General features: G+C 41.9%; 6 protein-coding genes across 7 annotated transcripts; 3 read left to right on the forward strand and 3 right to left on the reverse strand.

Moving 5' to 3' along the window:
* Positions 1-26,516: 26,516 nt before the first annotated feature.
* On the reverse strand, positions 26,517-44,169 carry lonp1 (lon peptidase 1, mitochondrial). The gene is made up of 21 exons (XM_034235021.1): positions 43,545-44,169; positions 42,623-42,711; positions 40,242-40,361; positions 39,960-40,125; positions 36,525-36,638; positions 36,379-36,440; positions 35,489-35,618; positions 34,527-34,610; positions 34,368-34,436; positions 34,132-34,283; positions 33,121-33,259; positions 32,841-33,019; positions 30,734-30,821; positions 30,391-30,513; positions 30,138-30,254; positions 29,830-29,970; positions 28,837-29,002; positions 28,678-28,755; positions 28,458-28,585; positions 27,462-27,626; positions 26,517-27,244 (listed from the first exon to the last, which is right to left on the reverse strand). The coding sequence occupies exons 1-21, from the start codon at positions 44,064-44,066 to the stop codon at positions 27,089-27,091; spliced, it is 2,988 nt and encodes a 995-aa protein (XP_034090912.1). The 5' UTR covers positions 44,067-44,169; the 3' UTR covers positions 26,517-27,088.
* A 585-nt stretch (positions 44,170-44,754) lies between these two features.
* On the forward strand, positions 44,755-48,373 carry LOC117558686. Its single transcript, XM_034235034.1, has 8 exons — positions 44,755-44,763; positions 45,684-45,993; positions 46,499-46,724; positions 46,824-46,857; positions 46,988-47,052; positions 47,448-47,531; positions 47,636-47,946; positions 48,123-48,373. The coding sequence occupies exons 2-7, from the start codon at positions 45,699-45,701 to the stop codon at positions 47,733-47,735; spliced, it is 804 nt and encodes a 267-aa protein (XP_034090925.1). The 5' UTR covers positions 44,755-44,763; positions 45,684-45,698; the 3' UTR covers positions 47,736-47,946; positions 48,123-48,373.
* Positions 48,374-51,032: 2,659 nt separating this feature from the next.
* On the reverse strand, positions 51,033-56,503 carry rsph4a (radial spoke head component 4A). Its single transcript, XM_034235492.1, has 7 exons — positions 55,746-56,503; positions 54,653-54,875; positions 53,570-53,839; positions 52,936-53,385; positions 52,718-52,862; positions 51,442-51,559; positions 51,033-51,350 (listed from the first exon to the last, which is right to left on the reverse strand). The coding sequence occupies exons 1-7, from the start codon at positions 55,850-55,852 to the stop codon at positions 51,116-51,118; spliced, it is 1,548 nt and encodes a 515-aa protein (XP_034091383.1). The 5' UTR covers positions 55,853-56,503; the 3' UTR covers positions 51,033-51,115.
* A 552-nt stretch (positions 56,504-57,055) lies between these two features.
* dohh (deoxyhypusine hydroxylase/monooxygenase) lies at positions 57,056-66,491 on the reverse strand. Its single transcript, XM_034235503.1, has 6 exons — positions 66,367-66,491; positions 65,747-65,869; positions 64,919-65,086; positions 63,126-63,202; positions 60,589-60,844; positions 57,056-58,601 (listed from the first exon to the last, which is right to left on the reverse strand). Exons 2-6 carry the CDS (start codon positions 65,850-65,852, stop codon positions 58,291-58,293), a joined length of 918 nt encoding a protein of 305 aa, XP_034091394.1. The 5' UTR covers positions 65,853-65,869; positions 66,367-66,491; the 3' UTR covers positions 57,056-58,290.
* Positions 66,492-67,000: 509 nt separating this feature from the next.
* Positions 67,001-76,699, forward strand: LOC117558693 (leucine-rich repeat-containing protein 24-like). 2 transcript variants are annotated; one of them, XM_034235052.1, is made up of 9 exons: positions 67,001-67,411; positions 68,906-68,907; positions 70,627-70,817; positions 71,179-71,265; positions 71,702-71,893; positions 72,021-72,189; positions 72,972-73,234; positions 74,286-74,855; positions 75,226-76,699. In XM_034235052.1, exons 3-9 carry the CDS (start codon positions 70,650-70,652, stop codon positions 75,649-75,651), a joined length of 1,875 nt encoding a protein of 624 aa, XP_034090943.1. In that variant the 5' UTR covers positions 67,001-67,411; positions 68,906-68,907; positions 70,627-70,649; the 3' UTR covers positions 75,652-76,699. The 2 variants fall into 2 exon arrangements, with proteins under 2 accessions (XP_034090943.1, XP_034090935.1); XM_034235044.1 differs by lacking the exon at positions 68,906-68,907 and having other exon boundaries at positions 75,226-76,698.
* Positions 76,700-79,852: 3,153 nt separating this feature from the next.
* On the forward strand, positions 79,853-100,700 carry LOC117558738 (alpha-2-HS-glycoprotein-like). Its single transcript, XM_034235105.1, has 8 exons — positions 79,853-79,869; positions 94,045-94,282; positions 96,390-96,500; positions 96,620-96,704; positions 97,013-97,182; positions 97,699-97,815; positions 98,789-98,866; positions 99,809-100,700. Coding segments are annotated over exons 1-8 (1,002 nt in total). The 5' UTR covers positions 79,853-79,867; the 3' UTR covers positions 100,010-100,700.
* Positions 100,701-106,932: the final 6,232 nt, after the last annotated feature.

The raw sequence follows: 106,932 nt of genomic DNA on the forward strand, positions 1-106,932 counted from the left end.
TGGAATTATGGATTATAAATTAAATCATTTTTTTATACAGAGACGTTAAAAACCTATGGATTAACCGATTCAGCCGCGTTTTTTCTTTCTCGTTTAATGCCATTGAACACGTATTTTGATCAGATTGACAGCTACGGTGAGACATCTCCCCTCGAAGCTACGTAAAGGTACGTGTTGTGATGTCTGTGTTTGCTTCCCCTGTCCGAGTTCAGATCACTCAGTGATGATACTATATAGCCTACCTAAATAATCTGTGGAACCTCAGCTTTAATCGGATATCTTGTATGTGCAGCTACGATAAGTAATAATAAGGGTACTTTTATCTTGAGTTCTGTGCCAAAGTGCGTTAGCATTTTTCGCTCAGGGTTCATTTAGATGCTTCTTATGAGACTTGTGTTTTGTTTTGGTATAAAATGGTTTGTATCGTCAGTTAGCTGAGATTATTTCCGTTAATCTGGTATAACACATTAATAGGTTCTTAAATATTACGATCCCCTGAGACACTGTCGTGAAAAAGTACCCGCCGGGACTTTGGGGTTTAACAGGTTAAAAAAACCGCAATATATACCGCAGGGGGGGGGGGAAACCGCGATGTCAGCTTTTTTCAATACCGTGCAGCCCTATAGGGCAGTCCTACTTATATTTCCAAGATAATACAACAGTACACAACAGTACACTAGCATCATGCTAAGTGCTAGTTAGCATCACAGCATATACGCTAACCTTAGGTCAATTAGATGATCAGCTTTCGTAACACAAATCAGTATTGTTACCGAGCCTGATAATCTAAATTTAACGTTATTACAACAGTAGAGTAGGCCTGGTTGCAAACGGGACTGTAGGCCAACATGTTTATAGCATCATGCTAAGTTAGCATTTAATACCACAAACATTTTTACCACATACAACTATTATTTACTTTATTAACGCTTGATTTCAGTCTAGCAAGGGTAACAACAGCAGAGGTACTCATTAAACTGAGCGCCCTCCAACCTAACAAGGCCACTGGCCACGACAATATCCCCTCCAAATTCCTCAGAGACACAGCAACCGCCATCTCACCAGTCATAGCTCACATAATTAACCTCTCCATAAAACAGGGAAAAGTACCCAAAGACTTCAAAATTGCAAGAGTAACCCCCCTGCACAAAAAGGGCAGCAAATTGGACCCAGGCAACTACCGCCCTGTTTCTATACTTACCTCCATCTCGAAAGTCATGGAAAAAATAGTATATGAACAGGTCGAAAAGTACCTCGCGGAAAATAAACTAATCTATGAATTTCAATCTGGCTTTAGAACATCCCACTCCACTGACACATGCCTTCTTTATTTGAGCGACCACATCAAACAAGAGGTGGACGAGGGCAAGTACTGCGGCATGGTGATGCTGGACCTACAAAAGGCTTTCGACACTGTCAATCACCCCATTCTGATTGACAAGCTAAAAGCAATTGGTTTTGATAAACTATCGGTGAGCTGGATGCAATCCTACCTGGAGGGGAGAGAACAGATGGTGGAGGTAAACGGTACTCTGTCCCCCCCCCTCCCAGTGAGCTGTGGTGTTCCACAAGGAAGCATATTATGTCCGTTACTGTTCCTAATTTATGTAAATGACATGTCATCAGCATGTGACTGCAACTTGTTCCTGTTCGCGGACGACTCAGCCCTGCTGGTCTCTGACAGGAACAGGTTGCAGGTTGAAAAAACCCTCAGCTCCGAGCTCGGCAGAATCTGCACCTGGCTCGCCGATAATAAATTATCATTACACCTGGGTAAAACAGAGTCCATTCTCTTCGGTTAGAAACATAATCTCAGCAAATCCGACGACTTCTCAGTTGCAGTGGGCGACATTATTGTCACAAGTAAGAAGGAAATTACATACCTAGGATCTATTCTTGAGGCAAACCTCTCCTGTGACAAAATGGCATCCAATGTAATAAAAAAAGTCAATCAAAGAACTAGATTCCTATACCGGATCTCCTCTCTGGTAAACAAAAACACCCTGAAAACTCTGGCAGGAGCACTCATTCAAGGGTACTATGACTATGCTTGCACGTCATAGTACCATAGCACCTCCAAGGCGCTAAAAATAAAACTTCAAACATCGCAAAATAAACTGGTCAGACTACTGCTTGACCTTTCATCTAGAACCCACCTCACCTCTGCCCACTTTGACAACCTAGGATGGCTTAGAGTAGACGACAGAGTACAGCTACTTGCAATGGGCCTGGTCTACAAGATCCACTACACCTCTATGGTACCCATGTACATGTCAAAATTCTTCCCAAAGGTCAAGGAATACCATGATCATAACACCAGAGGGAGCTCTACAAATCATGTGAAACCCAGATTTGGCACAAAAAAGGGGGAATACACGTTTCGCAATTATGCCACATCAAGGTGGAACGCTCTTCCCACAACTGTAAAGGAAAGTAAAACTATACTTACCTTCAAAACCTCTCTCAAAGAGCACCTTCGGGGGAGAGCATTGCAAAACTGGCCCCGGTAATGGTACAAATCTCAACCTGTCGTTCAATGGACAGCTTCCCCCCCCCCCATCTATGTATATACTCGCATTTTAGACTCTGTTACTAACTGTATATCTGTAGACTTGGTATGTCTTAAATGTCCGGTTAGGATGTATTAGAACGAAATCTAAAATGAAAATTGTAAATAAGCAATCTGTATGTAAAAAAACCACCTGTATGTAAATTGTAAATAAGCCATCTGTATGTCAAATATGTCTTATATGTCTTATATGTCTTAAATGACATGATGAATTGGAAATGGGGGACCCTGATGTAAACAAGACGAAAGTCTTTCTCTGGTCTGCATCCCCTTAACAATTGTATGTTTTGAGCTGTACTGTACTGTACCCAATATACAAGCTGTTAATAAACTTTTCAATCAATCAATCAATCAACGAGGTTGAACAGTCGATGTTGTACTTTGATAACGAGACAATTGTGTGTTAAGAAAAATGACATTACAATAAATATAAACATGCATCTCTGGAAAATACTATTACCGCTGTTTCAACTTGTTGTTCGGCCATCTTGAAAGAACTAATGACTTCTTCTGCGAGGATTTATAAAAGCAGCTGGAATCCCTTAAGTTGCATTACTGTCACCTACAGTATGTATTTCTGCTGAGTGTCATTATTCTATTGGATAATAAAAGTTAGGAAACGCCTCTATACGATCCGCCCCTATACGATCCGCCTCCTTGCTGCGGTCTGCAGCCAGACCCATCTCGCTGTTTGTGCCTCCTGGGATCCAAACGCAGGCTGGAGAACCACCTCTGCAGGCGGCACATATGCAGTAACCCCTGCGAGACCACAATGTGAGCAGCCGTCATGAGACTCAAAGTCTGCATGACAGTTAAAGCTGTCACTGTCGCCCCCTGTCGCAGCCTGTGAACCGCCCGGAGAAGGGACGCACTTCTGCTCCCTGACAGGGTGGCGCGTAGCACGCCTGCATCGAACACCACTCCCAACTACAACGCCTGTTGGTGAGGTATGGGGGTGCTCTTTTTTCAATTGATCGCAAAGCCTAATTTGGTTAGGTGTGTGATCAATTGTGCTGTGCAAAGCATTGCCTGTTCCCTGGACCCGGCCATGACTATGAGGTCGTCTGGGTAAAAGAAAAACTCTCATGCCGTGGGCGCGCAGCGGTTGAAGTGCAGTGGCCACACATTTACTGAACGTGCGTGGGGATTCTTTCACACACAGTGACGTCACGAGCTACCCACAATGCAACGCGCGCCATATATATATATAAATACGCCATTTTCCTGGAGGTGCTAATATCCTGGAGGTGCTAATATAAACAGCTAGGTAACGTTGCCAGGCAGAGCGCACTAGGTTTTTTTTCTGAATTAACGACCGAATAAATCGCTGCATGTCTTCGGATTACATCTCTGGACTTGAGGGGTGTGCTCTAGGTCGTTACCAGCGTAAACTAGAGCTGTGTGGGTTGTCGGATTGCCCTTACAGACTGCCTGCAGATGTATGGAAAAACGACTCTCGAAAGTGGCCTTCGGTCGATTTTGGCAGCATCTACGTCTATCTTCTGGAAACACCAGGTGAATACCCCACTTGTCACAATAATATTATCATGCCAATGCATATATGTGGTATTTTAGAGTTGACTAGATATTGATTAAGGCAATATGATATTCTGCTTGCACCTCGTGTGAAATGGCGGATACCGGAAGTACGGTGTCGCCCTCGGCCCAAAACCCGTATGTGTGTGTGAAAGAATAGGGAATAGCCGAACGGTACTCTGTTGTACTCGTAGGCTATCCCCTGGAAGGCAAAACGCAGACACTTTCTGTGCTCCGGAGCAATTTCCACATGAAAGTATGCGTCTTTCAGGTCGATGGTGGTCAACCAATCGCCCGGTTTGCACAAGCCCCATTAACTGTTTTTATAGTTAACATGCAGAATTTTCTGCAGGCGATGTAGCGATTAGGGCTGCTGAGATCTAGAATAGATCTGAATTCCCCTGTCTTCCTGAGAACCAGGAAGTACATGGAATAAAGACCATTTTCTCTGTGCTGAGGGTGCACAACAGACACAGCCTGTTTCTGCACCAGATCCTGAATCTCTGCTGAGAGGAAACCAATCTCCTCCTGGGAAGACAGATTTCCTCTCGCATGCCCATAAAAGTAGGTGGGACGCTGCAAAACTGGAGTGAATAGCCCCGTTTCAGCGTCCTGTCCATCCACTTTGTTAGTACACAGCTGAGTTTCAATTCCTCATAACATTGTGTTAATGGAAAGCCCTCAGCTGTGGGGCCGCAGCTACTGTGGTACTCTCTGGTGACCCGTTCCGCCGCAAAACTCCCCGTGAAGGGAAGATTTGCCCATGGAGGGTCGACACAGAAAGGGCTGATTATTTACTGAGGTCCCTGAACGCACCGCCGCGCGCTCCACCATGCTGTTTTTACCACTGCGGTAAACAGCATTTAATCGGAGTCTTTATAGGCGTAGTGTGTTCTACTGAGGTCCCTGAACGCACCGCCACGCGCTCTTGTGTGAGTGCGGGCTCCGCCATAATGCAGCCTTTACCACTATGGAAAAATGCATTAATTGGAGTCTTTGCTCTAGGCGTAGTGTGTTCTCTGACAGCAATACGCCGGCCATAATGTCCCTGCACCCGCATAGCGCTCTCCTTTAGATTCATCCCTCTCATCTGCGCATGCCCTTTACAGGAGCTACAGCTGGGGCAGCGAATGGGGAATTTGTACGGTTAACATTGTGTGTAACGGCCCGTCCACACAGCGGCGTGCCTTGAAGCTTCCAACGCTTCTGCCCATTCACTTTGAATGGGGTGACGTCACTTTTAGCCGAACTGCATTTTGGGAAGCGACGTGAAGCGTTGCTGGCGTAGCAGGCGTCAAAAGTTGAGCAATGTTCAACTTTTGACGCCTCGACGGAGGCGTCAGCCAATGAAATCCCGTTTATGCAAATCTGCCAGTACAAGCGCTAGCCAATCAAACCGCGTGTATGCTGGGAGAGACTACGCAGGTCATTTCCTCATATTAAAAAAAATGGAGGGAAAATTCATTATAGCGGTAGTGAATCACCCGGTGCTGTATGATCAGTCTCTGTTGATATACCGGGATACAAACCGGAGGAGCGAGGCATGGAGGGAGGTGGCAGAGACAGTGGATGAAACTGGTAGGTTTTCGTCTGTTTGGGGATTTTATATCCAGTTTACTTCGTTTTAACATTGCTATTGCTTTGTATGTCGGGGGCGGGAGATTCATGTGATTGGTTGTTGGTCGCGTTGCTCGCATAAAATCCCCAAGCTTCAGATACGCCCACCTCCAAGCGTCAACGCACGCTGCTGTGTGGACGCTCCTTACGTGTAGCATTTGTGGAAACAAAAGACATTTGGATACAGATCAACCTCATTCTTGTTAGAAAACGTAGTGATCTGTGCATTATACAGGGAGGAGGCGAGATTCGTCCTCTCGTCCCGGGCGGAGAGATTTTCTCCCCCCGCCAGGCCAGTCAGATCCGTGAAGACGGGCAGCCCGTCCCAGTGAGTGCCGACACGCCGGTTCCACGGGGTGGGCTGAAGAGGTGGAGGGCGCCGCGGGCACGAGATCTCTGTGCTGGTTCCTCTCCCTTCCGGAGCGTCCACACAGCAGCGTGCGTTGACACTTGGAGGTGGGCGTATCTGAAGCTTGGGGATTTTTTGCGAGCAACGCGACCAACAACCAATCACATGAATCTCCTGCCCCCGACATACAAAGCAATAGCAATGTTAAAACGAAGTAAACTGGATATAAAATCCCCAAACAGGCGAAAACCTACCAGTTTCACCCACTGTCTCTGCCTCCTCCCTCCATGCCTCGCTCCTCCGGTTTGTATCCCGGTAGATCAACAGAGAATCATACAGCACCGGGTGATTCACTACCGCTATAATGAATTTTCCCTCCATTTTTTTGAATATGAGGAAATGACCTGCGTAGTCTCTCCCAGCATACACGCGGTTTGATTGGCTAGCGCTTGTACTGGCAGATTTGCATAAACTGGATTTCATTGGCTGACGCCTCCGTCGAGGCGTCAAAAGTTGAACATTGCTCAACTTTTGACGCCAGCTACGCCAGCAACGCTCCACGTCGCTTCCCAAAATGCAGTTCGGCTAAAAGTGACGTCACCCCATTCAAAGTGAATGGGCAGAAGTGTTGGAAGCTTCAACGCACGCCGCTGTGTGGACGGGCCGTTCGTCTCACCGTCGCGCCGCGCTCCCTCGTCTGCAGAAAAGCCTGTGGAGGAGCGTGCGCTGCGGTGACTCTTCTCTCTACTGAGGTCTTTGAACGCACCGCGGCCCGCCCTCAGGGGAGGGGGGCCGCGTGCGCCGTCACAATGCCGTCTCTTCGAAACGGAATTTATGGGGAAAAGTGGAAGTGTGGAGAGAGATTACTCTTACTCTGGGATAAATGCACTCGTTCTCACTGAATGCATTTTTCCCACACACACACATCACTCTAGAACTAGAGTTTACAAACGTAAACCACCGTTCCCCTGCGGAGGTCCCCGAACGCACCGCGGCCACTCTCACGAGGGCCGCGCGCCCACGTATTAACGCTGTATTTCCCATTCAACGGTGAAATGCATTAATTGGAGCTATTATACCAGGCAAGGTGTGTTTTCTGACAACAGCACGCCGGCAATAGCGTCTCTTGAACCCGCACAGTGCTTTGACAGCACACGCTTTATTCCACCACTCACGTGCACACGCCCACCTGCTGGCTCCCTATTGGCTAGTTGCACACGATGTCTATCAACTTCCTGCGGCTGGGTGTGTAAACTTCCGGTCTACAGTAGAGCGGTAGAGGGAAGAGCGATAGATAGCGAGAGAGATAGCGTATAGATATTATATAGGCACTATTTTACACTCGATGTCTCCAAGACCTACTGAAGGTTAACATCAGTGATGTACATCGGCTGGTACAAGCGGCAGGCTCAGCCCGAGGAGCAAAAGAGAAAAGGGGTTCAAGATGTAGCTACATATCCAGCTACGTCGACAATTATGAAGGTAAGTGACAAACAAAGCTGTAGTTACTGGCTAACTTTGACAACTTGACAGTCTTGATACAGTGTAAAGCGTTTTAATGATGTACTATTACGTTTTTTTGGATAACATGAATGATATCCAATTCCCCACAGTTTCAAACAAAAAACTACCTTCAGGGAGAGTGAGCATCAGGGCTAGCTGTTACAGGTCCATAAGAAAGCATGAAAAGCCTCACGATCTCAGAGTAGGGAGGAAAATAAAAAGTGTTAATCGGTTCAAAGCCTCAATCAGGTTTATGTTTTGATGTAGCTAGAGTAGGTAACCTGAGATTTAGGATTCAAATAAGCCCAGCTAGCTGACGTGTTGCAACAGATTACATAGTGACAATACATTTGCTCACATCAACTGGTACTGTAGCTAGCTATGTGTGTGTAGCATGAAGGGGCTACAGATTTATTTTCGTTTTGTAACCCTCTCGTGTAAAATGATAAATACATTAGTTAAACCCAAACTTAGCTTTCATCAAAGATTCTTAATGAGAGGTTGAAAACAGTCTCTGCTTTCATGGAAGGCCGAGGCTATATACAGGACGGTCCTGTACACAACGCCAAATGGTTATATACAGGACCGTCCTGTACACAGCTCTCTGAAATGGCTATATACAGGACGGTCCTGCACAGAAGCCCTAAAATGGCTATATACAGGACGGTCCTGTATATAAGGTCTCTGAAATGGCTATATACAGGACGGTCCTGTATATAAGGTCTCTGAAATGGCTATATACAGGACCGTCCTGTATATAGCCATTTCAGAGAGCTGTTTACAGGACGGTCCTGTATATAGCCATTTGGCGTTGTGTACAGGACGGTCCTGTATATAGCCACTCCCTTCATGGCCACCCCAGAAACTGGTTGTGACGGCTGCTGTTCTTTACTGTATGGTTAGTATAATCCATGTAGGGTCCAATTATTTGTATTGGCCAGTGTTAGGTAAGTGCTGGTTTTGTACCCTACATCTATGTTAAGCTGTTCAACGTTCTACTAGCACTATTTTATGTAGTTATAATATAAGATAATTAGGGCTGTCAGTCGATTAAAATATGTAATCGCGATTAATCGCATGATTGTCCATAGTTAATCGCGATGAATCGCAAATTAATGGCAAATTTTTGATCTGTTCTAAATGTACCTTAGAGGAATATTTGTAATACTCTTATCAACATATGAGTGGACAAATATGCTTTATGCTAATGTTTATTATCATTTGAACAATGACAAATATTCTCATGAATATTAAACACAACAACCTCTGAACATTACAAATATTCGCCTCAATTCAACCTGGAACCTCTCTCATTCAATAATACAATACAACTGGTGTGTGTGTGTGTGTGTGTGTGTGTGTGTGTGTGTGTGTGTGTGTGTGTGTGTGTGTGTGTGTGTGTGTGTGTGTGTGTGTGTGTGTGTGTGTGTGGTGTGTGGTGTGTGGTGTGTGGGTGTGTGTGTGTGTGTGTGTGTGTGTGTGTGTGTGTGTGTGAGAGATGGATCGTTGGAGCTATGTGCAACTCAAGGCATATGCTCGAACGGGAGCTGCCTGGACGCTGCAATCATGTTGCGCACTATCCGTGCTGAGTGTGCTGACTTTTCGTACAATATCCCACTGTCTGGCTTCCTGCATAAAGTCAAGTGCTCGGCGCAGTTGTGGCGAAATGTCGCTCCTCTGTTTTCATTTAAACAGCTCCATATCCGTTAGCGCAGCTAGCTAGCACCAGATGCTAACAACAACAATGCACGTAAGGTCTCTCTCTCGCTCGCTCGGGCCACACACACACCCTCCCGGTCCTCCCAACAGCCAGTCGGTGCCTGCCGGTGAGCGTGGAAGTGTGGTCTGCCACAAGCGGGCGGCAGGAGCGGGGCTGTCAGCATCAGCTTGTAGATGGTATTTTAAACTCGATGCGCTCTGAAACTACGGGGCGGCCGAGGAAAAAAAATACACATGCGTTAATCGCGTTAAAATAATTAGTGGCGTTAATTTTTTTTTTGCGTTATTAACGCGTTAACTTGACAGCCTTAAAGATAATACATTGAGAGAGCTGAGACAGGCTATACAAGCGTATCTGTTTGAATGTCCTTAAATTACAGTATTCCAAACAGCAGAACTTCTGTGTATGTGATGTGACTGACAACCTGACATGGTTTAGCCTTTTCCCACACCTACTACTTGCCTGATCAGCCTGCTCTCAGCTTTCTCATTTGTCTGTGTTGTATTGAGGCAGTGTCCTAAATGTAAAATGACTGACATTTTGTTTTGAGAACTGTTCACCTGAGGAGATTGCAGTGGCAAAGTGTTCCTGTGTAGCTGGAACAGCACTCTGCAACCACAATGTTGCACTGCTGTTCCAGACCGCACACTACTCCACACTCAACCTGGCTGCTGTACCCCCTGTCCTCAGCTGCACTGAAACAGAGCAGCGATGGCACAAGCCAAGAACCATGGTAAGTACAGTATGTGTTCACAACCACGGTTTAATGAGTATTTCCTTTGTGCCAAGAGCTGATTTAGTATGTTGCATCAACGACCTTTTCAATTCATTTGACAATTCTTTTGTGTAATTAATAGGGTGTGAAACCAGGCAGAGTGAGTGACATGGTGTTCACTTCCACTAAGCCAAAGCAGTTTACAGTTGCTGACGGTGTAAGGTAATATCTATTGTCCTAAGTAATTGTATGTAGCCTACTACAACTTTGTGATTGTTGTCTGAGTGTAAAATTGTTCTTAAAGTCCTAATTATCATATAAACATGTTCAAAGGAGTACACGTTACAAGGCCGTGCGGGGGGAGCTGCCAGACCCAGATGTCCTCAAAGTCAGCGAGGCATACAAGGACTTCTCAGCAGACATCGCACCACGAAAAAGAACGAATGGCTCACTACTCAACTCAACGACTAACACTCTTTCAGAGGATATGTTGGAAATGCACACATTATATATATTTTTTGCATCTACTTTCTGGATATTGTACATCTGATCATCTGTTATATAAACTAGCATTACTTAAATATGCAGAGACTAATTGAAATGTTTAAATATGTATTTTTCCCCCCGATATAACATCAACCTATATTTTGTAAAAGTGTATTAAATTAATCTGTAAAATGTTATCATATTGTGGATTTATTAAATTATGTATTTTCCTTTGTTATTTATGTGTGCGTTTGTTTTGAGGATATAATTCATTAGTACCTAAACATAGTATGGTATAACTGCTTTTTGTAATGAAATACACAATTGGTTTGGGAGCAAGAAATATTTTAATCGTTGTTGCCCAGGTTTGCCGAAATGAATGGAAACGTATCTCCCGATTATAACATTGTGTAACTTGCTGCTGTTAAATACCATCAAACTATGTGCAATATGTGCTTTATGTGCAATATATAGGCTACTTTATATACATATGCCATCTTTAATAACTGTAATATATACCGGGCTGCTAAATCCTAAGAACTGCTACAGGATTTGATTTGTAGATTTGATTTGTTTTTGATCTATATTTTTGAAAATTATGTAACTTTTTATCTTTTTTTTAGCATATTGTTTATTATATTATAACTTAGTACTTTTTAACACATGTAATATATTCAACACTAAGCTGTCTGTGGCTCTTTCCTGCTGTAACGCTACAAATGTCCCCTCTGTGGGACTAATAAAGGTATTCTGATTCTGATAACGGAACAAATTTGTACAAAGGGGCACACAGCAATGTAGTGCCGACTTTCTTACACGCTGGAAGGCCAATCGCTTTTCTTTACCCCGAAATCCGCTCATTCTTGCTCTCGGGGTGACATAACAAACTGTCAAGCTGTCAAAACTCTGTACTCAAACCGGAAGTACTCAGCCGCCGGAAGTTGATAGACGCCATCTTGTGCACAGAGCCTATAGAGAACCGCAGTGACGCATCGTAAAACCCGGAAGTAAACTTCTTCCGGTTCCTTCGTGAAAAACCAATGCAAATTCTCCATAGGATTTTGGAAAATAGCTCGAAATAAGGTCTGTGGTTGACACACATTTAAGAGAGGGATCACGTTTTGTTCAGCCGGATAATCTCCACGTCTACCCTACTTTTATAATTTTTTAATCATAAATCTAGTCGCCAAAAGCGAAATGCTAATGTTATGTTATAAACGAACTATAAGCCAGTACAGCAGCAGGGTCGCACGACTTCAACGTCACGCCAATTTAAGATCGTTTCAACTGACTTGCACTGAAACTGCACTTTGAACACTTTAAATATATTAACATTTTAAACTGTATACCCCGGTTATCTAGGCCCTTTTTGTTTTGTTTAATGTATACCACGTTTATCTAGGCCCTTTTTGTTTTGTTTTATGTATATGTCACACTGTGGGAAACGATATTTCTGGATGTATAACACATGTAGAATTTTTGACAATAAAGCTGACTTTGACTTTCGCGTGCTTGCATATTTTAACAAAGCTTTTCATTTTAGCCACACTGAATTTAACTAGAAGTCATGGCTGTGTCAATTACCAGTCTGATATCGTTTTACAAAGATGACAAGAAGAGTGTAGATAGAAGAGAGAACCACTACAAGTCAGGACACGTACAACAGTGCAGCCTAGATGAAGGTGTGCTTACCGGTGTTGTCAGGGCTAGCATGAGGGACAAGGTTTATAGTGTCGGTGAGTAGTGATAGCAAGAGTACCGTTAACCTAGAGTTAATTTATTCACATTAGTTCCCATCAACAAATCCATTTTATGTGTCACATGAAATCTGTATTAGGCAAGGCAAGTTTATTTATATAGCACCTTTCAACACAAGGCAATTCAAAGTGCTTTACAAAAATGAAAGACATTAAGAAACTGGCATTTAAAATCAGTTATTAAAAAGAAAAGCTAATAAAATAAACATTAAAAGAAAAAATACATGGATAAAAGTTACAGTGCAGTTTAAGATGTGAATAGTTCAATTAAAAGCAGCGGCAAAAAGAAAAGTCTTTAGTCTGGATTTAAAAGTAGTCAGAGTTGCAGCGGACCTGCAGGTTTCTGGGAGTTTGTTCCAGATATTTGGAGCATAATAACTGAACGCTGCTTCTCCATGTTTAGTTCTGACTCTGGGGACAGAAAGCTGACCAGTCCCTGAAGACCTGAGAGATCTGGATGGTTACAAAAGTATGTAACAGACAAAACACCATCAAGGGCCTGCTGTTGCCCTAGCACCCTGGCAATAAGGGAAGCAGTCACACGCTTTGACCTCAGGACAGCTCCAAAGTTGCTGGCAGTCAACCTTCCTTTCCTGAACAAATGCCAGTTTGGGTTGGTTCGCTGACCAGTGGTAGCCACCTGAATTGCCCTCTGTTGCTCCTCAGACAATGCCATGCTTGCCACAATTGCCTCAGGTCCCTGATGCCCAACAGATTTGATAATTTCAGGAACAGTAAGTGTTTCCAAGCTGTAGTGTTCCTCTTCTGGCTCGGGGGAGAGAAGCCAAGAAATTCCTGAGAACCTGCCCCCGAGTCTGCCCCTCAGCCAGTCACGATCTTCGGAGGTGGGCTCTCTTGTCAGCGGGTTGAATTAGTTATTGGTTGGAGGAAATAGCTCCTCCACTGAATGCGTACACTGTAAAAAAAATCTGTAATCTAGGCAGTAAATTACTGTATTACCCACAGTAATTTACTTTGAATTTGTAATACAGTGTACATTATGCTGCATTGTGGGAATATTATCCTTAGGCGGGAAATGTATACAGCACTTTAAAACCATACTGTAATATTACTTATTACTGTACAATGTACAGTAACATTACAGTATTGCAGCACTATGTACATAGTGCTGCTGTATTGTGGGAATATGATCCTTAGGCGGGAAATGTAGCAAAACCATGTAATATTACTGCAATACTGTAATGTTACTGTAAAATGTACAACAACATTACAGCAATACTGTAAATTAGTGCTGTAATGTTACAGTAACTTTTGTTATTACTGTACAATACTTTGGGGTGTCATATCAGGAGCAAGAGGAGAGAACCACTGTGTCCTTTAACGGATTATTTAGATCTATTCACGTTATTATTGCCGTTTTTTTTCCTCAAAAGTCCGTATTATTATTTGGCCAAACAGCTGTTGAGGTAGGTCCCATTCATGAGTTAATTGTTTAGAGAGCAAGCCAACTGACTCCACAAAATGCACTGACTGTTTAGATTAGTAACGTAACGTTGGTTTCCGGTAGCCTATATTGTTAATTATTTTTGAAAACTGTCTGTTCAGCGGAGTATAATGTTACTGCACGCAGCGGGAGTGAATGATCGTTTAGCTGCAGATGAAGGCTCAGACCTCGGAATTGTTGTGATATTAGGGTAATGCAGAATCAGATCGCTATCCCTTTGAGAGAGAGAGAGAGAGGGGGGGGGGGGGGGGTGGCGCATGCATGGTAGTGCGAGTGAGAGTGAGCGAGCGCTTGTATGTGTTGTTTTGAAGTGAAACGAAGCAGCTGCAAAATAAGTCTGTGAAGTGTTTTCTGATTCGTTATTGCGTTATTTTACAAAAGTGGGTTAATGCAGCACTATGTACATAGTGCTGCTGCATTGTGTAGGCCTACTTACAGTTCGTACTTTTATATTGCCACTTTACTTTTGAGGTGTAAAGCTGAACATGTATTTTAATTCCACATTTTAAATTGTTCAGTTTTGAAGTAGCAAGCAGTTTTGCCTTTTCCATTTTGTCCACTTCTCTTGACCCCTTTTATTTTCAGGAGGGCTCAGCCTCTTTAATGTCCAGGAAATGTGACAACATATTCAATATATTTCAGGAAATTCCATTTTAGGAGCTTCGAAATGGATGGTGTCGCTTGAAGGTAGAGTCATCTGCACTCTGCCGAACGAGGCCAACTTTGTGGATGCATTCACGGTCTTCTTTGGGTTCTTCTTTGTACTCAATATCCAGGACCAAGAGGAGGCCTCAGCAATCCTGGAGTTCATTCATACCTCATTCACACCAACGCAACTCCGGTTCACGCTCCGTGCTAGAGCTTTTCAGGTACAGAACCAGTTCTTCGGTTTAGCTCTGGCTCTTTTCACACCGCCCAGAGTCCGACTGGTAATGCGTCGTTGCGTCATCGTTTGCGTCATGACGTACCGTTTGCGTGCCTGCTTCATAAAGCCAAACCGCGCGGATTAAATCAGTTGCATTTATTTCTTATGGCTCTATCTGCAGCTTTTTCGGAGTCATTTCTGTGGTTTAGTTATATTCTTATAAAAAAGTGTACTCGTGTCAATAAAGGTTTTTTTAAAACACAACTGCTTCCGAGGTCGGTCTTATTTCTTAAGGTGGACTGAACCATGAATGTGGAGTAACGTTGTATCTTTCATTTAAATGAACTGTAACCTTCACGCATGTATGTAACAGCTGTTCTCAAATGAACACGTGAAGTAAAGTTGAATATTTATAGTTTTATAGATTTATAATGAGAGGTGATCAACGTGAATGCTCAGGTTCCACCTTAACACGCAGACACGTAGCTTCACCATGAGCAGAAACCTATACAGTCTATGGCAGAAACTCTGAAACTCTTGTTAAGTTTCTCCATCGTTGTGTACAAACTGGATAAAACGCGGGCTTTTTGTTGTTGTTCAGGAGTTGATCTGTCTCTGCCCCCGCCTCGACGTAAGCGTGACGTATGTGGTGCTTTTGCTCTGGCCGGACAATTTTTTGGTGCTTGAAACGAACCGGATTCCGGAGCTAAGAGGCTGCTCCGCTGCGGTGTGAAGAGGAAAACCCGGTGCTTTTCAAGCTCCAGCTCCGAACCGGCCCTGAAACACCGTTGGTGTGAATGAGGTATCAGAGGCAAGTTCTAAACTCACGATAACATGGAGCTTAGGAACTGTCTTTCTCCAGTAATACTGGTAGTTGAAAGAATGAACTTGTTTAGGCTGATTCTGTGAGCTGCAGCTGACCACGCCCCCATGCAGGAGAGGGGAGCGTGCTTTGAGATCAGCTGCTGGGCTGTCAGAAGAGGTGGAGGAAAAGAGATCTCCATCCTCCGTGTTTTATTCTTATATGATTAGAGTCATTATTCATTTGTTTTAAAGCTCAATAAATAACAAAGAAGACCTTTGACCGGCAGTTTTCTAATTTTGTCCGGAAGATTTAAACTTTAACGGACATGTTGACCGGGCGAAAAAAAATCTAACTGAAACTCTGCCGCACGGTCCCCTCGTTCATAGAAGTGTTCAAATCTGGATCAGTCTGTATCAGATCCGTGGCAGCCCCGTTTTTAGAGATTTGGGTATGGAGGAAAAGAGAGAGGGTTGTGTTTTCTGACACTTGGTGAGGTCCCCTTTAAATGAATAATTAATTAATTTTTTCACATTCATTTTATTAAGTATGCAAAAGTAAAAATGTCTTACAAAAACGACACCAGATGTCACTGTAGTGTATATTTCTGTATATTTTTTGGAAAATCTAGTGTACATAATTTTCCTACACATGTATTCACTGGGGGTCTCTAACCTGCAAGTTGCTCTTTAAGTGGTCGTTTGGCTTTTCTTATTCATTTCTCACCTGGCCATCTGCATAAAAGTACAGAATGCTGAAATCACTGGATGGGTTAACTAAATATAATTAAAATGTATCTACAGATTCCTGGATCTGACGGAGTTTGAATGGAAGACAAACAATTGAAATCCAGAATCTGCCTGAAAAAGTAACTTCAGGAGAGAGAGAGAGAGAGAGAGAGAGAGAGAGAGAGAGAGAGAGAGAGAGAGAGAGAGAGAGAGAGAGAGAGAGAGAGAGAGAGAGAGAGAGAGACCACATGCATACTTCTTTTCGAAAGCACCTCGTTTAATGTTAAATGGTTCTAACTAAAATATCGCCTCCAGGATCAGTTTTGTTTCTTTTACTTTCATATAATTACAGAATATTCACTCCGCGTATCTTTGAACATCCTTACTGGCACCAAGTGCAAGGTCAGCTTCACCTCACTGCAAGAAAGAAGAAGAAATGAAGAAATTGTGAATCGTTTTTAATTTACATTTACTCGCCCTTGCAATGTTGTTGTTGTTGTTGTTGTTAGAGTGTTAGGTTTCCTGTCAGCTCGTCTGTTGGGAAGATATAAAATATTAGTTTCATGGAAGTCACACCGTCACATATAAGAGCATTAAGACATACAGTACATAGGCTAAAACAAAACATCTAAAGATATAACCTTGCACTTTGTCTCGTGAACATTTTCACTATTTTGACATTTTTATAGATGAAAATTGAACTAAAGAAATAAATGGTAGATTAATCCATATTGAAAATAGGTGTCAGCTGCTACACTAATTATAATAGTTATATTTCTTAATTAATTAAGATATTACTGTATTGATCCCAATTTGGGAAATGTTTGTGTTGCAGCAGCATAACAAGAAAAACAAAATATAAGTTATTATATAAACAAAAGTATGTGAGGGATGGAATATTAAATTGAATATAAATGTAAAATGTACATTTGACGTCCAAGAGAAGCTATGGAGCAGAGAGTTCTCTGCCAGCCAGAGGTGATTTGTTATTAGTTCAATATGTCAAACTGATTTCCCTGACTACAATCTTTAGTTACATGGTGAAACGTTATGCTGCTTGTACTAATTAGACTTATCATATAAGCCACACAGGTTTTAATAGGATGTATTCATTATCTTTACTTATGTTGCGGTCTTTTCAGCAGCGCCATCTCTAAAACGGCGATACAGTCACTACTAGGGCTGTGCGATTATGGCAAAAATCATAATCACGATTATTTGGTCAATAATTGATATCACGATTATTTTGACGATTATTCATTGACCATTTATTGAACTTTAAAACAAATAATATTTTATCAATAAACAAGATCAATAAATATGTTGGAGCGCACTTCCAAAACCATACTAAACATATATTAATATGATAAATAAAAATAAATTAGACCAAAATAAATGAAATCAAATATGTTGCAGTGCACTGTCACAACCTACTGAAAACTCCTTAACATATAGCCAACATTTTGGTAAAACATATTCAACATATTCCACTCAGTTAAACGTTGAAGGCTGGCCAACCGTCATGGTCCGGAAGTAACAGGAAATAAATGTTGAACTACAATTTAAGACCAAATAAAAATGTTTAGGCCACCATGGCAAATGCTGGTAGGGCTGCTCATGTCATCTCTTAAAGATTTTTTGCAAGAAACACCAGCCTGTTTACATGGTCTGGTTTCAGAGATGAGCGCAGGCAGGTGACGATATTGCCACCTGTACTGAAGACCCTCTCTGAAGAGGAACTTGTGGCAGTGCTGCCACATATGACACAGGAAAAAAAGAAAAGACTCTGAAGAACCCTTTCTTTGCCATTATATAAAAATAGTGTTGCTACAAAAGTATAAATTAGGCTTACTAATAAGACAACTCAGATCTGAAGCTACACAGTAATCTGCTGCAGCAACAGTGCAATAAAAAAGACAACATTAATATAATCAAACCCATTTTTTGTTGCATTTTATTAGAGTATACAAATAAATGCCTTTAAAATAGGATGCAAGCAACACTAGTTTCTGAACTGATAGACTATAATCAATTTAAACAGAACAGATCTTAATGTTTGCATTCTTATACCATTTTGTACAATAATTATCATGAATAAATTCAAACAAACTAAAACTTACAGCAGATTAATAACGGTATCTAAATTGAGTTTTTATTATATCAAAAACCTGTTGAAATGCTACTGTTATTTTTACTGTCCCACAAAAGCGCGTCGCAGCCTCCAGGAATGCTTCTTTCATAACTTCGCCGTCTTCGAAAGACTTCATGTGTTTCGCAAGAACGTGACTGACACGTTAAGATGCTATGGTAGCAGCCTTGCTCTTGTTGTTGGGCCTGGTGAAAATGGACTGCTGTGCATTTAGCTGTGCTCTCAGGCCCCTCCCCTTTTGGAGCGTAGGGCAGAATTAGGAGGGAATTCCGTCTCGTAGCGTGTGTGCACTGTTTTGAAATGCCGCTCCTAAATTACCCTTCTTCGATAAAGCCACGCTCGCATTGCAGATGAGACAGATGGACTTTGAATTGGAATAGATACAAAAATAATGATCCTCCCACTGTGGGGTATCTCTATTACTTTGTAAGGGTAAACTCCAGCTCGGTTCAAATATACCAGAATCCAGTGAACAAAGATAACAGTACTCATGTTTCCAGTTTACTTGCTGCAAGGAGAATCAGCGAGTGACATGTCATGTCAACTCCTTAACCAACTCTCAGCTAGGAGAGCCAACTCTCCCCTAGGAGAACCAACTCTCAGCTAGGAGAACCAACTCTCAAACCGACTCCCACTCGCCTCCTCTCAGTGCAGTCCTTTTATTTCAACAATACAGTAACATGAGACAATCATGTGGTCTTGACCAACGCCTTATTTGTTCGTGTGGATCTTGTGTCTCTCAGTCATGTGAATCTGTGTGTGTGTGTATGTGTGTCATTTTAAACAGACTATGCTTTGTTCCTCCATCAACACATTTTGTAACACAGCAAATGAGAATACATTATGAAAACACAGTTTATGAAAACACATTTTTATCCTTCAATAAACTCTAACACCCACTTGGAGTGAAAATTATATATTTTGGGCTTTTTTGCTTCTGCCATAATTGCGGTCTTGTGTGTGTGCGGACTGTCACTCCTGTTGACCATCCATGCTGTTGACACGGACAACGTCAGCGAACTAGTGCACTGCTCACCAGCCACGCCCGGACACATGGGGTGAGGCCGGCCAATCACAAAGCTTTGATGCGTTCAAGTGCATTATTCTGGCACGGGAACATTATGTTACAGGACATTAACGATAAAACAGAATATTGTTGTTCTATTTTAGACACATCTCGCGATCGACTGGGAATCTCCCCGCGACCCTTCTTTTTAACTAGTTGCTGCTCTTGTTCTGACATCTTCGCTTGCGCTGAACACTCACAACACATGTCGCTCCCACGTGGCCGAGTGGGCTTTTAGGGAGGGGCGAAAGCGCACCCAGCAAAATAATCGTATTTTGTCAATTATGCTGTTTTCCTAATCGTCGCAAGCCATAATCGTAATCGCGATTAAAATACGATTAATTGCACAGCCCTAGTCACTACCCATCATTTACATTTCACCGTGACATGGACAAAATGTAACGTCAGCTTACCTCATGGCACGAATCCAGACTCTCCTTTGGAAAACATTGGCCGGGAAACGATAGAACGAGCACGTTTCATGCGAAGACCTGTGGCTGCAACCCGGAGCAAAGCAACAAACCATTGCGTAGCTAACTAGTAGCACTAGCTTTAGCTAACGAAATGAACTGCCGAGTAAACTTGGAAAACACTGGTAATTAATTATTCTATAATTTGTAAAACTACGGTGTTAAAAACGAAAATTTCAAAAATACAGATTCTAATGGTCAGATTACATTGCATTTAGCTGACGCTTTTATCCAAAGCGACTTACAATAAGTGCGTTCGACCAACAAAATACAAACTTGAAGAAAACAGAATCATATAAGTACATCAGGCTTCATAGAGCAAAAACATTTCAAGTGCTACTCAACTGGCTTTAGGTAAGCCAGTCCTTTATTAGTATATAAGTGCTTTGTTAGTAATTCTATCGCTCGAAGTGGAGTCGAAAGAGATGAGTTTTCAGTCTGCGCCGGAATGTGTGTAAGCTATCTGCTGTCCTGATGTCAATGGGGAGCTCATTCCACCATTTTGGAGCCAGGATAGCAAACCCACGTGTTTTTGCTGATGGGAACTTGGGTCCCCTTCACAGCGAGGGTGCAGCGAGCCATTTGGTTGATGCAGAGCGGAGTGCACGTGCTGGGGTGTACGGTTTAACCATGTCCTGGATGTAGGAAGGGCCAGATCCATTCAGCATGGTACGCAAGTACCATTGTCTTGAAGTGGATTCTAGCAGTTATCGGAAGCCAGTGAAGGCAGCGGATATAGATATACAGATACTAAAGATAGGCAGGTACTTGCTTTCAAGCCGAACACAGGGGAAAACAAACTTAGCGGGAGTGTTTACGTGTTAGGCGTAATGACGTACAACGGCCTCGACAATTTCCGTAGTCCTATTCAGCCACTCCGTAACAACCATCGTTTTTCAGACACGTAAACTCTTCAAAAATCACCAGTGGGGTCACTGCTGATGTATTTAATGTCGTAGAACAAAACGTGATTCATCTCTTAAATTTGTGTCAACCACAGACCTTATTTCGAGCTATTTTCCAAAACCCTATGGAGAAAATGCATTGCTTTTTGACGAAGGAACCGGAAGTGCTAAAAATGCTAACTTACTTCCGGGTTTTACGACGCGTCACTGCGGTTCTCTATACTGGGGTTTACAGCGGGGGCGGGGAGTGTAGGACAGTGTTTCTTCCGCTGGGGATGGGCAAGAATCAGCCACGCTGCGATTACTCCTTATCCCGTGAGCAAGGAGATCGATCCATAGAGCCCTTCCGTAAAGACGGGGGCTCCCAGGAGATCAACACAGTCCTCTTTGGAAAAATGCCATGCGACGTGATATCCCAGGGACATCACAAGGCAGGCAGCGGCGGCGGCCTGTGATGAAGTAGGGTCGACCCTATATCATGTGAAGCCAACCGGGCACCGGTCCCCGGGGGAACCGGGCCTGGGGCAAGGCTCGTGGACCAAGCTACTTATTCGGCCTTGTGGCCCAATAATCGCTCTGACCTGGTGAGGCGGGGGGCATCTCTAGCAATGAGCGAGTAGCCCACACACCCGCCGCCATGATCATCATCCAGGGAGAGTACAGCCCTGGGCGGTGGACTTCCATGGACGCCGGACTCGGAAGGAATGGCGAATGTGAAATGGCACCGCCTCGGCCATATCCTGGTCCCCCAAACACTCGAAGCAGAGGTGGTGGGGGTCGGCGCCCGCTATCTTTCTTTCTCTTTCTTCCTTTCTCTCAAAAAATACGTCTCGGACTCAGTGCTAGGCTATCACCTCCGCTCGCTGAAGAGTAAAGGATGGTGGTCAGGAGGCGAGGCCTCCTTTTATACGGAAGTGAGATGCGCACGTATTCAGGTAGGCCCACCCCAGGGCCGGCTACGTCCATACGTCCCAAAGATGTAACCCAAATGTCCCGTAGCCTCTCTGAACACCATGGGACTCTGCATTGTGTTTGTTATTGGTGATCGAATGTTATGCAGAGGGGTGGAAAACAGGACACAGCAGATCGGATTGCGGTCCTGCCTTGGGTCTCGTCATGCTGCTTCCCTGATGGCTTCCACAGGATTGTAGCTGACATCCTCGTGGATTCATCTTCTTATTACAGACACATGCATTTCCTAACATTCGGTCTATATGCTGTAAAATGTATTATCTCTTCGATTTACACACGGCATCTATTGCACGTCTGTCCGTCCTGGGAGAGGGATCCCTCCTCTGTTGCTCTCCCTGAGGTTTCTCCCATTTTTCCCCCTTAAACTGTGGGTTTTCTCTGGAAGTTTTTCCTTGTACGATGTGAGAGTCTAAGGACAGAGGGTGTCGTTTTTCTCATACTGATATTCTGAACAATCTGTGCTGTTGTATTTGCTGTAAAGTGTCTCTACTGTCGGCTATTTTTATTTTATGTACAGCACTTTGGCTCGACCAAAAATCATTTATAAATGTGCTATATAAATAAAACTTGATTTGATTGATTTGATCAACAGGACACAGGACTTGAGTTTACAGATTGTAACACACACACACAGGAATCACTGAACAATGAACACATGAGGGCTGATGTTCCCACAGTTAAACTGCTGTCAGACACTCCTGAGAGTGTCTCCAGGACACGCTCAGGCCGTGCTATCAAGCCTAATCCCAAATACAGAGACTGAAGCTTTGTCATGTATGCATAAGCATACCACTCTGAGAACAATGACTCTAAACTGTTAGTTCACACAGTTATATCTCTCACAGGCTCCGCCCTCTACTGGACTCTAGGGGTACTACCTTATCATGCAAGCATTCACCTTCTGAGATTTCTATGGCTAACAAGCAACCAACAGAAAGGTTAATGTTGTTGCACGTCACCTCAACCCCACCACCCCCCCAAGTATATTTCAGATCTGTGGGAGACACTGGCACCAGAGGCGTTCCCATACACACAGGCGTTGGAGCTGTTCTTCATGAAATCCCAGAAGGATGAAGTGCTCTGACAAACAGTGTCATCTTTGCGCAAAATGATTATACAGGAATGAAAAGTCAATAAATAAACATGTTGTCAAAACTTTTTTTTTTTTTACGTCACCTCAATTTTGCTCTCAAAGTGCACCAGATTGATGCTTTGAACTTCATTATTTAAAAAAAAAAATCTTCCCGGCGGAGCATGCCCCCGGACCCCCCTAGAGGAGGTGAGGACCCTCCTAGAGGGTGTTAGATCCACTCCAATAGCACTTTACAACTGCACCCTCTCTAATCCCAGATGCACCCCGAGTCATTTTGTTCTGGAACCGGGCCTGGTATGAACTATGAAAAGATCTTAAAATAAATACAAATGTATTTATTATAAACGTTAGTCCTTAACATCTATCACTGTGTATATCACCATTCAAACATCTTTTAAAAGTTGAACAAACCCCACAGCCCCATTCATCAAAGATAGCAGAAAAACATGCATTATGTACTATGGAGGGGACTCTGACAGAGGATTACTCACAAAGTCCATCCATCCATCCATCCATCTTCTCCCGCTTATCCGTGGTCGGGTCGCGGGGGTAGCAGTTCCAGCAGAGAGCCCCAAACTTTATTTTCCCTGGCGACATCAACCAGCTCTGACTGGGGATCCCAAGGCGCTCCCAGGCCAGCGAAGAGATATAATCCCTCCACCTGGTCCTAGGTCTACCCCTTGGTCTCTTCCACTGTTCGAAATGGGGGGGAGCCAGGGGGAGCTTGGCTCCCCCGAAGAGGGAGGGAGCTCCCCTGAAGGCCGATTTTGAGATAAATAGGGGGAGCCCAAAATAATCGTGCATATTTGTTTCACACAGATTAGAAATGTTGAGTTTCTGTAAATAACAGTTCTTGTAATAAATAATAGTCATTGTTCATTACAGTTTCTGATTTGTTTTATATTTGTGAATATTTCTGGGTGTTGCCATCTGTACGCGGTGGCGCTGCATTCTTTACGCTACTTATGTTGCTATGGTTACGGTAGCAATGCCGGCGCAGTATTTGAAATGTTCATGTTGATATTTTTTTAACTCTGGCTTTGTAATAAAAAATATGGCAAAACGAAAACAGCCAAGCGTCGCAGCTTTTGGATTCACAAGCAAAGAAGCGAAGGAGTCTAAAAATGACAACGTGAACGGAACAACTTTTAGTTGGCCGGCTGTCAGCGGCGTTAGGGTCGAGTTTGATAGCTCCACACCGAGGGAGAGGCCTGCCGATGCGGAGCCTGAAGAGGCTTCAACAACGGCCACAGCTGCCGGCGTAGTGACACCGTCTGTAGTAGCAGAGTGATTTTATAACAATTGATCGAATCCGCGCTGCTGCGCTAGTCAACAGAGTGTGCGTGTGATATATTTAGTAGCAGGATGTGCACTGAAAAATAGGGCTCCCCCGAAAGCAAATGGGTAATTCGAACACTGGTCTCTTCCCAGCTGGACGTGCCTGGAACACCTCCCTAGGGAGGCGCCCAGGTGGCATCCTAACTAGGTGCCCGAACCACCTCAACTGGCTCCTTTCGACGCGAAGGAGGAGCGGCTCAACTCCGAGTCCCTCCCTGATGACCGAACTTCTCACCTTATCCCTAAGGGAGACACCAGCCACCCTGCGGAGAAAACCCATCTCGGCCGCTTGTACTCACAAAGTACACAGCAAAAGTACTTCATTTTATTTCTGGTAGAAGTCAAACTAGAACCGAGTCCAAGAGTGTCAGTTTCCTTAAGAACTTGTGGTAAAACATATTTGTATCACTCGTCAAATATAGCAGGAATAATGAAGAGCAGCTGATTTGAAGAAAAAAAACGCGAGAGACGGCTGAGTTGACCGCAGTGCAGAACCGCTGTAGGCTATAGTTTAAATCTCCTAACAATGTTGTCCATTTTAGACATAGGCTTATATTTACATTCCTTAATAACATCAATTTTCTGTGCTCAATATGTGTCTTGGACATTTTCGTTGTGATCGCTAAATTCCCCTTGTTTATAATAATCGCCGTTCCTTCAGTAGGATACTGTAGTGATTCAAAGTGTGATTTTAGCAAACGAGTGCTTTTGTTTTGAAATCACTTCCGTGAGTTTCGCCTCGGTCCAAGGAGCATTTGACCATTTAGTGACATGTGTCACTACCCGATCTGCAGTGCGCATGTGCGAGATGGTCCGCCATATTGGACAACTCCGGACGGCAACCCAAGTAGTACAATATTGACACAGTGGCTTTTGGCAAAGCTCAAAAGGAAAACTCGAGAGAGAGATGAGTTATTGTTATTACAACGTGACTTCCCTATTATTTAACAACTCTTTTTATTGGGTTCTTTTATTTGGGGTTAAGTACATTGTCAGAATAAGTGAGGAATTAATGTAACTTCTGTTAGACAGCTATATGCCATACAGTTTTGCACACATTCACAGTAAATATGTATTCAGTATATGATAGCTGTCTAACAGAAGTTAAATTCATTCCTCACTTATTCTGAAAATGTACTTAACCCCAAATAAAAGAACCCAATAAAAAGAGTTGTTAAATAATAGTGAAGTCACGTTGTAATAACAATAACTCTTTTCCTTTTGAGTTTTGCCAAAAGCCACTGTGTCAATGTTGTCCTACTTGGGTTGCCGTCCGGAGTTGTCCAATATGGCGGACCATCTCGCACATGCGCACTGCAGATCGGGCAGAGCTGCAGATCGGGTAGTAACAGTGACAACCGTAGTGACAGGCGCATGAAAGGGAGGGACTTCGCCTCTCATCCATGCTGTGTAGAGTGAGTGAAATCGTCACGGAATAGGATTGTGAGGAGGGATTATTTCTTCAGCAGAAAGTAGTTCCAATAAATCCTGCAGCGTGAACAAAACAAGGATATTTTAATTATATTTTGTACCATTTAGGACACGTCTTCTGTGTAAGCTTTAAATTGCGGTTCCCGTCGGTAATCTTTGACGGTTGTCAACCGAATCATCTCACCTAAAAGTCAGAGTAGAAACTGTTCTGCACAAAGATGTCAATCCAAAACGCTGGTTATTTTTAAGACTGTAATGGTGCTGCTTCTGAAACAATGATGACATTATTTGTATCCAACAGTTAATAACTTGAAGCTCAAAATACAATCAACTCTGGATGAACATGTCCCTTTTTATGAAGATCATGCAATAATTACACATGCCCACTAGATAGAGACTGTGTTTAGCCAAACATATTTGACTAGTCCGAAAAGTAAAAAAAAGTATCCTCTATAATAGTAGTAGACAAGGTGCATATTTAAAAATAATTCATACAGCCTACCCCCATGACTCTTTATTTATAATCACTAAAGGAAATGTTTTATAATGTTGAATGTAAGTCACACCATAGTCAAGATGAAAATGAACACTTTACAGCAGCGTTGTTGTCATACATTAGTTTACCTTTTTAAACTCACAGCTCTGTGTTCTGCAGCATCTGATTTATCCTGCGTGTAAAACACAAAGCGCACTCTTCTTTCAGAACGCTGCTTTCTTCTGAGGTTCTTGATTATTTTATCTAGCCTTTATAAATAAACTAAAGTTGTCTTCCCCCTTATGCACCATGACTCCAAATAAAAAGTTGATTTGCAATGGAAACATAAGGAACCATCAATCGAACCTAACTAGCTGACAGGTTTCTCTTTCATGAAAAACACAAGCTTTGAAGACTTTAAACACGATATTACGCAGAAGTTGTAATCAAGTGACACCACTCAGGTTCACAGGTTGATAAGTAACAAGAACAGCAGCCAGCAGAGTTATGTTTTATAATTTAATCTATTTCAACATCATCATCATCAGATCTGCATGTAATAGTATAAAAATTAGATTTTTGTTAAAGACTGCATCCACAGCGCTGTATAATGACAGCTGCGGGTAAAGAGGTTGCCTGGCAGCCAGATGGCCACCTCAACCTCTGATCATTGATGACATGATATCCTGCGGTGCCCGGCCAGTGTTCATCATCACCATCATCACTGGGCCTTTACTGTGTATATCCATCGTTGGCACAGTTGGTTAGGTGCTTTCAGTCCAGAGATGTTTTCTGCCATCACACTGTCTTCCTACATTCAGAGTTCTTGTGGAGGCTGAAGCTGGTTATGTCTGTGTGATCACAAAGCCCCTCTTCCTCTGGATGAGTTTGGAACAGATAATGTAGCCCCATTCTCCACAACAGGATCTTGATCCAAACTGCATATTTACTACAACTATAACCAGAATAGAAATCACCATAACGTGGCATCGAACTGGTTCTGGGTTCTGGAGCTCCATGAAAATAAGTCTTGGTCCATCTTGCCTTGGTTTCAGTGTTGTAGATAAAAACATGTGGTTAAGACTGGTCCTGTGGGAAGGCTATGGGGTATATTTGGTTGTAGTGTTTCACAAAGTGGACCTCCAGGCCCTCGCTGATGTAGTCCGGCAGGTCAGAGAAGTCCTTCTTGTTCTCTTCTGGCAGGATGATGCAGGTCACTCCAGCACGACGGGCCTAAAAGGGATACGCAAAATCCAGGTCAAACTATTGAGAAATACTAATTCAAAAATTAAAATGATAGCTTTAACCTGAGAGAAGTGGGGTTGAAAGCTTTTTATGTCAGGTTGTCAATTCATCCAAATCTTAGCCTACAGAAACATCTGTGATTGGCTCAGCTGTTTCAGGGCGTTGAGATGATTGATGCGATTGGCTGGGTGTGTCTTGTACTTACCGCAATAGTTTTTTCTTTGATGCCTCCTACTGGAAGTATTTTGCCAGTTAGTGACACTTCACCTGTCATGGCTACGTTCTGACGCACCGGCCGCTTGGTTGCCAGGGACAACAGTGCTGTGACGATGGTGCAGCCGGCGCTTGGTCCGTCCTTAGGAGTGGCTCCCTGGAAATAAGTAACAAGTGTTGTTGTCAAACTGATAAGATGAAGCATTGCTGCCAGCTACTGTGGATTTTTAATACCATCACAGGATTTTCAAATCAGGTCAATCTGAATAATCTTCCGCCCAACAAAACTCCTATCAAATTTTATTTCTACAACACTGGGTCCAGAAAACGTCTTAAGCCAAGTAAGATCCATCTCATGCAAAGACTGCTCTCTACTGACCTTGCTTGCCTATAAGTAATGATAGCACGGATGCACCGTTATGAGTGAATGAAACGATCAATAAATATTCTAAATTGGAAGAAAAACAAAACAAATATTAGACATTTGACTATGAAAATGAAACCCATAATACTAAGATGTTTTGTCATAGTCTCCCTGTATGCTGACGACCTAGGCCTCTTTTTGTCTAACCCCGAGCAATCAATAACACACACCAACTCCCGCTTTTAAACTCTGTTGCCGACCTCTCAGGCTACACGATTGATTTGCGGCTGATTCACTCCTGACAGTAAGAAATATAAAGGCTTTAAAACAATTGCTTGGTATGTCCTTAATCTGAAGATTGTGTGACTTCCACACTATGTACAAGGCAGCAGAAAGAGTGATTTTGGCCATGGCTAATGAAACGTTGGTGTCTACATGGAGATAAGCCCCGCCTCCTCCCTTGCTCTAGTTTGAGGGACGCCAGTAAACACAAATCAAACTTGCGTGATGAAATGCTGCACAAATAAAATGTATTTACCTACTATTTGTCGCTAGTAATGTATCAGTAAGAATGTGGAAAGAAAACTAAGAACATATAGTGCAGTAGTAGTTCTCCATGGTTACCTCAGGGACATGCAGGTGCAGGTGGGAGTTGACCAGGAAGTTATTTTCTGGTTCCTGGTTCATCAGGAAGGCTCTGGCAAAGGTTGTAGCGATCTTTGCACTTTCCTTCATGACATCGCCCAGCTGACCTGTAGAGGAACAACAGCACTTTAAAGATGCTCTGTTCAGCTGAACATAACAGACATAGTTAACAAACCCCCCACCCTGTACAATGACTCACCGGTCAGCTCCAGAGAGCCCTCTCCTTTAGGGTCAGAAGGGCGCCGTAGAGAGGTCTCGATGAACAACGTCGTCCCCCCTACAAAAAAAGGCAGACCTTCAGCATGTTGTACCTTTTATTGGTATTGGTTTGATGTATATGTATGTGTGTGTCTCTCACCCATAGAAGTCCAGGCCAGCCCCATAACCACTCCAGGTGGCGTGACGTCATACATTCGATCCACTGTGAAAATGGGTTTACCCACGTAGAGCTGCAGGTTGTCAGGGGTAACAGTCACCATGGTTTGTTCACCGCTCACAATGGAGAACGCCACCTTACGGAACACCTGAGAAACGGACGGAAAAGGTAAAGAAAACACTGGAGGATGTGCCATTGAATAAGCAATTAACTTCAACTTAAAAACTTTAAAAAAACTCTGCATTAGAAAATAGAGTACCATCAGTGTTCACTAAAATAATGTATTGTTAAGGTTTTTACAGTGTCAGCCCAGTGGCTGCATCAGGGACCGGGTCAACACAGCACCTTTTTAAACGCTGCAGCCGACCTCTATTTTCTTAGTGCTACACCGTTTTAGCAACTGTTGGATTCATATTTCACCTTTTGAGAAAAGCGCCGGTGGCGTCACACGGGAAATATGAGAAGCTTGGGTTTGACCGCGTCTTTTAAATAGAAGCCGTCATAACAAAGACCGGAAGGCCGGTATGTGGAGCAGATCAGCCGGGGGGGCACTGAGGGGTTGCTGCCGGTGAGTGTTTTTTACTTTCATCTTCGTTCGCAGATCATGATCCTCTAACAAAACGCTGGGAGATGCCCAGCACCCTGCCAGAAAAGGCGCTCTGTGGACACGGCCGTAAGATGTGTGTGTGTGTGTGTGTGTGTGTGTTCACAGAGAGGACAGGCTTGCCTATCATAGTGTGTAGCACGAGTTAGCACAATATAAATACATTGGGGTGAAATTTGAATACAAGCTGTCAAAACAGTATAAAAACTACTGTGAAAATGAAGTAGGGCCTCCCTGATAAGGGTGGGGACTTTTTTTCAGTCTGGGGTCCAGAGCGAACTTTGGGAATCACATTCTGATTGATAGATGTTGATGAGGTCTGTGATCGTATTCTGGCTCTGAAAACAGCCAGAGCAGAAGAAGCATCTTACCTTTTCTACTTGTTTCTGCAGGTTCCTGACTCCAGACTCCCGGCAGTACTGCCTGATCAGCAGACTGAGGGCGTCGGGGGAGATGGAAACCTTTTCCTCAGTCAGACCACACTGAGAGCGCAGCTGAGGGACCAGGTATTGCTGGATACACAGACAAAAAGTGATGTAGTACATTTTCTACAAACTACTTCTTACCAAATCTATGAGAAAACTCCACCACCATCATGACAATTCTAGAACAATGAGCACCAGGCAAAATAGCATGAAATGATGAACTATGAATATATATATATATCCGTTGGTGTTACCTCAGCAATAGCCAGTTTCTCCTGGGCCACATATCCAGACACATTGATCATCTCCATCCTGTCTCTGAGGGGCTCTGGGATGGTGTCAATCACATTGGCCGTGCAGATAAACAGAATCTTGAATGGAGCAGACGAGAAAGGCAGGCTTACACAACGTTGACCCTTTCACTTTGTTCTGAGGAAACCTCCACAGGAGCTTTACTGCGCACTACGTAGCAGTGACTTGGGAAATGTACACAAGACACGCTTTTACCTTTGACAGATCTACAGGAACATCCAGGTAGTGGTCCAGGAAGTTGGCGTTCTGTTCGGGGTCCAGCAGCTCCAGCAGGGCAGAGGATGGATCGCCCTGGTAACCGCGCCCCATCTTGTCCACCTGGTAAGGGATATTTTGGGAACCAAGTTAGTGTTGCTAGGGATTCAAGGGAGTTATTTGTCGATGTTGTTCCATTTTGACATGCAAAACGTTCAATATCGATAAACTTGACATAAACAAGGCTCTGTGGTTAGGATGCAGTGTTTCAGGGCTCTGCAAACAGTCATTGACTCCCGCTCCCTTGCTGCTGAGAGCTAGATAACTGACATGTTATACTGACCTCATCTATGAGCACCAGAGGGTTCTCGGTCTTGGTTTTCTTCAGGCACTGGATAATCTTCCCTGGCATCGCACCAACATACGTTCTCCTGCAGACACACCCACATCACATTTAAGATAAAGCATGCCCCCATATTTCATTTTCAAGGGACTCACATTATACTGTAAACTGTATGTGGATGATACATATTGGATGTAGGGCTGTCAAACGATTAACATTTTTAATCCGATTAATCACAGCTTAAAAATTAATTAATCATGATTAATCACCATTCGAACTATGTCCAAAATATGTCATTTCTTTATGTATATTGTTGTGGGAATGGAAAGATAAATGAAAGAAGGCGGATATATCCATTTAACATACAGTATCTATGTTTATTAAAACATTTTTCTGCGTGTCAAAATGAAAGCCAGCCCACACACCTATCAATCATCAAACCGTGGGGTCTTAATTCATTACGTGTTGATTTATATCAACGGGGGAGTACTTCAGGAAAGTCGACAGAGGGGGGGGGCGGCGGCGGCTCGTGGAGTACTTCGTGACCACAGAGTGTGAACGTTGTGATCAGCTGTTTTAGCGCAGTTCTCCAGTGAAGGGGGGGGGGGGGGGAGTCTCCCTCCGCAGCCGGTTGGCGTAGTTTTGGCACAATTCCGTTGTTCAGACCGACGTTAACAGCAGCCCTGTCTGTGCACACGGAGACCGACTCTGTCGTCCGGTGATCTAACCGCCTTCTGGAAAAGCTTCACAAGTACGTCGGTACGCAAATGCGCTTTGTGACACAAGTGACACAAGTGACGGTACGCATTTCAGATTACGCACATAACCTGCGTACCAGTTATGTGCACCCCTGTACTACAGCAAAAGTATTCTCCGTCGGGACTTCCTGCAACAACACCACGCCATTATCAAAGATGTTCTATTGAGAAGACGATCACATACGTGACAAAAGTTTTCAAAACCGTGGCTACTGAAATCAATCTTACTAACTGCTGTCTGTGCAATTTACTCCGCGAGTTGGCAGACTTTATTTTGCTTCCTTTAACATCATTTTTCATGGTGGGGCTAAGCCATTTCTTGGTATGGGTGTAGCCTACCCCAGCCATACCCTGGCGCTGCCACTGGTGGCACGTATGGGGCGGGCCATTCTGCACATGCGTTAAATGCGTTAAATATTTTAATGCAATTAATTAAAAAAATTAATTACCGCCGTTAACGCGATAATTTTGACAGCACTAATTGGATGTAATTATTCTTGCACAATATGATGTTAAATCCACCAGTAAGGCAAGCAGTAACAGCTGTTGATGAAACATTTACTGAATAAGCAGCACATTAACTCGCAGTAAGCTTGCTGTCCCCTTTTATCAACAACCAATATGTTTTACACAGCCATACCAAACTCATTATGCTAATACTGTAGCTAATTTGCAAGCAACCAGCTTCTGGTCCTGTCATCTCTTAACTACAGCTTTAGCAGAGAGGAGGAATTTAAATAATTGATTTCGTACCCTGTACATGCTTGTTTATAAAAGACACAGCCTGCTCTTTATTAGTTAACATATTAGAAATACATATATTTTTAAATGAGGTTATTTCAAAATAGGTTACATGTTACTTTATTATAGGGGAGGTGTAGTCTTTCTTAAAATGTAAAAGAGGACAGATAATGCTCAATTTCAGGTTTATATTTGTATTGTGTGCCTCTACTGGGACATGTCTCCTTGCTTTAAATGTTCAAAAAGCTCTTTATTTTTCTCATACTGCCTGTGCTGCAGCACCTCTTGTCACCCTCTAGAGCCCAGTCTGCTCTGATTGGTTAGCTGACTGGCTCTGTGCAGAACATTTACATGTACATAAACCTATATAATACACTACAGGAAAGAGAAAACCCCATAAAGCATGATGGGGCCTCTTTAACATTTTGCCTTTTTTAGTGCATCTGTAGTTGTAACTCATCACATCCAGTTATTTCTAGTCCTTATCCAAATGTTCCTCCATTGAATGACCCAATCCTGCCCAGAGAGGGAGCCATGCGTGTGATACTGACAGTGTAAGCTATCATTAGGACGTTCCGTAATAATAAAAGCAGTTTAGCGTTCCACACCTGTGTCCTTTGATCTCGGCCACATCAGTCATGCCTCCCACGCTGAACCTGTAGTACTGCCTGTTGAGGGCTCTGGCTATGGAGCGGGCGATGGAGGTCTTTCCTACACCCGGGGGCCCGTAGAAGCACAGGATCTTCCCCTGGGTGGAGCCCCGCAGCTGGCTCACTGCGATGAACTCCTGCAGAGAGAGAGGAGGTCATGTTCATCTGCATCAGAAAAAGCTCTGATGTGTGGATATTTTAACGTCTTTTGGATGCTATGTGTTTGTGTGTTGCTAACCAAAATGCGCTTCTTGACATCATCCATCCCATAATGGTCTTCCTCCAGAACGTCTTTGGCTGTTGCCAGGGATAGGTTCTCTTCACTGTAGGTCCCCCAGGGCATGCTGGTCAGCCAGTCCAGGTAGTTACGGGTTACACTGAAACACAAAGCAGTTGTTGAGGTTGGTTTGTTTATCCTCATTGGTCGGTTATATTGACAGAGCTACAGCGGCATACTAATGATGAAGCTAAGCTACGTACATTTCAACATTAAAGCTTCCCTGTGGAATCTTTTTTGCAATAATGACCCGTTTACATGCATCCAAGTTCTGTCTACTGTGCGTGTTTCTCTCTCAAACACACCCTATGTACCCTGGCTGCACGATTAAAAAAAAAAAAAAAAATGCGATTTATTTACCTGAAATTGCAATATAATTTGAATGATCATTTATTAATAATAATTCTCTTTTTCATAGAATAAGTTATTATGGTGTAATTTTTTTTAAATAGGATCTGTACCGAACATCTTTTGTTAGGTTGTAGGGTACAGTTGGTAGGCCTCTGCAACTCCACAAAACTTTATGAAAATTGTATTTTAATGCATATTTAGCATTTAACAAATATTGTACATTATGCGATTTAAATATTGCACTAGACCGTATTGCGATTGTGATCAAATAAATGTTGATTAATTGTGCAGCCTAAGCATGCAACCACTAGCAAACCTGCTGAGAAAAGTTACTTCCACAAAACATTGTGAAAAAATAAAGCATTTCAAATCTTCCTTGCCAGTCAAAATTGAATGTAGGATTTGTCACATGTAATCATGTCAACACCTGGAATAGGGTGAACCCATTTGTAACAATTAGAATATAACAATACAAAAACAAACAAGAACTTACGAATATAAATGACACTTTAAGTTTACCTAGAGAGGTAGTCATGAAGTATCCAGATGGAAGTCAACCAAATGACAGAATTATTCAAAGACTGTCTTACACTGATTGGACAAGAAATACACAACACCCACTTGAACTCTGAGGAGTGGTTGTCCAGCAGCCCCAGTTTGTTGAGCTCTTCGTTGATGACGTCCATGATGTGCTGTGGGACCGTCCTCTCTTTGAGCCTCTCTCTGAACTTCTCCTCGATGGCTTCTTTGTCCTCCTTCTCCAGACCCAGCTCCTGCTCACACACACAGACAGATTAAACACATGAAGCTGCAGGTCTGAGGGACACAGTGACGGACAGACGGACGCTCTTCTCTACCTTCTTGATGATCTTGAGCTGCTCCTGCAGCAGGTACTTCCTGTGGGTCTGTTTGATCTTGTCCTCCACCTGTGAGCAGAGCAGGGACACACATTAAGGAGTGAGGGGGGTGCAGCAGAGCGGTGTATGAAGCCTCCATGTTCAGTGACGAGCCCCTACCTCTCGGCCCAGCCGCTGCTGCAGTTTGCTCAGCTCGTACTCCTTCTTCAGCAGAGACAGAGCCTTGTACAGACGCTTGGGGATCTGCAGAGACACACAGCAGCTTTCATAGCATGTACACTTGACACATCAAGATGGTATTATATTAGATTCAACTTCATTATCATTGCACTGGGACAACTAACTGCAGTTCTAACCAGAAGTGCAAAAGAAGCAGCAGTTTAATTTATAGGTATCATTAAAGTATATATATTTGACAGATACAAAATATCCAAAGTATATACAGTTTCAATAGGTCACAAACACTATTAACAAAACTATAAATATTGAAAACACTATAGAGATGTATACAGTATAATGCAAAAAGTATTACATTTTAGAAATTCTACTTTTTTTCACACATCCTCGTATTTATCCTGTTTATAGTTTATCTAGTAGCAGTAGGTTAGTCTGCTAAAGTGTGATATTTATATTGTGTATTTGTATTATGTGTACTCTATAGATATATATGAGTATATAAACTGTATGTATACTGTTTGTTTGTTTATTTATATTTTCTTTACTTAGTTTTTACTTACATTTCATTTCATTGTACAAACTTATAATATATCCATTTTCATTTAGCTGTATCTACAGAGTGTGTGTGTGTGTGTGTGAAGATATAAAACATGTAAATAGAAAAGCTGCAGTTCTTTATCAGAAGACCAGAAGTTTATTGGCAATTATCCCACTTAAAACTGTCTCAATAACTCAAACTGAGCCATGTGTATTTTTGTTCAATTGTGGAATGGGCTAAATGCTGCCCCTAGTGGCTGATGGGCTCACAACGAAAAACTGGGCAGCAATAATCCCTTTGTGATTATGCACATCTAAATAGATTGTTTCCATTTAGGATAGAGTTGTTGAAGTGTAACTGGCTGGTTTTGCAGCTTCATTGTATATGAACCATGAGTCATGCTCACATTGGTCTCCTCCAGGACGTCCTGCAGCTCCTGGGACTCGGCTCCTGTCAGAGCTGCTCCCATGTCACTGAGGTAGATGGGATTATCCACCACTCTCTGCCCAGCCTGCATCATCTGGAGCACCGACTCTCTGACACACACACCACACACACACACACACACACACACACACACACACACACACACACACACACACACACCACACACACACACACACACACACACACACACACACACACCACACCACACACACACACACACACACACACACACACACACACACACACACACACACACACACACACACACACACACACACACCACACACACACACACACACACACACACACACACACACACACACACACACACACACACCACACACACACACACACACACACACACACACACACACACACACACACACACACACACACACACACACACACACACACACCTTATATTTTAGCATCACCACCTTTGGATTCCTTCCTGCTGATCTGAGACTTAATCAAATACTGACTGCACATTACATTCTCACATAGAAAGGCAAATTAAAAGTTACATTGAAATTGCCTTCAGAACATTAAAGGCTAAGTGCAAAATCTGCGAATAGCAAACTAAATAATGTTAATTAAAAAAAGCGAGGTTAGTGTGTAAATGCATTACTACAATGATTTAGCCGTACTGTGCATACATATCTCCACCTGCTCCATTTTATTGAATTGTTTTTGTATTCATATTTTCTTTATAAGTAAAAATGATGTGGATACAGCTGGAAGAAAAATAGGAACAGGCTAAAGTGTTATTATGTTCGTATAATAATCCCAACCAAAATGAAAATTGATGACAGATTGTGACAGATAATGCAGTAAGGAGTCAGGACGGACCTGTAGAGTGGGTTCAGAGCGATGATGTCCCTGATGGTCTTCACTATCTCTGCGGTCAGCGCCTGCAGAACACACACACACTTCAGATTAGTTTCTTCCTCTTTCCATTTCCCTCCTGTTGGTTCCCTGGAATGTGAGTTCTGTACCTTGACTTCCTCTGTGACGGTGAACTGTTCGTGTTGAATGTTGTCCACCTCCACCATCAGGATGTCAGAGGAGGACAGAGGCTGGAGCTCTGGAGTCAGGTCTGCTTCTGAAATCTGACAAAAAACAACAACAGCTGAAATCACAACCTCATATAAACTACAATTCATCATCATTGTACTACAGCTAAAGCCTAATGATGAGTTAATAAACACTACAGTTATTTAGGTGAGTTTCCCCATTGGATAAAGCACCCTCATTGCCCTTTTGTGGCTTCTCTATAACAGTTTCTGAAAAATGTGGATATGTCTAAAGAACTGAACCGAGAGAAAGAGCAACCTTTTTATTTGTTTGTCCTTCTTTACTTTACTTCTTTGCTTTAAGTGCTGATTTGATAAGACACTTCACCCCAAATTGCTCCTGTGGGGACTGCCCGCAGTATTAAGCGTATTTAAGTCGCTTTGGGTAATGTAATTGCATTTATATATTTCATTCAAAGGTGTTATTGTCTTAACTTATGTTTTTAAATATTGCAACTTATTTTTTGCCCTCACAAAGGGACTTATATACACAGATGAAAATGATATAGACAATAATACAAAAAGAAAAAACATAGGGAATCCCTTTCCCATGCCATTTCACAGAAAATCCTACCTGATGTTTGTTAGCAATCGTCTGAGTTCATCTATCTATTATTTATATTATAGCATAACAATTTATCCACATCAAATACATCCATACCTTTTTTCCACATAACATTTCACCTGTTTAAACTGAATTGAGATTAACTCCTAATAATCTACAATTGCACCAAGGTGTGCATATATGTGCAATCCTCATTCACATGAATGATATTACCCCATCAGCAGCTCTTTGAATAGCCTCTAATGTTCCCCCTTAGCCTTGTTAGCAGAAGCGATTGACAGCTCTGAGATTAGTAGGTCATGGAAGGATGATATCCATTGCTTAATAAATAAAGTATGTGGGGGTTTCCATCGTATTACTATTATTTGTTTGGCTGCTGTTAGACCAGCGAAAAGCACCCTGTTCTGATGTTTCTGTAGGTCAAGAGAAGAATCATCATTCAACAATACAATATTTGGGAGACAGGGTATGTGAACTCCAATAATCTCAGATACAATGTCAATAACTTGTTTCCAGAACGTTCTTACTGCAGTACATTCATAAACCATGTGTACATATGGCTTGGAATCATCCTTAATTGACAGCATTTTCTGGTTGGCAGGTAATATCTGTGTATCATTTTATACTGCATCAATTGGTGATTGTGGTTACGCGATGTCAAGGAGATATTATTCCATATTCTCTTCCAATCAATAATCTGTGTGTCATTTTTTAGATCTGCGTTCCATACTGCAGAGATGCCAATATATCCGGTTAATTCATCTTGCAGCTTTTTATATAGTGCCGTTCACACTGTTTGAACTTAATATGACCTTAACTAATTGATGTGTTGGCAGAGGTTGACTCCAAGGAACTCCATATGTGCGCATGGCAGTACGTAGTTGCAAATAGAAAAAGAAAGAAGAGCCAGGCACATTATACATGTCTTTCAATTCTTGGAAGGACATCAAGCCGTTGTCGTTGGTTATGTCAGAAAGATAATCCTCGGGTTTGCCATTGTGGGAATTGGATTGCTTTTTCCCCAATACGTAGTAACAGGTTATGATACTATGCCAATCTACAGACCAATTGCACCATTTCTCTACATGTTTCCACACTTTCACAGCTTGGCCAATAATTGGTCCAAATGTTTGCATACAGTCATATGGCGACATGGCAGAAAATAAGACATCACCAAGTTTAAGGGGATAGACTATACTTCTTTCAATTTTAATCCAAGGTACATTGGTGCTTTCATCAATCCAGTTTTTCAAGGCTCGAAGCGTGAAGGAATAATAATAGAGCTCGAGACTGGGAACATTAAGGCCTCCACTGTTTGTGTCATGTTGTAGAACTTTGCATCTGATTCTTGGGTATTGCTTTTTCCAAATGTATTTTAAATCCTATCCTGAAGTTTGTCCCAGAAACCGTCTGGTGGAGATAAAGGCAACATACTAGCTAAGAAATGGACTCTTGGTAGAACATTCATCTTTATGATTGAAATTCGTCCCGCTAAAGAAATTGTTATATTAATCCACTTTTTTAGGTCATCTTTAATTGTTGAATACATTCTTTTGTAGTTCTTTGCTACTATTGTGTCTAATGAGGCATTTATATCGATTCCCAAATACTTAAAGTGTTGGACGATCTGCAATTCTGTATTTAGGTTTAGTTCAACCATGAGGGGTAAAAGACATGATTTATTCAAATTGATCTTGTAACCAGATATTGGGTAAAGATATTTAACAGCTTAGGAAGCGTAGTTGGTACCTCGTCCAAGTACAGTAGTAGATCATCCGCATATAACGAAATGTTGTGCTCTGTCTCTTTTACAACTATCTGCTTTACTTCTTTGGATAGTCTTATTTTCTGTGCAAGCGGTTCTAGAGAAATTGCAAACAGAAGCGCTGGAGACTGTGGCTAAGTGGATAGTGTGCTGGACTTCGAATCAGGTGATAGCAAGTTCGAATCCCACTGCAGTCAGCATGTCGTTGTGTCCCTGAGACACTTCACCCCAAATTGCTCCTGTATGTTAGTCGCTTTGGATAAAAGCGACTAACAAATGACATGTATTACATGTCATGTAATGTAAAAGCGCGGAGACAGGGCAACCTTGCCGTGTGCCAAGTAGAATTGGAAATCTAGGTGACCACTGATTGCCTGTCAGAACCATAGCACTTGGATTATTATATAGGATCTTCAACATAATCATACATTTTGCCCCAAAACCCATTATTTGCATTGTATGCCACAAAAATGGCCATTCTAGCCTATCAAAAGCTTTTTCAGCATCAACTGATCATACGCAAGGCGATGTTATGTCTGCTGCAAAATGAATAACATGCTCTCCTGATATTATCTGATGAGAATCGCTTTTTCATAGAGCATGTTTGGTCATGAATTGGAAGGACTTTCTCCAATCGTCGAGCTATTACTTTGGCATAAAGTTTGATTTCTGAATTTATAAGTGATATTGGTCTAAAACTTGTGCATACATTTGGGTCTTTCACACAGTTATAAAGGATTTCAGATTTCAAGTTTTACATACAGTATGTGAGTGGTGAGTTCAGGAGCCTACAGTCTTATTGTCTTTGAGATAAAAAAAACTGTCCCAGAGTCTGGTGGTCTTTGTGCGGAGGCTAGCCGAACAGCACTCAAAGCTTAAATCAATGTTTGCTGAAGAAATACACTCATGGCCACACAGCTCAAATCAGGCTATTTTGACCATGGAGGATGGAGGTCAAAGATGGAGAACGTGTTGTTGTTGTTGTTACATACTGACAGCATGTGTAAAGGCGTCAGATGTCACAAACCTTTTCCTGGACCTGCTCCGCTGCAGGGGCCGCCGGGTCCTTGCGGTTCTGTTTGGATCTGCGTCTGGGTGTTGTTTTGGGTTGGGACTCTGTCTCAGACTCGGACACCACAGGGGCCGCCTCCACCTCCTCAGGCTCCACCTCCAGCTGTTTAGTGATCCGGATCCTGACAAAGGATAACATGTAAAGAGCAGAGGTCCACACAAGGTACGGGAACTGTTTGCCATGTAAGAAAAAGTCTATACATTTTCTATCCAACCAATGACTACGCCCGTTTCTAACCTGCGGTGTCCCATGACGATCATCCTCAGCTTGTCTCCCAGGTCCTGCATCTCATGGATCTGGACAAAGGTGCCTGTAGAGTAGATGGAATCCAGAGACTCCACCACATCTGACTCATCACTGCAGGAGACACACAGACGTGTTGTTAGCCCATTTCACAGGTCACTGCACTCATTGATTAGTCTTCATGACACACTGCCCATTAAAGTAGATCCAAGCAGATACAAATGATGGATGAGATATATTTACAAATTATCTGCAGACCTAAGACAAGACGAAAACAAGTCCTCCAGGTAGTGTTAATTTCGTCAGCTATTTTTTTATTTAGTTTTAGTCTTAGTCCTTTGTTAAATTTCCTTTTTAGTTTTAGTCATATTTAGTCACCTTCATCCTGTTTTTATTTAGTCAAGTTTTAGTCGACTAAAAGTCTGAGCATTTTAGTCTTATTTTAGTCAAAGAAAACTAATTATTTTAGTCTACTTTTTGTCAATGAAAACTGTTGAGTCTTTTTTAGTCATCAGGTTATATAGAACATTTCAGTCAAACTAGTCTAGCCAAAACCAATAATTTGTCATTTTAGCAAATATAAATAAATAAGATTATATATTGTCCTTATTTGATGAAAACCACAGGTTGAATGATTAAGAAGCTTTGCAGAGAGTATCTGGTCAGGTTTGTGTTTTTTTTACCTGTGTTATGGCCACATTGCTTCCCTTCTGATGAAACAATGCATTCACGTTTTTTCTCCGCCTCATTGTAGCGAAAATGGGCCCAAATATCACGTTGTTTCTTTCTCCCAAGCAGTGGTGGCATAAGACTTTTTCGTTGTCAGTCATTTTGACGGACAGGATCGTAACATTTCCGTCATAATCCATTATTACCCGTCAAGTACACCATTTATCACTCACTCGCGCTGACGGGGGGGGGGTATTCGGTTAACGCGAGTGCGACCACTGCTCCCAAGCCCTGTTGTTGCCATTTTATTTTATGTTGAATAAGGTTAGTTAGAGACCATGAGTTAGACCCGAGTCTTCCTGATAGTTCATATTGTGCCGCTGCCCGGTGTAATTCAAATCTACCGCCGCGCGCAGCACGGACACACAGCTGCTGCCCTGCCGCAGCACCGGAAATGGAACTGCTGGGAGAAAAACTGACTATCAGAGATGTAACGTTATCTTTGATAATATTTCGTCTCCTCATTTTTCGTCAACGAAAGTAAAGAGAGATTTTGGCATAGTTTTTATTTAGTAAACTACATTTTCGTCTAGTCACTTTTCGTCAACGATATTACATGATGATTTCGTTACAGTTATTGTTTACTGCCGTCGGTGCCGTCTCGTCATCGTCTCGTTTTCGTCATGGAAAAAAAGGTCGTTGACGAACATATTTCGTCATTGTTTTAGTCAACGAAATTAACACTACCTCCAGGAAGGAATCTGCTTGTATGGTGCATACATCGACACAGTAAGAGAAATTAAATTATAAGAAAATAACCAAAAATAAATACTAAAAAATAACTACTGTAAAAAATGACAAATAAAAGACAACCAATTATATTTTCTGTTCTTAGTTTTTTGCATATCTAGATTTTGTGTAAATATTTCTCTATATTTTTTAATGTTAAAATAGTTTTTTATAAAAGTGATATTTTATTCTTACAATTAAATGTATATTACCGTGTCTATGTATGAACCGCACATACACCAAAGCAAGTATGTGTATGTGTGAACCTACCTGGCAATAAACCTGTTTTTAAAGATGATTCTGACTCTAATGAAGCCCCTCTAATGTCACAGAAATGTACTCTCTTTGAAAAACAGTCTGACTGTTAACCCCTCCCACATTACTATGCGTTACATCATGTGAGCCATTCCTCTTACAAAATATAACCTGGCAAATTATACAGTATCATTTTGCAGATTTATGTTCGATAATACTTATTTTGAAAGTGCACGGCTCTGATTTATTGCACATATTTTTTTTCTTCTGAGTAATTAGTCATATTCTTGCCGTACTTATTTTTAGAAAAAATGTATATATATATATATATACATATATATGTAGTTATTTATTTTATATTTGTAAATGTAAAAATAGTTTTTATACTTCTTCTAGATTTGCTCCTTTTTAAAACCTAATTCATCTTATTGTGTTTACATGTGCACCAAAGCAAATGTGTAAATAAACCTGATTCTCACTTCCTGAAGCTGATTCAAAAAAAGTCTCCTATTGGCAAATCGATCCAAAGCTTTTATTGTGAAGTTGCAACAAAAATAAATGTTGAGCATGCAGACAAGCGATCCAATTAACACTGAAGTTTCACACAAAAAAGTGCTCAAGCTCCGACCATCAGTGATCACAGCAGCCATGTTTCCACTTACCTATCATCTTTCTTCAGGAAGACTCCGGCATACGGCTGGGCCAGACGAACCTTCCTCCTCAGCAGCTCCATCAGCTCTTTGTTCTTCACCTGAAAGCAAACACACACTGCGACTCAGAACTGAAGACACAGACCTAGGAGCTTTGGTCTTCTGCTGAAATATCTGATGTACCCAACATGTTTGGTCATAATAGTCTCCATCCACAATACATGTTCTGTCTTACACATCTAAATCAACATATTTTCCATATTTAAAGAAGCTGTTTGTCAGAGATGCACTCCTTTCTAAAATGTGAAACGTTCAATGAAACAACATGTATTTAACTCTGTAATCCCAGGTTTCAAAAACGTAATGACATCTCAAAATTAAAAATACTAGTAAGAGAAGAAGAGGAATATTGCTACCCTATAGGTTTCAACATGCCACATCCTGAGGGACAGACACACACTTTGACATGAGACGAGTTATGTGTCTGCCTGCACAACATGAGAGAATCTAACTGAAATGCTCAATTTACATCTCTTTTGTTTGATTTTTTGTTATGTATTATGTGAATATGTGTTATATCCTGCAATATAATGATTTGTGTTAAGGGAAATATGTTAAGGGTATTATCCAAATGAACATGTAAAGATGCTATTGTCGTTGTCATATTTATAAAATGCATTGGCAATAATGTCATTATGGTCATACCAATAAAGCTATTTAAAATTAGAATTTTAGAGAGACAGATACATATGAGAGAGACATATAAAGAGAGACATATAGACTATTTAGAGAGAGAAAGTCAGATATAATATGAAACAGACACATAGAGACATTAAGATAAAGTAAGAGAGAGATGATGAGTTTTCCTCCACAGATTACATGTTGCTGTGTGGTTGCATCATCCCGTGTCCTTGAACGCAGCACAGCCCCTCACCTCTATGATCTTGATAAAGCGGGGGAACACCGGGTTCCTGCTCACAGCGATCAGCGGGACATTCGGAAACACCTCCGGGACCATCATGGGGGTGAGAGCCGTCATCTGTGGTGCATTATACGGTACTCCCCCTTCTCCCCCGGACTCCTCTCCCCCAGAGCCGGTACTGTCCCCTCCGTCCCCGGAGAACCCCGCACCGCCGGCCCGGTTCCCGTACATCCTGTCCTGGACACAGTAAGGTGGAGAGTTAGCTGAGAGTAGCTCGGTCCGTCCATGGAGAACGGCACCGACCCGCATCCAGCGGTGAGGTCTGACGGTCAGCCTGCAGCCAGCTGTCATCGCGGAGCTGAGCGGAGAGCTGGAGGAGAACCGGGGGGGCTGGAGCCGGCTCGCTGCGGGTGTGTCGGTCCACAGGGTCCGACTGATGCCGCTGCTGCTGCCCGGACATTTTAATTTCATTAAACTAGCCCAGTTTCTGTGGAGCTGTCCAGCAGCGCCGCGCATCTTCATGCAGGTCGCCATGTTGATCTGGAGCTTTCTACCGCACGTGACATACCTTCTTCCGGCAGCGTTTGATGACGTAGGTTCACAATGTTTTTATGCAACGACTGCTAGAGAATGTTTTGAAGGTTAATTGAAAAGTTTGAGGTTAGCCAGATAAATGGTTTACCAATAGCGCAGGGTGGAATACAAATAAGCACATTTGTTATGTTATTCTATACTTTTATTCATACCACACAACTTATTATGTTTACTACTCAAAATCAAATTACATGGAAATCAGCCAGTTATTCCCCCTGCACATCCGAAACCTACGGTGGCCGGCAGGTGCAAACGCTAAACAACGGCCAAAAACACACACATAAGCAGGAAACACCTGCAAATAATGAAATGAAAAACCAACAAACCCTGAAAACACATACAACAGAAAAACGCTGCATTTACAGAAATGATGCAAGCTAAACCTACAACAGACAAACCCCGAAAACAAACGCAACAGAAAAACGCTGCAAATACAAAAACGATATGCAAAGTCAAAAGCACATACAACCGAAAAACACGTTACAACAAAAAAAAGACATTACAAAAAAAAAACATTCCGGAAGTGCTTCAGGCCTCTAGGGGGCGCGCTAAGTGGAACAGATTGATGTATGACCAGACATAGAGAGAACGAACAAGAGGAAAGAAAGTTAATTTAAGTGGAGAAAGATATAAGAAGGTAAGTTTTGTTTTGTTTTTATATATAGAGCGTCATATTACGTAGCTAGCGTTAGCGTGTTTGATCAAAGAGCTTGCAAGAGCACCTAAATGTAACTCTTGACATAATATAGATATAGTATAGAACCGGGACGCCCCTCCCTACACGCAGATCACACAGACTGGGTGGGGTCTCACGCCCTCACCTCGTGGAGGGGGCCTCAACTGAGCCGCAAATGCGATGCGGTGATAAAAAGGAAATCAAATGTAAAAAGTTGAATTAAAATATTAAAACAGCAACACAACATTATTCCCACATTAAAAGACAGTCTGAAGAGGTGTGTTTTGAAGGTCGGTGCAGTCTCTGGTGTTTAATGGGAGTGAGTTCCAGAGGGAGGGGGCAGCGATGGAGAAAGCTCTGTCTCCCCAGGTTCGGTGCTTGGTTTGTGGGGGGATAGACAGGAGGTTGGCTTCTGATGAGTTAATTGAAAGACCGTTCTTTAATACTATTATAATATTTAGGTAGCCGAAAAATATCCACTCTTTTTGACTTAACCTAGCTGTCCTACATTTTATTTCTCCACAGATGTACTGTCCATTCTGTGGTGCCAGCGTGACATCTTCGCATGGCTTTTGTGGTGTCTGTGGCAGAGACATCACATTTCTAAAAGATGTGACTAACAAAGTCCCTGAGGAGATGCCCACCACTAGTGCGCATCTAAGTGCACAGCCTAGCACCAGTGCAGGTAAATAGGTTGTTCGTTTTATTACCAAACAATAAGTATTTATAGAAAACTTGGTTTAAAAGTTCGAATTCTGTTATTATACAAATACATCTCTAAACTATGTGGCTTACCTACTGTTGAATGTGTTATAAGATGTTCCTCAGAAGGGATTGAGGATGAGACTCCTATTCATTTGCATATTATTGTCTTTTTGCAGATTTCTGTTGGAGTAATGAGGAGGATGGATGGCTGCCTTAAACCTGTGAGAGGGAGGTCACTTCCCCTTAATGTTGAACCTCAATGGGCATGTGAAGAACTGTTGGCTGCTGCCATAAAAAAGCAGAAAGCCTTTAACCAGGACTTGGAAGATGGTGCCCATGTCTTGTTGTACCCTGATGCGACGGTGATAACAAATATCCCCGGAACGGACACCCCTTTCACAGTACAGATGTACAAAGAGGCCATTGGAAAGCCCTACCAACGAATTACGTTGTACATCTGTACTCTTGAAGCCGTTGAAAACAGTTGTAAGTGCTTCTGACATATATTCCCCCTTGTTTAAAGCACTAAACTGTATAATAATTCAAATGTAAACATAACAGTTGTTCTGTCTATATTTCTTAACACAATTCATTCCACCCATCATTCCTTTCTCTTCGTGGTTGAACTTATGACGTCAAATGGTCTTTTATGAATAGTGGCAGAAGAAATGGAATTTAAGTATCAACAAAAGCTTCCAAACTTTCCTTCTGTTCAAACTAAATATAAATTCCCTCTTAAGGATTGTAATTCTAAATTAACCTTTTTTCTCACAACAATGTTGGTTTGTTGTGCCCTAAATCCTAATGTGAGAGTGAAAAAGACGGTCAACAATATAATGTACATTTCACAAACATTTTGTGTTTCGATTGAATCCTTTCTGATTGATGTCAATCCAATTATTCAGGATTCAAACCAACATTTGATGATAGGTACAGACGTAGGGGAACAATTATTTGTATAGTATTAATCATGACACTTTTATTTTCTTAGGTTACACTGGAACAACCTCTTCAAGTGACGAGGACAGTGTGGTTGTTGCAAAGTTGCCATCTGGAGACAGTCTTGCTGACACCGTGGTCAGTTTGGATCTATCGTGGCATTTATTCTTAATTAAAGTGAATTTATTTTATTTCAGTCAGTCATTTGTGTGTTGTATGCAGATGTGGGACTTTCCAAATGAACAGAGCACTCCCAGAATGGACAACAGTTTGCCAGGGTAAAATAAAACATTGTCAACATGTTATTTTGTGCCACAAGAAGCAGAATGTTTTAACAGTACAGTAGTTTGAATATATTTTTTGCTTACCTTTATCAGACCTCTCAGGCACCCACAACCAGCGTCTGATCGGGTAAGACTAATTACAAATGTAATTATACCATGTAGGTTTGAATTTGTGAACATGAAATCAATAAATACCTTTGTGTGATAATGACACTGTCATTAGATAAACTGCATCATTATTTATTGGGTAAAAGTAGGATGGAGCACCGACCCCATTCCAGGAAGAGGTCCAGTCTGCCCCGGGTCAGAACACCTTCTATAGGTAAACGATGTTGACAGTTGCATCGTGACACAGTTGTTTGGTGTGTATTTGTATTTGTACATTTGGTTGTTTGCATAGCCTCCAATCACAGTGGGTAATATTGCCAGGAAGCAGAACAATTATACTTTCATACATTTCCAAAGGACACCCACAACATCTTAGTGAAGATGATACAAAAAACACCCACAAATATTTTTCAAAGGTCAGATATTGTTTGTTGCATCCATTTCAAATGTTTACAATGATTGTGCAGGAGTATGACAAAGTGCTGTTGTCAGTTTAGAACCCAATGTATTAAAAAAACCAGGAAGAGGATCGACATCCTTTTGTAAATATGACTGTCATGCATATATTATGTATTTGAAAGTAATTATTCAACTGTCTTCTCACTGCAGCAACTACACAACTGTGTATGCACTTATCATTATTGACAGCCAGTCTGAGCCAGAAGAGGAAACGGAGCAAACTGCAGAGGAAATGTATTAATTGTTACTTTTATCACTTAATTTTTTTATTCTATACTGTAAATCTTATTACTAGCTTCATCATTTAATATTACAATACATCACTTTGTCTTTCCCAGCACAGAATACCTGACTGCGCCAGACATTGTTGCAGAACTCTCTGCAAAAATTAAAAATACCTCTTGCAGCAGGTTCAATATTAATAGAGCCAATGTGTAGGATGGAGCAATCCGTGGCTTCAAAGGGGCCTCATTCGACCCCTCTCATCAGATGCAGGTTAAGTTTACTGATGATGAGGGACAAACTGAGGATGGAGTGGACACTGGTGGTCCCAAGCGTGAGTTCCTGACCCTCCTAATGGAATGCCTGAGAATGAGAAGAATATTTGATGGTCCACAGGACAGGAAATTCCTCAAGTTCGACAATGCAGGTAATGATGTTCGCAAATCTGTCTTATGTTCAATACTGTGCTGTAAATATAGGAGCTGCTTATGAATTTTGCAGCTTGATTTACGTGACAATTAAATTATCTTATACTGTATATCTTTATGATAACGTGGCAACTGTTGGTTAATGTGATAATAATTTAACAAAAAATATCAACAGCTGCAAAAGATGACGAATAATTTCATGCTGGGAGGATGATTGCAACTTCTATAGTTCAAAAACACAAGGAGAAAAAGAAGAAAACATCATGTCATGGCTCACTGTCTCAAAATCTGATTCTAAATGTATAATGTTCTTTATAAAGATATAACTAATACACAATTATGAATGTATAATATAAGCTGTTTTGTGTATTTAATCATGCGTTGGTCTACAATTTAATGATGGCTTCTACATATTTCACATAAACAGACAATGAAAAATGTGTCCTTCATGCTGATAACTAGTGTATGCATCTGCAATTAGTATTCTAAACAGAGCAGTGTGTTGAATCCTTATTTCTTGCATTTGAAACAGATACAATACAAAAAGTGAACTTACTGTTGTGTTCAACTTCTGCCAAAAACTGTACATGTTTTCCACAGGAGCCACAGAACACTTGAACTGTCCCCAGATGTTGGCCACAGAAAGGACAAAACATGGTAGCCTGAAAAGACATACATTGATGTAGTAAATCCATGTAATCAAGTCAATCAAAAACACATAGTCTAAATAGTGGTTAGCTAAATAAATAGATACATCATGTTCACCGTTGAATCTGTGATTTGTCTCTCTCTCTCCTTGAATGTCTAATGCACACTACTATCCTGTCATTACTTTGTCCCTCTTCACATTTTGTCACTTTCTCTCGCTCTCTTTCTCTCTCATTCAATTCAATAGCTTTATTAGCATGACCATAGTTACAGGCAATTGCTAAAGCTCTGTATAGTTGCAACATAAACAAACTGCTAAGAATTCAAATGTCCTTTTTCCGCGGTACTCACTATGGCCCGTGTTATTTGCCTGCACTTGATTTGTCATCTCTTTACAATGTTCTTCCCTCACTTTCTCTTCTCTTCACGTGAAGCTCTCCCCCCTCAGCTGGTGTAGTAGTTAGACACGCTAGCTAGCTATATAAATATGACGCTCTATGTATAAAAAAACAAAACTTACCTTCTTATATCTTTCTCCACTTAAATGAACTTTCTGTCCTCTTGTTCGTTCTCTCTATGTCTGGTCATACATCGATCTGTTCCACGTAGCGCGCCCCCTAGAGGCCTGAAGCACTTCCGGAATGTTTTTTTTTTGTAATGTCTTTTTTTTTTGTAATGTGTTTTTTGGTTGTATGTGCTTTTGACTTTGCATATCGTTTTTGTATTTGCAGCGTTTTTCTGTTGCGTTTGTTTTCGGGGTTTGTCTGTTGTAGGTTTAGCTTGCATCATTTCTGTAAATGCAGCGTTTTTCTGTTGTATGTGTTTTCAGGGTTTGTTGGTTTTTCATTTCATTATTTGCAGGTGTTTCCTGCTTATGTGTGTGTTTTTGGCCGTTGTTTAGCGTTTGCACCTGCCGGCCACTGTAGAAAACCCCATACAAGTAAGACAAATAGAACAATAAACATTATTCATATATTCAAAGCCTACAGAATAAATGTCCTGTTTGAGCATTTAAAAAAATATATTAATATATGACAGGCAGATGCTTTTGTCTCTCATCTCTAAAAAACTGAACTTTTCATTTTGAGCTATCTCTATTATTTGAGAACTTGTTTTAGTAGCAGTCGTGTATATTTTATGTACTGTCCTAATCATTTGAATAAAAACAAAACAGTATTCACTGTGTAGTCTAAGTTAAAACAACCTATTTTCATGCCCTTGGTGGTGTTACTAACTTGGTAATGAGAGGTCAGTTAATACACATGGGCTAACTTTACCTTGTGCAAGGTCCCATGTCATGGCCATTTCTACTGATCATAATTCCATTGTTGAGGTATATACTAGAATAGATTTATACTGTGCAATTTTCCAAACTCACATTGTTTCGCATACAGCATCTCCGTAGTATGTGTATTCACTCTCTGTCCTAAACGGCTTGTTGGAGCTCCTGCCCCCCCTCCCTCCCTATGAGCCCAGTGGCCATCTGCGAGACAGCGAGACACAGCGAAACCCAGCCCGAACACACACACACACACACACACCCTGGCTGGGAGTTTGAGTGTGTGCTCACACACCGACTCACAGCCTCGCCGCGTCCTGCCGTCTCAGGGAGGAGAAATCAGCGGAGCTGCAGCTGAGAAAAGATTGAGTGTGTGTGTTTGAGGAAGTCCGTGGATTGGTCCATTTGGACTTAACCTAACGGCTCCGCAGACGTAACGCGGCTTCACGGATTGGTCCATTTGGGTATGGGCACGTACCCAGGAAGCAAACAATGGAAAAAGAGAAATCTCCAACGAGGCGTTCTGGGGCAGCATAGACAGGCCTTTTCTGTGTTAGATTTTTACTCGCTACAGGGTGTACTTTGAGGGTTTGTGACTCTGCAGACCGTTTACATGCAGAAAAAGCTACATAACAACAAGGGGACGGGTGATAACCGGAAAAGCATGACATGGGACCTTTAGGTTGCTGACACCCTCTTGCTGGTTCCTATTTAACTGGGGGAAATGTAGACGGGTCGATAAAATCCCTTTAACCACCTAAACTGTGTTTCCGATATGTTGAAAATATGTCTGAAACCAGAGCCCAGTCTGCTCTGATTGGTTCGCTGGCCGGCTCTGTTGTGATGACTTTTAGAGATGTCCCGCCCCTCAGCCTTTCACGTACAATGTAGAAATATGAGTGTGAGATAGTGATGTCATTATGTTATGAAAGTAAACAAAGGAGTCTAATGGAAGCGTTTTCAGGCAGGGGGGGAGGGAGAGAACCTCCTTCTGGAGGAAACAGGGATGTTAGCGTTTGCAGACCAATTACACGCACACTGTAACACACTACAGGAAAGGGAAAACCCAAAAAGCATGATAGGGCCGATTTAAAGGTTTGCATTATGAACATCTATGTTTACTTGCTAGCCATCTTACTTCAGTTAACAACAACAATCCATGCTTAATAAACTGATTTATTTGGCCATTTACTTACAAATAAATAGTGAAAAGTTCAAATGTAAAATGTGTAACTGTTCTCTCAGTCGTCATCATCCTCCTCCTCCGGGTCGTCTGTGTCGTCCTTCTCTTCCTGGGCGGCCTGCTCCTCCTCTAAAGCTTCCTTCAGCACCTGCTCCTCCTCCACGGACGGGTCCAGGGCCTCTGTGATCTCCGGTCCACTGGGATATTCTTTCTGTGGTAGTGGGGGGACGGCTTGGCTGAACCCTTCCCCTGAGTACTTCAGACCCCATCCAACGTAAATGTTCTCAAACTTCCTAAATGAAGAGACAGAGCATGGTAGTTCAGAATAGCAACATTGCCTTCAGGAAACCCAGAAAGTAGGGGGATTCAGATCTTTTGACTTACTTTCCGGAAGCGTATGAATATGCCCCTGGCCAGAGGTTAGAGCGCAGCACAGCTAGAGCGTGCTGAGAGGTGAGGACGGAGGACATCTTGGAGGTCCAGGGAGGAATGTTGAGCATTTCTGAGGGACACCAATATTAAAAATACTTTTATAAACTCATTAGGCAATGAGTAAAAGTAGTAATAACACAGTGTAATACTCTGCTACAAATAAAAGTACTGCATCCAAACTATTGCTTATTTAAAAGTAATGCCATCAAAATAAACTATATGTACCAAAACAAAAGTATTATGCAAAATGTTTTTTGTAAAAAGTGAAATATTTGCCCCAAACTTGCAGTTGAGTGGAAGTAGAAGTGGGTCTCATGGATATGAGCAGCATTCAGGGAATATAACCACCTGTGAGAAGTTAGTGTGGGAGAGGCGCTGAGTGGGTTGCTCTATTTAGTTCAGCTTTTTGATAACTGGATTATCAGGACCAAATGTTTGTGCACTTCATGATAAATTGAGCTTTTTCATTTTTGAGCTTTTTCATTCGATTTATTATTATTTATTTATAGTTCCAAACATTTTTGGATCAATAAATGTTTTGATGAATTGCGTCAACCTCAGCGGCTTATGTTGTTCCTTGAATGTTGGGTGCATTTTTCTAATGTCCCTGTGCATCTCTGTGTGAATATGCTCACCACAGAAACAACATTTGCTTCAAATAACAAGAGAGGACAGACGAGCAATGAAGAGGAATGATCTCGGAGGAACATCAGCTTCAAAGCTTGATAACCTGGTCCAAAGATATGTTTGGGCTAGAGGATACCTTTATGGATCAATGTGGCGTTGACGTGGGGGGACAGAGGAGAGGACATTGCCTAATGAGTTGAAGAGTACTGAGCAATGGAGATCGTGTATGGGTCGCTACCACTAATCTGATATATTGTGATTTATCATCTGGCCGGGGACAACAGCTGGAAACTAGCCACGTTGGCTAAAGCTGCCCCATTGACTGTTTTCTGTGACAGTTGATCAATGGGGACTGTCAGTGTCCATGACACTACGAGCTATTCAGAGGCCCCCAAACAAGAATATTCATAACAGAAGCAACATTTTCTATATTATTGATATCATTTAGCTTACCACCTGTTATCTGAAACCTTCTGTTTGCATGTGAGAATAGATGAGGAGGCTGCAGCCTGTGGTGCATTTACAGCAGCAGGGGAAGTAGCAGATCCCCAGTGAAAATGAAATCTCATTAGGTTTTGCAGAAAAATGTCCAAAGACAAACCTGCATCTTGGGAGAGGGGTGTGAGCAGAGGGGGTCCAACTTCTGGCTCAGGCTCATCAGGCTCCTCTTCCTTCTCCTCACCCTCTCCTTCCTCATTGGAGTCATCTTCTGGTTTCACAGCAAGGTTCACCCACGTACAGCAACCCTAAAGCAGTCCACACTCAGGCATTAAATACAGCTGAGAGAACGCTCCATCCACCTGCCTCCATCAGACCTACCTGCTGCAGGATGTGCTGAACATGATGCACCCAGGTGGACAGAGACTCTGCCATCTCAGCAACCGGAACACCCTCAAAGTCTGGATTCACTTCGAAGCTGTCCCGAGGGGCCTCGTCTTCCTCATCACCTTCCTCCTCCCCAGCCTGGTAGAAGCCCTGGGGGCTGACCTGAGTGCCGGCAGAGATCCGAGCGATCTGCGCTCTCAGGTAGTTGGCTTCGTTCCCGGGGAAAGGTGGGTAGCTGACTATGGGGGTGTCCAGCGTCCCTGTGAAGAACTTACGGATCTGACGAGCACCGGTGATCTGTGCGGGACTGACTGAAGGGAGCTTCACCCAGGGAAGACCGGGCTCTTTGCACACATAAAAAGCAAACTTGTTGGCACCTGTTCCTAGGGCCTCCTTTGGCACTGTTGGGGGGGGTCTATAGGCGGATTGAGGAAGTGGATTAATCTGAAAGCAAAGCCCCCCACAAGACCACAATAATTACAGATCAAGACGAAAGGATGGAGCTTATTTAGCATTTGCCACAAACAGTTAAAACAAGAGAAATCAGGAAAGATGAATAAACATACAGATGAATAAGAAAGAATGAAGAGGATCTGTTACATTGATTAAAAACGTTCCCCTTCCTCACCTCCTTCTCTACGTCTCTCTCCTCATCCTCTGCTGCTTCCTCCGTGCTCTCTTCCTCTTCCTCCCCCTCCCTGTACTCAGCTTCAGCCACGATGTAGCTGCTCTCTGTCCCCAGGATCTTGCCCCACAGTCGGCAGCGCGGCAGCCCCTGGCTCTCAACAAGCTGCTTGAGTGCGAGGAAGACCCTCTGCATCTCCTCTCTGCCCAGACCCACCCCAGCCTGCTCCAGGTAGAAGGCAACCTCACTCACATTAGGAAGAGGTGTGTCCATCTGTTGAAGAACAAGAAACAAGGTTCAAGATTACATTGATATATATTGTAGTATCATGTGCAAATGTTTTACTTTCTTATGTTATATAAATATGTTTATTTGATTTGATACAACTTTTGATTGCAGATTTTGTCTTAAACTTCTTATTAAGTTTATATACATATTTAATCTTTTATTGGACATTTTACTTTAACTTCCAATGTTTAAATAAATATTTGTATTTTATTATATTTTTTTATTGCACTTTTCTTTTTACTTCTTATGTTTATGCTAACTTTTTTTACTCTATTTTATTTGAATATTTTATTGGACATTTCACTTCCAATTCTCATGTTTAAAAAAAAAATATATATATATATACACTTTTAAATCTCTTGTATTTCAAAATGGTTGCGAATAGTTGTAATAATACACCTAAAACGCTTTTAGAAGGGTGCAGCATAGAATAATGGCTTCTTGGAGAAAAAACATCATGATTGTAAAAACATTTTAAATTGTTCTAAAATGTATGAATGTGTTGTTTACCTATATAAGATATTTGAGGTATGGAGGGCTTGTGAGCCAATAGTATGAGGAGATTAGCATCACATGGTATCTGTTTGTACTCAGCGATGAAAGGATATTGTTGATTTAACTGTGTGACCTTGGCTTGCAAAATGACTCATCCTACTATGGTGATGACATGACCCCCTCTGCTCCCCCTCCAAGCAATACATTTTTAAAGTAACCCTCCTAACCCTGAATGTGACACACGTGAGCCGAATTTCCCCTCAGAATCACCAGGACAAATGTACAGTGTGGTGCATGCAGTACCAGTTCCTCCTCCTGGTCAGCCTCCTCTGGCCGAGAGAAGAGCAGGCGCTGCTGCTCAGCCAGCAGCTCAGCAGCTGTGGTCTGAGGGAGGTCTCGCAGGGTGCTCTGCTTGTCTTCAAATAAACCCCGCTTCACTTCCCGGCTCACGTCCTCAATCACGTCCACCGCATTATCAGGGTGCTCATCCATCACCTTCATCAGCACCCGGCTGAGGTGGTCATACCTGTTACATTCAAATGAAAAAAGTCAGTGAAGGCTTCCTGTGCTTTTGAGAATCTCTTGGTTAAGTTCAGCAGCAATTCCATCACATCATGTAGAACAAAGTGAGCACTGGACAAGGATGTTATTCACAGAAGAAGCTATGTATATCTCCTAAATCTCTCTAAACCTTTGTCAGACTATTTTCACAGGATATAATCAATGGTTAAGATCAAATGACACTTACTGTATCTTACATTAGTTGTTACGAGGAACATTTGTGGTAAAAAACTAACTTTCTGCGAGTCAAAATCACGATCAAAGACTCCAATAAATTGAAGGGTCGCAGCATAAACTATGATGTCTTCATACCTCTATAAAAACACTTTAAATGGCATTGGGTTAAGATGAACACACTGAAAAAAGCAGACATTTCTGTTAATATACCAGATTTGATTGCATATAAAACATTAAATACATTTATGTTTGGTTTATCACATGGTTTATCAGTATATAATAGACCTACTTTAAACATATAACATTCATTTTAAACTATTAACATAAAACAATGACATTCTTAAATTAGTTGTGGCAAATATAAAATGCAGTGATAAATGCCAATGCTAAAATAACCTGTTTATACAATATTACAAGTTTAAGTGGAACCTTTTTATTTAATGCTATTTTTAAACAAGATACCGTGACCTTAATATATGATTTGTAATTTGATAACGTGAATAGCTGGGTTTGTAAAATGTACAATGTAATGCAGATATTCGTTATTAACCCTATTCTGTCCGCTCCCATCACTTGTACCCTACCAACCGAACAAGCTAGCTAAGTCACCGGCTAGCTAGCCACTAACACTAGTCTATCCCATAAACACGGTACTCACAGGTTCAGTTTGCTCTCGGTGCTGCTTTTCAACATGAAGCTCTTTAAGACGGCAGCTGACTTAAGTCTCTGCTCACTTTTGGCGTCGTTTCCATCCGTACTTTCCATTTTTCTTCTCCTCCGTGTGGTTCGGAACTTTTATCTTCAAAACACTGTCTGACTGTCAGACTAACGGTAGCTAAAAGACGTTGACACAGTGGAGTTAACTAGCTTAGCATTCACAACAATTTAACAGAGGAGACCCAAACTTGACTAGTTTCCATGGTTACTGTAACAGAGTGGTTGCCAAGCTCGCGCGCCACCTGGAGACTACCGGTAAGAAACAAATAATATGGGTGGTCATGATGTGGTCCAGGCAATTTGCTATCTTTTGCAATTTGATCTCGTTATTTTATTTGATCTTGTCCATTTACTGGATTTGACTATCATTTTTGTCCTCTTATATCTATCTCTATCCTTAGACCCTGATCTGATGTAATCCTCATACTTTTATTTATTTAGTCTTGTGACTGCTAGTAAATGAAGGACATTATAAATAAATCTCTGTGCCTTATGCGTCAAATGTATATATATATATATATATATATATATAACAGTTGTTACTGATATTATTACCATGCACTAGTGACCATTTCCTTCTTTTCTTTTATGTATGTTTTTGTGGCTATTGTTTGTATCACCCTCGCTGTTGTGGGTGGGGGGGAGGGTATGTGTGTTGTTTGTAGCCTACTGTGATGTAATAAAATGCAAAATCTGAATAAAATTATATATTAGAAAAAAAGTGTCGCTATGCCTGCAAAAAAAAAAAACAATATAAATAAAATATAAAATATTACACAAAATTGAAGTTGGTATCTCTATACATTTGTATGGTTAAGTCATAATAGGTTATTAAAGCTAAATTCAGCTGAAGGGATTTATTTGATCATTTCCGGTTTTCATTTCATTGTGTGAATTCAACATAAAGAACAGATTAGTTTGTATATTAAGAATGGATAACCATAAACTTGACACCATGATGTTACTTAAATTGATTGATGCAAATTGATGTGAATTAAAGTGGATCATGCCAGATAAATACATGTCCCAACATGTACAGTCTATACAGTCTATGGTCCCAACCTGTAAATCCACCCTGTATCAGGTGTTTTCTTTAAAGTGTCTCTAATCATACAAAAACTGGGACAATACAATCAGTCAGCCCAGGTAAAAAAAGGCATACATTTACAGATCACATAAAAATACCCATATACCTTTGTGCTCAGAGAACTTGCTCTATAGGCTGAAGAGATACATTCACAGGACTATAAATACATGTATAAAGCATTGTGTTTATTTTACATACATTACACACTTGGATAAAGTCAAAAATCCAAACCTGTTTTCTACAGCTATTTAGTAACCAAGCAACCATGAGAGATTTAGGTTTCACTCAAATGTTTCACCATTAGTCTCTGGAGCAGATTCCAGTTTGGGATGATGTTCCCCTGCAATGAGAGATGTGTACTTCCCAACAAACTGCAAATCCACAGTAGAAAGAGGATAGATCTTTGTCTTGTGATAAATAATCCAAGCAGAATGCACTGACAGGAGGCCTGGGTCAGAACCAATGTCCACACTTACACATGCAGTCCATACTGATCACAAAAAGCTCCCAGATAAAACAATATGAGCAAAGTGGAGGTGCAAATGATGGTGCGGACATGTATGCTGTGGCATCTTGAAGGGGGGGAAACAAAGAGTGCTCTCTCCTCATCGTTACCATACACAGCTCAAAGTGACAGCACCAACTCTGGATGCTCTCAGTTCCATACTTTGTACTGTAAAGCTTCCTCCCACAGGATCCTATCGTTTTATTGATGCAGCCCTGAGATGTCCAGCTGTCTCTGCTGTACAAGGCAATACAATAGAGTGGTGCAGTAATGAGTCCAAAACCCTGGAAATGAGTCGGCATTATACCACTTCCAGTTCACTCATCTAAAAGTCAGAGGTGTTTTGCATGTGTTTTTGATTAGATGCCTGAAACAAGGCCAGCAGTAAATACAAGCTTCAGTGTTTAATCTACAACATAAAATACGTCAGTAAGTATTCAACTGGTGAACCTCTGAAGCTTCTACGTGTCATCAAAAATCTGCAGTTGCTAACAAGCAACTAAATGATATAAGTTAACATCATCATGCTAACATTAGCCACCTTTAGCTTACCAGGGTTTGTGGATAGTCATGAGCCCCTGATATATAATGTTAGTTTCTTTGTTTCTGTACTTCGCAATAACACTTCAAAACACGTCAAAGTTGTGTAAAGTGTGGAGATTATCCTGCTGAACAAAATGTGTAAGTATCATATATGTGTGTGTGTGCAACTGATCTTATTTTCTGCAATATTCCCAAATCCAAAAATTGCTCCCATAAGGTAGCCCTTGCGATGCTAACTTCGACCTCAGCCAACATAAATCACATCATCACTGCACCACTCTAGTACAGACAGCATTCACTTGTTAAATAAGCAATTTCAGTAAAACACATTTTTTAAGCAACATATAACTTTTAACCCTGTAACCTGACCAGTTCATCTGCATACTGGAACTGCCCACTGTTTTCATACTCCAGCATATCCAGAGCCACCTCGCAGCTCTCCTTCACCACACGTTCTCCGTCACCACGGAACTGCTGCAGCACGGCCAGACACTCCTCTTTGCCGATGGAGCCGAGAGCCTCTGCCGCCTCGTGACGGACCATGGGGCTCTCCCCGGAGCGCTCCAGAGCCGCACGCAGGGCCGGGACCCCCGCCGGGTGCTGCATCTGACCCAGCACATAGCCGATCTCATGACGGAACAAAGCGCTGGAGCACTGCAGGCCTGGACACAGAGACGTTCAAAGTAAAGGTTACTGCTGGAGAGGATGGGGCCACTGTAAGGCAGATCATACACACATATTCTGGGGCTGCCGAGTTCTTAAACCCTTATGGGATGTCTAAATAACATATACTTTATTGAGCCCAAATTATTTACATTACGTTTGCAAGGAAAAGCATAACAATTAAATGTGAATGTAAAATCTAGTGTGTGAAGAAAAGTCCAGTTATAAGTTATAAGTCCAGTTAACAATCAGAGAAGTTCTAAGTTATGATATAAATGTCACCGGTGTCTCCTTTTACCTGGGGAATATGGGGTTACCAAAAAATAAACAATATATATTTTGTATCTTTATGACAGCTAATAACCATAACAAGGCGGTGGATCTGTAAGCAGTCTCTCACTATCGACCAATGGGTAGTCATAATTATGAAGTATGACTGTTAGTTTAAGACTGGAAAAAGACAAAGGTGGCCCTCTGGAAAGATGGGACAGGGCTGCACGATTTGGGAAAATAATCTAATTGCGATTTTTCTGACAGATATTGCGATTCAATTTGCGATATTTGTTTTTAAGCGACCCAACGGAAGTTTATTGAAAAATGCGGCCATATCTCCGGCTAGGAACGTCGCATCAACGCGCTCCCGTCTAGACGGGGGCAGCACGAGCTACGAGTGAAAGAACTAAACTTACATGAAACTTCCGTTGGGTTGCTTTAAAGTCAAGCTTCAGTTTAAGATTCACCCTGTAATAGATGTGAAACATGTGATGGAGCATTACTAACCTGACTCAGATGGTTTGTTTCACCAAACCATCTAAAGCTCCATTGGAAGCCATTTGGAAAAGTATTTCAAAAATACTTGGCAGGTGATTGGATCAATCTGTCTATCACCTTCTATCATGGGCCACTTCTGATTAGTTAACAATGGCTGGTACATGTGGAGCACAGCACTTCTGATTGGTGACACACAAGAAGAAAAAAAAAACAAAAAACAAAAAAATGTAAAACTTAAAAAAATCACAGGCTTTGCGATTTGATAATTGCATAATTTCAAATCGCGATTTCGATTTAAAATTGATTAATCGTTCAGCCCTGGACACATACCTCACAAAAGGGTAATGTTATGATATATTTTGGTTAAGGAAAACAGTGATTGCTCCATAATATTGTCTGATATCCTACTCGTGACCCATTGGTTGTAGCCGTGTTTTAAAATTGTTCGGTTTTTATTTTTAATTGTTTCTTTGTAGTTGTATTTACTTTTTTCTGTTTCCTTCTAGCTTAACTAGAGCAGTGTTTCTCAAACTTTTTTCAGTAATGTACCCCCTTTGAAACATTTTCTCAGCCAAGTACCCCCTGACCGATCCCGAACATTTTTGATCGAAAAAGCCTATATAAATAATTACAATATAGTGATGTTCCCTCAGTGCGTGATGTATTAACTCCTTCGTGGTATGCATTACAACAAACTAAGGATATTTCCATTTTATGCATGAAAAAAAATAACATAACACTTTTATAAAACAGATTTTTCCAAGGAGTTTCTCAATTTAAGTAATATGTTATTGTGAAAAACTATAAAATACAATACACACATTTGACATATTTATATGAGGACCCCCTTTTTTTCTTTTTTTTATCTCACGTACCCCCTGCAGTACCCCAACGTACCCCCAGGGGTCCGTGTACCCCCATTTGAGAATAACTGAACTAGAGGGTTATGCACCCTATGTGTGTTACTTTGATATATTGTATGCAACTTTATTCACCACAAGTGTATTTGCTACTGATGTACTTATTCATTGCTACAGTACTGTTTGTATTCTATTTTTTGTCAAATCTGGAAATAAAAATAGAGTTACAAAAAGAAAAAATCAGTCAGGCGAGACAAACACTGCAGAGAAACTACATATTATTAAATGACTAAAACAGCTATGTTATAAACATTGATGTGTAGATTAAACAGGAAGTGGTAGTATTGTTTCCTACCGTCTCCCAGTGCCAGCACAGCCTCCTCGTCGCCAAGATTACGCAGTGCGAACATGGCACGGTAGCGTTCAAAGAGTGGCTGAGTCTCATCCAACAGGGCGATGCGCAGCTCTGACACACTCTTCCTCTCTGCCGGGGGGGCGGGGTCCACAGAGCAGTAGGGGTTCTCATCTGTGCTCCCATCATCCAGCTGCTTCTCTCCTCTGGTCTGCAGCCACTCCAGACGACGCACAGCCAGCTGACACGTCTCTGCTACCTGCATTTACAATAAGACTCACTCTTATTCCTTCATACATTAGCTTTGATTGACATGTGTGTACTGTTTCAGGGACAAGAAACTCAAGCAACACACATGGAAATGGAGGATTAGAGTGAATTAATTCCTTGTTTAGCTCACATTAAATGAAATATCATATAATTTAAATAACTCCAGCAATGAAACAGCCTTGATTCTTGTCTTCCAATGCATATTTAATTGTGACCCTAAAATTAGGGAAATCATCTAGTGTTTTTAGTATTTATTCGCCTAATAGCAGTGCCTTGCTAGTAACAGGATACCCGTTATATCTCTCACAGGCTCCGCCCTCTACTGGACTCTATGGGTACTACCTTATCATGCAAGCATTCACCTACTGAGATTTCTATAGACGTAGCTGATAATATGGTTATCTACCTGAATGCGCGCGCATCTCACTTCCGTATAAAAGGAGGCCCCGCCTCCTGACCATCATCCTTTACTCTTCAGCGAGCGGAGGTGATACTAGCACTGAGTCTGAGACGTTTTAAGGAGAAAGGAAAGAGAAAAGTATTATCGAAATGGAGCCACTCCTGGAGCATCGAAACTGCCCGTCGTGCCAGTGTTTCCAGTGCCTGGGGCAGGACCATGCCGAGCAGGCCTGCGTTGCCTGTCGCTCGATCCCGATGCTGAATCGCCGGCATCGTGCGGCGCACTTCTGGAGGAAGATCGGCCCGCAGATGATCCGGACCTCGAGGTGGTATAAATGGACGATCTGGAGGACGTGCCATTTGAGTTCACTCTGCCGAGGGACCGCGTGGTCGACTTTGCGGAGGGGGAAGATGACGACATCTCCTTGTCCGACACCCCCGGATCCGATGGCCAGGAGGGTCCAGCACTCAGGTCTGCGCGACTGGACTTCCCAGCGGTGATGACCCAGGCGGCGGAGCGTGTAGGCCTACCGCTCCCCCCACCGCTGCCACGGAGGCCTATAAGCCACCTTAGGCAGGGGTTTTATGGCCCGGTGTTTCCGGCGCCGTCCATTGAAGGCGAAGGCCTCCATAGCATCCATGTCGGGCATTATCAGGGTGCAGGGCAGATCAGACACGGTGTGTCCTGGCGTGCCCCTCCTCGATGAGAGCTTGGCGGCCCATCTGTTGCCGCGATCAGCTGGTTGGGCGGAGGGGAAGACCCCGCTGCCGCGGGACCGAGAGGCCCTGGAATATTTAGATAAAATGTTCAGGCTCGGTGCACAGATGGCGGCTGCGGCCAATAATCTTGGTGTGTTGGGCGTCTCCATGATTACTCCTCAAGCAGACGGACCGCTGCATAGGTCAGATGAACAATCTGATCCATGGAGTGGCCGCCGCAGCCGGGCGGGTGATGTCCTTGGCTACAGTAGCGTCACGTCATGTGTGGCTGGGACTCACCGCGCTGTCAGTGGGCATCAGACCCCCTCCCCGGGCGTATATGCGCTTACATTTCTCCGGAGAAATGTAAGCGCATTTACGGTGACGTAATACGCTCTGGGCCCTTACAGGGCTGGAGGGCTCCCCTCGCCTGCCTGGGGGCAGGAGGGGGAGATCCCTCCATACTATAGTCCATACACACTCTACACGGGGTCAGTGTCTTAGGGGGCACTTGCGTTCTCCCCGTGTTCTTTAGGGACTCAGAGGAGAGGGTGCATATTGAACCCATACAGGGCTGCGGGCTTTCCCTGTCTGCCTATAGGCGGACGCAGGGTAGCCCTCAGCACTGTTTTTCGAGCACACTTTTTTGCGTGGCAAGCTTGTCAGGGTGTGCTCTATCGGCCGCAGCCCGGACTTCTCCACGGTTACAACCGAGGGAGAGGTGAGTGAGGCGCAGTGGCTGCTAAAGCCGGTCAGGGATAGTGAGGTGGAACGGTGTGTTGGACGACAGTGCGTGCATACATCGTGGCTCCGCCCACTGTACCCATAGAGTCCAGTAGAGGGCGGAGCCTGTGAGAGATATAACGTTGGGTTACGTATTGTAACCCTTGTTATATTAATACAGGCAGAGCCCTCTACCCTGGGGCACTGTCTGTCCTATAACGCTCGCTGAAGAGTGGTGTAGGATGATGGTCAGGAGGCGGGGCCTCCTTTTATACGGAAGTGAGATGCGCACGCATTCAGGTAGGCCCACCCCGGGGCCGGCTACGTCTATAGAAATCTCAGTAGGTGAATGCTTGCATGATAAGGTAGAACCCATAGAGTCCTGTAGAGGCTCCGCCTGTGTTAATATAACAAGGGTTACAATACGTAACCCGGCGTTTTGTTCTTACCTCTATGACGGGATCCTGACTGTACTCTTTCAGTAAGTCAAGAACCACAAGATCACCAATTGCCCCCAGAGCCTCTCCTAGGGACAGACAGACACACAGAGTTCTAATTAGGGCTGTGCAATTTAATCGATCCTGCGATATATATCGATATTTAGTTTTCCGAGAAAGTATCGATACATTAAGTCTGATAACGGTGTTCGTTATTCTCGCGTCCAGGAGAGAAGCTTTAAAAAGGAGACTGATTGAGTCTCTGAGAAGGTTCAAATGTATACTTTAATTAATAAAAAGCGCGGTAATGTTACAAGCAGAAGATGGTTCAGTCAGAAAAACAGCTGTGTTCTGGCTCTCGTGAGCGAAGGGAAGAAAGCAAGCTCCACCTTTCCAGCTGTTAAATATCCTCTGTATGCCGGTTGGCGCTGCTGGGGGCCGGCCCTCCACGTCTCCAATGTTCGTTGTTGCGCATTACAGAGGATTCAGACATTGTACATTAAATATATAACTAAACACGCCTTTTCTCCTCCTTATCTCTTTCATGACTTTTCATTTAATACATTTTAAACGCTGTAATCAATACTCCAAAAATACTTCACGGCTGGTATCATTTCCGGTAGTTCCGGATGTTGTCACATGCTACCCACGTCTGTAAACAAACGTATTCAAATAAACTGTACCTTCATTTAATATTCAGCAATAATAATATCTCGACGTCTATAGTTGTAGTGTTGAAATCAGTAGGTTTCGGTGTGCAACACTCCGTGTCATATCGCTACTAAATTCACCTCTATAGTAAATGGTATATTAGCCACATGCTAAATGCTAACCGGAGATGAAGGATTTTCAGAATAAAAGCTTAACAACTGGTTGTGCACAAGAACTTCTGGTTTTTCAGTATAAAACAACATTTAAACTGACGGTATGTTTAAGGTACTTTATGCCATCAAAACATTGATTTTGAAGTCCCATTCAAATCCCCCGTGTTCCGCCACCTGCTGCACCTTTTAATTCTCCATTGTCCATTGTGATACTGCACTTTATGTACTTACGTTTCAAAGGCTTGTAAGCTACAGTTTGCACTGTTTCAATAAATGAAACACATTTTCTCACCACATCTTTTGATTCATTTTGTCCAGCATTGGCAAGCTGTAGACTCTCTGTCAGAGCCATATATTGTATAATTGATGCTTTCAGTTTTCAGTTGAATTAATTCAATCCAAGTCAATGGAACACTCAAGATGTCACCAAAATCACACTGTCCCTTTAAAATCTTTCAGAAAATGATATAAGTGTATCGAATTATATCGAATCGTATCGAATCGTTGGCTGAATATCGTGATATATATCGTATTGTGAGCTGAATATCGTGTATTGTATCGTGAGATTAGTGTATCGCTACAGCCCTAGTTCTAATGCAGCTCAAGCAGTTGTATGTCTATTACTAACAGCAAATACATGTATTATTTTCTTCATACTGTGATCATCTGAACATTTTCTGTTGCTGAAAAGGCTGTTTGTCTTGTTTCCGTAAAGATTTTAAGTTGAAGATACTTAGTACTGTAGTAAAGTGCACATTTGTGTGTGCATTTTTTTTTTAAAGCGCATATCTAGATCACGAAAATCTAAAATAAATGTGTTTTTTAGCATGTTTTGGACTTTGGTATTTATGAAATCCTGGGTGCGGCCATGCTTGTGTTTGTGCATTATGACTAATGAATCACAAGCATGCACACACATTCATCTGTGAGGCGGGGTAAGAGAATAGCACAGAGCATGACAGTGTGTGTGTGTGTGTTTACCTGCTTCATGCCTGACCATGGGATCCTGCTGTGTGTCTTTGAGTACTGCAGTGAGGGAGGGGATGGCGCTCGTGTCCTGCATCTGTCCCAGGCAGTACGCCAGCTCGTGCTTCAGCAGGGCCGACTCATCACTGAAGGCCTTACTGATCCACTGCACAGCCTCAGCACCTGACACACAGGACCAGACATTACACTCGCTACTAATTTGAAGTGCCCATCCTAAACACTTTTGATAGTGTTTGTACAGTAATTCATACACATAATTGATATATGGAAATATTAACCTATCTGTTGGCACAACATAACATGAAAGGGGACACAATTAGCTATACATGAGAGCAGGATTATATAGAACAATACAAATTATGTGTGTGTCATGTTTTGGGTTCCTGGGTCATTTTATTTATTTGAAAAGTTGAAGAGAACTGGAATTTTTCCATTCATTTAGTAATGTGATAATTTGTTGTGTGAGCTGGTATTGGCATCTCATAATACTCTCATGTCTTTTATGTGTATTTGAAAAAAAGTACGAGAGTTAATGGTGAGCAACAGAGGGTAGATGTGTGTGTGCTAAGGCTATAATGATGTTGCTCTAATGTTCCAGTCATTAGGCAGGGTGAAACACACGGTTCTCTCTGACTTCCCCTCAGGGAAACACAAGTAATAATGTTTCCCTCAGCAATTCCAAAGGCTGTTAGACCTAAAGGCCTCTTTGGGCACTTGTCTCGCTGTTATTCGTGCTAAAGTTTTTAATTGTTAATGCAATTTCTTCTCTTTGACTACTTAACATGTTCTTGGGTGTTTGTATGTTTGGTGGACATGTGGTACCTCCCAGGTTCCTCAGGGTGAATAAGGCTCTGAAGCGGCGGGTCAGGCCCACTGCTGGGTCCACCAGAACCTGACCTACTGCGGTCACCGTCTCCACACTGGTCATACTGCGACACAGGGTTTCTGATGGAAAGGAAAGAAGTTCATTTAGCCGCTTATTCTTATTTTCACCACTTATATACAAACATACAACATATATCTATTCTCTCTTAAGTACAAGGTCTGAGTACTTCTTCCACCTCTGCTTATTTAGAACTAAGCCTTAGTGCATCTTTAAATATCACTCAAATAAAATACTGTACATACCCATCAATTGGTTGTTGCTCAATGGGAGAGGTCCCTATGTTTGGCTGCACTTACTGTGTATCTGCCATATTCTGTCTATATGGACTGCCCATAGACAGAATGTATGGAGGTATCTGCTGGTGTCCCCCCGGCTGACATAACATATGGGCTGCCAGCCACGTTTCAGGCAAAACCAGTTGTGTTATAAAAGGCTGACCGGACAGAAGCTAACTGTTAGCTTCATGAGTTAGGTAACCTTCACATAAACATTGTATACAAGTAGCTATACAACAAATAATTCACAAATAATATCCGCATTGTGGAACGTTACTTACCTCCACAGTCAAGAGTAGATTTTAGAAACAGCTACACCCGCCTGAGACACACCGCTGATGTTGCTGCCGCACGCTTACTGCAACTTCCGCTAAAAGGCACGTACATCCGGGAGACTGTTTTTCAGAATAAAAGTGTTTAACTCACCAACTTTACTTAAAATAAAACACACAACACATATTTTTAAGAGTAATAGTAAAATCAAAATATATAGAGGAAAGTTGTATCAAAATATTTTGTTGTCATTTTTCCAGCCAGCATGAGATACAAAATGTCATGTTTTAGAGTAGACGACAATTAAACCAAAAAGTGACATATTGAAAACAATCCACTAATGTAAGCATAATTTGTTATTTCTTTGTTGTAACAATGCTTCTTGGATATACATCTTATTGGAAAGCCTGTTTATTTACCTTTCAAATGGTGCCATATTTCTGAGGAACATGCATTTTTGGGATGACATATATTATATATATATATTTATTTGTATCATCTTGTGTATGTATATTGTCTGGATATTTCGTGCAGATATACATTTATTATACTTTGTTTTGGTAATACCGCTTTTATTATGAAAGAATATGTGGCGGAAGTGTTCTTCGTGTTGCTGGCGGGGCTCTAGCTTGACTGTGGTCCTCTGAGCGGCAGCGTGCACCGGTCGGATGAGAGGGGGAGAGGAGACAGCTGGATGTGGGATTTAACTGAGACACCTTATCCGTCTCACAGCGCGGTACTGTCGGCCTGCAGATCAGCGGCCTGCCTGCTCACCGACCTGTGGTTCTTCCACGCCCCCCCCCCATCACCCATCCTTGATGTTCTGCTGTCCTTCTTCCTCCAGCGGTTCTTCTGTTCTTAGGATGCGACGGGCCCGCGCTGCTCGTCACAGTGAGGAAACATCCTTCAGCCGCTGTTCTGCCTCCCGGTGCCTGGCTCCTCTTCAACAGATAGATGGGGTCATCGGGAATATTTAGTCTGGGTTAGAAGATTTAGAAGGCGTCGTGCAGCCGGGCAGGCATCACTGTGGGAGTGTCCTCCATCCTCCATAAGGTATGAAACAACAACAACACGTCTGCTCCTGAGGCTGCTGCAGGCTGGATCACATCTGTTTTCCTGCTGTTGTGTGATGTGGCCTGCAGCACAGTGGACATTGTGTCTCACAGAGCAGGAGACACATGGCTCCATTGTTGGCTGCTGTCAGTCCATCTGTCACGCACTGTCTGCTGTGCTTAACGTCTTCCATGCTGCACCGAGCCTGGCTACATTGTATCAAATGTCTTCAAAATAGATTGCCAAGAATATAAACAATATGTGTCATCATTGCTTAATTGAATTTTAAATTCAAATACATTGAAACCACATTTAACACTCAATTGCTAATTGATAAGGTATACCTGCACATTCTCATACAGCCTTGCCAAAGCATTTCAGAGTTTGAAATATTAATTTCTGTTGGAAAGGTGAAGATGTAAATGTAATAAATCATGAGCTTATTTTTGAATGGTTGGGTTGTACTGAACTATATTGTATTGAGAGGTGCTTATCATTTGTTATCCTACTTCCATACGTTATATCATCATCAAATATCATTTGGTAACCATAACTAGGTAATCACTAAACTCGTGGATACAAGTCAACATCAACGGCCTAATACAAGTACTTTATGGCTGAACTGATGGGGGGCTTGAGACTTTACAGGTGTACCTAATAAAGTATATTTAACAGGCCCTATCATGCTTTTTGGGGTTTTCCCGTGGTATAGTTTTTACCCACACACTCCCCCTCTGCCTGAAACGCTGCCATTAGACTCATTTGTTTACTTCTGCGACAAAGTGACATCATTATTTAACACTCACGCTTCTATTGGCTAGCGCTCCAACACATTGTACGTGATTGTGGCGGGACTTCTCTACGTGGTTGACCAATCACAACAGAGCCAGCGAGCTAACCAATCAGAGCAGACTGGGCTCTGGTTTCAGACAGAGGGTGAAAAGACATGTCACAGTAGAGGCACACAATACAAATATGAACCTGAAAATGAGCAAAACAGGGCTCCTTGGACATGCAAGTAAATTGATGATACAATAAGAAAAGTATGAATGAAGAACTAATGAATAAATACATACATTTCCCTTTCTTACTTTCTCATGCAAACGTGTTCATATAATTAGGCTGCCTTTGTATTCAAGATATGCACGTTTTATATTTCTAGTGGCTTAGTATAACATCAAATATATATTTCTGTTTTATTTTCATTTATTTATTTCCTGGATGGCTTTTTTGTAAGGGCGTCCTGTTATATTTGTATATCCTGTTATGATTGACAGCTGCACTTCAGTTGAAGTCAGATATTAGAAGTAAGGGAACTCAACTGAATAGTATCCCTAAAACCTGATTTGATAGAGACATGTTTCTCCATTAAAACAGAGGAAGGCCTTGATGATGGATGCTTGTATCCATCGTCAATACCTCTTGCCTCATGGTTCCTATGGCAACAGTCATTCACAGACAGAGACACATATCCAAAAGAGCTTTAATCTGCAGCCGTGTCACAACGAGTGTTTAATCCCTGTAGAGCTGCTGTTACCACACACTTCACTTGATAGGATTCATTCTTTCAGTCAAGTGTTTACTCAAATCAAACAGCAGCGTTACTGTGGCACAAACACATCTGGATTTGTATTATTTATTTAGAGTCTTTTTGTACAGGCAAGAGAACAAATACATTGAAGCGGCCCTATTCTGCTTATTGTCAGGTATCATAATTGTATGGATGTGTCTCCATGCTTTAATGTTCAAAAAGCTCTTCATTGTTCTCATACTGCCTCCTGAGCTGCAGCACCTCTTTTCACCCTCTGTCTGAAACCAGAGCCCAGTCAGATGATCAGACAGGTTAGACACACACTTCCTGCAGGTTTGTGTGTCTGCTTGTTTTGACTGAAACCCTAATAGACCTGTGAACGTATTTATTCAAACCCCCTTTGAGGGAAAAGGATAGGAAATATAAGGTAGCTTTTCACAATATGGACTCCATGCTGCTGTGTTGTTATACCTGACATGAGCAGATCCAGGTTCAGTGGCTAGAAGTCCATTCAATCGGATTCTCTTCCACGGTGAACATTTGATTTATAAAGTCTGTTTGAACCGAGGTGCATGTTTTAAAGGGCTGCTTCCAATTCTTTCATTCCTGCTAGATCTCATAACTTTTTTAATATTACTGAGCCCATTATCATTAGCATATTATGACATGTCTTTTTCATTCTGTAATATCCTCGAGATAATTGCACAGAGATGCCCTTCCATACTTCTGAAAAGGGACTGTGCAGGAAAGCTGGATGCCTCTGTATGAAACGAGACAAACAGCCTTTTTCTAAAAGCTACAATGTGCAACACAAAGCAGAAACACTTACCACCAGAGGTTTTGATCAAGGGAGACAGCTGGGTCATTTGAGCAGGCTGTAGAAGGATAGCACTGGGTCTCTGTAGCCCACTGATACTGTTGAGTTATAATAATACATCTATACTGTCCATTATCCATAATATTAGCATGGACACATGCTAGAAGATAAAGAACGTTGACGTGTTGTGCACATGCATACACCTGTATTGTATGTGTATACAAATTGTAGGTTGTCACTGCATGGCTTTCGTTTTTTGAATGTCTTTGGCCCAGAATTCCTTTGTTTGTTGGTCACATTCTGTGCATAAACAAAAACCAAACACTTGTGATTGTGATGGGACGAATATTTGACATCAAAATAAAGGTTTCTCTTTTTTTTTTACTGTGTATGTATTGACTTAGTTTGTCTATACATGTACTCTGCAAAACAAACTCATTAACATACAGTCAATAAAACAAGACAAAAACAACGTGCCTTTTTGTATCCCCTAAATCCAAAATCAGTTTTTTTTCTTTTAAGTGAATTTCTAATGAGCTCAACCATATCTGTATTTCTTGTTTAGTATCAGCTGACATAAAGTAATAAACAAATATCAGCTTTGAACAAAGATTAAACACAGATAACACAGAATTGTATTATTTGGCATTATCAAATCAACATCATATGTCTCATCAAACTCCAGCGTAAGGCCCTCCCATAGAGGACACTAGTAAATGCCTACAGGAGCCTTAGGATTCAAACACAAAACATCCAACCAACGTGTAGTGGCAGATCTGTTGTTAGAGTTTGTCTCTTCGTAGTGAATTCAACTTGTGCTATATATTTGATTTGACTCCATGTAAAGCTGACCTGTGTTCTCTCCAGCCCCCCCTCCCTCTGTGGCAGTGATGGCGGTGTTCCCTCTGCTTCCTCTCTGCGTGCTGCTCCTCTCCCTCCACACTCTGGGTGGAGCGTCTCCTTCCTGTCCTGTGAGCTGCCGCTGCTACAGCCTCACAGTGGAGTGTGGCTCCACCAGCCTGAGGGACATCCCCAAACACGTCCCCCCCTCCACACAGGTAGCTGCACCCACTCAGGGAGGACGCTACTGCTGCGTTACATCCACACACAGTTCACCATCAAGTCTTAATTCTTTGGAACATTCTCAACTTCTCTCTCCTTGATCACTTTCCCAGAAATGGAAACGGAATGTCAAACAGTTCATTAAAGTAGATATATGAATAAGACTAATACATCTTCTGCTCACATTTGTCTTCTTCTGAATTACAACATTCAATACAAAGTACATCTGACCATAACCAAGCTCTACAAATAAAGATACATATTCAGAAGCCATCGATTATTATGAAGGAAATGAGGAAGCAAAATGAGGTTTTAGGATAAACCCTAACTCTCCCTCCGTCTCTCTTCCTCTTCCAGACCATCTTCCTGCAGGACAATGTGATTGGTCAGATCCGTCGTCAGGACCTGACTCTGTTGAAACACCTGCACTACCTGTACCTGCAGGTAACACACACACACACACACACACACACACACACACACACACACACACACACACACACACACACACACACACACACACACACACACACACACACACACACACACACACACACACACACACACACATTGATTTATAGTAATTGACAGGTAATGAAAAGCATTTCCCATTTTTCAATCAGGCATTTGTGAAAGCCTCAGGGCGTCTGTTTTTATTTGTCCCTAACACTGGGTTACACTCCGTGGAGTTGAGATGGAAAAAACAAACAAATAAAGTTCCAGTCAGTATTTTACTGTGGGTGATTTGGGTTATTCTAACCAATTGGGATAAAAAGTAGATCCGTGTCCAGGCAGGAACAGGAGAAGCAAAGGAGAAAAGGCACACGTTTTATTTTACCCAGCAGCATCAAACATTATGGTCTGGCTCCTCTTCCTTCAGAACAACAGCATCTCAGCAGTGGAGCCTGGCTCTTTCCAGAACCAGGGTCAGCTGTTGGAGCTGGCTCTGAACGGGAACCGGGTCCACCTGGTAACAGCTGACATGTTCCAGGGACTCGAACATCTGCGCATTCTTTACCTGGCAGGAAATGACATCACACGCCTGCTGGACTACACCTTCCGTGGTTTACAGGTGAGGCACGTGTGTTATGTTCATTACATTTGACTTGAACTTCATTTAAAGCTATGCAAGATGCCCGTCTCGGCTCATGACACTATGAGGCTCAGCTGATACGTAGAGTTCCTCCATGTCTCCGCAGCGCCTGCAGGAGCTCCACCTGCAGCACAACAGCATCGAGATGTTAGCGGAGCAGGCTCTGGTCGGGCTCAGCTCTCTGGCTCTGCTGGACCTGAGCAGGAATAACCTCCACACCATCGGCCCCGCCACCCTCAGACCTCTGGTCAGCCTGCAGGTGCTGCGCATCACAGGTGAGCACCACACACAGGAACAGCAAATTCATGTGTTTTTCTTTATGTTTCTTTGACAACGATATCTGGACAGCATTCTATTGCTTTTGCTCAACAGACTAGCTCAGCCTTTAGTCTTTTTTATATATATATATATATTTGGGCTAATTTGGTTGACATTTTCTTTGATTGAACACCAACCGGAAGATGTTTGCTCTCACACTTTACCGCTCAATCTGCCAGGCCGTAGAGCAAAGAGGGCAATCCACGTACGGAGATAAAAGTTCAACACTCACCGGCAGCGACATTCAGAGTCCGCTTGAGTGATATGCTCAAATAAGTGGGCTTTTAGGTCTTCTTATGCTTGTTAGTGTTCTTAAGAGAGGGCCAAAACCAAGCTTCTCCTCCAATTTCTACTGTGATGTCACCGGTGCTTTTCTGAAAAGGTAAAAGTTGAGTTGCTCTGAGCACCAGAACAGCAGAACACTCAGAAAGAAGCACGCTGGGTGAAGTGCTTTTTCTCGAGGCAACTGCGTACGATGGCATGCAATCTCTCCTCATTGAAAACAAATGCAAAAACACGCTGGTGCTCGTGAAAAAGGCTCTATGTGGAAACAGCTCCTTGCAGTCAATGCATTTCTCTATGTCAGTGCAGTTTTCCGAAGATCAAATACACACGCTTGTTCAGTTCACTGAACGTTAACTCATCGTCTTCCAGTTCTCTGATATGTCTCCCACCCCCTCCAGAGACTAGCAGCTGTCCTGCCCCCCCCCCTGACCCCCTGTCCTCTGCTCCGCTGTAGACAACCCGTGGCGCTGTGACTGCGCTCTGCACTGGCTGAGGAGCTGGATCGATGAGGAGGGTCAGCGGCTGCTCAGCTCTGCAGAGCGGCGCCTGGTGTGCACCGAGCCCCCCCGCCTCTCCCACCTCAGCCTGGTGGAGGTCCCCCTCAACAGCCTGGTGTGTATCCCCCCTCTGGTGCAGCTGGAGCCCAGGAGGCTAGCTGTGCGCCTGGGAGAGAGCCTCAGGGTGTCCTGCCACGCCTCGGGGTATCCTCGGCCTCAGGTAGGGAGACTTTGAGGAGACTGTGTAACCCCTTACTCGTAACTCACTGTCAGACAGACATAAGAGCAGAAAGTACATTTCCTCAAGTATTGTACTTAAGTGCACATTTGAGGAACTTGAGTATTTATTTTCCCTGCTTATTTATACTTTTACTCAACGACAATTAAAAGAAAACATTTTGTACTCTTTACTTAAAGGTGGGGTAGGTCATTTTGGAGAAACCAGCTTGAGTGAGCTAGAATTAGAAAATACACAGCCGGAACAAATCTGCTACTTCCTCACAGAGCCCCTCCTCCAACACACACGAACGTGCACATGACCAATGAGGGCACGAGATAAGTTTGTGCACAGATGGAAGGCTGACAGGCAGGTAGGCCATCCAGTTATTTTAGCCGGGCCGGCTCAGATGATTGGTCGTGCTTTTTACAGCGCTACGGCTTCCACAGATGAATGTTTGTATGGATTTTTTGTCAAAGCACTTCAGATATTCATTGCTATCGGGATGTTAAGAGCATTCCATGGAATATAACAAAAAGTGTATCTCGAGCCGGTTTCTCAAACTTACCGACCCCACCTTTAACTACATTTATCATATAGCATAAAACACACCCAAGTTTATAAAATATTGTTTTGTTATAAATTAAATTAGCCAACATTTAATACCATAACAACAAGAGTTGGCATTTATAAACATTTAACTGATTGTCTATTTTCCTTTGAATAGTTGAGTTTTCTGGATGTTCTTTCTGGCTTATGTTTAGATTTTTCTGCATTAAGTACTTTCACACTTTATACTTTAAAGAGGCCCTATTGTGCTTTTGGGCTATTCCCTTCCCTGTAGTGTGTTACATGGGTTTGTGTGCATGTAAATGGTCTACAAAGACTAAAATCCCAAAGCTCACACCAGAGGGATGTCTTTTACTTTAACTTCTTTTTACATTGTGGTATTAGGTATTTCACTTAAGTAAAGGTCCTACATGCTTTAACTGTTAACTGAGTCTGACTGTCTGATTATGTATAAAATGATAATTAATCACTGCATGACTTTCAGGTGACATGGAGGAAGGCGTCCCAGGGTAAGGTGGTGCTCTCCCCCAGAGGCCTGGTCCAGGAGCTGGGAGCAGGAGGAGGTGGAGTGGGTGGAGCCGAGGAGCCGTCAGAGGAAGGCAGAGTCAGTCTGCAGAAGACTGCCGGCGAGCGCTTCGACCCCGACACCGGCAGCGGCATGCTGTTCCTCAGCAATGTGACCGTGGCCCACGCAGGTTTTTACGAATGTGAAGCCTGGAACGCAGGGGGCGTGGCCAGGGTGACCTTCCAGCTGGCCATCAACTCATCTACTTCCTCGTCTACCTCCTCCATCTGGGCCTCGTGGTCCCAGGTGTCCTCGCCGTACTCCCCGTCCTGGCCCCGGCTGAGGAGCCACGGCTCGGCGGCGGGCTCAGATGTGAGCCGGGAGCCGCTGTACGCTCTGGGCAGCATGGCCTTCAGTGCTCTGGGGGCTGCCACGCAGACGGCCATCGCTGCGGGCATCTCCCTGCTGGCTCTGACCGCCCTGCTGCTGCTCGCCATGATCTACAGCCGCCACCACCAACCAGAGAAGGAGGCTGAGGCAGCTGAGAAGGTGGGTGTGTTTGTCTGTACTGAAATTGATGGGGATAAACTCCCTCCATAGGGAGCTTTGGGATTTCGACTCTGTAACACTTGTGCTTCTATTGGCTAGCGCTCCAACACATTGTACGCAATAGGCTAAGGGGCGGAACATCTTTTAGCGATTGACCAAGCACAGCAGAGCCAGCCAGCTAACCAATCAGAGCAGACTGGGCTCTGGTTTCAGACAGAGGGTGAAAAGAGGTGCTGCAGCACAGACAGTATGAGAGAAATAAAGAGCTTCTTGGACATTAAAGCATGGAATCATCATCAAAATACAAATATGAACCTGAAAATCCTCAGATTTTCTACATTTAGATGTTCCTGTGATTTTGACCCTGCAGGAGGAGAGCATCCTGTATGTGAACGACTACTCCGACGGCCCCACCACCTTCGCCCAGCTGGAGGAGTACCGAGACGAGCGCGGCCACGAGATGTACGTCCTGAACCGGGCCAAGCCCGTGCTGCCTCCTGCCCCCCCCACAGCTGTCTCCACCACCAACTTGGGCTGCCCCGCCCCGTCCGATACCTCCAGCCACACCCTGTCCTCGGGGCAGGACCAGACAATGAGTCCCACTCTGGCCCCCAACAAGAAGCTGCAACAGCAGCAGCAGCAGCAGCAGCAGGAGGGCGACATACGAACCATGAGGAGGATGGCGGGGGAGGGAGGGGAAGCCGAGCCTGTGATCACATCAGAGGCTGAGGGGATGTTTCTAAATCACACAGGCCTGTTCATGGACTCTCAAATCGCCTATGAGATCCACTGCTGAAGGGGGGGGGGGGGGAATCTAGGGCAACACAGAGGCTCTACAGCAAAGCCTGTCACATCTTATCTTATAATGTCAGGGATCTACCAGAAACTGACACAAAGCACATCCCTGTGGAAGGATTCACTTCCTATAATGGACTCGTGTTGGAGAAGGTTGAAATACCTAGCACAGCTCTCAATCTGGTTAACTAAATCAAAAGCACTTTTCAAAGGACATACTGTGACCTTGCACGTCAACACAACAGTAGTGAGTAGGCCGGTGCGTAGGTTGCCGTACAAATACTCTACACTCAAAGACAAACGTACCTGGACTCAGGTATGAACCAAACTGCACACTTGTACATGACATTTATCAGAAAACGTTAACCTTTATTGTGCAAGAGTTAAATCTGTCCTCTGAAGATGTTGGCAGGGTGAGTAAGACCAGAGGGTACAACGTTAACAAGAGGGGGAAGTCATGGAATCTTCCATTTCATGAGCATGTGTTTTATAATGATTGTTATTGTCTGGACATGTTGGAGTCAGACTGTGCACCTGCCGAGCGTCTGAAGGCAGTACAATGCGTCAGCTGAACTTTGTAACTATGTATTTAAAAGTGTGGGAACATGTTCAATCATTACAGAGAAACTATCTTAAAGAGTGTTAATCTCCCAATAATTAAAAAAGACCCTTTAGTCTGGTGGTACAGCAGCGGGGGATGTACAATCTTACAGCAAAAGGAACATATTAAATAGAAAGGCAAGCACATGTTAAAGAAGCCCTAAAATGCTTTTTGGGTTTCTCCCCCCCCCCCCCCCCCCGCCTGAAAGGCCCCATTGGAATCCTGTGTTTACTTCCATATAACAATGACATCACTATGTAACACGTGTGCTTCTATTGGCTAGCACTCCAATAAATTATACTTAATAGACTAAGGGGCGGGACATCTCTTAGCTGTTGACCAATCAAAAAAGAGCCGGTCAGCTAACCAATCAGAGCAGACTGGGCTCTGGTTTCAGACAGAGGGTGAAAAGACCTTTTGGAACATTAAAACATGGAAACAAGTCACAGTAGAGGCACTACATGCTAATTCATAGTGTGTATGAATACAAAAGTGTATATTGCACATACACTACTATTGAAGAGATGACTGTTCTGAGTGTATTGGAGTTGCAGCCAGTAAACTAAATACATTGTAAAACAGTAAATATTTCACAGTAGTGTTTTTCCACATCAGTGTGCTATAGTCCGTTCCGGTGGTCCACCAGGGGTATCTCTCTGTGAGACCTCGTGGGTGCAGCCGTCCGTCACTTAAGGAGTTGCACAGTGCCGACATGAGCATGCTGTCCAACAGTGACGACAGCTTGGCCATCATTCTCCTGTCTCCCCGCACTCCAAAATACCTCAGTGTCCTCAGCAGATAGAGTCTGCTCGGTCCTTTCTTCTATAGAGCAGTACAGTAATCTGGCCAGTCCAGTTTATTGTCCTGATTATTAACCTTTGGGCTCTTTGCAGGCACCTGTTCTTCCAAATATCACTGATGCTCTGCATGTGGGTACCAACAATGTTCTGGGCAGGTTTAATCTCCCGCTGCAGAGCTCTCCTGTCCTGCGCACCAACCATGCCAGTTTGTAACGTTTCCAGTCAGATCCTTTCTATTCATCCTCTGTAAAAGTTGACAATAACTTTTGACTGATTAAGCTTTTTTTTTTACAAGATATGTGAAAACCATGTCAGGTTGTTTCTGATTCTTATTTCCAGGACCATCTCTCCCTTTTTTATGAAATCAAAAATAAGCATCTTTGTTTTGCTGACGTTGAGTCAGTCAGTGCAAGTTTGTAGATTTCCCCTCTCATAAAGTCTCATTGTGGTCGTCAAATCCAGATCTTCCCCATGCTCTTGATCCCAACCCTCCATGAAATCCAGATCTTCAGCATCCTCTTCATCCCATTTACATCATCATCAGTGGTCAAACTGGGCAGAGGGCAGGTTTCATTTTCTACTTACAGTTGCACCTCCCCCTTAAGATATATATATATTTCGATGATGTTGAAACGCCAAATACTATTCAAATTCGCTCCTGGCCTTCTGCGATACAGGGATGCACCTTGACATTAGCATATTCCATTATTCTGCAAAAGAAAACATTGTTTTCAACAGAACAAATGAAGTGTAGCATTTCTCTGCTTTTTTAGGAGGAGGAGGAATGTAAACCAAATAAAACATAAGTGGGGATGTATGCGCACACCTTGTTGCAGCGTTTGAGAACTCAAACTTCGATTTAAAAACTGTACTCAGTTGTTTTTGTCAAACTGGTGAAGATGTTATTTTTAAGTTTGCAGAGCAATGATAACAATAACTGGGATTTAAGAGTGTCAGTGACATCATCTGTCTTCTAGGATGAATAAACTATTAGATATTATATATTTTCCCCAAAACTGTGAGTAAAGGTTTATAAAAGAGAAATTAATCTCATTGACAGGATGAAGATTATGATGATCTGATTGAGTTTACTTAATTTAATATTTTGTACTGAACAGGACCCAACAACAAAACTGATCAGACCAGGGATACAGTGGATACATATATATTCATATGTAAACATATCCACACATTGTATTAAATAACTAACTCAAATGTAACTATGTGCATACAATATTATAACAAATCAATATCATCTCCTTCCTATTTTTATGCCATATTCAGGCCATGACAAAAGTGTCAGATTAGAGTCAGTCCATTTTTTTTAATGTGTGAAATGTTCCCAATAATAAAAACCAATTGTAAAAATAATATTAAATATTTGTCCATCTCATTGTCTTTAAAGCTAAGAGAGATGTAGTTTTCCCTTAGATGGATCCTTGGTCTTCTCCTCCCTGTATAATCTACTTTATCCTTTCAGAATAATATAATAAATGTACATACATGTATATAATATACATACAATCCACATATTATTTAATGTCCAGTCTAAATCACACATTTTTTTAAAGAATAATGTATTGTCTCATGCAGCTAAAGTCGATCCATTCCTTGCATAATGTCTTAACAATTGGCAAATGATCAGAAACCACTGGTGTTTACCTGTTCCCGAGCAGCCATGCAGGTAAACACAGTAGTGAGTACATCAGGCTCCCCCCCCCCGGCAGAGGTTCCAACTCTGGAGAACAGAGAGGATTGTTACCAGAGCGACATTGGACACCCTGCACAAAACCAGCATTTTAAAATAAACAAGTTGACATCAACTGGGACCAGATTTTTTTTAAACGGTGAAACTATGCCATATAAAGCGTGGTGCAGTGCTGACGTATTTCACCAGTCCAGTAGAAGTTGCCCCAGTGTATTCAGCCAAGGGTTACCTTGGTATACCAGTGTATTCAGCCAAGGGTTACCTTGGCTGAATACACTGGGATTTTTCCATTGGATTTGAAGATATTGAAGAAAATAAGATCTGTTGCAAAAACAAGTTAATGACACTATACATTTTGTTTATCAGGATCATCTTTACATATTAACATGGCTTTTATAATAACTGAAGCGTTAATAAGTAAATAAGGTTATGCTAAACTACATGACTATCATATAATAATAATCCTTATATTTATTATAGCGCTTTATCAAAGACTCTCAAAGTGCTTTACAAATACACATTACACATACAATGGTCATCTACTGTGGACAATACCCACAGGAGCAAATTCGGGTGAAGTGTCTTGCCCAAAGACACAACGGCCTGACGCAGTGGGGCGGGAGCGGGTTTCGAACTGGAGTTCCCCTACACCCCCTTGATCTGATAATCAAACGCACAGACCACTGCCCCACCCGTTCATATGACTTCTCGTAAACGACAAACTTGTGTCAACTAGGAAGTCATAATTCTCATTCCAATGTATAGATAAATATTTCATCACTCCAACGGTAGTGGGCCAAACAAAATTCCATTAGCAGAAACACGCTGCAGTTTAAAGAATGACAGAAATGTGCCGAAACACATGACAAGGAAGAAACATCTTGACAACACATGTGAAGCATTTAGAAAAACATTAACCAACGAATGAAACACTAAAAGCATTGCATTAACGAAATGCTGCAAATAAAATACACTGCAAGAAGCTCAAAACACAACAGCAACCAGGGGACACTAAAAAGTGACGCACGCAGCTGGGACCGGAGTGCTTGTTGACGTCCGGGGATTATAACGTTGGCTAACTGTCACTGATGTTGGAAATGTACCTAAAATGTAAGTTTTATTGTTTTATTTTAACAACGTGATCGCATGATTCCTTCAGATATTATTGCAGATCTAACCTAGTCTCGTCACACAACAATTACAATAATAAAAACAGACTAACTCTGCAAACAGTGACAGTTTGCTAACTTTATAATCCCCAAACTTCAACAAGTGCTCCAGTCCCAGCTGTGTGCATCACTTTTTAGTGTAGTTTTTGTGTTTTGAGCTTCTTGCAGAATTTTGTTTATGCAGCGCTTTTAGTAAATGCTTTGCATGTTTTGAAGTTGTTGATGTTTTCTAAAAGCTGCGCATGTGTTGTCAAGTTGGTAAAGATGTTCCTTCATGTGTTTTGGCACATTTGTGTTTTTATATTTGCATCGTTTTTGAAATGGCAGTGTTTTTGACCGTTGTAGTGTGTTTGCACCTGTCGGCCACCGTACAATGGCCATCTCATTGCATTAACTTATTAAAATGGTCTTTCAGTATGTGTTACTGTTGTATTACTCCTCGTAAAGGCTACAACATGCTTCTCCAGGCTGCATGCATCTCAATCAATCAATGTTTATTTATATAGCCCAATATCACAAATGTTACATTTGTCTCAAATCAAATCAAGTTTTATTTATACAGCACATTTATAAACGATTTTTGGTGGAGCCAAAGTGCTGTACATATAATAAAAATAGCCTACAGTAGAGACACTTTACAGCAAATACAACAGCACAGATTGTTCAGAATATCAGTATGACAATACGACACCCTCTGTCCTTAGACCCTCTGTCCTTAGACCCTCTGTCCTTAGACCCTCACATCGTACAAGGAAAAACTTCCGGAGAAAACCCACAGTTTAAGGGGAACATGGGAGAAACCTCAGGGAGAGCAACAGAGGAGGGATCCCTCTCCCAGGACGGACAGACGTGCAATAGCTGCCGTGTGGAAGTTGAAAAGATAATACATTTACAACATAAGTAAGGCAAGGCAAGTTTATGTATATAGCACATTTCAACACAAGGCAATTCAAAGTGCTTTACAAAAATGAAAGACATTAATAGCATTTAAGAAACATATTATTAAATGATATCTAAAAACACTCATTTAAAAGCAAAGATACATGAATCACAGTTACAGTGCAGTGTGAGATACACACATCTGAACGAACCCCCCTATGGAAAATTATAATCTGACCCCATGGTGCCTTTTAGTTTTCGCCGAAACTATTCCTCTTTTTTATTGTTAAATGCACATAGTTAAGTTTACCTTCTCTTTCTAGGACTTTTTTGGTGTCCTCCGCGAACCAGGGTCTTGAAACCAAAACGGCACACGTAGGGGACTTTAACCCCAATAATGACTTTAACTACCTTTGGGCGGCTCAAGGCAATTCAAAGTGCTTTACAAAAATGAAAGACATTAAGAAAATGGCATTAAAAAGCAAAGATAATAAAAGTTACAGTGCAGTCTAAGATATGAATAGTTCAATTAAAAGCAGCAACAAAAAGAAAAGTCTTCAGCCTGGATTTAAAAGTAGTCAGAGTTGCAGCGGACCTGCAGGTTTCTGGGAGTTTGTTCCAGATATTTGGAGCATAATAACTGAACGCTGCTTCTCCATGTTTAGTTCTGACTCTGGGGACAGTAAGCTGACCAGTCCCTGAAGACCTGAGAGATCTGGATGGTTCATCATTTAGCAGGAGGTCAGAAATGTATTTTGGGCCTAAACCATTCAGTGCTTTATAAACCAGCAGCAGTATTTTGAAATCTATTCTTTGACACACAGGAAGCCAGTGTAAAGACTTCAGAACTGGAGTGATGTGATCCACTTTCTTAGTGTTAGTGAGGACTCGAGCAGCAGCGTTCTGAATCAGCTGCAGCTTCCTAATAGATTTTTTAGTGAGACCTGTGAAGACACCATTGCAGTAGTCGAGTCTACTGAAGATAAAAGCATGGACAAGTTTTTCCAAATCCTGCTGTGACATTAGTCTTTTAATCCTAGATATGTTCTTTAGGTGATAGTAGGTAGTCCAACTGTTTGGAAATGCATGAGTCTATAAGATGAATCCAGGAGGATGTCAAAAATCCTGTGGTAGCCATCAGAGAAGTAGTATGATGAGAGTCAGGTAGGACCGCAGAGACTGGTTCAGCCACGACTCGAAATCCAGGACTCAGGATTCAGGGATCAGGGATCAGAGGCCTGTACTACGAAGCAGGATTTTCGCTAAGCGAGCTGAATTCAGGGAAAGATCTGGATTTCCGGTCCTACGACGCTGGTTCACTTCTTAGCGGGCTAGATTCTCCACGGTAACTTATGCTGAATGGCTAGCCTGCTCCGGCTCCAGGATAAGAGATCAACTCAGTGAAAGAAGAAGTTCTTCTTCTTCTTCTTCTTCTTCTTCTTCTTCTTCTTCTTCTTCTTCTTCTTCTTCTTCTTCTTCTTCTTCTTCTTCTTCTTCTTTATTCCCTTTTCTTCTTCTTCTTCCTTCTTCTTTCTTCTTATTCTTATTCTTCTTCTTCTTCTTCTTCTTCTTCTTCTTCTTCTTCTTCTTCTTCTTCTTCTTCTTCTTCTTCTTCTTCTTCTTCTTCTTCTTCTTCTTCTTCTTCTTCTTCTTCTATGGCGAATCGCTTCCACTTGGAGCATATATCGCCACCTACTGTTGATTTGTTTAATGTCCATGTTAAATCCTTGTCCTCGACCAGTGTTTTTTAAGAAAACTTTGAAGATCAGCTTGTTTACTTCATTTCTTGAGTTACTTGTGAATATTGCCTTGGAAATCCATGTCCCCTGATTTTAAGTTGTTCCAAGTAGTGTTTAATTTCGTCAGCTATTTTTTATTTAGTTTAGTCTTAGTCCTGTGTTAAATTTCCTTTTTAGTTTTGGTCATATTTAGTCACCTTCATCCTGTTTTTATTTAGTCAAGTTTTAGTCGACTAAAAGTCTGCCCGGTGTAATTCAAATATACCGCCGCGCGCAGCACAGACACAGCTGCTGCCCTGCCGCAGCACCGGAAATGGAACTGCTGGGAGAAAAACGGACTATCAGAGATGTAACGTTATCTTTGATAATATTTCGTCTCCTCATTTTTCGTCAACGAAAGTAAAGAGAGATTTTGGCATAGTTTTTATTTAGTGAACTACATTTTCGTCTCGTCACTTTTCGTCAACGATATTGCATGATGATTTCGTTACAGTTATTGTTTACTGCCGTCGGTGCCGTCTCGTCATCGTCTCGTTTTCGTCATGGAAAAAAAGGTCGTTGACGAACATATTTCGTCATAGATTTAGTCAACGAAATTAACACTAGTTCCAATGCAGTTTTCAGAATGAGTTTTTGCCTTGTATATTCCGGGCAGCTAAAAAATACATGATGTATTGTCTCTGATTGTTGGCAACCATCACAATTGCCAGTTGGATGTTTTACAATCAGATGCAGTGATGAGTTTAATCCAGATTGAACCAATTTTATCCTGCTGTTAATGTTCTGTTCTCTTCTATTACTCCCCCAAGTGCTTTCCGTTCCTACTTCCCTTTGTATCTGGTGTCGTAGCAGCTTTGAAATCAGCTGTGGTCTAGAGAGAATTATGAGTTAGGTAACGAACGTACAGCAACACAATATTCGTATTAAAGATATCAAAGATATTTTATACTTGCAAGTATGACGTCTCACCAGAGAGCACGTAGGCCTACTGTTCTGAGTGAAACAGGCTCTCCTTTATAGGAGGACATCAAAGCTTAGTTAAATTACAAACATTTGGTTAGGCCAGCTGAGACCCCCTGGCACTGTATGCAAAACTCACACCCTACACAGAGCAAAAGGGATACAGATAACACCTTATCCTAACTTCCTTCCCCTCATCCTATCTTCTAATGGATGTCATAAAACCCCCTAGTCTAAACACATCTGTTTTACACACACATTGAAAAGGTCCCTTCCCACGCTATGACTTAATCAGAGGAACAGTTTACAGTCAGCAATGTTAATCCTTTAGTGTTACTGTCCCATTACTTTTGCCATTGTTGCTTGATAACAACTTTCGTAACTGATTTGACTTCTGCTCTACTGATGGGTACTATTATATCAATCTGGCTTGCTTTCAATCAATTGTTTGCCAGTTGATTCACTACCTCATTCCCTCTAATACCCACATGCGCTGGAATCCACACAAATTGAACAACAATTCCCAAATGTACTAACCTAAACATGATATGCAAAATGTCATGTAGAATATCCTGATGACATTCTGAAGAGAAGTTGTTTATACTCTCCAAAGCTGCACTGGAGTCAGAGCAAATGACCACTCGCATTGGCTGTACTTCCTCTATCCACTGAAGTGCTAGTGAGATAGCCATCATCTCTACTGTGTATACTGCGATGTGATCACTCGCTCGCTTTTCCACTTTGACCTTTAACTCAGGAACATAAAATGCACAACTAGCTTTTACCATTTTCTGTATTTTTGGATCCATCAGTAAATATCTGTATAAACTGCCCATATTGTTCATGTAGAACAGTGTTCACGTAACTCTGCACATTGATTTTATTTTTCATTGAATGTAACCGTTTCAATAAGGATACATCTATCAATCAATCAATGTTTATTTATATAGCCCCAATATCACAAATGTTACATTTGTCTCAGTGGACTTTACAGTTTGTACAAAATATCAGTATGACAATACGACACCCTCTGTCCTTAGACCCTCACATCGTGACCCTCACAAGGAAAAACTTCCGGAGAAAACCCACAGTTTAAAGGGGAAAATGGGAGAAACCTCAGGGAGAGCAACAGAGGAGGGATCCCTCTCCCAGGACGGACAGACGTGCAATAGATGCCGTGTGTAAATTGAAAAGATAATACATTTGCAACATAGGTAGTCCAAATGTTTGGAAATGCATGTGTGTATAATAGTAAGATGAATCCACGAGGATATCCATCCAGGACCTATGATCCAGGACCACAGCCACGACTCAAGATCCAGGGCTCGCGATCCAGGACAGAGGAGCGCAGGATCATCCATGACTCCGGATCCCGGCGTATATAGACACCAAAAAGAAAGACATTTGGGGAAGCTGGGTTAATCGGAACATGAGAGTACACAGGTATAGACAGAGAGAAGGAAGAAGTAAGATGTCCCCCGACAAACTAAGCCTATATCAGCAAAACTAGGGGCTGGATCTAATCAGCCCTAACTATAAGCTTTATCAAAAAGGAAGGTCTTAAGCGCACTCTTAAAAACGGATAGGGTGTCTGCCGCCCGAACACAAACTGGAAGCTGATTCCACAAATGTGGAGCTTGATAAGAAAAGGCTCTGGCTCCCATTGTACTTTTAGAGACTCTAGGAACAACCAACAACCCTGCATTCTTGGAACGCAATGCCCTAGTAGGACAGTAGGGTATAATGAGTTCTTTAAGGTAAGATGGCGCCTGCCCATTAAGGGCTTTGTAGGCGAGAAGAAGAATTTTAAATTCTATCCTGTGTTCTATAGGGAGCCAGTGTAAGGCAGCCAGAACAGGAGTAATGTGGTCCCTTTTCCTAACTCTGGTTAGTACACGAGCCGCAGCATTTTGAATCAGCTGAAGCGACTTGACTGACTTCTTGGTACACCCTGATAATAAAGAGTTACAATAATCCAGCCTTGAAGTAACAAATGCATGGACTAGTTTCTCTGCATCGTTTTGAGGCAAGATATGCCTGATTTTTGCAATGTTACGTAGATGGAAGTAGGCGGGTCCTTGAAATTGATTTTATGTGGGCGTTAAAGGATAAATCCTGATCAAATATAACACCAAGATTCCTTACAGTCTCACTGGAGGCCAAATTAATGCCATCCATAGTTAGTATATCCTTAGATAATTTGTTTCGTAGATTCTTCGGGCCAAGTACAATAACTTCAGTTTTGGTCGTGTTTAACATCAAAAAGTTTAAGGTCATCCACGTTTTTAAGTCCTTAAGGCAGTCTTGAATTTTATTTAGATGATTAATTTCATCAGGCTTGATTGATAAATATAGTTGAGTATCATCCGCATAACAATGAAAGTTTACAGAATGATTCCTTATAATATTGCCTAACGGAAGCATATATAATGTGAACAAAATAGGTCCGAGCACTGAGCCCTGTGGCACTCCATGGCTAACTTTGGTTTGCGTGGAAGATTCATCATTGACACGTACAAACTGAGAGCGTTCAGATAGATAGGACCTAAACCAGTCTAAAGCAGTTCCCTGTATGCCAACTAAGTGCTCTAGTCTTTGCAATAAGATATCATGGTCGATAGTATCAAATGCAGCACTGAGATCGAGCAAAACAAGAATAGAGACACGTCCCTTGTCAGAGGCTATTAGAATGTCATTTGTGACTTTAACCAGAGCTGTCTCTGTGCTATGATGTGTTCTAAAGCCAGACTGAAAAGCTTCAAATAAATCATTGTTTTTTAAGTAATCACACAACTGTTTTGCGACCGCTTTCTCAAGAATTTTTGAGAGGAACGGAAGATTAGAAATAGGTCTATAGTTGGCTAAAACCTCTGGATCGAGGTTGTGCTTTTTAAGAAGCGGTTTTATCACTGCTACTTTGAATGATTGTGGAACATAGCCTGATAATAAAGACATATTCATAATATTTAATAAATAAGTGCTAATTAATGGAAAAACTTCCTTCAACAGCTTAGTTGGAATTGGGTCTAACATGCACGTTGATGGTTTAGAAGAGAGAATCATTGAATTTAATTGTTCAAGGTTTATGGCTGAAAAGCATTCTAGTTTACTATCTAGTGTAATATTAGAACTTACGTTTCCGGGAGCTGTTGATAACACTATACTGGTCAAAGGCAAGAGGTCATTAATTTTGTTTCTAAGAGTAACAATTTTATCGTTAAAAAAGCACATAAAATCATTACTACTGAGTGCTATGGGAATAGAAGGCTCAATCGAGCTGTGGCTCTCTGTCAGCCTGGCTACAGTGCTGAAAAGAAATCTTGCATTATTCTTATTCTCATCTATTAATGAAGAGTAGTAAGCTGCTCTCGCTTTACGCAATGCTTTCTTATATTCATTGAGAGTAATATGCCAAATTAAACGAGATTCTTCAAGTTTAGTAGAACGCCATATCCTTTCAAGTTGTCTCGACTTTTGCTTTATTTTGCGGGTTTCGGCATTATGCCATGGAGCTAGTCTATGTTGTTTTATTTTCTTCTTTTTCAAAGGAGCAACAGAGTCTAATTTTATTCGCAGCGCATCTGTAGCACTATCAACAACATGATCAATTTGGGGTGGTGTACATTTTGTATACGTTTCCTCCCTTACATGCAGACATGCTATCGAGTTAAGTATTGGTGGAATCTCTTCCTTAAATTTGGCTATAGCACTAACAGATAGGTTTCTGCTGCAGGAGCTTTTGACTAATGCTTTGTAGTCTCGTAACAGTACTTCAAAAGTTACTAAGAAATGGTCGGATAAAGCAGGATTATGCGGTTCGACTAATAGTTGCTCAATTTCAATACCATAAGTCAGAACAAGGTCGAGAGTGTGATTATAGCAGTGGGTTGGTTTATTTACACTCTGACAAAAACCAACAGAATCTAATATAGAGTTAAATGCAACAGTAAGGCTATTTTTATCATCGTCAACATGAATATTAAAGTCACCTACGATAATTACTTTATCTGTTTTAAGAACCAAAGTTGATAAAAACTCAGAGAATTCAGATAAGAATTCTGAATAAGGACCTGGTGCACGGTACACTGTAACAAATAAGATTGGCTGCAAAGTTTTCCAGGTCGGATGCGTAAGACTAAAAACGAGACTTTCAAAGGAGGTATAATTTAATTTTGGTTTAGTATTGATAAGTAAACTTGAGTCAAAGATGGCTGCAACTCCACCTCCTCGGCCCGTGCCTCGGGCAATATGAGTATTGATATGGCTGGGTGGAGTGGCCTCATTTATGCTGACATATTCTTCATGTCTCAACCAAGTTTCAGTGAGACAGCATATATCAATATTATAATCTGATATTAAATCATTTACCAATATTGCTTTAGATGCTAGAGATCTTATGTTTAAGAGACCACATTTAATATTCCTGTTTTGTTGCACTGTAGTAGTTGTTACATTTACTTTGATTAGGTTATTATGTATGACACCTCTATTAGGTTTTACCTTAACTTGTCCTTGGGCAGACACACACACCGCTAATATTGGGTATCTATTACAGGTTGAGGTAGCAACCATGGTGGAACAGCTGATAACAACAGTGTGCAGAGTTTAAAGCGATCAAGTCATATTACAGGATAAAGGAAATACAGTTTAAACTGCCATTGCAGGAAAGACGGCCGGCTAAAATCACCGACTGTGTGAACGTGAAAATGAATAGAATATCACCTTCCATCTTCAGAGCAATCTGACTATTATAACATTAGCGTTAAGAAAGCTTACTTAAATATCTGCCACAACATAAGTAACCGGATCAAAGTAACATTACGTAGCCTACAGTCCGGGGCACTGTGAGTGCAGACGTCGATGTGTCCCATAATCATTCATATCACATCACATCATAATGTATCATATATTTCCTTATCCGAGTCAGCTTCTTGAGCCCTATCTGGCCGTGCAACACTCAATGTCACATACTGTATGCAGAAGTATTATTTTAAGCAACACATTAAGTTGACGAAACACTCGAGTCAAATGTAATTAAAGTCATTTCATTTCAAACCTTTATTTAACCAGATTGGTCCCATTGAGATCATAGATCTCTTTTTCAAGGGAGACCTGCAGCATATAGGTTCTACATCAAACATAAAACAATAAAGGACATTATACATTATATTTACAGGATACATTTACATAGTTATAGAAATTTACAAGTGGCCATAGTATCAACGAGCATTTCATTTAGCCTAGCTTTAAAAACATGCAGAGGAATGAGATTGCTCAGTTTCAATTCTTGCTGAAGATTGTTCCAAGCAAGTGGCGCTGCGCACATAAAAGCTGTCTTACCTGAGACAGTCCACTCGTGTCTTAGTGATATCATAAACCTGTTAATGTACGTAATCAAACACTTATTCTTTTACCAGCTGTATTCACCTTGCAGGTGCAGCTATGTGGCTTTTATCCTGGATAAAGTGTTTAAGTCATGGATGTTTAAAGTTTAACTTCTTCATATGTCTAATATTAAAGTTGACTTTTCATTCAGGAAGTATGACGCAGCTTGTCCATGTTTGTGATTGGTCGATCGCTCCAAATACCACCCCTTTTATGTGAACGCGCACCTAACTAGATAGGGTACGGCTGGCTTGAGCGATCGAGTTGATAACCCGCGTCGTAGGACCGCTTAGCGAGAGCGCGTTTGTTTTGGATTAGGTCAACCGGCTAACTCAAACATATCCAGGATATGTTGAACTACATTCGTAGTACAGGCCTCAGGACTCAGGATCCAGGACTCAGGATCCAGGACTCAGGATCCAGGACTCAGGATCCAGGACTCAGGATCAAGCACTCAGGATCCAGGACCACAGCAACAGGCACAGCCACGACTCAGGATCCAGGGCTCGCGATCCAGGAATCAGGACCACAGCAACAGGATCAGCCACGACTCAGGATCCCGGCGTATATAGACACCAAAAAGAAATTTGGGGGAAGCTGGGTTATTCGGAACATGAGAGTACACAGTTACCGTTCCTGTCTAAAACACTTGAACGCGCTGTCTTTAAACAACTCTCCTCTTATCTCCATCAGAACAACCTTCTGGATCCGCACCAGTCTGGTTTCAAGGCAGGTCACTCAACAGAAACTGTCCTTCTCGCTGTCTCTGAGGAACTGCACACTGCCAAAGCAGCCTCCCTCTCCTCTGTCATCATCCTGTTGGACCTGTCTGCTGCATTCGACACGATGAAGCATCAGATCCTCCTTCGCACTCTCCTTCGCACTTGGAGTTTCATGCTCTGCACTTTCCCTCCTCACCTCATACCTCAAGGACCGCACCTACAGGGTTACTTGGAGAGGGTCCAAGTCCGACCCTTGTCACTTAACTACAGGGGTCTCTCAGGGCTCTGTTCTTGGTCCCCTCCTCTTCTCCTTGTACACAAACTCGCTCGGATCTGTCATTAGCCCGCATGGTTTTTCATACCATTGCTACGCTGAAGACACTCAATTAATTCTGTCTTTTCCCCGCTCAGAGACCCAGGTCGTTGCACGCATCTCTGCTTGTCTAGCTGACATCTCTCAGTGGATGTCTGCTCGCCACCTCAAGCTCAACCTTGACAAGACTGAACTGCTTTTCCTTCCGGGAAAAGATTGTCCCATTCTTGACCTAACAATCAACATCGGCACCTCAGTTGTTTCCCCGACTCAGATTGCAAGGAATCTGGGTGTGACCCTAGATAACAAACTGTCCTTCACTGCAAACATCGCTGCAACAACCCGCTACTGCAGATACACTCTTTACAACATCAGGAAGATACGTCCCCAGCTGACCCAGAAAGCGATGCAACTTCTGGTCCAGGCTGTCGTCATCTCACGCCTAGACTACTGCAACTCCCTCCTGGCTGGTCTACCTGCATGTGCCATCCGACCTCTGCAGCCCATCCAGAATGCAGCGGCTCGTCTGGTCTTCAACCTTCCAAAATGTTCCCACACCATGCCGCTCCTCCGCTCCCTTCACTGGCTTCCAGTAACTGCTAGAATCCACTTCAAGACAATGGTACTTGCGTACCATGCTGCGAATGGATCTGGCCCTTCCTACATACATCCAGGAAATGGTTAAACTGTACACCCCAGCACGCGCACTCCTCATTGAAATCAGGACAGCAGATAGCTTACACATCTTCCGGCGCAGACTGAAAACTCATCTCTTTCGACTCCACTTCGAGCGATAGAATTACTAACAAAGAATTGCTTAGAAAGCACTTATATACTAACAAAGGACTGGCTTATCTAAAGCCAGTTGAGTAGCACTTGAAATGTTTTAGCTCTATGAAACCTGTACTTATATGATTCTATTTTCTTCAAGTTTGTAGCTTGTTGGTCGAATGCACTTATTGTAAGTCGCTTTGGATAAAAGCGTCAGCTAAATGCAATGTTTAACTACAAATGATTCTTATATTTATTTGTTTTAATGTTTGGCCATCACTTGATGACTTTAATGCTTTGTCTACTCTAGACCAACATTACATACATACATTTTGTCCAGTATTGTTAAAGAATTAGTCACATTTAATCAAAAAGAATTGTTATGTGGGATGGAATTGCTACCTTCCTTCTTTATCTGGGCTTGGGACTGGCAAAGTGACCCAAAAGAGACACACTGCAAGCCAGGGTGGGATCAGCAATGGCTTAGCGCGACTCATATTCAGTCTGGACCTATGGTCTGGACGTGTAGTGTGTCTCTTTTGCGTCACTTTGCCACCTCTTTGCTCGAGCGCAGCTGCCTAGCGAGGCTGCCTGTGAGGGCTTTGGGACAGCGGAGGGGCTTAGCACCCACTGCTCGTTGAGGAAAGTAACTGCGTAACGATTACGTGCTATCACGTCAGATTCTCCAAACACCAGAATTTAGCGAGAAAGTCGCCAAGTTGGCCAGTGTCTCATCTATAATGAGTTATTTAAGGTAAGATGGCGCCTGCCCATTAAGGGCTTTGTAGGTGAGAAGAAGAATTTTAAATTATATCCTGTGTTCTATAGGGAGCCAGTGTAAGGCAGCCAGAACAGGAGTAATGTGGTCCCTTTTCCTAACTCTGGTTAGTACACAAGCTGCAGCATTTTGAATCAGCTGAAGCGACTTGACTGATTTCTTGGTACACCCTGATAATAAGGAGTTACAATAATTCAGCCTTGAAGTAACAAATGCATGGACTAGTTTCTCTGCATCGTTTTGAGGCAAGATATGCCTCATTTTTGCTATGTTACGTAGATGAAAGAAGGCGGTCCTTGAGATACATTTTATGTGGGTGTTCAAGCAAGACAAGAATAGAGAAAAGTCCTGTCTGAGGCTATTAGAATGTCATTTGTGACTTTAACCAGAGCTGTCTCTGTGCTATGATTTGTTCTAAAGCCAGACTGAAAATCTTCAAATAAATCATTGTTTTTTAAGTAATCACACAACTGTTTTGCGACTGCTTTCTCAAGAATTTTTGAGAGGAACGGAAGATTAGAAATAGGTCTATAGTTTGCTAAAACCTCTGGATCGAGGTTGTGCTTTTTAAGAAGCGGTTTTATCACTGCTACTTTGAATGATTGTGGAACATAGCCTGATAATAAAGACATATTCATAATATTTAATAAAGAATTGTTAATTCATGGAAAAACTTCCTTTAACAGCTTAGTTGGAATTGGGTCTAACATACACGTTGATGGTTTAGAAGAGAGAATCATTGAATTAAATTGTTCAAGGTTTATGGCTGAAAAGCATTCTAGTTTACTATCTAGTTTAATATTAGAACTGTTCAAATCAAATCAAGTTTTATTTATATAGCACATTTATAAACGATTTTTGGTCGAGCCAAAGTGCTGTACATATAATAAAAATAGCCTACAGTAGAGACACTTTACAGCAAATACAACAGCACAGATTGTTCAGAATATCAGTATGAGAAGAAAAAAAACGACACCCTCTATCCTTAGACCCTCACATCGTACAAGGAAAAACTTCCAGAGAAAACCCACAGTTTAAGGGGAAAAATCGGAGAAACCTCAGGGAGAGCAACAGAGGAGGGATCCCTCTCCCAGGACGGACAGACGTGCAATAGATGCCGTGTGTAAATTGAAGAGATAATACATTTTACAGCATATAGACCGAATGTTAGGAAATGCATGTGTGTATAATAAGAAGATGAATCTACGAAGATGTCAACTACAACTGTTGATACTGGTCAAAGGCAACGGGTGATTAATTTAGTTTCTAAGAGTAACAATTTTATCATTAAAAAAGCACATTAAATCATTACTACTGAGTGCAATGGGAATAGAAGGTTCAATAGAGCTGTGGCTCTCTGTCAGCCTGGCTACAGGGCTGAAAATCGGGTTAGCGAGATTGTGTGGCTGTTTCTTTCTTAATTCCATGTACTGTTTTCCTAGCTGCCAGATTGTGTAAGGGTAAAGGTTCCTGGGTCAATGATCGGTGAGTTGTACACTGGAAAACTGGTTGCACAAGATGAATAAGGCACATGCGGCAAGCACATGTCAATCAAGACAAGGAGACGTCAAAAAGGGACAAGGAATTAGGGTTTAAGATGCTGAACGTCTATGGTTATTACAGATAACTGAGAATCAGCTTTAGACATGACACAATATTATTCTATTTGTCTGTGATGGCATGAATACGGTTGATTACTTTTGGTTTTGATTGTGTGTTTTTTATTCGATGGTATTTACTTTAAGACAAAGAGGTAACTGCCCATGTGAGCACATGATGTATTTTTAATTTATTTTTTTACATTAAAATCACCATCAACAACAACAAATTAAACAGAGGTCACATTTTGGCAGTGTTTCTCTATCTGCTTCTATCTCTGCATTTGTTTTGAAAAGTGGATTAGTAGAAAGTAGATGTTCAAACATTGACCGTAAAGTCAGCAATATGAAGGTATTATGCATCCATTTTTCTGGTCCTTTAGTGATTATCATAGTATCGATACTACACTCAAGTCGCTGAAATGCTTGTTTTTCCTTTATTAGGGAAGCGTTTCACTCCAAATCCAGAGTGAGCAATCTATCATGGCCTCCCAGGTGGCAAAGTCACCCCTTCACGTCCACAAAACACATCTATAGGAAGAAAATTGTGCTCCACTGCTCCTCAGGGCTCTGAGGAGAGGGCAAACATTGCTTGATTTTGCGAATGGTGCTACTGTGATGCAAGAAAAAAGTCAGACTTGATCTGATAATAAAGTATTGTCGTATCGTAGGTCTGAATGTTAGCCACAATCTCCTTCCAGCATGACAAATTGGCATATATGAGATATAAGATTTTACAATCTTGTAAAGCTGCGATGCAACTGACAGTTTCTTTATTTGACTTACTTCAGTAGAAATGTTACAGTGCCAGGAAAAGTTTGGCAGTATACAAACTGTTTGAGTGAACATACAGTGCCATGGTTAAAGTCCCTGTTGTCCCATGACTTTGTGCGGCCCTGACCTCATGCTACCCCTCTTCAGTCTCCATCACTAACCTCCTGTATCCGTCCCTCCCTCTGAGGTCTATAAAGGGTCCTCGCTGCAGCCGTCTGCTTCATGTATCTCAGCATCATGAAGGGATTACCCACCCTGCTGCTGCTGTGCTCAACGGCTCTGCTCTGCAGCGCTGCTCTAGCTGTGGAGCCGGTGACCTGCAGCGAAGATGGAGGTGCTGCGGCGGCACGGATGGCTGCACATCACATCGACGAGAAACACGACCATGGCTACAAGTTCAAGCTGAGTGAGATCAAAGGCAACAAAGTGGAAAAGGTAAAAATAATTACTAGCATTACTCAAAATACCTACTTTCTTTATGGAAGTATGGAAGTTTAAGCATTTATCTTGAGACACATAAAAGTGCAAATGTTACCACTTTTGTAAAAGAAAAAGTGTAAAATAAGTGTAAAAACATATTTGAAGAGCACAAATAACTCAACATTATCATCCTAACCGTGTATTTTTTCTGTTTTGAGGGTTAGAGCAGTTTTAAGATGGACAGCATAGTGACTAAAGGTTGCTTCAGCAAACAGAACTCTGTAAACATGTCTGTGATGTGTTCTGGTCCTGATCTATGTATTGATTCAGTTCTGCTGTGACTGAGAGTGTAGTAAATCTGAGCCAACAGAAAATGCTCTGTTTTAGTTTATAACCAGGGGTGCACATAACTGTTTTAGTGAGTTACTCAGATGAGTACCAGGAGACAGCGTTTGGTACTCACCCCACATGAAGCGTGGTGTTAATAAGTGCAGTCTTCCTCACTGTCCTCCTCAGTGTCTCCTTCACTGTCCTCTATTTACACTTCTTGCATGCTAGATGATGAAGATGATGAAGATGCACCTCCCTGTCTCTTTTTAAGCCTCCGATTTGCTTTCTCCAAAACGTGTTGCCAAAACTGTGATGTCCTTGCATTTCCTGAGGCCAAGTTGAAGGATCAAATAGTAAGGAATTATCACATGACTTGAAGTAATATCTGATTTCAGATGTGGGAAGTAACAAAGTACACTTATTAAAGTACTGTAATTAAGTACAATTTAAGATACTTGTAGTTTACTTGAGTATTTCTATTTTATGCTACTTTGTTCTTCTACTCCACAACAGTTCAGAGGTAAATCATGTACTTTTCCTCCACTACATTTATTCAATACCTTTAGTTACTTTACAGATCTGGATGAATGATGTGAAATATAATCAAGTCTTAAATCAGACTTTAGTTACACCTGGAGTAAATTCAGAATCTACCCTGCAGTATACAAAGTCATTCAAACAAATTTGATAACACTTTAATGATCATAAAACATATCATATACATTATTATGAAATGGACCAATCTGCAAAATGACTACTTTTACTGTCGCTACTTTAACTAGATTTTGATCATATTTTTCTAATTGTACTTGAGTAACACTTCTTCCACCTCTGTCTGATTTCAAACTCTTCAATTAACAGCCTGAGTAAGTTTGCAACTCTGTGTTTTACTCCACTTTGTTTTAAATAAAACTGCAGCAGCTTGACCACAGAGCGTGAACATTGTGGTCAGCTGATTTTGCGCAGTTCTCCAGTGTGTGCGCGGGGCACTGAATGTGCACAGGGGAGTCTCCCACCGCAGCCAGTTGGCGGAGTTTTGGCACAATTCTGTTGTACACACCGACGTTAACAGCAGCCCCGTCTGTGCACACGGCGAACAACTCTGTCGTCCAGTGATCTAAGCCTCTTTCCGTCGGTTATGTCCTGCTCGGCTCGCTCTCCAGTTCAATCAGTCATAGAAAGTCCGAAGATTTTTGCAGGGAGCGAAACGGCAACGTAGCTGCTTAATGTCTTTGTTTTTTTTGGACATGTCTAATAATTGACTCCACTGAGTGTTGACAAGAAACACGTGTAGACGAAATATGCGTTTTGTTTTTGATGACCTATCAGGTACCCAAAGGCGCGTAGTGACCAGTCTATGGTAGTGACACAAGTGACGTTACGCATTTCAGATTGTTGCCGCGCATGCGTACCAGTTATGTGCACCCCTGTTTATAACATACAGTTAAGCACACACACTATTTTATGATCATATAGGTTCACCAAACTTAATTATAAATAGAAAAAATGAACCAAAGAAAGTGAAAAAAACAAAGCATATTCAGGCAGTAGGCGTTTTAACCGTACCGCTGACAGAAATGAAACAAAATGTAGTATTTAAAACATTTGTAATATGAGAGTATTGCAGTAGAACTCACCATTGATAGTGCACATATGGCTTATTTGAAGCAAATGTACTTGCAGGTTTCTTGGGGTTCTGAGTTTCTATATTTACTCTTATTGTAGGTCTCTTTAGATAAAGGTGTCATCTAAATGAAAATGAAATGTGACTTACACTCTCTGGTGTTTGCAGGTCGATGACGGCTGTGAAATCGAGCTGCAGTTGGACCTTATGGAGACAACGTGCCACAACATCAACCCGAAGCACTTTGAGGACTGTATGATCCGCAGAGAGACTCAACGGGTAAGTGTTGGATCAGTTACTCTTTAGCCGTATTGTGTCACATTCATGTACAGCCAGACTGACGTATGATTATTGGTTATGTGAGGTCTCGACAGAACAAGCTCTGTGTTTCTCTGTAGGCGGTGATGGCCAACTGCTCCGTTAGGATAAGTGTGAGAATTGGTGACGCCAGAGTCCGAAATTACCATTGTGACACGCGACAAGGTGGGTCTCTGTCATGCAATACACCTGATACTCAAGAGAACATTGATAATGGACAATTTGCCCAAAACCCTCAACTTTGGATAGGGTTTTTACTTTTAGATTATTCTTTTCTTTGGGGGCGGGGGGAGGGGAGCAAGGAGTAAGACACGCCGGAATCGAACCCTGTACATTGCAATGCAACCAATCGCTCAGAAGGTGCTATTCATGTCTAATATCTCCATATGAATATTACCATAGAGTTACAGTTGGGGAAACTATTGGTTATGACAGATAAATAATTGTTTGTGTGTGTGTTTGTGTGTGTGTAGTGGTAACGAACAGTGAGATGATGATGATCTGCCCTGACTGCCCCAGTCTGATCTCACTTCATGACCCTGATGGTATGAAGTCTGTTAAAGAAGCTGTGCAGAGAGTCAACGAGAACACCACCAACCAGAACTACTTCATCCTGAAGGACGTGGGACGGATTAAAATCGTGGTAAAGAATCCAAATACACACACCGTGTTGCTCTACACTGCTCTATTAATTTTATTGTTTATCTGCATGCTTTTTGAAGATATTGTCTCATGAATGTTTTTACACCATTGCTAGGCCTTTTGAAGGATTCCCTTAGGACGGGTCCTTGTCAGCCACATCCTTTAGGGGTCCTCGGAAGGTTAGGAGATCTCTAGGATCTCTAGATCTCTCTGTCTCTCTGGTCTCCTCTTGCTTTTTTAATTGATTTTACTTATTTTTATTACTTTCAACAGGGCTTTTAGAAACATTGTATGTATTTCCCTTGGAGTTTTTTTAACCACAATATTATCTCCGAGAGCCGGAGCACTGCCCTTTTCCCTAACCTAAAATTAATGATCCCCCTCATGGGGACCCCCCATAAGGGAGGCGAGTCCCCACACGTGACTGTGTAAACAGATTTAGGTCCCCACAATGATAGTAATGCTAGGACACACACACACACACAGCCTCATGAAGTGCTATGTCCTTCTCTCTCAGTGGATGATGACGACGGGGTCGAACTACTGGGCTCAGATTGCCCTGGTGGAGTCCCATTGCCCAATGGGATCCAGAATCCTTCCTGAGGCATGCAAACCCCTCTGCCCTGATCGAGCTGTAAGTACAACTCGTACGAATAGAAGACACTTGGACATATAATCACTGAATTTGCAAGAAACTATCAGACGAAGACAAGTTTTACTTCCAGTTTAAATGCTACTTAAAACACATGGGGAGATCTCAATGACTTGATCTATAGGTTACCTTGACTCACATTATCCCTTTTAAGTAAGCAAATTATTTTCATCAGTGTAAATATTACAAACAAATGGTGCCAACATAAATCTCAAAAACAACAAAATATGGAAATAGGTCTAAGAATGTTTTCATAATTGTATTGATGGTACTTTCATATTACCAATAAATGTAATGTCATGTGACCGACTTTATGATTGACATTGTTTCCCCTGACTACTTTCCGTCAAGTGACAGACCTTGTGTCATGTGACAGACGTTAAGTCATGCGACAGACTTAATTTCATGTGTGCAACGTGATATCATGTTACCGACTTTCAGTCATGTGACCAACTTTATAACACGTGATCGACTTCATGTCATGTTACCGACTATATGATGTTTGACATACGTCATGTCATGTTACCAACATTATATTATGCGACAGACATTATTTAGTGTTAACAATATTATGTCGTGTTCCAAATTTCTCTAATTTTACCAATTTTATATCGTTTGACCAGTGTAATGTTATGTGACCGAAATTATGTTGTGGGACAAATGTTATATCATGTGACAAACATTTTGTCATGTGACCAACGTTATGTGATGTGACCAACGTTATGTGATGTGACCAACGTTATGTGATGTGACCAACCTACAGTAATGTCATGTTACTGACTGTTTATTGACTTGATATCATGAGATCGACTTCATGCCATGTGAAGGATTTGTTCATGTTACCGACACTGTGTCATGTGACCACTATACATCAAGTGACCGTCATTATGTCATGTGACGTTTTGTGACGTGTTGCTCACTGAGATAATTGTCTGTCTCTCTTTTCTCTTTGAAGCGCCATGCTTACTGCCGTTCATCTTACTCCAAATCCAAGGGACTCAGGTCTGTTGAGTGCGAATACTACCCTCCAATGGTGAGTCCGCATTCTACACATAAACGCTAAATAACACTATCCATGTGTTCTATATCTATTATTGATCAATTGTGTAAGCATATATCTGTGCAGAGATCAGAGATGGAGGAAGTACTCTGATCCTTTACTTAACTAAAAGAGAAAATTCTACAGTCCAAAAATACTCCATCACAAGGAACATTCCTGCTTTCAAAATGCCACTTAAGTAAAAATACAGAAATATCTTTAGCAAAATATACTTACAGTATACCTACTTAAAGGTGGGGTAGGTCATTTTGGAGAAACCAGCTCGAGTGCGCTAGAATTTGAAAATACACAGCCGGACCAATGAGGGCACGAGATACGTTTGTGCACAGATGCAAGGCTGACAGGCAGGTAGGCCATCCAGTTATTTTAGCCGGGCAGGCTAAAATGATTGGTCGTGCTTTTTACAGTACTACGGCTTCCACAGATTTTTTTTATGGATTTTTTGTCAAAGCACTTAAGATATTAATTGCTATCGGGATGTTAAGAGCATTCCATGGAATATAACAAAAAGTGTATCTCGAGCCGGTTTCTCAAACTTACCTACCCCACCTTTAATGTGCAAAACAAAAGTGTTCACAGTATTGTATTATTATGGAATACCAAAGAGATTCACCAAAAAATACGCAAAAGAGCATTTTAATGTTGTAATTTGTTAGTCTGGAGACAATATAGATACTTGGTCAAATACTGGGTAGAATAGTAACATATCAGAGTATTATGTGTATTCACTTGCTACTAGTAACTGTGTGTTAAATACATGGAGGGGAGTATAACATTTGCCTAAAATGAAAAATACTCAAGCAAAGAAAACTTATGTCAAAACAGTACTTTTAATACTTGAGTAAGTATACTTAGTTACTGTCATGACTGGCAGAATTTCACTTACACTGACTCTGTTGGCTCTGCTCTTAACAGAACTCTACTGCCCTCGGCGATGGTGAGCGGGAGCCCATATGTAGGCCCGAAGATACTGTGGGGCTTCCTCCTCCCCTGCTGGTGGTTTTGGTGGTCCTCCTCCCCCTCGTCATATGCCCCCATTCCACTCATTCCACTGCCATGGATCGGACGCAGCTATCCACCCCATTTGCCCCTGGCCCCGTCCTGAGCCCCGCCTAAACCCAAGAGAAGAGGCCTGAGATACACACAAGGAAATCATGTGTTTGTTACTGAAGACTTGTACAACAGTCTTCAATGTAATATGTGGAAAATAGAAAGTCTTTAAACATATTACAAATTACAATACTCACAATACTCACCCCACATGAAGCGTGGTGTTAATAAGTGCAGTCTTCCTCACTGTCCTCCTCAGTGTCTCCTTCACTGTCCTCTATTTACACTTCTTGCATGCTAGATGATGAAGATGATGAATAGCGTATTACAATGACTCCAGTTGTTTTAATGTTGTTGTACTGGTATGTGACCAGGTTGTTAAACAGTAGGTGATGTGTGAGAGAACCATAGTGTGTGTACATCAGAGATGCCTCAATTGACATGTAATCTCTGGTGAACCTAAAATTCGACAGACTGAATTTGACCCCATTACATACTTTTTTGAATTTGAGTGTTGAATCAATCATGACTCCAAGGTACTGTGTAGCCTGCAACCTCTCCCCTGATACAAAAACATCTGGCTCAACACAAGAGGACTTTGTTTTGGTGAAGAAGATGCATACTGTTTTACAAATATGTATTTGCAAACAGCATTGTTCCAACCAAGTTGTTACATGAACCATGGTGTTTGTCAGTTCATTAGCCACTTGTGTCACATTGCTTCCATGTACATATATTACAGTGTCATTTGCATACATTTGGATTGTTTGTGTCAGGACATACAGATGGTAAATTATTGATATATAGCGAAAATAGTAATGGTCCCAGGATTGAACCTTGTGGGACCCCTGTCGAAAGACGAAGGTCAGCAGATTCATAATTTTGAACTCTCACATACTGAGATCGGTTAAACAAATAAGATTCTATCCATTTAAGTGTTTGTGAAGAAAAGTTAAAACTGGAAAGCTTAGATATGAGTATTTTATGATTGACAGTGTCAAATGCCTTTTTTAGGTCAAGAAACACAGCTCCTACAACACCACCTTCATACATTTTTGAACACGGCAAACACGGAAGTGGGGCCGGTCTGTGCACCAACGAACAAGAGGCAGACAGCTAGAAACCGCTGCTCTTTTATATGGTGCCCCCTGGTGGTGATATACTCACAAGAACCAAACGAGGAGAATACGCTTTACCAGGGATTAGGACTCTCATCCTGCTACACTAATAATACGATACATTTTATTCGTTGAGGAAAGTTCTACTCCAACAGCTTCTATCTGCTGGAGACTGCCAGTTCTTTATATGCCTAAACGATTTATGAGCACAGACCGAAACATTTATTGATTAGAGTAAAGGAAAACCTACTTCATTCTTTAACATTTCAGTCTGAGTAGCTTTACATACATTGCCAAATCACAGGACACATTTCAATGGTAGAAGATCCATTTAGCGTTTCTGGTTGTTGACAGAAAAGCTAAAGTGAGGTTGATCCATGGATGTATAAAGAGAACTTGAAACCCGAACCTCAAGGAAGAGCACTGGACATTTAACCAGTACTACTACTTCCGTGTGAGTTCTTGACATCATTGGGCCCAAAATACTTTTTACCATTGACTTACATTGACAAAAAGACAGATAATCAGCGAATAATTTTTTTTTACTAAATAAACTACCAAGTATGAACACTTTTATAGCACTTATATGAAGCATTAGGGGGCTTAAAGTTGTAAAATGCACTCGAAGCCGAATCCAACATTATTGTTCTTCTCCATTTATCTGACTGAGCTGAGAGCAGGAGGGTTTTACCTTGTGTTTTCACTCTCACTTTACCATCAATCCAAAATCAGCTGAGCTGCAACATAATACAGACAGGTAATAATCAACAGAATCACAAGGACATAATATGACTCTGCTAAAAACACTCACCAATCAGTTACGTTTTAGTTTACTGTTTAGAAGTCTCAAATATCCACTCTAAATCCAAATAAATAGCGATGTATCACAAAAATAGCTCTCTTCCTTATTATTGTGTAACGTTAACTATATTATACTAGCTTGAACTCCAAGATGGATATCCTCATTTCACCTGGTCACCACCTCCACCCACTACAATCACACGCCCCAATGTTATATTTAACAAATATGTAACTCCCTCTACCCCGGATAAAAGCACGTTAAGAAGCCCCTTTTCTCTAATTCCACAACGTTGGAGGAAATAACATTAGGAGAACGGATTAATAGGCTGTTCGTGGTTAACGTGTGTTGCTAACTTTATCCGGCATTCTAGCCTAATCTGTTATCTGTAAACGTTAAATATACTGATTGAAGGGATAATCCACTAACATCCTTTAATACACATGTGTAGTTAATTTGATTCAGATGTTCTGATAATATCCGCAATATAAATCTTTAAACGTCTTCTTACCTTCAAAAGTCCATCACGAACGGTCTATTATGCTGCAACCATAGACTAGCCGCAGTCTAGTCTATCGTTCCGATTGAGAGGCTCCACGATCCGCCATTGCTGTAAAAAACTGGTCCATTGGAGTGAACGGAGATGTCGTAACTCTTCTATTATATGGCTCTGGATTTAACCCGCTAGTTGGGCAGAGGTAAAGAAATTAACATAATATTTTTTTTTAAACACTCCTTTGTGTTTTTGGACAAGTTGATCTTTCTTTCCTAAAGTCATTGTACGTAAGGTGTTGTGCTCTTAATGTTCATATTAGTTCCTGATCAAAGTACCCCACGCAGTCTCAAAGGTTTCACTTAATGGATTTTGATAACGCTGGCAAAACTGGCAAGAATGGCTTCACGTGTCAGAAGAACCTCCCGCAATTGACAGTCGCCAGAAGTCTCCAGCACCTGTCAAAACAACTTTCTGAAAGCCTGTTCTGTCCTTCCTCAATTTAAGGACATGCATTCTTCCAGGTTTAAAATAAACGTATTCTCTGTATCATGACATGTTGGTTCATGTCACTGGAAATTTAAATAAAAATGTAAGTTTTATCGGCTTATTTTTTACAATGCGATTGTATGATTTCTTCTGTCATTATTGCAGTTCTGCTGTAAGCTAGCTAGCTAACGTAGCTAACCTAGTTATTTAAAATATACCAGGGTTGCCAACTTTGGGTACCTGGCTGGAGTGAGATTTTTATATCATGGGTTTAATTACACATATGCGCACTAAATGACTGCTATCGTGTCAGTAGCGGGACCTTAGCATATATATAGGATATATATACAATATATACAAATACACAATATTGGACACAGACTATAAAGGGCACAAAGTTTCATTCACTAATGAAAGTCAAACACATGTTTGTTTCCACTGTTTTATTGTGTGCCTGTCGCGATAAGCAATTCATTGACTTATCGTACGATAAATAAAAATGAACTCGATAAATTGCCATTTACATGAGGATGTGACTAGCCGTTTGAAAGGATGTACTTGAATTATTATTATATATTATCATTATGTCAGTGGTCTAAAATGGTCATACAACGGTGCCGACAATATTATCGTTTATCGCAATAATTTCCGGGAAAATGTATCCAACAAAATTAATTATCGTGAGATGCTTATACATGAAACACACACACACAAACAAATCTACAGACTTACTCCAAACTGCCAAATATATTAATTAACACACTCTATTTTGGCCTAGTAGAACAATAAGCAGCAGACTTTTACTTTTTTATCATTTCTACTGGTTCTTAGATCTGCGCTTGCGCAATACGGGTCGGCAGTTGCGAGAGAGTATTTTTGTTGGGTAATCTATGGTAGGGCTAACCCATACAGTGGTGGTGGGGCTCAAGTCAGTATTTGCAATGTAATTACATACACACTCCCCTTGACAGTGAAACGCCACGCGTGAGGTTTAGATTATTTCCTCAATCCAAATTGAACTGTATGAAATAAAAAGTAGGGGTGCACCGAATGGGAAATTCTTGGCCGAAACCGATACCGAAAATAGGAAACAGTTGGCCGAAAACCGAATGCCGAAAGGCCGAAAATGATTAATAGAAATATATATATATAATGTATACATTTTTTACCAATGTTGTTCAGCTACCTGATTATGGAAATAGACATGATTATGGCAAAACTTAACTTAAATAATAATCACTATTATGGGTCCATAAAACATTTATTCAGCACTTTTGAATGCATACAGTACATTTATATATTTCATGTATTATTGCTAAAAAACATGATATCGCAGTCTTAGTGTCGCCAACTCGTTTCTAATATGCAAAGACAACAAATGCGTCTATGATGTATTTTCGATCAGACGAGATCTCTCCCCCCCGTCTGTGTGCGAGGGGGCGGGGCAGTTTACACACACGCAGCTGCTACATGCAGCGGAGCACACTGCGGAGATGGCGGAGAGAACGCGCTCCGAGGTGTGGTTAAACTTTACCCGTCTCGATGTGGAGAATACTTGTTACCATAAGTGCAATAAGAGTTTAGCATGTAAGCACGAGCAATTTGTCTAAACATTTAGCAAAAGTGCACCGCATGCAGACGGAGGAATGTACCGGGTTCGACCGTCTTTCTAGCAGCTCTGTAGCCCCATCACGAGTAACGTTTCCACGTCAGGTGTTTTGTATGCTAGCAGCAACACACGGAGTTAACTACATGATACAAACATGGGTTAATGATTAGAGGTAACTGAGTTATTTAGTTTGTTAAAATTTCAGCTATTCTGTTTACAGTCTGTCATCAGATTATTTAATACGATTTGTTAAAGGCTCAGGGCAATCTCGATGACAAAGGTCAATGTTCCCCCCCCTGTGAGCCAGCCGCGAGCATGGTCGCCGCGTCTTTATTACGTCATCACAACAACACGTTAGGTTACCAACGTAAGCCTGTTCTGACATTCGGTGATATTTTTTCGGTGCTAAAACCCTTTCGGCCGAAAGCCGAAAGGGCCTGTTTTACCATTTTCGGCCGATAATTTTCGGTGGCCGAATATTCGGTGCATCCCTAATAAAAAGGCACATTTGTCTTGTAGTAAATAAAAAGGGCGACCTGGAGCCAATCCTGCAATTTCTCCACAGGTGAAAGAGTTGACATGCTGAAAACCCAACCCCTGCAGGGGGGTCTAGGGGATTCTCCTCCAGGAGATTTTTTGAAATACTAACATAAAATACACATTCTGGTACTCTCTTGAGAAGAAAAATAAATAAATCTATTACTACACGACATATTTAAAAAAATGAATGCCATTTTAGTTTTGTGTTACTTTGTTCTGAAAGCTGAACCTGCTGCTCCTCACAGAGAGAAGTGGAAGAGGCTGTGTGAATTACTTTACATTGTGGATAAGGGTGGATAGCCCCCATTGTTCTGTGTGTCAAAATGAAAGACAGCCCACACACCTATCAATCATCAAACCGTGGGGTCTTATTTCATTACGTGTTGATTTCTATCAACACGTAATGTTGTATCGATGTATATAGAGATGTACTACCGCAAAAGTATTCTCCATCGGGACTTCCTGCAACAACACCACGCCGTTATCTTGATTCTGATTGGCCAGAAGACATTATCAAAGATGTTTTATTGAGAAGACGATCACTAGGTGACAAAAGTTTTCAAAACCGTTTCTTGTCTTCGGTATTCTTGTTTTTTGGCGTGAGAATAGTTTGGGCAGCGTGAGAGCGTGAGATTGAGAGTGAAAGCGTGTGTCACACGCCAGATGCGTGAGAGTTGGCAACCCTGATATACTGACAAAACACTAACAATTATGAAACAGACTGACTCTGCAAGACTGACAGTTAGCTTTTACTGCGCTCCGGTCCCAGCCGTGTGCATCACGTTTTATGCCCCGGCCACACAAGGACGAAAACGGTCGTTTGCGTTACTGTTTAGTGTCATATAGACCGTTCGGCCACACGAGGACGAGCGAATACGGCACTAAACGACTGCGTAAACGATAACGGGTCCCAAGGTGGATAGAACGGCATACGCAACGCTCTGGGGGGTCCAACGGCTCCGTGTGTACGCCCTATACGATCATTTTCTGATAATGATGAGGCAATAGCCCCGCCTCTCCCCACCTCTGCTGCTCACCCCCGCGTCAAAGTAAACTGCACACTGAATTCAGATTATTTATCTTTCTCTCGATATGGACCTAAACGTGAGTGAAGTCTAATCTGACAGGACGGAGACACGCAGCTCTGCTTACCTGCAGCTCCTCCCGCTGTGATGCGGCGGTGAACGGAGTAAAACACACACTTCAAGTCCGATCATCACCCTTAGCTATTTTAATTACCTCTCAAACTACCTAAACTAGATATAAATATGTTTATTTTTACTGTCGGCCGGGTCACTCATTACTGGATCTCTGCTGCATGAAACAGACACTGGCGCTGTCCGAAGAGAGGGAGGAAAAAGAGAGGCTCTGTGTATTTTATTATTATAATATATAGATTCGTTATTCATTTGTTTTAAAGCTCAATAAATAACAAAGAAGACCTTTGACCGGCACTTTTATAATTTTGTCGGAAGATTTAAACTTGAATACACGTTGACTGGCGAAAAACTCTGCCCGGTTCCCTCGGCCCCCACCGCGGAGAATAAACAGAAGGGCAACCATGACAACCATGCTTCTTCGCTGCTTTTGTGGAGGAAGTTACAGCGCCGCGTACAGGCTCCTGCATATGTACTGCAGCTTCTCCAGCGGTTGGAGCTAAACGGAGCTGTCTCGTGTGGACAGACACTATCCGGATGACTATTGCGTGTGGACGGAAGCTTTTTTGCGATTGCGTTAATCCTATGCGTTTAGCCGTTTTCGTCCTCGTGTGGCCGGGGCATTAGTGTCCTTGTATCCGTTATGTTTTTAGAGTCTTGCAGCGTTTTTGTACTTGCAGTTTCATTTATGGAGCGTTTTTTTTTTTTTATTGCTGCGCATGTGTTGTCAAGTTTATGAAGATGTGTCTTGGTTGGCAACTGTACAATGGCCATGCCATTGCAT

This window comes from Gymnodraco acuticeps, unplaced genomic scaffold, assembly GCF_902827175.1.
Source record: "Gymnodraco acuticeps unplaced genomic scaffold, fGymAcu1.1, whole genome shotgun sequence".
NCBI lineage: Eukaryota > Metazoa > Chordata > Actinopteri > Perciformes > Bathydraconidae > Gymnodraco > Gymnodraco acuticeps.

What these genes read in the sequence shown, in the direction of transcription:
- lonp1 (XM_034235021.1), bottom strand. Translation starts at nt 44,066, where the DNA reads ATGGCGACCTGCATGAAGATGCGCGGCGCTGCTGGACAGCTCCACAGA. An exon ending in CTCTGGTGCTCATAGATGAG is followed by an intron (nt 30,514 to 30,733) that starts GTCAGTATAACA and finishes ATCCCTTACCAG; the next exon opens with GTGGACAAGATGGGGCGCGG. An exon ending in GGGCTCTCTGGAGCTGACCG is followed by an intron (nt 28,586 to 28,677) that starts GTGAGTCATTGT and finishes GTTCCTCTACAG; the next exon opens with GTCAGCTGGGCGATGTCATG.
- LOC117558686 (XM_034235034.1), top strand. Translation starts at nt 45,699, where the DNA reads ATGAGGAGGATGGATGGCTGCCTTAAACCTGTGAGAGGGAGGTCACTT. An exon ending in TGAAGCCGTTGAAAACAGTT is followed by an intron (nt 45,994 to 46,498) that starts GTAAGTGCTTCT and finishes TTATTTTCTTAG; the next exon opens with GTTACACTGGAACAACCTCT. An exon ending in GGTCAGAACACCTTCTATAG is followed by an intron (nt 47,053 to 47,447) that starts GTAAACGATGTT and finishes TTCTCACTGCAG; the next exon opens with CAACTACACAACTGTGTATG.
- rsph4a (XM_034235492.1), bottom strand. Translation starts at nt 55,852, where the DNA reads ATGGAAAGTACGGATGGAAACGACGCCAAAAGTGAGCAGAGACTTAAG. An exon ending in ACCCCTCTCCCAAGATGCAG is followed by an intron (nt 51,560 to 52,717) that starts GTTTGTCTTTGG and finishes GGTGTCCCTCAG; the next exon opens with AAATGCTCAACATTCCTCCC. An exon ending in TATTCATACGCTTCCGGAAA is followed by an intron (nt 51,351 to 51,441) that starts GTAAGTCAAAAG and finishes CTCTTCATTTAG; the next exon opens with GAAGTTTGAGAACATTTACG.
- dohh (XM_034235503.1), bottom strand. Translation starts at nt 65,852, where the DNA reads ATGACCAGTGTGGAGACGGTGACCGCAGTAGGTCAGGTTCTGGTGGAC. An exon ending in CACCCTGAGGAACCTGGGAG is followed by an intron (nt 65,087 to 65,746) that starts GTACCACATGTC and finishes CCTGTGTGTCAG; the next exon opens with GTGCTGAGGCTGTGCAGTGG. An exon ending in TGTGCTGGCACTGGGAGACG is followed by an intron (nt 58,602 to 60,588) that starts GTAGGAAACAAT and finishes CTCTGTGTCCAG; the next exon opens with GCCTGCAGTGCTCCAGCGCT.
- LOC117558693 (XM_034235052.1), top strand. Translation starts at nt 70,650, where the DNA reads ATGGCGGTGTTCCCTCTGCTTCCTCTCTGCGTGCTGCTCCTCTCCCTC. An exon ending in ACACCTTCCGTGGTTTACAG is followed by an intron (nt 71,894 to 72,020) that starts GTGAGGCACGTG and finishes ATGTCTCCGCAG; the next exon opens with CGCCTGCAGGAGCTCCACCT. An exon ending in AGGCTGAGGCAGCTGAGAAG is followed by an intron (nt 74,856 to 75,225) that starts GTGGGTGTGTTT and finishes TTGACCCTGCAG; the next exon opens with GAGGAGAGCATCCTGTATGT.
- LOC117558738 (XM_034235105.1), top strand. An exon ending in CCATTGTGACACGCGACAAG is followed by an intron (nt 96,705 to 97,012) that starts GTGGGTCTCTGT and finishes GTGTGTGTGTAG; the next exon opens with TGGTAACGAACAGTGAGATG. An exon ending in CCCTCTGCCCTGATCGAGCT is followed by an intron (nt 97,816 to 98,788) that starts GTAAGTACAACT and finishes TTCTCTTTGAAG; the next exon opens with CGCCATGCTTACTGCCGTTC.